This window comes from Panicum virgatum, chromosome 4N, assembly GCF_016808335.1.
Source record: "Panicum virgatum strain AP13 chromosome 4N, P.virgatum_v5, whole genome shotgun sequence".
Lineage (NCBI taxonomy): Eukaryota > Viridiplantae > Streptophyta > Magnoliopsida > Poales > Poaceae > Panicum > Panicum virgatum.
This window is the reverse complement of record NC_053148.1, coordinates 4,879,332-4,994,497: the sequence shown is the minus strand read 5'-3', so window position 1 is coordinate 4,994,497 and position 115,166 is coordinate 4,879,332. Positions and strand designations below refer to the sequence as shown.

Sequence of the window (115,166 nt, the reverse complement as noted above, 5' to 3'; positions counted from 1 at the left end):
ACCAAACGAACCAAGCCCTGAAACATCTGATACTCATGCGGCTGCTGAAGGAACCTCCAAAGCTGGTGGATCTGGGAGTAGTGGATCAGAAGGGTCAAAAGATCCTTCCGTTCGACTGGTACCATTCCAGTCTATGCCTCAGTCAACCCAGAAAGATGGGAAAGGAACTATTTGATGATCCACTGTTGTCTCTAGACAACATGAAGAAACTTGCAGATTATATGCAGTGGAGCTTTAAATTTACCAAGGTGAGTCTTCTGCCACTACTTGTCTTCATCGAGTAGTTGTTGATGTCTGACCAAATTCGCCTTGTATGTTTCAAGATGTAGCCATTCGATCTTTCTTGAAGTCTCATGCTTTATATAAGACTATAGACAATCGGAAGATCTTAGAGGAGCAAAAGGCCATGATTGCCAAACGACTGGATGAACCCTTGCTGCTCGAAACAAACTTTATGAAGCAAGTCAGCAGCATCATCTGGAGGTTTGTGACATGAAGCGCCAGATTAAGAACCTTGAAGAAGAAAGATCAAAGCTTCAAGAGAAAAATTCCAGGCTTCAGAAGCAATTGCAAACTGCCCAAGCCTGTAAGCACTCGATCTTTTGTCCTGATTTTGCTTTGTCATATCAATTTCTGAGATATCTTCCCATCAGGTTCTCCGAAAGACCATACTCGACTAATAGCAGCAGCTCAAGCTCTTGTGGATGTGGTTGATACTGAAGAAGAGTCGTCAAGTAGCAAGTCCTTGGTGGAGCGTTTGGAAGAAGCTCCCCAGAATTTTTTTGATGTTATGACGGCTACTTCCAAGAATTATCTAACCCATATGATAGGAGTTGTCAAGTCATACTTGCCTCAGTTTAATTTAACTCCGATAGCTAAAGGAATAGCTCCCAGTTGCTCTGATGAGAAATTCCGAGAGTATTGTAAGGAATCAGAAGTGATTGCGGAGAAAATTCTGAAGAACATGGTAGAGTAGACTGCTTGTAACAACTCTTGTAATCTTCATTGGATTCTTGTCGTTGTTCATAATTCGTATCCTGTTGGTGTGTCTTCAGAAGCATGATCTGATACCGTAGGATAAATATGAGCTAATCGAGTAGAATACTTGAATGAAGTAATCCTTAAAGTTAATCATTTAGAGTGAGTCCCGTCAGACTACCCGATTTGAGAAACTTGAAAAGGTATCCATAAACTACTCGAGCAAGCGAGTAGTGTGTCTTTACCAAAGACTGGAGTAATCCGTAAGACAAAACTGTTAGGTACGAACCCCGTCGGGTTGCCCAAGACGTAAATGTCATAGGGATATCCAAGGCTTACTCGAGTAAGGCGAGTAAGGTGTCCTTTAACCAAGGACTAGAGTAATCCTTAAGGCAAAACTGTTAGGTACGAACCCCGTCGGGTTGTCCAAGATGTAAATGCCATAAAGATATCTGAAGCTTACTCGAGCGAGGCAAGTAAGGTGTCTAACTTGTAGACTGGAGTAACCACTAAGATTGACCTATTAGGGCGAACCCCGTCGGATTGCCCAAGATGGACAAAATGTAGTAGTATCCATAACGTACTCGAGCAAGCGAGTAGTTTTACATTTACAACAATGCTGGAGTTCCTCATAGTTGACCTGTTAGGATGAACTCGGTCGAGTTACCCAAGATGGACAACTAGTAAAGGTATCCGTTCACCTTCTCGAGCTAGGCGAGTAGGTTGTGCCCTTTAAGGGAAAGGATGCGGCTTGTGTAGTTGTTCTGATAGAAAACTGTGTAAGCTTATCCTGACCTGGTGATGCCGTCAAATTGCCTTTAATGTAGTCGATATGCCAATAAGGATCCTCACTTTATTAAGGAAGTCAACTGACACCACTAAGCTGCTTGGATCAAGGATAAAACTTGCGCAAGTGCTCGATGTTCCAGGAATTCGGTACCTCATTGCCATCTGCATCAGTGATTCTGTATGAACCTGGTATTGTAACCTTAGTTACGATGAAGGGACCTTCCAATCTGGAATTTAACTTGTGCAGTCCTGTCTCATCCTGAATCCGGCGAAGTACTAGATCTCCAATGTTGAAGGATCTTTACTGGACGTTGCGATCATGATAGCGTCTGACTCCTTGATGATATCTAGCCGATTGAGTTAAGGCGTTGACTCTGGCCTCTTCGACTGAATCTAACTCCAGTTGTCGAGCTTCATCTGCTTCTCCTTCTTGATAGGCTTCTACTCTTGGGGATCTCCACATGATATCAGCGGGTCGTATAGCCTCTGACCCATAGGTAAGGAAGAAAGGAGATTGTCTAGTTGCTTTGCTAGGCTGGGTTCGCAGCCCCCAGACTACGTGAGGTAGTTCTTGAATCCATTTGCCACCTTTCTTGGTGTTGGCATCATAGAGTCTTTTCTTCAAGCCATCGAGTACTAAACTATTGATGCGCTCAACTTGTCCATTTGCCCGAGGATGCCGCTTCTCTGACTGTGGCTGGGGCCTCTGTGTCAGTGGCTTGTTGGCTTTATTCCTTGACTGATGGGTGGTGAAGTTCATGGACAAAAACTCCTGGTGGAACAGCTGCTCGAGTGGACCCAAGTTTGGAGAGGACATCAGCTCCCACATTGTTGTTGCGATCGACGTGGTGGATTTCCAATCCTGAGAACTTGTTTTCGAGCTTTCTAATTTCTGCAACGTATGCGTCCATTGTATCCTTGTTGACGTCACATTGTTTATTGACTTGTTGAACGACGAGTAGAGAATCGCCGTAGACAAGTAGTCGCTTGATGCCGAGAGATACTGCTAGTCGGAGGCCGTGTAGCAATGCCTCGTATTCAGCTTCATTGTTGGAGACCTTGAACAAGATTTGGAACACATACTTCAATTGTTCTCCCTTGGGGGAGATGAACAAAACTCCTGCGCCTCCTCCATCGATCTTGAGTGAGCCATCGAAGTACATCACCCAATGCTCTGGAATGTTCTGGGGTGCTGGAATTTGATTTTCCCGCCATTCAGCCAAGAAGTCGACTAGTGCCTGTAACTTGATTACTGTTCTTGGCTTGAAGTTGATTTCCAAAGCTCCCAGTTCAACTGCCCACTTTGAGATTTGTCTAGTGGCATCCCGATTGTGGAGTATATCCCCCAATAGGAAGTCAGTTATGACTGAGATCTTGTATTCGTCGAAGTAATGCTGGAGCTTCCTGGAGGTGATTAGAATTCCATACAAAAGTTTCTGAATTGATGGATATCTAACCTTTGATTCAGAGAGTACTTTGCTGATGAAGTAGACTTGTCTCTGAACACCGTAAGCGTGGCCTTCCTCCGGGCGTTCGACTACTATTGCCGTACTGACTACATGGGTAGTCGCAGCGATGTAAAGGAGTAATTCCTCACCGGATAGTGGAGCTATTAGAATCAACGGTGACTGGAGATGATGCTTGAGATTCTCGAGTGCTTCCGCGGCTTCTGTAGTCCACTCGAATTTATCTTGTCGCTTTAGGAGTTTGAAGAAGGGTAATCAGCGTTCGCCAAGCCTGGACAAGAATCGATTCAAGGCTGCCATGCAGCCTGTAAGCTTCTGGATGTCCTTGATGGTAGCTGGAGCGTCCACGGCCATGATGGCATTGATCTTCTCTGGATTAGCCTCAATTCCTTGGTTACTGACGATGAATCCGAGTAGTTTTCCAGAGGGTACACCAAAGACGCACTTGGTTGGGTTGAGCTTCCAGTGGAATTTTCGGAGGCTGTTGAAGGTCTCTTCTAGGTCAGTAATGAATTGATCCTAGGTCTTCGTTTTGACAACGACGTCGTCAACATAGGCTTCAACATTGCGATGTAGCTGATCGGAGAAACACAGCTGTATCGCACGCTGGTAGGTAGCACCAGCGTTCTTCAACCCGAAGGACATGGTCTTGTAGGCGTATGCCCCGTAAGGGGTGATGAATGCCGTCTTAATTTGGTCTTCTTCTTTCAGGGAGATTTGATGATACCCTGAGTAGTAGTCGAGGAAGGATAACAGGACACATCCTGCTGTTGAGTCGATTACTTGATCAATGCATGGTAGCCCGAAAGGATCCTTTGGGCAGTGCTTGTTTAGATCGGTGTAGTCGACGCACATCCTCCTTCTGGACGAGCACAGGGTTAGCCAACCATTCGGGATGGTAGACTTCCTTGATGAACCCTGCTGCGAGTAGTTTTGCCAACTCTTTCTTGATGGCCTCTCGCTTGTCCGGTGAGAAACGCCGTAGCCGTTGCTTCTTTGGTGTGGCATTAGGGTCGACCTTCAAGGCATGCTCGATCAACTCCTTGGGCACCCCTGGCATATCCACTGACTTCCACGCGAATACGTCTCGGTTGGCCCTAAGGAAGTTGACGAGCTCGAGTTTCTATTTGTCACCCAGTCCTGCTCCGATGATGGCTTTCTTGGAGTCGTCTCCCTCCTGTAACTGGATAGTCTTGGTGCCCTCATCAGCAGTTGGTTTAACCGATGATTGGCTTTGCTTTTTGGAAGGCATCGACTCCTTGAGGGAGAGTTCCTTAGCAGCAGCAAGTATTTCGCTGACAGAGCTAGGGACCTAGATTGTGGCCGCATGATCTATTGCTTCCTTGTCACATTCGAAAGACTTGATGAGGTCTCCACGTAGTGAAAGGACTCCTGTGTTGCCTGGCATCTTGAGGAGCAGGTAGACATAGTGCGGTAATGCCATGAACTTGGCTAGTGCCGGTCTTCCCAAGATAGCATGGTAAGAGGACTCGAAGTCGGCTACTTCGAATTTGATGTACTCTGTCCGGAAGTTCTGTTGTGTACCAAATGTGACTTTGAGGGTGACCGAGCCAATTGGTGTAGAAGAGTTTCCAGGAACGATGCCGTAGAACGGAGCCTTGCTTGGAGTAAACAGACTCATATAGTTGAGGCCCATCTTTACCAATGTGCTTGCAATGATCAGGTTGAGCCCACTTCCGCCGTCGATGAGTACTCGAGTAAGCTTGGAGCCCTGAACGAATGGATCGAGTACTAGCGGGAACTTTCTAGGTTCAGAGAAGCTGGTCCACTGATCCTCCCTGGAGAAGGTAATGGGGACCTCGCTATATTTGAGTGGCCTCTGAATTGCTGGTTCGACTGAGAGGATCTCTCTGAGTAGGAGCTTCTGAGCTCGCTTGGAGAAGCTAGGATCTCCTCCAAATATGATGTTGACGACATTTTGGTACTGTTGGAAACCATCAGGGTCTTTCTTGTCATCTTCATCATCTTTGTCTTGTTCTTTCTTTGGAACAGTAGCAGGTGCCGACTGGAAGGATTTGCGCAGGATCGTGCACTCCCACATCGAGTGGTTGCTCTTGGGGTGGATTGGACATCTTTTATTGTGGAGGATCTTGTCGAACTGGTCCTGCGGCTTGTCGCCCTTCTTACCACGCGGTGTGCGATCCATAGTACCAACAGTGTCATCAGGCTTACGCTTACGCGTAGGATCCCGCTGGTTGCTGGGCCCTCCACGGTCGTTGTGGCGCTTCCCGTTGTTGTCGTTGTTGTGGCGGGGAAAGCGACTGCGTTCTTGCTCCTCTTCATCTGCCCAGTGCTACATCATGTCACGTAGATCTACCACCATTTTGGGCCGATTACGCCCAAAGTCGTGATATAGTGACTGGACGGTGATGCCGCTCTGGAAGTAGTCGATGACGTCATCGTCGGCGACGTTGGGGATGGTAGCCCTTGTGTCGAAGAAGCGCTTGATGTAGGATCTGATCGACTCGCCTTGCTCCTACTTGATCATGGATAGGGCGTGGCGAGTAGCTACTCGGTGTAGCGACCCTTGGAAGTTGTCGGCGAACGCCTTCTTGAGGTCCTCCCTCGAGTGGATTGACTCGCGCGCCAGGCTTTCGAACCATGTGAGGGGTGCGGGCTCCAGGGCCATAGGGAGGTAGAGGACCTTGGTGTTGGTATCTCCCCCTGCAACACTAATAGCGGTCGAGTATAAACATAACCATTGAGCAGGGTCTTACTTACGGTCGTACTTTTGGATGTTCGTAGGATTGAAATCCTTTGGGTACTCGATGTTGTCGAAAGCCTTGCTCAGGGCTTGGAAGCGGTCGGAGTTGTCCGCAAGTTGCGGTCTGTGTCTTACGTTGATGATGTCCCGTGCGTCCACAATGGAATCGGCTACCTCTTCCCTGTTGTTCCCACGGTTGTTGTTGTTGCGGTTTGGCTGAGGGCCATGAGCTTGATTTGCTTGTGGTTGGCCACCTCTGGGGCGATGACTACTCGCAGCTTCCTGGTTTCTTCGGTTCTGCTGTTCCTGCTACTGTTGATGCTGGTGGCCTCCGGGGGTACGGCTTGCTTGAGGTATTGCTGTTGCAGTGGCCCTTGATCGCGTACCGTGAAGCGAGGATAAGGGGGATCTATCTCTTGAGTTGTTCAACAACATTTTTGGTGAGATTTATGAATCATTCCAACTCGGGATTCTGGGGCATCGTCATGAGTCGCAGGGTTGCTTCTGTCATTGTGGCGATTGGTGTTCTGAAGATAGGATCCACGACATTGTTGAATTCGTTGTTGAGGTTGCATTGCGGGAGACGAGCACGTTCGGCCGCACGAGTCCTGCGCACTTCTTTGCGTTGATTCCTTTCCCTGCAGGTTGTACGAGTGACTTCGTCTTCATCAGCTGGAGCGTCTTGGGTCAGGTTGTCTGCTGAGATCTGATCCAAGGCTTCATTTGGATCATGGTGGCTTGGAGCACCTCCGGGCTGGATGATTACCGGAACCAAACACTCGTGAGAGAAGCTTTCCAGGTCTGATTCGTAATCAGCTAGGACAATTCCACCGGAGCTAGTTTCCCTCTCGGTTTCGAGGGGAATGCCGTGTTGAAATGGGAGATCATCAATGCTAGCAACTTCTCGTAGGTTGTCGAGTAGTTCTGCGAGGGTATGACCTCGACAAGATTTGAGTTGCATCTTAGCCACCGCATTGGTGATGAAATCCAGGCTGTCTTGAGGTGACTCGACTGGATCTGGGTAAACGTCAAAAACGGGTGCCTCCCAGCTAGCGGTGGCTGATTGGTTTTCGACGTGAAGTAGGCGATCCAAGCTATTTTCATAGGAGGATCTAATCATCTGTTTATAAATAGATGATGAATTGCGCAAAACAAAGACGGGTTGCGCGATAAGAGTCACAATCCGAGTGGATTTCAGTTTGAGATCAATCTGAGTTCGAATAGAACTCGAATTATTTTCGAGTTTCTACTCGATCTCCTTGGCGGGGTCGGGAAGCAACATAACGCTGCAATCATGAGATCTAGCGAGCTTGTTGGAGTCCTCCGACGTAGAGCTCTTCGGCATGGGAAAGTTGGTTAAATGGCTATCGAAGCCGCCTGAACCATTGGCGACGCAGACCCACGAACCGAAGATGAAGGTGGCGCCTCTGGGAGGCGTCATGGTGCTGAAAGCGAAAGTGGCCATCGAACTCGCCGATGAACTCGCCGAGTCCCCTACCTGGCACGCGAGCTGTTGGTGTTTACCACCAAGTCTGCTCAGGGATACCCTTAGCAGTAGGGTTTGTAGGTAAGGATCGACAGCTCTGGAACTCGATGATGCAAGGAACACAAAGATTTAGACAGGTTCGGGCCGCGAGTTGCGTAATACCCTACGTCCTGTGTGGTGGTCTGTATTGCCTTAGGTGTAGATGTCTTTGGAGGGGGTCCCTGCCCGCAATTATATATCCGGGGGGACATGGTTACATGGAAAGTCCTAGCCGAGTACAGTTGGAGTCCTACTACAACACAATCGAATAGTTTCCTTTGTACTGTAGCTAGTCCTACGCCTATTCGGGTAGTTACAAGGGAGTTAAGGTGCATCCATGAGCTATCTGTTACTCTAGAACATTCTATATCTGTAAGCAGTTCCGTTGCCCCGGGTCTGACACCCCCTTGGTCGCACCCCTAATGGGCTCAACTCGATACATGGCCCAAAAACCGAAAAGTGGTGATGCAACATCGAGACAGATTCTGGACATCATCTTGTTTCGACGATTTCCGTCGACTCCAGATGAAATTGGGTCCGAGACCAGTTCCATTGGAAACATATTGAAATTATCTTTCCATCCATACCAAGTGTGCCCAAATCCGACTCCGTATGCGACCTGGGTGTCCATTTTAGTGCGGGCTGTTCCTGGAGTCCGAAACAGACTCGAACTTGACACGGATTGGGCCTCCAACTCGACTTGGACACCATTGCTGGTCTCCTAAGGTGGTGTGCAAGGTGGAGGACATCCAAGGGACTCCTTTGTGTGTCTCCCACCTCCTTTGGGGGTGCTCCAACTTGGGCTAGGATCCCAAGGATGAACAACAAGCCCATGACAACTTCCGGCAGGAACAATGGCAGAATGTCTTGATGATTTGAAGACCTTACCGATGAGATATTGAGGTGGGAGTAGATCTATTTGAAAGCTTATCAAATAAGCTTTCCATCAAGAGCTCATGGACCTCAATCGCACTCCGGATGGCTGAGTTATGACCTTCGCACTGATTCACTATCGGTCTACCGACGAACCGAGAGTTCAACTTTACATTTGTGCCTACAATCAAAGATTGACATGTACAAGTGGAACCAAGTGAATTGTACCAAAAATCATTATGCAAATATTGGAACGAGCTCACCTTGTATTTAACTATCATGGTCGTATCCATAGGTTTCATGTCCTCATCAGTAGAAACACCTGTAAAGGGCTCTCATGCTTGTCTTAAAACTTTTTTCTAGTTCTTGCCTTCTAAATATGCCGAGCGGTGTACATCATCAATTCCACCTTGACTCGCCTTGTGTTCCACCATTTCTCCACGTCGCTATTCAGTTTGGGCATTGCGATCAGGCCGCCCGAAAAGGTGCTTACCCTGAACCAAAACCTTCTGCGCAAATGCAATGCAGACACAGGTGCTCAGTTTTTTTTTCATCGCTTGATGACAGAGGGGGTAAATAGGGTTACAAGGCCAGTTCCTTGCCAAGAGCTTGTTTGCAGTTAGGACTTTACTCTGCGCCAACAGCCAAGCAAAAAACTTATGCTTTCCCTCAGCTCTCGCCTTCCTTCTTAGGGAATCTGCCTTTTTTTAAGATTTTTGGCAGTGCTTGATTTTTGTCTTGCGATGAACAAGAGAAAGGTTAATAATGAGATCAGTCTCCATGTCCTGGATATTCTCATTTAGATTACCACAAGCGTGGCTGAGAACAGCGTCGAGTCTAGCTTCTCTCTCATCGTCACTCTCAACTTGTAACTTATCAGATTTTAAATTACCCTTTCTTATTGGCATGAACCACCATTCTATCTATCTCAAGATTCTTGATAGAAACAATAGAAGTTTTAACAATATCATCACTAGAGCCTAAGTTGATGCTTACCCTACCAAGGTTTGAAACAATACGCAAATAAGAAAAGCTGGTAAAAGATGTACCTGGAGATTCAAGGTTCTTTTTAGCAGCCATCCGCTCAGTTTTCTGTATATTCATCTGCCTTTGCTTTAGATCTGGAGCTTCTACGAATAGTGATGGGTTTGAGATTGTCAGCTCCCAGTACATTCCCGCCTGTGTCCTTTGGTTGAGCAGCGGGCAGCTTCAAGTCTACCCTAGGAATCCCTTCATCAACTATTGCCACCCGAGGATCGACCAATGAATCCCCCTGCTCGGGCGCAGCATCAGTAAGCTCCTCCTGCAGGAACAGTGTAGCAGGCGTTGTAGTGCCATCCGCCGACATCTTCTCGAGAACAGAGCTGGCATCGCCCACACCACCAACAAGCACGGTAGGAGGCTGCTCAGGGCCAGGCCCGACAGGCACCTGCCTCGGTGTATCACCTGCCGAGGCGCTGTAATCCCCCGCCTGACCCTGGAATCCCTCTTGAACCAACGAGGGCAGCATCTCCTACGCAGCAACCCCCAGGGATACCGTGTTCGATGCCTCCGCTACGACCACACCTGGTGAATCAGACATGTCCATCACAGGGACCGGCACCTCTGAAGCAAACGATGAACCTGCCTCTGAAGAATCTACCAAAGCACAATAGGTTGCGTAGTCCTCAGCAGTTGGCGGTGAATAAGTCTTATCATCGCCATCAGCCTCAAGCATAACCTTAAAACTAATCTCATTAATCAGCTGCTCACAGGCTATGTCAAGGGCATCATCAATTACTACAACTTGCTATTTCTTATTCATATCTTGAGCAGGTTTACCTGAGTGTTGGTCATGTGAGTCTGCAGCCTTTGGAACAGAACCATCTGTTGCATCCTCCATCTGGTGGTCACCACTGCCATCAACATCATGGTGAGTATCATCATTTATCCCATTAATGGCATCGTCACCCAAATAAATCATCATCCTCTGGGTTGAAGGAGTCATCGAGTACCACTTCATCAACCTTAAAGTACACTCTATAAATGCTCCTGTTGATGCATATGTCTGCCTTCTTTGGGATATCCTTGACATTCAACAATGCCACCAGAATGCATGCGTACTTCCCCGTAAGACAAGGATGATGCATGTCCACTTTCTGAGTGGGGCTCACCACCGAACCCACCGCCCACAAAGGCAAGAAAGCTCGGAGGGGAGTAGGGACATTAGTCACAGTAAGCCACACTTGGTCCAAAACCTAATAGGCTTAACTTCCGCATCAAACTCCTCAAAAATCAGAACTCCCACTCTATTTTTGGTAGTGACTGTACAAATGGCAACAATTCTCTCAAGCTCTTCCTTCCAAGGAAACGGGACAAGGTAGGAATTATCTCCATTTTCCTGCACTGCCCAGTCCCACTGCACAGGAATAATTCTCGCCAGCTCGGACCTAAGCAAATCCATCGAAACTACCCCTTCGTCCACTATGATCAAAGCAGAGACATTTACACTTGTGTTCTGAACAATATGATACGGCCTCGCAGCTTGAATACTGAAGAAACCGAGACCATCCGTGGCAGCACCACAATAAGATAGCGTCGGCTTAGGACCACAGAGTTAAGGACACTTACTAGTGTAGTGCTCCTCTGAGCAGATTGTACAATCAAGTTTGATAGTTGTCTCTTCCTTACGTTTCCTCTTTTGCCTGCCCTGTTGTGGCCGGTCATCAGGAACTGCAGCATCAGTATTGGGAACATGAACGGCACCACCACCAGCCTGAGCACCACATCCACCATGTGAACGTCCACCACCTCGACCGGGAAAGGGTTGGGGGGCGTTAGTGCCTCTGTTGCCCCCACTACCGGCAGCCTGCGAACCACCAGTGAATGCGCCGCGTAGATTTGCGGTGCGTCCACCAGCACCCATTGGACCACCGCTGCGCCCTCTAGCGGCAAGATCAGCTGCGCCTTGACCTCACAAGGCCTCACGAGGGGAAGCCAAAAACCCCTTCAAAAATTGTTCTCAAATAAAAGGGATATTCTGGAATAGCAAATGTCTTGCAGACTTGGCTAAACACAGATTTTTGGATAATTTAATTAAGGAAGAGCAAATTAATTTCATAGCTCTTTCTAAAACTAGCAGAGATGATTTCCCAGATCATACCTTAAAGAATTTGTGTGTGGTGCGGGATTTCCTTTGGCATTGAATGGCACCACATGGTAGATCTGGAGGCATCCTTCTAGGAGTGGATCTGAATGTTTTTGATATTGGAGCCATTGCTGAGGGAGATTTCTTTGTGAAATTTACCTTAAGATGCAAAAGCGATGGCTTCAAATTTGTGCTTTATACGGTCTATGGCCTGGCACAATATCAGAACAAACATGCTTTTTTAGTGGAAATTGGCAAACACTTGCTAAAAAGAATCGCTCTATTATCTAATTGGGGGTGATTTTAATATTATGCGAAGACCGGAAGATAAGAGCCCCAGAGTGTTTGACTACAAATGGCCAAATTTGTTCAATGCTGTCACTGAATCTCTATCTCAAGGAGATTGTTATGTCCGGCCGTCAATATACTTGGGCGGGTCCTGGAGACAAACCGACCTTTGAGAAGCTGGATAGAGTTCTCGTCAGTACAGATTGGGAAGATAAGTTTCCTCTAGCAACTGTAGAACCAAGAGATAGAAATATTTCTGACCACACTCCTCTAGTCCTTAACACGGGGCGTCCACCCATATACCCGACCAACGTCCTTTCAAATTTGAAAAAGAATGGTTAATTAGGGGTGGGTGTTATGATATGGTTGTAAACATTTGGCAATCAGACTATTCAGGACGTACACCACTGGATTGATGGCAGAATAAGATTTGTAGGCTCAGACAACATCTCAAAGGCTGGGCTAAGCACACAGCAGGAACTTATAGAAAAGAAAAGAAGAAACTCCTAGCTCTTTTAGAAAATCTGGATAAAAAAGCTGAGATGGCTCCTCTTTCCGATCAGGAAATTAATTATAAACACTACCTAAAAGAGAGATTAGTTCTTCTTTTGAGAGAAGAAGAAATCAAGTGGTACGAGAGAGCCAAAGTAAAAACACTTCTGGAAGGAGACGATAGTACTAGGTTCTTCCATCAAGTTGCTAATGGTAAGCACCAAAAAAACATATATATAAACTTGAAAATGATCAAAGAGTTGTTATTGGTGACGATCAGCTTAAAAAACATATCACTCAGTTTTATAAAAACCTCTTTGTGACTCCAGATGTGTCGGAAATTGTACTTATGGAAAATCAAATCTTGGATATTCCACAAGTTTCCCAAGAGGAAAATGATGCGCTCATCAGCAAGTTCACAGAAACTGAAGTGAGAGATGCCGTGTTCCAGATGGAACATAATAAGGTGCCGGGTCCTGATGGTTTTCCAGTGGAATTTTATCAAGTCTTATGGAATTTAGGAAGTGTTTGGGAGAGCTCCGCTCCACAAAAGAATACCCAAACAGGTCAACCAGCTCCACTGCACTCCAGGAAATATTAGCTCCACTCCATATTTTTTTGGGACCTCCTCAAGAGGTGCTCCACAAATTTTGGGAGCTGGTGGAGTTGCAGATAATTACCTGTAGGGTCGAGATGGCGGACTAGAGGGGGGGTGAATAGTCCTTTCTAAAACTAATTGCGCCGGCTAACCGAAACTTATGCGGAATTGAAACTATTCGCTTAGCCAAGACTTCACCCCTCTAACTAGAACTCTAAGGCACCTCCAAAAAGATCCTACACAAAGCAAATGGAGTGCCAAGCTAGTAAGAGCTCTCCTAACAATTCTAATGCCAAGTCATACAAGCCTAAGCACTAGTACTTCACAAACCGGGGAGCTCCTACACAATTCTAATGAGCAAAAGCACAAAGCCAAACCTAAGCTCACTAGATGCTCAAGGACAAGGATACACAATCCAAATCCAAGAGCTCAACTTGCTTAGCTACACAATCTAAGCAAGAGCAACTAATTAAGCTACACAAGTTAACTAGTTACACTAGGAGCAACTACACAAGCATAAGATATATATGAATGTAAATACAATGCTTGTGATTTGGAGAATGCAAACCACCGAGAAGAGTAGACAAAGTTGACACGGTGATTTTTATCCCGAGGTTCACTTGGTTGCCACCAAGCTAATCCCCGTTGAGACAAGCTCCAAGGTTGCCGCCGATCCTCTTGCTAGTGGTGACTCTCAAGTCACACTCTCCCACGTGGAGTGCTCACACCGAGCTCTAGCACATGATCCGGCCGAACCACTTGTTGCTCTTCACGTCTCGCTCAACTAGAGTTGCTCTTCGCGGCTCCCGCGAGGTGAGCACAATACCCCTCACAAACTCTTCTCCGGAGCACCGCACAAACTTCTTGCGGGCTTCAACGGAGCCTCTTGCCACCAAGTCGTCTAGGAGGTGGCAACCTCCAAGAGTAACAAGCACACCGGCTTGCAACACGATCACCTAGTGCCACTCGATGCAATCTCTCAAAGCAATCGCACTAGAATCGCTCTCTCACTCGATCGGATGATTTCTATCAAGTTAGAGTGAGTAGAGGGCTCTCAAGCACTCTCACACATGGACACCAAGTCCCCAAGGTGCTAAGCCATCTCAAATGGCCGGCCACACCCTCTATTTATAGAGGGAGGCCCAAAACTAGCCGTTACACTCAAATCCCACGAAAACAGAGTTTTCGCGGACTGTCCGCCTCACAAAAACCGGACCGTCCGCCATTCAAAACCAACGGCTAGAACTGCAATTATTATGTGTCAGAGTCGACCGTTAGAGCCCTTCGCGGACTGTCCGCGCCCCTGGGGCGGACTGTCCGCGGTTCAAAACTTCGAGCCAACCGATTTGCAAACGTTTCTGACTAAATCTGGAAGTTACCGGCGGACTGTCCGCTCCCTAGGGGCGGACTGTCCGCGGTTCAAAAAGTTAGCACACACAGAACCCGCAGTGTTTCTGTCCCAGAAATTTCAGTAGGAGGCGGACCGTCCGCCCCCAAGGACCGGACGGTCCGCAGGTCATTTTGGACCACCCACAGAGCCAAAAACGGTTCTGTTTGAGCTCAACCGAGATAACGGCGGACCGTCCGCCCCTCAAGGGCGGACCGTCCGCAGGTCTAGTGCGGACCGTCCGCAGGTCAATTTCCAGCAGAAATGTACCTCGGTAAAACGGCCATAACTCTTAGCTCCGATGTCCAAATTAGGTGATCTTGGACTCTATGGAAAGCTAATTCAGAGGGCTACACAACCCAACTGAATTCTTGATCCAAAACACAATGAATCAAAGCAGTATTCCACTCCAAGAGACAACCTAATTTCCGGAGAAAACCGAAAAACCTTTCTTGCTTCCCAAAGTTGATCAACATCAACTCCAACTCTTTCTCCTTTGCAAATGTGCCAACACCACCACGTGAACAACACCATGTGCATGTGTGTTAGCATTTCACAATCATTTTCAAAGGATTTTCACTTGATCTCACCACGCCACTCGATCCTAGCAACATCGCAATGTTAGATCGCTCAAGTGGCACTAGATGACCGATATGCAAACAAGTTTGCCCCTCTTGATAGTACGACCATCTATCCTAAATCCGGTCATGCACTTCTCTACACAACCTTTGACCGGTGAAATGAAATGCCCTACAAGTCATACCTTTGCCTTGCGCATTCCATTTCATCTTCCCAAATGTTGATGCCTCACAAGCACCAAACTCCATCAAGCCTTTTGATCATCATTACGAGTCAACACTTGGCTTGATCTTTCTTAAATGATATGATCCACTCCATATCATCACATGACTTCTTTGGTCCATCGATCTTGACCTTGCTCGCTTTTCACCGTTGCCTCGGTCCATCGGCGCCAAATCTTGCCCAAGCTTCACCGCCTCGCGGTCCCTCGCTTCAAAGCCTTGACTTGCCCTTCTCCATTTCAACCGGTCCATCAAGCCAAGCCTTGTCTTGATCTTCTCCACTTAGGTCACATAACTCCATGTCATGTCTCATATGCAATGAGCTCCTCGATCACACTATATGAGCATAGCATCAACACTTAGCCATTTCTCCTCCATGGCACATGTTGCTCATACTAGTGTCTTTGTGTGGACTAATCTCCTGTGTATCTCAACATAAACACTTATTAGTCCACATAAGTTGTCACTCAATTACCAAAACCAAACAAGGGCCTTTCAATCTCCCCCTTTTTGGTAATTGATGACAACTCTACAAAGATATGGAAATTAAGGATATTCCAAGCTAGCACTTCACATACGTGTAAATAGCTAACTTGGTTTGGATTTTATGTTTCTTATCCATCATTAAGACCACTTGTAAAAGATTGGATAAGCACCATAAAAATCCAACTTGGTAGTGATAACTCCCCCTACATGTGTGCTCAAGAGATTTGGTTTTAAACTCACACATGCATAAATATGAAATTTGTGGGATTGTTATCACTACTAAGTGATGCTAAGGTATATAGGATAAACCTTTGAAGCATGATACCAACTTGAGTTGCATCCTTGAAGTTCATTCCTTAGCATCAATGAGTAACTAGACATTCATCAAAAACTCAAGATACCTCATGAGATCAACAATATTAGCAAGGCTCTTGATTCACTTGTAAAAAAAGTCTAGCTACAATCTATGCATGCTAGTTATCAAATCATCAACCAAGTTCTATGACTAGCATACATCACACACAAGCAATGCATATATAAATTTTAAAACTTATGCAAATGCAAACAAGCACATGAATATGCACATATCAAATGCAAACAACTAAGTTCATGAGCTTGCTCCCCCTACTTGTGTGCTCCTCTTGTCCAAGAATATTGATCCTCCTCAATATTGCTCCTCTTGATCCATGTCCATGATCGCACTCTCATCTCATCTCTCCCTTTGTCATCCAAGGATAATTCATATCTTTGTTCATTTCTCTCCCCCTTTGTCATCAATGACCATAAAAAGGCCGAAACCACATGAAATTGGCCATGTGAAGATCAATGGCTACCACTTGAGGTTGTACCTCTTGTACTTATAGGGTTACCACTTGAACACCCCTTGTAGGCAATCATATGAAGCATTTGTGGTTTGATACAAAGAGTTGGACTTGGGTAGATGGTTGAGTCTTGAATCTTCATTTTTGATGGACACTTTCAATTTGATTGGAATTGACACCACTTGTAACAACAACATGTGGAAGCATGAAGATCACCTTGAAATGCCACATGTAGGATACTAGTATGATCCTTGACCTTGAAACTTTGTAGTGGGGCTCCTCCCCCTATGTCAAAGTGTTTTGTCAATCTACTTGAATCTTGAGCTCTTCTTGATGAGGATAGCTTTCTTGATTTGAATTGATCACTTAAAGTTGAGGATCACTTGTGGAACCAACATTATTGCACTAGATCTACTTGAATGAATACTACTTGTATGACCATGTACATCACTTGTAGAGATACAATGATATACCTTTTGTTGAATCTAGTATCACTTGTAAAATCATGATGGACCACTTTATTGAATTTGACATTGATAACCAATTCTTGAACTAGATTGTTTCCATGAGCTTCTTTCTCTTTGACTTGATCTAGACTACTTGCCCAAATAATTCAACTCGGTTTGAACCAATGACAAGCTTCTTCACACCTCATTGTAAGGGTTATCTTGACAATGTTGAGTTAAACATTTGAAAACTCATTTTCTAGATCAACTACTTGGGTTTACTAGCTCATGAACATGTCATATGTTACCACTAGATCATATCAACCATAGAAGCAATAGTGGCATCATAAAACATTTAAAAATATTTTATTTTTCATGAATGATCACTATATATGACTATATGCACTAATCATGTCCTTAGCATATAATGAATGTGATCAACTAGGGATATACCTTTGTAGTTCATGATAAGTTCAGCTGTCAGGATCCTCCTTTTTGTCCATTCGCGGACTGTCCGCGATATCCTAGCGGACCGTCCGCCTTTGAATTTTCACACTGCCGCTCGACTGAAACTGCCTCTGGCAAATACTGCCCAACACAGGCGGACCGTCCGCGGTCCTTTGGCGGACTGTCCGCAGTGTATTTTTGCGGTTGAGAATTTCTCTGCAGAGCCTCTGGTGAGCAAGTCCCATGAACGGCGGACTGTCCGCCCCTTACCCGCGGACTGTCCGCAGTACCAAATTTCAGACTGTCCAGAATTTGTTCCAAACTTTCTCAATTCAACCTCAATTTGGGATCATTGCTCATATAAAAATCCAAAAATCTCAAATATTGCATGAAAACCTTCAAAAGACTCATATGAGCAAGTTTCAACAAGAATTCAAAAATAAATCGAGTAGAATCATGAAAACTCATAAATGGCTTAAAAATTCAGAAAAATGAAACAAGAAGTGCATATATGAACCAAATGCCATAACTATTAGTTTTCAAGTCATATTTGAGAAGTCAAATGACAAGTAGCTCATTTCTCAACTTGCAAAAAGATTTTCATCCAAAAACGAGATTCAACTCAAATAAATTTGCAAGCCATCAAATATTTCCAATAAATCTTCACAACTAGAAACAGATACTTGTATGTTGTAGAACTTGGACTTCATTGTTTTGACTTGACATTGGGATGAGAATAGCACTAGGCTTCGATTACTTGACTCAATCACATGATGAACAAGATAAAACCAATTGAGTCAAGCCTCCAATGTCATTGGTACCTACACACATTTATCCACGTTTTGATGGTACCCAAACTAGGTTGGGTCCTCTCAAGTTAGGAGCAACATACTTTGGCAAAACCTTAGTATGAATAGCGGGATGTTTTGCAATAGTAACAAATGAGGTACCATTACCATCCTTTCTAAGCATAATATTTGCATCAATTGAAATAAGCTTAGAATTGTTACCTAAGGGACATGAATAAGCCATGTGTCCCCTTTCCCGGCATAAGTAGCATCTTCTCTTTTGTTGAGCCTTTTCTTTCTTACTCATTTGATGCTTCTCATTGCCTTGCTTCTCATAGTTTGCTTGATCCTTCTTCTCAAGCTTGTTTGGGCAACCCGAAGCTTGGTGACCCAATTTTGCACAACTATAGCACTTGATGTGAGCATGTGGATTCTTATCTTGAATCATGTCTTTGCTTAACATCTTGGCATCTTGAATATGAGTTGGATGCCTTGCTATTGCCTTGCCACCCCTTCTTGTTCTCTTTTTCATCATCTTCAAGTCATCAACTTGATCATCATGGTTGATCTTGACTTGAGGTTGGGGTGCCTTCTCTTGCTCAACTTGTGGCTTTGGTTGAGGTTCTTGTTGCTTCACCAATTGCTTGGTTGGGCACATTGAGGTGAGGTGACCCCAAGTGCGGCACTTGAAGCATTTGATATGTTTAAGCTTCTCTTCTTCCTTCTTCAACTTTAGCTTTTCTTTGTTGGGGCAACCATTTGCAAGATGTCCCATCTCATGGCATTGAAAGCACATGAAATGAGATAGCTTCATTTCTTCTTGCTTCTTCATCTTTCTATTATATTTATTTTTGCCCCATTTCTTGCCTTTGGCTTTACTCTTGTTGGAACCAATGCCACTCATGTCACCGAAACTTCTTTGATTTTTGATTATGCTTTCAAGGGTGACTTTTGATTTTGTCCATCTCTCTATCTTGTTGCTTAAATACTTCACTTGACTTTGGAGCTCTTTGTTTTCTTCTACAAGGTTAGTCTCATATTGCATAGTAGAAGAAGAACAAGCATCTATATGTGAAGTACATGGCATAAACAATAAATCATCACATGAGGTGGATACATGTTTCTTACCTACATCACAAGGGTTAGCAATATTTTGCAATTGATCCTTTGACCCATGTGATGAGCTCTCACTAGTTTTAATTACTTTACTAGAAAGCTTGTTAGTGAGTAAAGCATGGTCTAGTACCAAATTCTCATGAGCAACACTAAGCTCCTCATGAGTCAATTTTAGCTCCTCATGTGAACAACTTATGACATAAAGTAGATGCTTTTGTTGTTCACATGTGTCTTTGAGAAAAGAGTTTTCTTTTTCAAATTTGATTGTTTTGACTAACACTTCCTCAAATAATTTGGTCAAGCTAGCATATCTACTCAAGAGCTCATCATATGAATTAAGATCAATCACATTGCAATTTGATACCTTTGTGTCACTTTGTGACATGAAGCAATGTGGAGATGGAGATGAGCTTGAAGTAGCAATATCATCCGTACATGAGCCAACTTGATCATCAAGTATGCTTGGAGTAGAATTATAATTTGCAACACTTGAATCATCATCAATTATGTCAAGTGAGCTTGTTGTAGATTGATCATCATCATCATCATCACTTGACCATGAGGTGGAGCAATCTTCCACAACTACCATGTCGTGGATATGCTCACCATCCTCATGTATTTCCTCTAGGGCCTTAAAATCATCATGATCATCGGAGGCCGCCCCATATTTCTCATTTAGATAACTCCAAATCTCATGGGCGGTTTCCTTGTCCATGACCTCACAAAGAATGCAATCATGCAAAGATCTAAATAATATGTTAGTAGCTTGGATGTCTAGATCTAGGCATTTCTCTTGTGTTGGAGTTAGATTTCCTTCATCTAACACATGAGAAAAACCTACATCCACCATCCACCACATTTGAGGGCAAATAAATTTAAAATTGCATATCATCCAATTTTTCCACAGTGCAAAGTGTGTGCCATAAAAAATGTGTGGACACTCAACATCTAGCCCATAAGTCGCCATCCTCTCGGGTCGGTAAGGACCACAAATGAGAGACCTCGGCTCTGATACCACTTGTAGGGTCGAGATGGCGGACTAGAGGGGGGGTGAATAGTCCTTTCTAAAACTAATTGCGCCGGCTAACCGAAACTTATGCGGAATTGAAACTATTCGCTTAGCCAAGACTTCACCCCTCTAACTAGAACTCTAAGGCACCTCCAAAAAGATCCTACACAAAGCAAATGGAGTGCCAAGCTAGTAAGAGCTCTCCTAACAATTCTAATGCCAAGTCATACAAGCCTAAGCACTAGTACTTCACAAACCGGGGAGCTCCTACACAATTCTAATGAGCAAAAGCACAAAGCCAAACCTAAGCTCACTAGATGCTCAAGGACAAGGATACACAATCCAAATCCAAGAGCTCAACTTGCTTAGCTACACAATCTAAGCAAGAGCAACTAATTAAGCTACACAAGTTAACTAGTTACACTAGGAGCAACTACACAAGCATAAGATATATATGAATGTAAATACAATGCTTGTGATTTGGAGAATGCAAACCACCGAGAAGAGTAGACAAAGTTGACACGGTGATTTTTATCCCGAGGTTCACTTGGTTGCCACCAAGCTAATCCCCGTTGAGACAAGCTCCAAGGTTGCCGCCGATCCTCTTGCTAGTGGTGACTCTCAAGTCACACTCTCCCACGTGGAGTGCTCACACCGAGCTCTAGCACATGATCCGGCCGAACCACTTGTTGCTCTTCACGTCTCGCTCAACTAGAGTTGCTCTTCGCGGCTCCCGCGAGGTGAGCACAATACCCCTCACAAACTCTTCTCCGGAGCACCGCACAAACTTCTTGCGGGCTTCAACGGAGCCTCTTGCCACCAAGTCGTCTAGGAGGTGGCAACCTCCAAGAGTAACAAGCACACCGGCTTGCAACATGATCACCTAGTGCCACTCGATGCAATCTCTCAAAGCAATCGCACTAGAATCGCTCTCTCACTCGATCGGATGATTTCTATCAAGTTAGAGTGAGTAGAGGGCTCTCAAGCACTCTCACACATGGACACCAAGTCCCCAAGGTGCTAAGCCATCTCAAATGGCCGGCCACACCCTCTATTTATAGAGGGAGGCCCAAAACTAGCCGTTACACTCAAATCCCACGAAAACAGAGTTTTCGCGGACTGTCCGCCTCACAAAAACCGGACCGTCCGCCATTCAAAACCAACGGCTAGAACTGCAATTATTATGTGTCAGAGTCGACCGTTAGAGCCCTTCGCGGACTGTCCGCGCCCCTGGGGCGGACTGTCCGCGGTTCAAAACTTCGAGCCAACCGATTTGCAAACGTCTCTGACTAAATCTGGAAGTTACCGGCGGACTGTCCGCTCCCTAGGGGCGGACTGTCCGCGGTTCAAAAAGTTAGCACACACAGAACCCGCAGTGTTTCTGTCCCAGAAATTTCAGTAGGAGGCGGACCGTCCGCCCCCAAGGACCGGACGGTCCGCAGGTCATTTTGGACCACCCACAGAGCCAAAAACGGTTCTGTTTGAGCTCAACCGAGATAACGGCGGACCGTCCGCCCCTCAAGGGCGGACCGTCCGCAGGTCTAGTGCGGACCGTCCGCAGGTCAATTTCCAGCAGAAATGTACCTCGGTAAAACGGCCATAACTCTTAGCTCCGATGTCCAAATTAGGTGATCTTGGACTCTATGGAAAGCTAATTCAGAGGGCTACACAACCCAACTGAATTCTTGATCCAAAACACAATGAATCAAAGCAGTATTCCACTCCAAGAGACAACCTAATTTCCGGAGAAAACCGAAAAACCTTTCTTGCTTCCCAAAGTTGATCAACATCAACTCCAACTCTTTCTCCTTTGCAAATGTGCCAACACCACCACGTGAACAACACCATGTGCATGTGTGTTAGCATTTCACAATCATTTTCAAAGGATTTTCACTTGATCTCACCACGCCACTCGATCCTAGCAACATCGCAATGTTAGATCGCTCAAGTGGCACTAGATGACCGATATGCAAACAAGTTTGCCCCTCTTGATAGTACGGCCATCTATCCTAAATCCGGTCATGCACTTCTCTACACAACCTTTGACCGGTGAAATGAAATGCCCTACAAGTCATACCTTTGCCTTGCGCATTCCATTTCATCTTCCCAAATGTTGATGCCTCACAAGCACCAAACTCCATCAAGCCTTTTGATCATCATTACGAGTCAACACTTGGCTTGATCTTTCTTAAATGATATGATCCACTCCATATCATCACATGACTTCTTTGGTCCATCGATCTTGACCTTGCTCGCTTTTCACCGTTGCCTCGGTCCATCGGCGCCAAATCTTGCCCAAGCTTCACCGCCTCGCGGTCCCTCGCTTCAAAGCCTTGACTTGCCCTTCTCCATTTCAACCGGTCCATCAAGCCAAGCCTTGTCTTGATCTTCTCCACTTAGGTCACATAACTCCATGTCATGTCTCATATGCAATGAGCTCCTCGATCACACTATATGAGCATAGCATCAACACTTAGCCATTTCTCCTCCATGGCACATGTTGCTCATACTAGTGTCTTTGTGTGGACTAATCTCCTGTGTATCTCAACATAAACACTTATTAGTCCACATAAGTTGTCACTCAATTACCAAAACCAAACAAGGGCCTTTCATTACCCACCTGCCACTGTTTACACAACCTTTCCATACGCTTTCACCTAAAGAATAGAAAAAGTCAACAGTTCTCGTGGAGGCGCCGAGCGCTCGCCGTCGCCCGGAGCTCGCCGCCGCCCGGAGGTCACCGCAGCCCGGAGCTCGCATGCCGCCGCCCGGAGCTCGCCTGCCGCCGCCCGGAGCTTGCCTACCACCGCCCGGAGGTCGCCGCAGTCGAGTGCTCCCCACCCCCACCCTCGGATCTCGCCGCCACCGATGGCTCCCCGCCCCCACCCCGAGGCTCGCCGCGACCGTCATGGCTCGCCGCCTCGAAGCACGCCGGAGTCCCACCAGCCCAGATTCCCGCCGTCGACCTTGGAGATCTCCGCGGCTCCCCCGCCGGTCGCGTCTCCCGCGCCGGCCACGCTTCCCCCGCGCGGGCGACGGGCACGCCGACGGAGGCCACCGCAGCTGCCTCTCCGCCTTGGCCTAGAACCTCCTCACCACCGCCCCGAAGCGCGCCGGTGGTGGCCTCCGCGTGGGCGTGGGGCACACCGGCGGTAGCCTCCGCCGCGCCCGGCTCTCCGTGGTGCCCGGCCGGCCCTTGGGGCACACACGGGAGGAGGAGGAAGAAAGGGAACTCAAGGAAGGGGTGGAGATGTAGAAGATAACTTACAAGCGGGACTCGTGTGAAAGTGAGAGAAGTTGAAATGGGCTGAGCTGGGCTGCTGCATGCTCCTTGGGCCGGTGGGGAGAGGGAACTAGGCTTTTGAGATTTGTGGAGTGGAGCTCTCCCAAACAAAACGGATCACAGGTGGTGGAGTGGAGTGGAGTTGGGGGAGTGGAGTGGCTATTTTGGGAGTGGAGTGCTCCCAAACAGGCCCTTAATTAAGAGTGACCTTTTGGCTCTCTTTAGGGATTTCCACAAAGTGGAATTAAACCTCTATAGCTTGAATTTTGGGATTATCATGCTAATTCCTAAAATTCGGGATGCTACCAAAATTCAATAATATAGGCCAATCTGTGTTCTCAATGTTAGCTTTAAAATTTTTACAAAAGGTGGGCACGAATAGACTGAATAAGGTAGCTTAGACAGTGGTGAGTCCTACGCAGACTGCCTTTATGCCAGGCAGGAATATCTTGGAGGGTGTCATTATTCTACATGAGACTATCCCATACCAAAAGGATTGATGGGGTCATTTTCAAAATCAATTTGGAAAAGGCCTATGATAAGGTTAAGTGGTAATTCCTTCAACAAACTCTACGCATGAAAGGTTTCTCTCCTAAATGGTGTAGATGGGTTGAAGGAATGTTGACTGGCGGGAGTGTGGGTATCAAAGTCAATGATGATATTGGCCCATACTTCCAAACAAAGAGAGGGCTCCGTCAGGGAGATCCGATGTCACCTATCTTTTTTATCATTGTGGCTGATATGTTGGATCTCCTGATTAAAAGAGCAAAGGCCGATGGTCAAATAAGATGTGTCATCCCTCATCTTGTAGATGATAGCTTGTCAATTTTGCAATATACTAATGACACTATCATCTGTTTAGATCATGACTTGGAACAGGCAAAGAATCTCAAACTTTTGCTCTGTGACAGCGAACAGTTATCCGATCGAAAGATCAATTTTCACGAGAGCAAAATCTTCTGCTATGGTGCAGCAAAACAAATGGAGGACATTTATACCAACTTCTTTGGTTGTAATGCAGGGGAATACCCCTTCAGATATTTAGGAATTCCAATGCACCATAGACGTACAACTCCTTAATTCGGATTGGAGTAAAATTGAAGAACGTTTTGAGAAAAAGCTATCTTGCTGGAAAGCTAAGTACCTGTCTTATGGTTGACGCCTGGTTTTACAAAACTCAGTACTTAGTAGCCTTCCCATGTTTATGATGTATTTTTTTGAGATCCCAAAAGGGGTGCTCAACAATCTTGACTATTTTAGATCAAGATTTTTTTTTGGCAAGGATCTTTTGATAAGCATAAATATCGCCTTACTAAATGGGACATCTTGTGCCGTTCTAAAAAACAAGGGAGACTTGGGATCTTAAATTTATAATTACAAAATAAATGCTTACTGACAAAATGGTCAGTAAATTTGCTAAACACCAATGGTTTGTGGCAAAACTTACTAACAAATAAGTATCTAAGATCTAAGTCTCTCTTAGGTCAAGGCCAAACCTTATGACTCTCATTTCTGGAGAGGTCTTATGAAAATAAAAGACGAGGTTGTGGCTAAAGGCTCCTTTGAAATAAAATATGGGAGCAAGGCTAGGTTCTGGGAGGATACTTGGGCAGGTGAGTTGCCATTCAAAGTTAAATATCCATCAATCTATAATATTGTGCGTGATCCTCATGCAACAGTGGCCAATATAATGGCTACGAGACCCCTCAATGTATCTTTCAGGAGGGCATTGGTGGATAACAAACTTGTGGAATGGCTTAACCTGGTAGCTCAGATCGCTCATGTTGATTTGGTGGATGGGTTAGATAATTTTAGATGGAACTTGACCAAAACCGGGTTATTTACGGTTCCCTCTTTCTATCTGTATCTCCTTGATACTCATCTGCCTTTTATGTATATAAGTTGATCTGGAAGCTGAAGATACCTCTAAAAATTAAGATTTTCCTCTGGTTTTTACAAAGAGGTGTGATTTTAACTAAAGACAACCTCACTTAGAAAAATTGGACATGAAGCCAAAGGTGTTGTGGATGTAATAGTAATGAGACTATCAAACACCTCTTCCTGGACTGCCCTTATGCGAGAATGGTTTGGAGGATTATCTTTTATGCTACAGGTTTGACACCACCTAGATCGATTGGCCATATGTTCGACTCATGGCTATCTAATTAATCCAAAAAGATTAGGAACTTGATTTGGGTCGGGGTCGCTGCTATTTGCTGGGCCATTTGGAGATGTCGAAATGATATTATTTTCAATTTTGCAGGTTATCTTCAGGGGGATTGTACTGGTTACGGTTCTGGGCGCAACTGCTGCGTGACGAGCACGCTAAGAACGCACTCTTCGAGATGAGCAGAAACATAGAGATCATTGTTATGGAGCTAGTCAAGGGAGGGTGGAAGCAAAACTATCGTTTGCAGTAGTTCTTTATCTGCTTTAGAGACTGGTTGTGCTCTTCTTTCCATGTAAACTTTGTAACTTGGTTGTGTACATCCACGGATGTAGAGGCCGGATTCATAATCCTTTTTCTAAAAAAAACTCTCGCCTTCCAAACGGCAATGGCATTGAACGTGCTGTATACGCCGACTTTGAAGAGTATTCTTCATTTGCAGTCCACTCCCATGCAATTACATCCTGCCCATCACCAAGGGAGATCTGCGTCACCAGATCCGAAAGAAAAACAAACTCGGGCATTTCAGTAAAAGAATTCATCCTCAATAAGCCCCTGATCCAACTTAGATTGCTTAGTTCTTATTGGAATGTTCTGTGTTTGCGTCATGCTCACTTATACCAATAGGGGCCCTCCCATCCAGCCGAGTGTCATGCCAGAATTTTGCCTTGTTGTCATCTCCCAGGGAGATCTGCGTCACCAAGGGAGATTTGAACAAATGTCTGTCCAAAGTCGATCAGAGTCAACCGACTCAAGCCAGAGCCACCGTAATCTTAAGGCCCTGCTAAACATGTCGAGGTCAAGAATTTCTAAGCCCCCAAGGGCCCAATTGGTTGGCTGCATCTGTCCTCAGCCAGGCCCTCTCACTGCTAGAAAAACAGCCTTTAGTACCGGGCCAGAACTCGCCATTAGTACCGGATAGCTGACCAGTACCGCTTGGCCAGTACTAAATGGCACGTCATTTAGTACCGATCAAGCTGTCCGGTACTAAAAGGTTTCTTTAGTTACCGACTGGTACTAAAATCTTTGTGCCTAAACGTAGCTTTTCCATTCCCGCCTCTTTTTTCATTTTCATTATTTTCTCATTTTCTTTCTTTCTTTTCTCTTTCCCACACCGTACCACCCTTCGTCACATTCAAAAAATCACATCACAATCACAAATATTACAATCATTCTTTTCTCATTTTCTTTCTTTTTCCTTTTCCACAACACCGATCATCACAATTAAATAATCACATAACAATCACAATCACAAATTTCAGAATGATTCATCTTACAATCATAAATTTAAAAAAAAATCAGAAAAAGAATGTGACGAGCAACGCCGCCGGGAGGGCCGAGCCCCGCACGCCCACCGGAGGCCGGCCTGGCTCCCGCGCGCCGCCGGAGGGCGGGCCTGGCTCCCGTGCGCCGCTGGAGGGCGGCCTGCCCCCGCGCGGCCGCCGCCGGAGGCGGGCCTGGCCCCCGCGCCGACGGAGAGGGCGCGCGCCCTGCGGACTGCTTGAGGAGAGGGAGGGAGAGAGAGGATGAGAGGACTTAGCAGGAGGAAGATGTGTGGCGTACTAGGTGGTGGTGGATATTGAATAAGGACGGTGGTGGTGGTGGAGAAATTTAGTACCGGCCGGTGTCTCTGGCCGGTACTAAATGTCGTCTTTCAGTACCGGCCGGTGTCTCGGGCTGGTACTAAATGGCCTGAAACACCGACCGGTACTAAAAGACGATATTTAGTACTGATCGGTGTCTTGGGTCGGTACTAAAATGGCTCAAGGGATATTTAAATTTGGACCCGGTATTAAAATAACTCCGAGACAATATTAGTACCGGACTAAAATATGCCCGGTACTAGAGCCACGGACGAATGATCTAGTAGTGTCTCCATACGAGAACTAGCTATTGTTTGGTTGGTGCACTTTGGTTGGTGCACCGATAGGACCTGACTCACTTGGTGCAAAAGAAGGGTGCCAGACTGCATCCTGAGATGTGACCTTTTTCTTCGTATCTCACGGGCCAGGCTCGCTGCATGCACCCGTACGTATGCACCTGCACCAACTAGAGAGAGCGGCGTGGAACAGCAACAAACCAAATAATTTCTTTGTCACACCTGGCTCTGGATCCAGCAACCAAACTGAAGACCATTGCATCTGGCCAACCTGGCCACCGTGAGCCTGGGGCAGGTGCGAGATAGGCTGCGCAGGGAAGTAAACCAATCGCGCCCCAAACTTCTTTCAGTTGGCCACATCAGCCGTGTTTGACCAACTGGAGGAATCTTTTCTTTCCTCAAGTTGGCCAAACACGACTGATGGCTGCAACCTTCCAGTGGGCCAAACCGTGATGGATCGGTTGAAGTATAGGACCAGTCTGTACTCGGCGTGAGACCGACCAAACCCGCAAAAAAGTAATAAATAAATAAATAAGAGACGGACTAGTCATGTAGCTAACTCCCATGTGCCACTATTTGGCTGGTAGCCTCTCACCACACGACGCCTACTATAGCTCCAGCGACGCACAAGATCTCTTGTGAATGCTAGACAACCAGCCATGGCCGCTGGCCAAGTCTTCAGTCTCGCCACCGCGCTGCTCTCCTTCCTCCTCCCCTCCGTCGCTCTTGCAAACGGCACTCTCGCCAAAGGCTTCTCCATCTCCGTCCCCACCGGAGAAAGCACCAATACCATCCTGGTGTCGCCCAACGGCGCCTTCGCCTGCGGCTTGTACAAGGTGGGCACCAACGCCTTCACCTTCTCCATCTGGTTCTCATGGTCAGCTGGCAGGACCATCGCCTGGACGGCCAACCGCGACGCGCCGGTGAACGGCAACGGCTCCAGGGTCGTCTTCCAGAGGTCCGGGAGCCTGGAACTCCTTGACTACGACGGCACAGCTTTATGGAGCACCAACACGGCCGCGATGCACGCCGACAGCGTGGCGCTCCTGGACACCGGCAGCCTTGTCATCATGGATCAAGGCGGTAATCCCCTCTGGAGCAGCTTCAACTCGCCGACGGACACACTTCTGCCGTCGCAGTCGATGGCCATGAACACACGCCTGGTCTCTGCATCGGCCAATGGTTTGGTCTCTTCCGGCTTCTACACCCTTTACTTTGACAGTAACTACACGTTGACTCTTACCTACAATAGAACAAATGGGATCAGTACCAAATATTGGCCTACACACACCCAGTCATCGGCTAATGGTAACAGGAACCAATACAGTAGTCTGGACAGCAAAGGTGCATTTGTGGCTGGTGACCAGCTTAAATTTGAAGCCTCTGATCTTGGTGATGGCATCATGAGGAGGCTGACACTGGATTATGATGGTAACCTTAGGATGTACAGTCTAGACATTAGCAGTGGCAGCTGGTACATCTCTTGGATGTTATTCACTCGACTATGTGAAATACATGGCCTCTGTGGCGAAAACAGCCTGTGCAGATACATACCGGAGGTCGAGTGTTCTTGTCTCGAAGGCTTCGAAATGACCGAACCAAGTGACTGGAGCAAAGGGTGCAAGCGCAGTGTAGCGAGCAAGGACTTCACATTCACAAGTCTTCCTGGAACAGATTTCTGGGGTTATGAAGTAAACTATAACATGTCAATGCCATTGGAGAAGTGCATGAAAATGTGCTTAGACGATGGTGACTGCCAGGCTGTTGGTGTCCGGGGGGATACAGGCCAATGCTATCTGAAGACCTTGCTTTTCAGTGGCAAAAAATCCCCGGAACTCAACAATGATATCTATCTAAAAGTTCCCAAGGTGGCATTGTCATTGACAAATTTGCCTTCTAGACAAGGCCTTGTTTGCAATTTGACTGAAAAAATGGCACCTCCTATAGAAATTTCTCAGAAAAAGTTCAAGTTTGGCTACTTCCTTACTTCTGCATTGACACTACTTGCTGTTGAAGTCACATTAATCTTAATTGGGTTGTGGGCTCTTCACAAATGGAAAAAAAGACCAGAGACTACAGATGTAGGGAGTATGATAATTTACGGCCAGTTCTGCAGGTTCAGCTACAGGGAACTACAGAAAGCGACCAATTATTTCCATCAAGAGCTGGGTAGAGGCGGATCAGGAGTGGTTTACAAGGGACTCCTTGGTGATGAAAGGAAGGTTGCAGTGAAGAAGCTAAGTGATATGGTCCAAGGAGAGCAAGGGTTCAGATCTGAACTTAGCGTCATTGGAAGAATTTATCATATGAATGTGGTGAGAATTTGGGGGTTTTGTGCTGAGAAGACTCATAGACTTCTGGTTTCCGAGTTTGTTGAGAAAGGTTCTTTAGACAGAGTTCTGTTTGATAATTTGAACTTATTTCCTGTTCTGCAATGGAGCCAAAGGTACAACATTGCACTTGGGGTAGCAAAAGGACTGGCCTATCTCCACCATGAGTGCCTTGAATGGATTGTGCATTGTGATATCAAACCAGAGAACATACTGTTAGATGAAGAATTCGAGCCCAAGATTGCAGATTTTGGGTTAGTGAAACTGTTAGGTCGGGGAGTCGGAGCACAAATGCTGTCAAGAGTGCATGGGACTAGAGGGTACATTGCACCAGAGTGGGCTCTAAATCTTCCAATCACTGGCAAGGCAGATGTTTACAGCTACGGAGTAGTGCTTCTTGAGTTAGTGATGGGTACTCGGATTTCCAGCCAGGTGGTTCAGGGGGCGGGCGAGGTGGAGGTGGAAATGGCTGTTGGACACTATGCTAAAATTCTTAAAGAGAAATTGGCAAGCAAAGATCAGTCTTGGCTCCTGGAGTTTGTCGATTGCAGATTGAGTGGAGAATTTGATTATTTACAAGCGGCAATGTTGCTAAAGACAGCAGTTTCATGTGTGGAAGAGGAGAGGAGAAGAAGACCAAATATGAGCTATGTGGTAGAAACTCTGCTTTCATTAGTGGAGGGGTAATGTCTAGTGGAGGAGAAATTGTAGTGTTGTGGGAGAAAACAATACTGTACCGTTGCACAATAAAGCAAACAAGAGCTTATGTAGTATATGTATGATGTTATGTAGTATTAGTTTGGGCTACTTTCCTGCATACTTTGTTCTACATTGTTTTGGGGGATCAATTTCTTTGTATTTCTCCAAACCATATCCGGACGACTGGAGTCCACAAAGCCCGCCGGCTGACTGCAGTAGACTGTCTCTGACAGAGTGTCATGGAGAAAGGCATTCTTCACATCGAGCTGGTGCACCGGCCATGAGCGAGAGAGAGCGAGCGAGAGGACCGTGCGCACTGCAGCAGGCTCCACCACTGGACTGAAAGTCTCATCATAGTCCACACCAGACCGCTGGGTGAAACCCCGGAGAACCCAACGAGCCTTATAGCGATCCAGTGTGCCATCAGCCCGACACTTATGCGTCCAGATCCACTTGCCAGTGACCACATTGCAACCAGACGGACGCGGCACGAGGTCCCACGTCTGGTTAGTAAGAAGAGCCGCGTACTCCTCTTCCATCGCACGACGCCAGTGAGGATCCGCCAGGGCATCGCAGACAGAGGAGCGGAGAGATCCGCGGCTCGCCCTCGGTGGCTGAGAGAGTCACGGTCTAAGAAGCCATCCGCCGAGTCACCATGGGATGAATATGACCAGAATCCCGATGGATGACGGGCAGGTGATACACCACCGGCTCGTCACGAGAGCGAGACGGTGGAGGTGGCGGTGGCGACGGCTCCGGTGGAGGTGGCGACGCTGGAGCCTCCGGAGCCGGGGTCGGCGCCGGTGCCGGCACCGGCACCGAACGACGCCGGTACACCTGCACCGGCTGGGCGTAGCGTGCCGGTGCAGGAGGGGGCACCAGGGCCGCGCGTGGTGCAGCAGGAGACACCGGGACCGCGCGTGGCGCGACAGAGATCACCGGGGCCGCGCGTGGCGCGACAGAAGGCACCGAGGCCACGTGAGGCGCAGTGGAGACCACCGGAGACGGTGCCGGTGTACCAGAAAGACCTGCAGGGAAAGGACAGACAGACAAAGGTGGCTGAACCACTGGGTCAGCCGAAAACAAGGACTCTAACTTGGGGTCAGGTGAAGGCGTAGAGGAGGTGGAGTAGGGAAAATCCGACTCGTCAAACACAACGTGTCGGGAGATAAGAACCCGGCGAGAGGAGATGTCAAAGCATCAATACCCCTTGTGGTTAGGGGAGTAACCAAGAAACACACAACGAGTCGAGCGGGGTGCCAACTTGTGAGGAGCAGTGGCGGAGATGTTAGGATAGCATGCACACCCGAAGACACGAAGGTGGTCGTAGCTGGGAGGGGTACCGAAAAGAGCGTGGTGAGGAGTGGGAGCAGGAGAAGCTGTGGACGGAAGGCGGTTGAGCAAGTAGGTGGCAGTGTGGAGACCCTCAGCCCAGAAGCGGGGAGGCAGAGAGGCATGGATCAGAAGGGTGCGCATGACGTCATTCGTTGTGCGAATCATCCGCTCAGCCTTGCCGTTCTGAGGAGAGGTATACGGACAAGACATGCGCATCTGAACACATCGAGAGAGAAAGAAAGAACGGGAGGTGGAGTTGTCGAACTCACGCCCGTTGTCACACTGGACGGCCTTAATGGTGAGGCCAAACTGAGTGAACACCCAAGCAAAGAAGTGAAGGAGGGTGGGAAAGGTCTCAGACTTGACGCGCAAAGTTAAAGTCCAAGAGTAATGAGAAAAATCATCAACCACCACCAGATAGTATTTATAACCAGAAATGCTGGGTACAGGAGAAGACCACAGGTCACAATGAACAAGATCAAAAGCATGTGTCGCATGCGAAGAAGAAGAAAAAAGAAGTCTAACATGACGACCAAGCTGGCACGCATGACAAAGGTGCTCAGCAGGAGCCCTAGTACAAGAAACATCAGTACTACAACTAAGCCGAGCCAAAATGTCGCGGCCGGGGTGACCAAGCCGGCGGTGCCAGGTGGTGAAAGACGGCGCCGTGGAAAAAGCAGCAGACGAAGAGGAAGTCGAAGGCAAAGTAGCGGAAGCAGGAAGGCGAAGGGTGTAAAGGGGCCCCGAGCTGTCACATCGGAGGAGCGGACGCCGGAAAACCGAATCCTTCACAGTAAGACCAGAGGAGTCAAATTCGATGGAACAAGAATTGTCAGAAGTAAACTGGCGAATGGAAAGAAGATTATGAATCATATGAGGAGCAACAAGAACATTAGGAAGGAGAAAAGAACAAGGAGCAGAACCCACGGCGGTGACGGGAAGACAGGACTCATCACCCACCATGATGGAAGGACAAGAGGGATGTGGGGGTCGGACAGAAGAGAGGATACCGGCGTCTGGGGTGGTGTGGAAGGAGGCACCGAGTCGGCGATCCACTCAGTGCTGGCCGGCAGAGTCAGTCCCACCCCCCAGGCCAGGTGGGTGGCTGGCTGGGCTGAGCAGGTGGAGTCCAGGACGGCGCGAACAGGGGAGCAGCACCGGTGAACATGGCCGTCAGCTGCTGTGGGCGAGGGCCCCCGTCCCGACCCTGGAACGGCCACATCGAGATGCGCCCTGACTATGGGTTGCTGAAGGATGGCCAGGGCGTACCTCCAGGGGCAGAGGCAGGAGCGGGAGCGAGGCCCCTACCAGAGCCACCACCGGTACCAGCAGCACCAGAAGGAGGGCCACCAGTACCACCACCACCACGTCCCCCCCCCCCCGACCCCCGGTCTGGCCGGTGGGAGGAGCAACAAGGAGGGAGGTGGCGGGCGAAGCGGAGGAGGCCGGTGGAGCAGCCACGAGCGCGGTGGAGAAGGACGAAGACGAGCCGGTCACGAGACCTCGGGTGATCTCGAGGACCAGGCCGTCCCGGACCTGCAGGAAGGAAGGGAAGGGCCTCTGGCAGGTGATCCATGTCCGCAGATGGTCGTAGGTAGGACTGAGACCCCGCACGACATTGAGCGCCAAGACCCGGTTGGGTACCGAGCACCCGAGGTCGTGAAGAGCATCGGCCATGCTCTTCATCCTCCTGCAGAACTCCCCAACGGAGAGGTCCCCCTGCTCGAAGGTACGGAAGGTGGCGTCGAGCTGGAGAGCGCGGAACTCGGCGTTGCCGAGGAACAGCCCCACGAGCGCCACCCAAGCCTGTCGCGCGGTGCCGCCGTGGGTCCTGACGATATTCTGAAGATCTAGGGAGATGGTCCCAAAGATCTAGGACATGGCGACGCTGTCGAGGCGCAGCCACACCACGTCCCGCGCCTCGATCGGCGTGTCGAGGAGGACGTGGTCGTCGAGGACGTAGCGGCGGAGAGCGAGGAGGACCTTGTTGGTGTAAGACACTCTTCGGGGCGAAGAGGTCACAACAGCTCGAGTAGTGGAGGGCGAAGCCCTTAAAGAAATGGCAATGGACGTAATAATGACACGAAAATCAAAGCAACGGCATATTTGCTTTGTATTCCATCATAATCTGTACAGTTACAGGGGGGTATTTATAGCCCAACGGTTCACCTACCCACTTGCTATAATTCCTATACTACCCCCTAACTGCCCCAAATACAGAATATTCCGTGGGTTATTTGGTAATATCAAACATACAAACTCAATGGACTACATCTGGCCCGACATGTGGGACCTAGCCTTGTTCCAGACCCTTCGTCGTCCGACACCATCGACCAGGCCTTCGGAACCGGGCCTTCGCCGGGTGAGTCCGCCAACCCTCACCTGGTTTACGTCCGCCCTTGCACCTTCGCTTCGGAACCTTCGCTTTGGTGACTCCGTGATCGCACGGGACGGGAGCCAGCAGCGACAGCGTGCGGGGTCTTCGACCGGGCTCCTTCGATCCGAGGCCTTCGCTCCGGGGTCTTCGTTTCGGGGTCTCCGCTCTTGATCGCCGGAGCCTTGCCTCGAATAGGCGTCTTCGCACCTCAGCGAAGGTGGCTCCCCCAACAGACCTGGTCCCGCCAGCGTCCATTGGAGGAGGACGTGGGGTCGAGGAGAACGGTGACCAGGGCCCTGATGTTCTGGACGCCGGCGGCCTGGAGGTGGAGCTGGACGACCATGGGGTCGGTCGGGTCGTGCCGGGGTCCAGATCCAGCGGGCGGGGCCTGGTGGGAGGAAGAAGCGCCGTGCTCGGGGACGGCGACCCGAAGAGCGAGGGCGTCGGCCGTGGCGCGCTCGCGCTTCCAAGCGAGGGCAGCCACGCGGACCCGCTCCTGAGCCGCCGAAGTGTTCGACTTGGCGGCGAGGAGGGCCGCGGCGAGAGCGGCGTCGGCCTACTGCCCACGGAGGTTGGCGGTGAACGGAGCATCCGCGGGAGACATCCCGAGTCCAGACCGCGTGGGAGTGAGTGCGGTCGACGCGGGGATAACCTCAGGAAGGGCGGCGTCGGCAGCGGGCTGCTTGCCTGTAGCGATTGCGGCCCGATGGGCCGCAGCGGCGGCGGCGGCCGAGTCGGCGAGCAGCGGCTGCTGGGGGCCGGTGGCGCCCCCGCACCCGCAGTGGCGGCGGTAGGGGCAGGCAGGGTCGGCAACAGGCCAGGAGGAGGAGGAAGGGACGGATCGGGCCCCGGCAGCTGAGGAAGCACCGGATCGCCCCCCCCCCCCCCCCCGGCTCTCCCCGCGCCGGGGGGCCAGGGCCCCTGCGGCAACTAACCCCCCCCCCCCCCCCGTCCCCCGCGCGCACGGCGGCAGCAGGGGTCCACGACGGCCCCAGGCGGCGGCGGCAGGAGCAGGGGCGGCGGCCCAGGTGGCGCTTGGAGCAGAGGAAGGGAGGGGAGGGGAGGGAAGGGAAGGAGGAGAGGGGAAGGGAGGAGGAGGAGGAGGAGGCCGGCGGCCGGCCGGCCATGAGCCAGCGGCGGCTGCTGCCGCTGGCGGCTGTAGAGAGAGGGGAGAGACCTAGGCTAAAGATACCATATTTTGGAGATCATTTCCTTGTATTTCTCCAAACCCTAGAAGGGTGGGACATATATAGTATCTATACATAGGCTTCTAGATGGGCCAAATACATTAGCTCACATATACACCAACATACAAGAAATGCATCGGATGCAGTTGTAACTTACATTATTGGTGAGTGATGAAGCAATGCTTGTATCATAGCAAATTCAGAACACAGTAAATGTATTGCGGACACATAAGAAATCATCACTAGTAAGAACCTAATTTATTTTCATTAACTTTATTTATTGAGCAAGATAATAACGAACTAAATTGTCCAACCTGAGGGACTATATTATCCAAAAGAATCAACAAGAGGTTCAAAAGATCACCATTGCTAAGCTGGTGATGGCCGGTTCCTCAATATCATTACTGCCAATGCACTCCGCAGCGACAATGCCAGCGAATCCACCTCAAGCCTTTCTACTCCAGCATCATCTATCTGGTCTATGAATTGCCCCCAAATCATTCTCTGCCTCCAAATCTGGGTGTTGCCAATGCAGAGTAAATAATCCCAAGTTCATTGCAAGACGTTGCTGCCAAGTGCCAATGCACTCTGCAACACCAATGCAAGCCCATCAACCTCGAATCCTTCAGCTCCAGCACCAGCAGCATCTCCCTGACTCAGCATTGCTCAAGATCATTCTCTCTGGTGTCAGTGCAGATCAATCCTACCTACTCGCCACTCACCAGTACATGGTGAAGCATCACGCACGTCTCAATGCCCGCCACAGCAGCACGGCACGGGGAGTAGGGGGGGGGGGGGGGGGGCTTTGCTTGGCGCAGAGCCGTGTGACGGACTGACGGTTCCTCGAACATCACCCATCAAACTTCGAAGTGCGCCGCCGCCCTCCGGCGAGACGGGTACCATCGAGCCTAGGAACGGCACCTGCCTGGAATCAAACGACAGCCTCAGCACCGCGCGTTCTGCGCGGCCGTCGAGAAAGCCGAGGCGACGGCTACGAGGAGGGCGCTGGAGCGGGTATACGCAGCGAGCCGTGCGGCTGCCGGCGGAGGGTAGCGGAGAAGAGGGGGATGTACTGCTCGGCTAGGAGGGAAGGCGAGCCAGAATCGGAAGTCGATGAGGCGGCCGCGGCGGGGAAGATCCGGCAGACAGCGATAAGTCCGTCGCCGTCGCCGTCGCCGGGCGAGGAGGGCAAGAGATTGCACGAGCGAAAGGGAACTATTTCGAAAAACTGGATCCGTGTAGAGGGGTTTAATGTAAAATATCTAATCACCATTAGGGCTGGTTTGGAAGCACCAAACCCCGCCGGGTTCCCGGCCTTTTCCATGGGGGAGAAGCCCGCGTGGAAATTAGGCCCAGGGAAAGTAATCGCTTCGTTTGGGAGCACTGTTGACAGGGATATATGGCCCGATCCCCTCGATTTCCCCGGGGGAACCGCACCCCACCTGCCGAGGCCGGGCAACGCTCCCCGTCCGCCGTCCCCCGTCTCGCTCGCTCCGCTCGTCCGCCCCGCTCAGGGTCGCATCTCCATCTCGGACATGGATGGATGTGCCTCCAGCCCCCGTCACCGCCTGGCGTCGTAGTGCATCTGCCTCAGTCTCGCTCTCTTCTCGCCGGCGAAGTCACAAAGATGTGAGTCCCCTCCCTTTCCTCTCCTGCTGCTTCTAGGGTTCCTCTTCTCCAATCTCCTTACACCTTTGCTTGTAGATCTTGATGCAGGAGGCTGAGAGTGCACGATAGACGAAGAAACAAGCAAACCAAGAGAAGCCTTACTACACCGCGGCCCCTTTTGGCTCTGCTATGGCAAGGTGTGAATATTGGTTTCCCAAAAAAAATTTATCACATCACTGCTAAGGTTGCTGTCTGCTCAAAAGTTCGGTAGTACCATCATCCATCGTATTGTATCCCAATCAGTCCTTTGAATCTGGTGTTCTGTCACCCAATCCATATCTTATTTGCAGTCTGCATAGTATAGGTACTACCAAAATTAAATTTTTTTCTTAATAACCAAAAGATTACTAGGACTCAGATATGCAAATTCAGTCAGCTAATCTGATGTCTGAACTCTTTCCCTATGACAGTCTGAACAATACGCATGGCATCTGATTGTTAAAAAAATGCTAACAAAAATTTCAGACTTCAGATTCAACTAATCAAATTGTTATGATGGGGATTATACAATTGGTCATAGTTTCTATCATATAGGGAAAGAGTAAAGATATCACTAGCAATTGATTCATTTGATGCTAGAAATAATAACTAGCATTCTGTTCTATCATGCTAGAACTGCTTTCGTCAAGTTAATTTAGTCAGATTATTTACAGCGGTTAATAAATCACAAAGCAGTTCTGTATGTGTAACAAGGCAATTAGTAGTTATTTAATTTCTTTAGCCTCTTATATTCTGATCTATTTTGATACTTTGCAGGAATTTCATGTTACTATATTTTCGCGGCCGGTCCTCCAGCTTCGCATCCAGGTGCCGCCACCCCTCCAGCTCCGCATCTAGGCACCGCTGCCCCTCCTCCTTCGCTGCTCCATTCTTGTCGCTCGCTCCGCCTCCCTGTCGGCAGCACCGCCACCATCCCTTCTGAGGTCTCGATCTGCAGCTGCGCCTCCAACTCGGCCGTCTCTACGTCGGCACATGTGAGTTCTCCCCCTCCTGCAGATCTGGCTCTTATATTTTCTAGGGTTTCTACTCCTCTTCTGATTACTCTAGCTGTTGTGTTCGCAGATCTCGGCCTTCACTCCATTTTCCAAGAACCACTCCTTGTTTCTGTTCCCCGGTTATTCTTGGCCTAGGTAAGCCTCCATCTTTGTACTGCATGATTATCTGGATAAAGTAACTGATATGATTTGATTGTCTTCGTACTGAGTGCCTAGCCATTAGGACTAGCTGTAGTGATCAGATATCTGATATTATAAGAATTATTAAAATCTGCAAAGTAATCAAGTTAAGAAAAATATTTGTGCTAGTTATGTGATGTAATACTAAATTTTCCATACAAATACCATATTTTGTGATTACGTTTGCATAATTTATAAGCTATGTGTGTTACTTAGCTGGAGGTCAGATCCTGTATTCATAATATCACATTTCTAGAATACTGTATTTATTCTTGACTTCTTGCAACTTTGCTTCAGTTCTTTACTTATTTCGTACGGAGAAAGTGAAAAATCTCAGATGTCTGTCTTACGAAAGATTTTGTTACTATATTTTCTTGCTGGATACCTTTTGGTACTGAATTTGTTTTTAATGTTTGCAAAATTTTATTCTATTTTGGAATAAGCACGTTGCTGTAGTAGATGTGCAACAATCTTTATGTTTTACTATTTTGTAGAATGGGGTTGTGCTGGGTATTATGACGCATGGATGTGAGTCAGTTTGTGTTTTTTTATGTGTATAAAGTTCAACTTTCTAGCCAAATGATCAAGATCATTTGATCTGTTGCTTTGCCAATTGCCTTCACAGGTGGTATAGAGCACTGAACAGTGCTGCATTTTGGCCAAAAAAATGATCAGCGATTGATATGGTGCTTTGCCAGTTACCGGCTTGATCTTGAATATTCAGTTACGTGCCATAGATTAGCTTGCCCATATTGCTTACCTTTGATCTAACTGCGGGTGTCAATGATAATTCTTGCATGATCTTCTAGAGTTTGCTGCAGAGAAGAACATACACTTCATTTCTGATATGGCGCTTACAAGCAGAAGCAGCAGCAAGATGACTTACCATGCTTTGACCGTAACCCCTGAATTGCTGGTTGGCGGCACCATGAGTGGTAACTACTACTGGTTGATGGACATCGCTTACCGGATCTATATCATTGACTGACGACATGGTATCTTGTAGTCCTGTAGAAGACATCGCTTATAGGATCTATATCCTAGACTGACATGGTATCCAACTGTAAATTTTTTAGGTTGTTATTAAATTTGTAATGGTGTTTGACTTGGTGTTTATAAGTTGGGAGTGATGCAATGTACAATTCGGTTGGATACAAGTGAAAACTTTTCAGGGTCAATGTACAATCGTCGGAATGTATATAATAAATTTGCATTTGTTGATGGCAGTGTATAGAATGATCACCATGTGCATTATCTTCATATATATTTGGAATTGATTTTAAAATCACTGAGAAATGAGTTTCTCATTTTAATTATTTTAATGAATTTGTTAATTTTTTTAATCTTCTGAGGCCACTTATGATCTCCGGGTTTCCACCCCTACTCCCAAATAGCGTCATGGATTTACCAGCCTTCCAGGAATGGGCACCCAGGGAACTGGGCGCACGGAAATATCCCCGCGTGGGGTTGCCTTCCCTGGGATATGTGCCCCCTGCTCCCAAACTAAGCCTTATACTTGGTAAAATAGGCCCGACCCTATAGCCTGGCTCGGCCCAGGCACGATATGTTCCTAGTCGTCGGGTTGTGCAAGGCCGTCAGACGTGCCACCCTGCTCGCCTAGGCACAGCACGATGGCAACATAATAATCGTGGGCCACATGGAAGTACTAGTCACTATCATGTATTCAGTATACAGTGCGATATGAAGTATAGTGGACATCATGGAAGCGTAAAGGTTTCAGAAATTGTATCCGTGTCATTATTTGAAGTCCATATATTAAAAATGTTGCAATCCTACTTTGGAAAATATTTTGTCGAAAGACCTATTTTAGAAAATATGACAGTACTCCAATTTCTCCCTAGGAGGTAGCTTAATAAAGAAATCAAAGCCATTGATTTTTAGAATAAATAACCAATTAGGAAATAAAGAGGCTGTATCTCCACATCAATCGAGATCTCAATCACCTATACCAGCCGTTGGATAATTGATTAATACACCAGATTACTCCATACCTTTCTTTTCCCAACCTCCCACACCGAACCAAGCATACAGGTCCGAAAATCTTTTGTTTTACGACCCTAAGCAACAAACGGGTCCGATATCTAAAAGTTTCAGACCCATTTGACCTGTCTCTGGGACTGGGCTTACCAAACTTTAAGCTAAAAATGGCACAATCTATTGGTTAAAGTTACAGATTTTCAAACATTGAAATTGGTGATCTCATATAGGTCTGTTAAAATCCCGTAGCAACGCATGAGTACTATGCTAGTATCATATAAATTTTTTTACATGAATCTTTTTTGAATGCACCTAATTTATTGGCAAAATTTATATAGATAATTATTATCACTATTTTTAAAAAAAACTCCAACTCCAATCTCTCGCCCCAGACCCCAAATTATCAGAACAGGACCTGATCTTGTGCCGCTGACGTTGACTCCAATCACTCCGCACGTTGGCCTTTTTGGTTACGGCGTCCATTCTAGGATTCCTAGAATGTACTTTTTCTAAAAAAAAAGAATTTCTCATGCATGAAATGCTAAATAAAATCTATTTGTAAAATCTCTTCAAGGATGGATAGAATTTTTCGCGACGAATCTAATGACGATAATTAATTGATGATTGGCTATAGTGATACTACAGTAATGTAACTATTCTCTAATCATGCAGTCAAAGACCTCATTAGATTCTTCAAGGTTCCAGCTAAAAGAGTTCTGGAATTATTTATGTAAACTAATTTTGTTTGATGCCGTAATTAGCTATTAAAATTTTCTAGCACCGAAACCAAACAAGACCATTATACTTGGAAGTTGGAACGCCAGCAAAAAGCAGTGGTAGGAGTGAGACATCGAGAACTTCGCCATCGCCACGAATATGACCATTCGTTGCTTCAAATGAGGCAGCCTTTATCTAAAGCCTCTTATGCAGAACTTAAGAACAAATAGAAATTTTGGATGGTTGCGCGCATTTGAATTGTAGGATTGGAATAACTATTTGTAACATGGGTTGACGTTGAGGGTTGACTGTATCTAAAACTGCAATACATTTCCCTCGTTGTGGGCTAAGAGCCTTTTGCCTTGTCTCTGTACTCCACATGTTGCATGCCTAACAACCTATATCCGTTAGAATCTAGCTAGTTACTACATACCTGCAAGATATTGATTCCTTAGATGAAACCCCACATGCATACCAAATTGTCTACAGACCATGGTGTATATAAGGAGCCGCCATGAAAAGATACGTTGTAAGTTTCAGTTCACAGAAATCTTAGTATGGGGATCCACATCCACAAGGTCATCCTTGCCTTGGCAGTGATCTTGCTCATGAGCGGGCAGCTCACTGCTGGTGCTGGAGCCATAGTTCTAGACGCGCGCCCGAGCATTCCAATTTCAGATGTCACAGGGATGAAACCATATGGAGAACCAAAGAGTACTTTACTATTCATGTTTCATATCTGCTCCTCATTTTCGTTACTGTTAACAAAATATTCTCGTTAGTGACCGAGCTCTGGACTTTATTATCCTAATACAGGAAACAGTGGTCGCAGCGCTCCTGGTGTAATTGAAGACAAGGGTTACATGGCTGCGCGGGGTTATTTTCTTCCTCCGACACTCCCACCCTGCCGCCGTATGGCATGTTGAACTACAAACAGGAATTGTGTTACGACTATCATTTCCTGCGTTTGTTTCCGCTCTAGTTCCTTTATCTTCTTTTTATCATCTGAATAATGTGTAATCCTGTCTCCGGTAATGAGTTTCCTCTAAAACTTCTCTCAATACTGAGATGTCTCCTTTCTTCCTTCTCTCTCTGTTTTTTTTTTTTTGCTCAATCCTTCTCTCTCTTTCTTTGTTTTCTTTTTTGCTGGACTTCGCTCGGTTTGTTTAGTATCCAAAAAATTTACACTAAAAAAACACCACATCGAATATTTGGATATATACATAAAATATTAAATAAATCTATTTATAAATTTTTTTGCAATGATGGATTGTAAATCGCGAGACGAATCGAATGAGTCTACTTAATCCATGATTTGCAACATTGATGTTACAGTAATCAACTGCTAATTATAAATTAATTATGAATTAATTAAGCTCATTAGATTCGTCTCGCGATTTACAATTCATTCGTGCAAAAATTTTATAAATAAATTTTATCTAACACTTCAAATTAATAAGATTTCCTTTTAAAGAATTTGGCAAAGTAATCCAAACATAGCCACATACCCACATGTGCAGGACTTTGCTGGTACTCGTATTGAAGTGGTCCTATCGTACTTGCTTCCCAGACGAGTAGGGGTCCCGCCGGGGTGGCTGACGTGTGGGCCTGACCCCACACATCAGTGAGGTGGCTGTACTGCAGACAAGTCTCCTTCACCCGCCCCGGCCTCCCTGAGGCCCCAGCCGGTCTCGTCTCGTCTAGTCTCTGCGTGGAGGAAACGCAGGCGCGTCAATGCGAAGGACGGGGGGTCGGGGGAAACCCACGCGTCCACGGCTTCTCTGCCCGCTCGCTCTGTCCCATTGGCAACTGCCCCACGATGCGGACAAAACCGAGCCTGCCACTGCTGCAGGCCAGCCAGGCCCTCCCTGTCCCCAAAGCAAGCCGTGGCAGACTGCGCCGCCTGATCCCTGCTCTGCTCGCTTCTTTCAGCAGCTTTTCCCATCCTCCCCCCTCCTCTCCACTTCGGCCTTGTTTGGCAACGCTAGGATTCTAGCGCGCACAAATTCCGAAAAAAGAATCTCGCATGCATGAAGCACTAAATGAAGTCTATTTGCAAAACCTTTTTAGGGATGGGTGTAACTTTTCGCGACGAATCTAATGACGGTAATTAATCGATGATTTGCTACAGTGGTGCTACAGTAATCATCCTCTAATCGCGCGGTCAAATGCCTCATTAGATTCTTCAGGGTCACTAGCGCGGGGGTTCTGAAGTTGGTTTTGTAAACTGACTTTATTTGACACTGTAATTAACAGTCAAAGCGGCACTATTCACTAGCGCTAGAATCCTAGCGCACATCCAAACAAAGCCTTCGTCCCCATCTGGAACACTTTCCATCTCTCTTTTTTTGAACACTTCCCATCCTGATCCCTGCTTTCTCACAGCAATTTTCACGGTTGATCGACACCAGGAGTTTTCTTTGTAATTTTCCGAACAAGCAGTTTCATCACACGTTGATCGCAGCACGATTACAGCCGCATCACTCAAATGCAACAATTAACGAAGCTTTTTGATGCAATGATCGAACCAAAGGATCCAACACACCGAGCGACAGAACACAGAAGAGTCGATCACAGAGGCATTCATGCATACTACTATAATCTGAGTGCAAATAGATTACTACTCCATTCCATACCATTGATAGATAGATAATTTGGTAGATCGGCAGTGCCATCCATGATCATGGCAGCCTCACAGCTGATGCAAAACAGAAACATAGATTGCTACTCCGAAACAGGCGGATCCACCTCATCACCAGTTCTCCACACGCCTTCTTCTTCTTCCTACTACGACACGAGCGAACGACGAGAACGAGCACGAAAGACTACTACTACTGATAGATAGATGGCCATGACTTGATGCAAGAGCCAGGAGGTTGGAGCCGGACCGCGTCCGACGTGGAGGCGTCGTGCCTAGCGCCTCTTGTTGGGGCACTCGCGGGAGATGTGGCCGTCCTCACCGCAGTTGTAGCACCCGGAGCCGCGGCCTCCGCCGTAGCCGCCACCACCGCCACCGCCGTAGCCGCCGCCGCCGTGGGAGCAGTCCCGTGCGATGTGGCCCTCCTCGCCGCACTTGTAGCACCCGGAGCCGCGGCCGCCTCCGCCGCCGCCGCCGTAGCCACGGTCGCCGCCTCCTCCGTAGCCACCTCCTCCCCCGTAGCCGCGGTCGCCGCCGCCTCCGCCGTAGCCGCGGTCGCCGTAGCCGCGGTCGCCGCCTCCGCCGTAGCCGCGGTCGCCGCCTCCGCCGTAGCCGCGGTCACCTCCTCCACCGTAGCCGCGGTCGCCTCCGCCGCCGTAGCCGCCGCCACCGCGTCCGCCGTAGCCGTTGTCCGGGCGCTCCCCGCCGGCAAGCGCGCCGCCGCCGGGCGCGGAGACGTCGATGGCCTTGGCGCGGCCGTCGTTGTCGGCGCCGACGGTGAACTCGACGGCGTCACCGTCCTTGAGGTTGGGGAAGCCGTCGGCCTTGACGGAGGAGTGGTGGACGAAGAGGTCCTGGCCGCCGTCGTCGGGGCTGATGAAGCCGAACCCCTTGATCCCGTTGAACCACTTCACCGTCCCCTGAGCCCGCTCCGCCGCCATCTCCCCCCTCCCGCCGGACCGGAGCAACCCCCTCGCAAACCCCAGAAAACCCTAGCTAGCCTGCTGTGGGGGAGAGGGAGAGGGAGCGATGTGTGGAGGAGGGCGACCGGGCTGCCCTTTTAGAGGCGAATCCGAGGGGGCCGGGCCGGTGGCCTGGGTGCGAAATGGAACTGACAGAGTGGTCCGCGAAGTTCACTGACATGTGGGGTGTGTTCTCCGTGGGTCCAGTAGTTCAGTGAGAGAAAATGCCTTCATGTATGCCGTCCCACCTACCCCCACACCTCCAGCAATCAATGCGCCAGCTCGGTGGGTTTCAAACGGTAACCCGAGCCGTCGCGGGGCTGTAAACGTGAGCCAGGAAAATATCTCGCGGCCTCGGCGGCCGCGGTGAAAAGAAATCGAAATGCAACTTTCTTTCTTTTTTCTTTTTCTTTTTGCTGCGAGTAGACGCAATGCCACCCTGATTTCTTTTGTTTTTTGTGCAACAAAAAATAGAGAAATTCAAACTGATATAGCAAAAAAGAAAAATGCTGTTGCGCTTTCAGGCGTGGTGCGACCGCTGCCACGGTGGCCGTCTCGTGCGTGACGACCTCGGAAGTCCGACGGACTCATGGGTGGCAAGTGCCAGAATATTAGGGGGCGATCAGAGAAGTGGATCGATTGCACACCGAGCGCGTGACTGCGTGAGTACGCGATGCCATTGGAAATGACATTTTTGTTGGCGTTAAAACATTCGAGCAGGGTCCGAAATGACACTTTTTGTTGCCTGCATCGATTTGAATCCGGAAAGTGGATTTGAATCCAAAAGATTAACCGCAGAAATGTGAACGGCAAAGACAAACGGCACGTCAAGTTTAGCAGCGGTCTGCCTACAGCCTACCTCTTGCCTGCTACTCTTCTCAACTGACCCTTGTTTATTTCTCTTCAAAATTTCAAAACTTACAAGATTCACCGTCACATTAAATCGTTGAACGCATGCATAAAATATTAAATGTAACTAAATAAAATAATTAATTATACAGTTTGTCTATAATTTGCGAGACGAATCTTTTAAGTCTAATTAACCCATGATCCGATAATAATTACCAAATACAAACAAAAGTGTTACAGTACTTTACACCCAAAACTTTATACATCTAAATAAGGACTGACTCGTGGATTGACAATATAGAAAGAAGGTGCTCGGCGCAGCAGCGGCAAGGGTTGCGGGGGCAGGACCAAGTCAGGAAGGTGCTGCTCGGCTAGGACGGGAAGGCGAGCCAGAACTGAAAGTTGGTGGAGGCGGACACGGCAAGAGGGGGAAAGGAGTTTGGGATCAGTAGAGGCATCACTCAAGTCCGTCCGCCATCGCCGGGGTAGGACTCTTTTGCAAAGCTGGATCCACTTTAGATGTTTAATGTAAAATATCAGATTGCTATTAGTAATCATTATCCAACAAGGGGGTCTTATGCAAAATATCAGATCTCACGTAGTAATCAAGATCCGTTTTAGATGAGATGTAGAAAAATTGAGTCAATTCTCCCTATGCCACTGAAAATTTTAATCATCTCATATATGTCATTGACTCTACATGTCATAGATATTAAAAAATTTCCTACATGTCATTCATTGGTACACAAGAGATGAGATGAGTTATATTTTTCAATAACATACAGGGAATTTTAGTAAAAAATAGTGAGAGGCTTTATGCAAAACCAAAGCAGCCCTCGTAGTTCCGCCGCCGAAACAACCACATCATCGTCACATGCTCACAGCCATGGCGGCTCCGTGCACCCTAAGGCTGACTCGGTGCTCAGATTGCGAACACTTCATGCCCCGGTTGTACAAAGCATTTCTGAACGTGCGGGACTCGAACTCTCCGTCCCACGCATTCCTGAGGAGACAAGAGAGAACGGATCAGCAGCAGGAGGCGACATGAACTCCCACTGTTCCACCCTGGTGTCTGCGAAGACAATGCGGAAGTGCTCGGCCGCTTTGACGGACGGCGGCGTGCGTGCAGCCACACAAGCAAGGCTTCGGCTTCAAGGGCCGCCAGGCGGGTTGTCACTTGCGACTTGCAAGCCGCGCGACGGCGCGAGGTTCAGAGGCAGATGCCCCGACCGACCGGCCGGCCGGCCGGTCGCCCCCGCCGCGCGCGCGAGCGCTGGTGACCAAGAGGTCCAATAAACGACCAAAAGTTTCCAGGAAGAGCTTGGTGTTTATTGAAATATTTGGGCTAGAGACATTTAATTAAATAATAAATTAAAAATTAATGGGCTCATAAACTAATGCTGGAGTATTATCTGCGTAATTGAGAAGAGTAATAGTTAAGTTGTAATTGATGATTAAAATAGACAATTGATAACTGATTAATGGTGTGAATTGATGACCATGGTTGTGTCCATATTCATTCCCCCTTGAATCACCTATATAAGGAGTCACCCTTATCTCATTCTCACACACCTCAACGAAAGTATAGCTCCGAAACCTTGCACGATATAGATCCTGCACGGAATAGCGGGCAATCAAATTTTTAAGGAGCGTCTTCATGCAACTGCTCGCTCGCTTCTCAAACAACACTTTGTCTACATCCCCAGCAACTTCGTTTACATCTCTAGTTCATCTACATCCACGACTACTTCGTCTACATCCCCGACTACAACATCTATATACCCCAACTACTCAACTATTCATCTACGTGGGCCGAACGACCACTTCGTCCTCATGCCATACGACTACTTTCTGGTGGTGGTAACTGTGACCCCCCAAGTGAACCGATAGCCGTTTGCTCTACATTGACTAAGTTCGACTACATCAACAGTCCAGATCAAGACAATGTCCACCGGGGTATATACTAAACCATCTCTGGTTTATTTTCTTGTCCATATTAGTTAGTGGAATTAACATTAATATAAGCACGTGCTTTGTTTTTGTCATTATAGTCATGGAAAAATTAGTGAACTTCATTTTTAGTTTTTGGAATTAAAATGTACCTGAAATGGTAAAAGGGTCTTTCCACATGTGAAATGCATGAAAAAGAAAAAAAAAGGAAAATTCCTCAAATGCCAGTACAGTCAAGTGGTTGATATTTGGAGTTCCAATTTTACGAAGCATATTGTCAATGTTAGTAATGATAAAATTGTGAAGCGTGTTGTTTGGAGTCCTAAAATTACAATTTTCCACGTCATGGTCGTGGTCATGGCCGGCAGAACATATGAGCGTCGACGTCGTGGCTGAAGGAGATAAACACGTCCATGTCTTGTTAGTTGCTTAGTAATTTCAAATGTTTGGAATCAGTTGTAAGTGTAACTCGTTTGTTCAGAGTCAGTTCTAACTCGTTTGTTCAAATACTGTGACTGAACATCTAATGGAAGTTAAGCTTTGAGATCATTTGGATCTCAGGGCGTCATGTGTGGCAGTTCCCTTGTCTTCCTGCATTGCTTGCCTTTGCTCTCGCCGACGCCGGCCTCCAGGACGGCGTCGCACGCGCGTCGCCGCCGGGAGCCCAGTCCACGATGTCCCACCAATCACACATACAACCTCCGTCGCAGTAGCCATACCAGCCGCAGTAGCCATACCAGGGGGGCGGGGGGTTGATAGGAAGGATTTATCATATGAATCTGGTAAAAATATGGGGGTTCCAATTTGTGCCGAGAAAACACACATAATCTTAGTTTCCGAGTTCGTTGAGAATGGTTCAATATACAAAGCTCTGTTTGATAATCAGATCAAGCTTCTCTCCTTTGCTGCAGTGGAAACAAAGGTGCAATATCGCACTTGGGGTGGCAAAAGGACTGGCATATCTCCACCATGAGTTCCTAGAATGGATTGTGCATTGTGACATCAAACCAGAGAACATGCTGTTAGATGAGGAATTTGAACCAAAGATTGCAGGTTTTTGGATTGGCAAAACTATTGAGCCGAGGAGCCAGAGCACAGATGTAGTCAAGGGTGAATGGGACTGGAGGGTACACTGCATCAGAATGGTCTCTAAATATTCCATTCACTGGCAAGGTCGATTTTTACAGCTACGGAGTAGTGCTTCTTGGGTTCTGATCTCCAGTTGGTTGGTTGGAGTGCGAGGGAGATGGAAATGGCTGTTAGGCACTCTGTTGATATTCTTACAGAGAAATTAGCAAGCGAAGATCACTCGTGGCTCCTGTAGTTTGTCGATTGCAGATTGGGTGAGAACTTGCTATTTACAAGCAGCCCTAATGGTAAAGATAACAGTGTCATATTGTCATGTTTGGAAGAGGAGGAAGAAGACGACCAAACATGAGCCAAGTCGTTGAACCTATGCTGTCATTGGTCGAAGAATTTCTAGTACCTGTTTGGAGGAGCTAAAATTAAGTGCTAAACTTTAGCATATATTGGTACTCACATATATTGCTAAAGTTTAGTTCATCTCATTAGCATTCCCGTTTGGATAGCTAGTGTTAAAGTTTAGCACCTTCACGTATTAGCACTTGGATCCAAACAGGTCCAATCTTTTCACTCTGTTCGTTTGGCTTGCCAGCCAGCAGTGGTTTTCTTGCATACCAAATTAGCATCAGCCACCAGCCAGTCATCAGTACTTTTTTCTCATAAGACCAGTCTCAGTGGGAGTGTCATCAACACAGTTCCAAAACCATAAACTACCTAATCGAGCCGGAGGAGTGTCATGGTGATGACACTCCTCTCACAATTCATGACACTCTCTATCCTCTCTCTCTCTTCATAAAAACCTTGCCATGTCAACAAATTTAATGCTCATGACACTGCTATGGCACTCCCACTGAGACTGGCCTAATAAATCAGCATCAGCCACCAGCCACAGCCAAGCGAAGTGTTGGTGTGCTATTGCACATAAAAGTTACTGGGGTCCTTATGCCTATCTCATATTCTTATGTAATACGTCAAGATTCTAGATAATTATCTTATGCAAGAAGCCTAGAGAATAATCCATACGTCTATTGAATTGTTTGAAGATCGTCATCCATTCGTCATGTATGTAACCTAGGTCTACACAAATGCATCACAATTCACGTCCACTATACCTTCTGGAATGCTTGATTCTAACAAACTAGATGAGTGTGTTCTTTACAGAAAACTACTGCAGAAACATTTCCAGTTGATATATATGATACTCGTAAGACGCATCAAGCAGCGACCATTTCTTTCTATCTTGAGTAATTAGCAGGCCAATGGGACAAAAATATCCAGTAGCACAAAAACTGTAAGAGAGGTCACAAGACCACCAATGTTCCAATATAGTAGTATTACATAAACTAGAACTAGCACGGGTTGATTCTGGTTGGATCAAGATTCAATAGAAAATGCATCACAAACACCATGGTCGCCTACTCTCCTTTGCCGCCTTTTATCAGTATTGCTGCCTAAACAGGTTGCGTTGAGCCACTGGTCAATTCATCATCCAGAACATGTCCAAGATGCATGCTATGGCTGTATATAGCTCGGCATTCGGCAACTAATGGAAGGGTAACAACGCAACAGCCAATTATAATTTCCATGATAAGTACTGTGGGAGAAAATATATGGTGTGAATTGTTATGCTGCATCACTAGGTCGTCACTGAAAGCCTTGGCCATATCTTACTTATGCCTGATTCAGCCTGATATTATGATCTTATTATCATGGAGTATCACTATTTCCTTTGGTCTATATAAAATGCATGAAATGCCATTTGCATTTATTCATCACTAGTAAGTAGCATCAGCTGACAAATTAACATTTTGCCATGATTTATGAGGCAAGGGTACTAAATTAAGCTAAAGAAACCAGATGAACAAACTGCATAAACGAATCGACAATTGCAGGAATTGTTAGAAAAAGGTAACATTTGCTACTTGATAGGCACTAGTTGGTGCTTGCCTGTCTACCAACACACTCCACGGTGATGAACTGATGATGCTCGCCCATCCACCTCAAACCCGTCTTCTCTGCAGCTAGCACCATACCCTCTCTCCTCGGCTCTGTCGACAATGAGGCCTCCATGCAGGCTCCAAGAAGAAACACAATAATCCTGCTCTGTGGACTTGAATCCACCGCTCAAATTAATCAATCAATCAATCAATGAGAATCTCTTCAACTTCTTCCCCCGTCGTCGCCCCTTGGGTGTGTGCTTCACTCGTCTCTCCTTGGGCGTGTGCTTCACTCGTCTCTGTTGCAGCTACCTCCCAGGTGTCGATACCGATGTGGTAGAGCAGAGCCCAGAGGTGGGTGATGAACTCGCCGCCCTGCGAGAGCCGCTGCATGTGGCTCTGCACGTCGCCGTACGGCGCGACGTAGAGCAGCGTCTGCACCCACAGGAGCGCCAGCACCTTCCAGGGGTCGGCGGAGTAGGGCCGCCGTGCGCTCTCCCGCCCCTCGGGCAGCGCCGGCGGCGTCTCGTTGCGAAGTCGCTTCCCCAAGTACACGCCCATCTGAAAGGCGTCGTATTCGCTGGGCGGTACTCCTGTTGCACGCATCGCCTCCAGTTTATTGAGCTGCTTCTTCTCGCTCATTGCTTTTCTTGTCCAAGACGCAGCATCATCGAACGCGTGCTTTGTTTCCTTGGATGGCCCGAGGAGCAACTCCGGCGCCGACACCACCAAGTAGGCGCAGTACTTAGACAGAGCAATGGCCACGCGCCGATCCTTCTCTCTGCTGGCATTGCTCTCTCCGCCGCTGCCGCCGCCAGCACTTCCATCCTGCCGCTCTGCTAGTTCACAGTAGCTTGTCGCAATGTGCCACATCATGACACGGTGCGTGAACTTCCTGGCACGGTTCCACGAGGAAGGTGCGATGTTATAGGGAAGGTAGGATGCGTCTAGCCCATTGTCAGTAAACAAGGATGACCAATCCTTCCCTATCCTTCTCAAGGATGACCAATCCTCCCCTACACTTCTGCTCCTGATCTGACCCAGGAAATCAGCAATGGATGCCTTCACATCATCGTGCAATCTAACGGCGGCTCCTGCGTTGGTGTCGCACACCCACAGTTCCCGGAGCACCTGTCCAATGTACTGCGACCCATGCATCCCAGGCAAGTGTTCACATATCCAGCAAAGACACTCACAGCAACATAGTAGCATCAGTAACCATGTCTTGCTGGTGCGTTCTATGCTCCACCTGCTCGCTACATCAACTGCTGAGTACTGCCCGAGCTTACCTTGCCAAAGGTACTTGTCAGACCAATTCATCCTGGTAACTAGAAACAGTTTCAATCTCATCCACAGGCTTATTTGATTCTTTTTAAAGTTGTACCTGATTTGCTCGCGGCTATGTGGACTTGGCCCATCTCCTGTAAGTTGCTTCCATTTCTGCTCCTTCCGTTTCCTAACGTACTCGCAGGCAACGGTGACTGTCGCCCAATTTGATGCCCAGAACTGTATCAACTGCACCAATTGCAGGAGAGCAAGGGATACCAATATGACAAGAGTGACGATCAGGTGTGTTGTCGTGTCGACGACGATGACAGTGCCAGCAGCAGCACCAGCATGACCAGTGGCAGAGGTAACAATATGATGGTGGCTAGTCATTGTCCCAGGAATGGCAGTGGCTATGCCCACAAAACATATCCCAATGAATGAAGCAACGGCCCACAAGGCGGAGGTTTTTGCTTCATAGTAGTGAAGAAACTCATTGCTCGTGAAAAAGACATCATACAGAAAAGCCAACTCGACCTCAATCGCCTTCAAGACCCTCTTAAAGTCTATGGGCTTAACAGTCGGTCCATGTCCCAAATCATACCTTTTTTTCCCACATTTCGTCACCGTCGTTAACCAACCCAAGGAAACGGTGCCTCAACACATGAGAGAGAGAATAGCCAAGGCACACATCTTCGATATTTGCCATGTCACTGGCAGTGACCAATAAACCTAGCTCCATGTAGCTACAGCTTCGATATATCTCCGCCATGTTTGGAGTTTTACCATCATCTAGGATTTCTAAAAGCTGACCAACGTGCGTCAAACCGTGAGTAGGAAGGGGTAAATGGACTATAAGTGTACTACCACCACCTGTTAAAGCACTTGTTTCTGAAAAACCATTAAACTGAAGTTCTCCTAGCTTGTCCCGCATTCTGCTTGGCAGCACAAGCGCAAGTGACCTATGAAAGCCCTTGATGAAGGTGATGGCAGACAGCACGCCGATGGCTAAGTTACCAACAACACCGGAGATGTTTGAGGTGCTCATTAGCAGGACATATCCACCATAGAGGCAAAGCTGAAATATCATCCTCGAGAGTGGGATCTTGTAGTCAAGGCCATTGTAGCTTGTGACTGGGTCGACACAGCCAAAGAGGGCAAATAAGGACACAGCCCATACGGGATACATCTCGCTTTTCGCCGATGAAGACTGCATTAGGCCAATGCTGTAAGTCCCAAGAGATATAGTTAACACTTGTGCAGCCAGAAAGCCCTTTTGGATGATCCAGCGATTGGACCAACGGCGGCAAGACCCAATGATAGCAAGGAAGAAGGAGAGGGCAATCGCCACCAGTGTTGATGCCTCAATACGGAGCCCTGTCCCCCTAGGACTTCTCCACAGATCTATCAGCGTTACATTTCCTCCCAAGATCTCTTCCACATTCCCCATGCCGCGATAAGTACCCTTGAAAAGAGAAGAAGCATACATAATGTAAGGGTCCGAATGATGCCTATAAAACCATGATCAAACTTAACTAGATCACTGAACTGTCACTCTATTGTTTTTCATTGAAATTTATGAGATTTCACTTCCGGTATGGAAAGAATTAATTCTTATGAGTACATAGTTTGGTGTAGATTCTTTTTTGTATAAATGCATCTTGAATAATCATCCTGTCATATATGTAGTGGACCAGGGGTATGCCACGACTATGGCAGATCTAAATACCTAGAAGAGAATGGGTAATTGTAACACACCCCATGCATGTTGATATAACAAGGTACATGGTGTGATGAGTGATTGTTATAAGTCAACACAGCTGTGGTTGAGTCAGATTTGAGCTAGAGTGCTTATGGACTGACTGAGGTGTCACTTTAGTGTGTGTATATGGATGTATTACGATAAAAATTAAATAAGCATAAAGTATGTCTTTTATGTTTCTAAATTGCCAACTTTAAATGATATATAAAAAAACTAACTCAAATTGAACATACATGTTGTGTACCACTATGCAGGCTAAATATATATTCAACCTTTTAGCTTGCTAACAAGTCTGAGACTGAAACTACTTCTTTTTTTTTTCTTCCTGAATGGACAATAATATGAAAACTAGAGAATCACCATTGGTTGCTGCAAACTGCAGTCCAATCAAAATAGTGCTTTTACACACTATAGTTCATGGCAGAGGAAGATAGGAGTGTTAATTGGTGACTCTTAGGTGTTCCTCCAACTCTTTTCAGTTCAAACTTTTGTACTAAATTTTCAAATTGAGATCTCATTTTGAAAAAGTAGTACAAAATTTTGAACTAAATGAAATTTGAGAGGTACCTAAGGATCACCAATTAACACCCCAAGAGGAAGACAATAGAAAATTAGAAACTTTATGGAACCCATGCCTCTTCCTCTGCTTCTGTGACAGATAAAGGAGTTAAGTTTGCTACAAGTAATAATAAATCAGTTTCCGTGGAAGTTGCGTACCTTGTTCCTGACTCTGAGCAGGTTCTTCGACGAGAAGATGATTCCCCGAACCAGCAATGCTTCCTGCTACCTGAGAAGGCCTGCAACACTACAACAGAGACTAGCTCTTCCTAACTGAGGAGATCGACCAAGGTGATGTGCATGCAGGCAACATACACCTTACTAGCTTCTTTCCAGTTGCTCAACGTCTTTTTGCCCCCATCGCCTGCTCATAGGCAAGGCATCCTCTCTCTTTATTTGTCGCTCTTCGTTCACGAATTCGCTCCCATGGTCCAATTTGTACGTGCGTGATACCTTTCTTTAACTGCTGCCGCGAAGGCATATGTGCCGGAATGGCTTGCCTGGACCGGGAGGCATATGTGCCGGGATGGCTTGCCGGAAAGCATCGCTGTAATATCACAAAATTTAAATTTAAAACTTTTAGAAATGAGTACTTTTTCAAAAAATTTAAACAAACATAACACTCCCTTTCACTTCCCCTCCATATTCAAAAATTATTTTAATTATTTTCCAACATGCATGAATAAATACATGGCTTAAGGACGACTTGTATGTTTCCTAGGTTGTTTGTGCATTTCAGTTGCACCAAAACTTACCCAAATTAGAAATCTCACTCACACCCTCTCAAATAAGTACGTCACACCCGGCGCCAGGAACGTTTCTCATATCTGGAGAATTGTCTTAACTATTCCTGTATAATCGGTGTGGGGTAATCTTTGAAGATCCAATGTTCTTAATATGGGGTTCACAGGGTAGTAGGATTTCACTTGGTTTAATTGCGTAGATACCTTTTTTTTTTGCTACGTACACTTACACTGTACATTTGGAAAATGCAGGGACCCTAACAACTACAGGAAGATTGCATTCATGTGTAAGGCAATGATAGTCCACTGATAGTCTAGTTTCATTCTGTTTGATTCACTGTACAGGCAACGGAATTACGAACCCAACACATCAGAAATATCCAGCACTATATACAGACTCGCTACTCTTTACAGGTCGTTCGCTTCAAAAAAAAAAAAAAAAAACTTTACAGGTCGCCCTGTGGCATTGGTCAAGCCCCTGTCCTGGCCAACTCAACGTACATGCTTATACCTAGGCGGTTAGCAACTCGACAAGATTACGGACTCTGTTGGCTACTTGATCGATTCGATGCAGAGAAGGTTATGCAAGGAAGTAACGCTGTAACGGTCTACGACACTGTATGCAGTGGCTTAGTTCAGTACACTGTAACTCTTAGGTTATGCTCACCATACAGCACAAGGAAATCTTTTGTTCGAAAAGGGGGTCTATAAGACGAGGTAGACTGAAGAACAAGATACACCAAAACTTCTACAAAAGAAAAACAATTGGTCGCTACGCCTACAACGATGGTCACTGTACAAGAAGAATCACAAAAGTGCGTGCTATTACAAATACTGTGTGGCGGCTAGAGAAACAGAGGCCATCTGAAGCCGCCAGGAACCTATGGCTCTTGATCTACAACTATGCCATAAAGTACTCTCATATTGGCTTCCTTCGTGCATCCTTGCCAAGCAGCCATGGCCACGAGACAAACCTGCATTTTCACCATATTCATCCCGTTTCTTCTCGTACCGTCCCCGCCCATTGCTCTTGAAAACCACCAGAGCTACCTTGCTAGAGGTTCCTCCATCTCCACCGGGGATGACAACACCACCATCCCAGTGTCGCCCAGTGGCGCCTTCACCTGTGACTTCTACAAGGTGGGTACTAATGCATTCTCCTTTTCCATCATGAGGTGCAAGACTAATACCATGCCCAATCAGGACTTCTCATTTCAGAATTTTCCTACCATGGACTTGTGGGGTTATGACCTCAACTACTCAGAAATGGCGCCATGGTGGATGTGCAGGGATATGTGCTTCAACGGTACTGAGTACTGCCAACCTTTTGGTTACTGAAAGAGAACAGGTGAATGTTACCCAAAGGTATTGCTTTTCAATGGCAGGAACTTCCCAGATCCTTACAATGATATTTATCTGAAACTTCCAAAGGCAACATTGTACTAACTAGAATCGGCTGCTGGACTAACCCATGCATGCAAAATTACTGAAAACGAACCATACCCCTCATTACAAATGTTTGTGAGAGGCAATTCCAGGTTCAAGTTTGGGTACTTCCTATCTTCTGCATCGACACTGCTCGCCATTGGAGTGACTTTAATTATAGTTGGGTGTTGGATTTTTTTTACAAATGGGAGAGTAGGCCAGAGATTAGGGACGAAGGATACATGATAATTTCTAGCCAGTTCCGAAAGTTCAGCTACGATGAGTTACAGAACGCGACCAGGTGTTTCATGGAAGAGCTCGGAAGTGGTGCATCAGGAACGGTTTACAAGGGAATCCTCGAGCAAGAGTTCAGATCTGAGCTCAGTGTCATTGGAAGAATTTATCAGATGAATCCGGTGAGAATTTGGGGGTTTTGTGCCGAGCAGACTCACAAGCTCTTGGCTTCAGAGTTTGTTGAGAGTGGTTCACTAGACAGATTTCTGTTTGATTCTCAGAACTTAATTTCTGTGCTGTAGTGGAGACAGAGGTACAATATTGCTCTTGGGGTAGCAGCAGGACTGGCCTACCTCCACCATGAACGGATTGTTCATTGTGATGTCGAATCAGAGAACATATCATTAGATGAAGAATTCAAGCCAAAAATTGCAGATTTTGGATTTGTAAAACTACTAAGTCGAGGAGTAGGAGCTCAGATGTTGTCAAGAGTGCAAGGGACTAGAGGGTATATTGCTCCATAGTGGGTTCTAAATCTTCCAATCACTGGAAAGGCCGATGTTTATAGCTATGGTGTAGTGCTCCTCGAGTTAGTGAAAGGGGTTCGGGTTTCCAGTTGGGTGGTTGAAAGCGAGGAGGTGGAAATGCCCATTCGATGCTTTGTGGATGTTCTCAAATTGAAATTGGCAAGGAAAGATCAGTCGTGGCTCCAAGAGTTTGTTGACTCCAGACTGGATGGAGAATTTAACCACTTACAAGCAGTCATGAGAGTGGATAAGTAAATAATGGTGTTCTGTTGCATAGGATGGTCACTAGAAGACATGTCTTGCATAACTCAAAGAACAGTAATGAAGATCCAATTCAATGTGCATATTTGGATAATTTGTTCCACTCAAAATTCAACCACCTGCACTGGTAAATGGTGAAGAAATCCTCGGAGTTGGATTCAACAACAAGATGAGCGCATACAGTCGTAATGAAAGTGTTACATCTACTGCAAACATGTCAATGCTAACAAGAGATGCCAAGTGATAGTCTAATTTATTTTATTGAGGAAGCAGCAAACCGATGAGTGACGAACTCAATGGAATCAAAATATTCACCACTATACAAACTATATGATTGAAAAGAATCGGCAATGACAGAAATTTTAAAACAATCACCATTGCTAGTCAGGCGCTCGTAGGTCCCTCATCGTTGCTGCCAATGCACTCCGCAACACCAATGCACGCCCATCAACCTCGAATCCTTCTGATCCAGCACCAGCGTCTTCTCCCTGGCTCAGCACTCCCCCCAAATCACTCTCCGACTCCGTCTCATCCGGTGCCAATGCAGAGTAATCTTCCCTAGTCAGCAACACATTGTGAAGCATTGCGCACGTCCCAATGCACGCCACTGCTGCACGAGGGCTCTCCTCCTCGTGGAGCCGAGCAATGGCTCCCCACCCCATCAAGCTCCGGACAGCACGCCTCACCGGACGGCACACTGCCCTGTGTGCAGCGTTGAACGCCGCTTCTGGGGAGCCAGGCACCACCGGCCCCCGGAACGGCACCATGAGCCAGGGCAGCAGCGGGTACCCGCCCCCATCTCCAACCAGATACTGCGCGGGCTCAAGCACCCTCCCCTGCTCGACCTCCTGGTACAAGGACGAGAGCCTGAGCACCTCGAGGTCCGCGCGGTCGCCGCGGAAGCCGGCGGCGAGGGAGAGGACACGGGAGGAGGCGCCCGCCACGAGCTGCACGGCGAGCGGGCCGGCCGGGCCGGCGAAGCGCGCGCAGCAGAGCGCGCCGCGGCAGGAGGGGAGCGGCGCGGAGTAGGCGCTGCTGGGGTCGGAGGGGAAGGCGAGCCAGAAGCGGAAGTTGGCGAGGAGCACGCGGCGGAGGCGGCGGGAGGCGGCGCGCGGGGCGGCGGGCGGGACGCGGAAGAGCGCCGCGAGCGCCGGGTAGGGCAGGCCCGACGCGAGGCGCGCGAGCGCGAGCGCGAGGAGCACCGGGGCCGGCGGGAGGGCGGGGTCGGAGAGGAGCGGGTCGAGCAGGCCCGAGAGGAAGTGGAAGGTGGGCGCCGAGACCCGGAACGCGAGCGGGTAGTGGTCCGGGCTCGTGGGCGGCAGCGGCAGGTTCAGGGGCGCCGGCGCCGGCGGCTCCTGCTCCCGGGGCGCGGGTGCCGCCTGCTGCGGGGCTGGGGCGGGGTCGGCGTCCGGGTCGGGGTCGGCCTCGCCGCGGCGCCTGCGCTTGCGCGCGCGGGCGTCGGGGCCGAGGAGGAGGAGGAGCGCGGCGGCGGAGTGGGCGGTGAGGAGGAGGGGCGGCGGCGTCATGGAGGGGAGAGGGGGCTGGGGCGCATGGTGCGGGTGGTGGTTGAGCCGTCGGTGTTTGCGAAATACGGGAGGACGGGAGGCGATCGCAGTGACGCGACGCCGGTGATGATGCCGCGGTCGCGCTCAGCCACCGTTTGCGCCGGCTCGATTCGATTTGACCAGAGACCGATCGGTTCCTGTACAAACATTTGCGAATTTTCGAGATCCTCGAGGAAAATTTTCGATTTGAGATTCTATTTGAGAAGTTCATGTAAAATTTGTAGCAAAATTAGTCTGTTATTTAAGTGGAAAATTAAGCTAGGTACGGGTTGCTCGCGTCTGCATAACTGAATTTGGGGCTCGTTCTGAGTTCTGACCGAGCTGAATGGGCGGCTCGAAGAAGAAACGTTTGTGCACAAGAGGCTGAATCCTGAATCCACGCAAATATTCAAGTCCTGCATCCAGCCTTTCCAGCATCGGGTTGCTTCCCGCATGGGCCTTTACATCTCTGATCCAGCTCAACACCATATCAAATCAGACTGTGAGTTAGGATGTAAAATCCCTACCGCCAGCAGTCGATAATATTAATAAACCTTGCTCAAAAGGTGAAGATACTTAAAAAACTCGATCGGGGGTTGAAACGGTCCCCACCCGTGTTTCATTAAGAGGAAGCAACAGCCTCGGCTCTTAACCCGACCGAGAAACCCCCGAACTCTGGTCCACCAGCGAGGGGGATTTTTTCCCCCGCGGCATCGGAAATTCGCGTCCACCAGGACTCGAACCCGCGCCGCGGGGGGTGCCGCCAGCCCCAGCCGGCCAACTGGTCGTAGGGGCCTTAGGCAAAGGTGAAGATACTTACACGTTACATTGCCTATTTGCCCGAGTCTTCAGCCTTGAGCTGCTTGCTAGTTGTGGAAATCATCGGGTGGTAATAGACCATAGCTCTTATACTTATTTAGTTTAAAATTGTATAAGTTTAAAGTCGATCCTTTTAAAATTCGGTTCTTGAATTATCTAAGTCAAATTTTAAAATCCTTTAGCACTCCTAACACCTAAGCGCACTACATGGCTTCCAACGTCTTTGAAATGTGCAGCGGGTGTGACCCGGTCCTCGACTATCATGACTCATTAGTGGCTAACCAACAACCAATCACGCATTCAGTTCGCTTCAAAGAGTACGGCCATTTTAGTGATGGGGTAAAAAAATAATTTGGAAGCCTAACTGTCAGTAGTCAGTCAACAGTTCATTATGCTGTCAAAGGTTGAAAGAAAAGAAATGTGAGCTATAGAGCTAGTTGTCAGAGTTTCTATGGAAACTGCAGAACAAATAAAAAAACAACGCACCAATTCATGTCAGGATCAGGAAGCAAGTAGTCGCTCTGTCCTGTGTTATGTTTCTTTGTTTTTTTTTGTGCGGGTGTCCTTTCTTATGTTTGGCTGGAGCAACAACATTTTTTTTTTACGGGAAGTAGCGATCGTGACAGGCAGATCCATGGAAATAATTAGGGGGTGTTTAGTTCATTTTGCAAAATTGTGTAAAGATATAAAAAGGGCATTTGAAGTACTAAATGAAGTCTATTTGCAAAATTTTTTGCATAGATGGGTTGTAAATCGCGAGACGAATCTAATGATGCTAATTAATCCATGTTTAATCAATAATTAGCGGATGGTTACTGTAGCATCACTGTTGCAAATCATGGATTAAGTAGGCTCATTAGATTCGTCTCGCGATTTACAGCCCAACCATGCAAAAAATTTTGTAAATAGACTTCATTTAGTACTTCAAATTAGCAAAATTCCATTTCACTTTAATGCGTTTACGGCTTTTTTGTGTTTACATGTAAAGATCTAAACAGGGCCTTAGTTGAGAGTTGAGACGAATGCTTATTTAAGACTGTCCACAACGGTAAGAGCAAATTTGCTCCTCTCCCTCCTCGATTCCCACGCCTCCTCACATATTTACTGTCTACAGTGCGTCTACAGTGTCAAACAGTACATCTACAATACAAAATGCTCCTCCATTTGCTCCATCCGCTGTGGATAGCCTAAATACCGTTGCCATGGCTCCTCCTCGAGCACGTCGACGCCACCAACGGCGAGGGCACGAAACCCGTTCTCAAAGGATGTCCTGCAGCTGCCTGATCCAGACACCATCTCTGGAGCCATGAGCCGGTAGACGGATACCCCGTGCGACGCCGATCCTGTACAAGCCGCCGGTGCTGCTCGCATCCATGGACGACCTGTCACCGGATTCCCTTCTCGCTGCACTCATCACGGGCGGCGCCTTCGAGAGTGGGATCTCCATCCATCCGCAGTCCGCGGACGCCGCCGCGTTCAGAGCCCGACCGTGAGCGCATCTCTGAGGTCGATTCGATCCATCGATGCGATGCATCGCCGATGCCGTCGATAATCCGGGGATCCTGCACAGAACCATTGGTGAAAGCTGATAAGTTCTGCTCGGCCCGTCCGGCATGGTTCTTCCCCTGCTGAAGATTTGCAATGCGCCTGCCAACATGGCTTGCTTTGTTTCATCCTCCTCTGAACTCAAAGGTTGCCGACTTGATGTCTCCACCGATGAACAGAAATACAGGATGGCTTCCGCCTGTTGCCTGACTTTGGTGCGCGCTGGGCATTCGCCGCCGCAGAAATAACGGCGTAGCAGCATAACAGGCCGTTTTCAAAGTGTAACAATGTCAGCAAATAAAAGCATGAAGCCTTTTTTTTGGGTCTCGGACTGCTCTCAGCAGACTATACTCAAGAACTTAATGGATCTGTTTATCATAAAGAGATTCGTTGTTCCTTACCCTGCTTCACCTTAATTGTTATTTGAACAAAAAGATCACAATAAACTTTTGATATAAGTTTTGTCTTGACCGGAGTGGAGACAGCATTTCTCTTCTGCATGTCTATGGAGTTTTGCAAAACCCAAACACCTCAGAGATAGATATAGAGGTAGGAATGTGTCGAACGAACCACACTCCTTCGTAGACGTCAGGAGTTCATTGATGAAAAGAGACTGGGGAAAAGCATGAAGCCTTTTTTTGGGTCTCGGACTGCTCTCAGCAGACTATACTCAGAACTTCTGGTCTAGTAGAACAATTCTGAGGGTCGAGCTGGCTGACAAGCCTCACATCTCTGATCTAGCTAGCTTAGACGCAGCTTGGCTTATGCAGCCGGTAGAAAAACACACTACAGTCTCAGTGACCTGCTAGTTTCCCGTAGACCATGAAATGTGCAACGGTACGTCGGTACATGGTTTTCTACTATCAATACTACCCTGCTAATAAGTGAAGCATTCAGGTTGCTTCAAAAAATAAAGTTACTGTTGAGGTAACGGAGGTAACGATACAGTCTAAGTGTCAGCTGGGTTATTGAACTATCTTCTCGCTCATCCCTTCTTGGGTCCTCTCACCTCAGTTTCGTCAGTCGCCATTTCCTAAGCTGCCCAAGATTGAAAGCGAAAGGAAATGTTAACAAATAGCAAATGAGCAGCAGGACCACTAGAAGAATGCAATTATAGGTCAGGAAGCAAGTGAGCTACTGGCGTGCTTTATTTTTCAATCAAACTTGCCATTGTACCATTTAGATCCGAAGATATGTACAGAATGCATGGAAACTTTAAGCTATGGAGCTACCATGGTTAGCTCACCTACCTGAAGGAATATTCCTTTTTTATGATATGTTTGAAACCAATAGAACAAATGAACTTCGTAATTGCAGGGGGCAATGAACTCTTGTCGACCTAATTCACTCTAAACACCACATTAATTTCACTATCGAGCTGATTTTTCTGTCCTGAGCTTGAAGTATCACCAATTCTCACATTTTTAACAAACATGGTTCTTTCAAAAAAAAAAGAACTCTAAACAAACATGAGACAACATGCAAAAGAATAAGACAAGTCCAGATTAAATAAAAGAATGAACCAAACTCCAACTTCTTAAAGTTCAAAAAGAGGTCAAGTTCTCATAGTAATATGCTATGCTATGACCATCTGTTCCACCCACATTTCTCTTCAAGCATGAAATGAGAAGCTTACCTACACATGTCCTGCATTTTTTTTTTGGGTACCATATCATGTAATCACTCTTTGCTACGTGAGCAACCATCAAAATGATCAGCGTGTACAATCGATGATTCTTGCCTGATGGGCTTCATATCATTTCCTATAAGGGGTCAAAGGAAAATGTCAGCGAAAAGTCAAGGATGAGAAGAGAACCTGTGATGCACAGCAAATGAAAATAACCGGTCACAAACCAGGCAGACCAACTCTTTCTTGAGCTGAAGTTAGCTGATGCTTTGCCATTATCTCCCCCCGAAGCATCATCTAGCAAAGAAAAATACAAGTTAGGAAAACACCAGTGAAACTGAAAAAATAGTATTTCAGAGTAAGGCTTTGGGTCAAGATTATGATCTATTCCCCATAAAAGGAGTTACCTCAGAAGATTCAGGCATCCGAAATGTTTGAAGGTGGGACTGTGATGGTTCCAAGTGAAATTGACGTTCTGGAATTGTTTTGTCAGGAACACTTGGTAAGAGAAAAGATAATGGCTGATTTTGTGGAGGATTTAATGGGTCAAATGCCTGATGAGTTCCTGAACTTTGGTTTACAGGTGGCATCACTGCCCCAGTGCTTGACGCTGTGATGTTGCCCCCACCAAGTGCAGCAAACATCTGTGATGCTTGCGCAGGTTCAAGTGCACCAGATAAATATGGTGGGTTCAAGTAAACACCATTTCTCATAGACAGCATCTGTAACAAATTCATACGAAAAAATTAAAATCTAAGTTGCAGTTCAGAAACTAACGCCACCCATTAAAGTCTAATTAGAAAAATTTGTCAACTGGCACATATACTGTAAAAGTGGACCCAGCTAACATAGTAATATTTGGTTCAAAACCAAATACTCACTGTTATCTAAGGTTTCTGTACACTACAGGAAATATGCAGTATTCTTGGCCTAACACTAACCATGAACATTGCCAACCATTGGCAACCTATCACTGAAACTACATGTGTCTTGATTATTTAGCAAACCATCTCCGCACCATCTTTTCTCTACAAGTATTGCAGCATATATGGATTTGCACATGTCATAGCAGTTCTTCCAGTCCACTTGCCATCATATGTTAAGAAAGTGATAGTATATATCTTGAGAATAACCTAGCGCCCAAATTAACCCTTCGGTATAATAGACAGGGAGGTGCTTTTATATAACAAAAAAAGAAGTAAGCTTGGCATTGATCAATAATTTGACCGTGGTGGGTACCGGGTCTAACACTTAAAGAAAAAGAAAGAGAAAGCAACACGTCAACCAAATCATGTGTGAACAAATGCAAGTGAAAGGTATCTGCATATTGATGAGGCACCCATCACACATCATGCAAAGGCCACCTGCTGGGTATAATAAGGGGTCTTGGCATAAGAATCACACTAGTCTGTCGTCACATGTTGGAAGAAGGATCAATAAAGCCAGATACTCTGGTATACCCATTCTATGTTAATCCTCCTAGTTTGAATCGGACTGGACAGATGCGTTCGCATCATGCAGACTTGTACAATTTGCTCACCTGCACTTGGAGCTGCAGCTGCTTCAGGTACTCAATGGCCTCGTCAAGCATGGACGCCTTGTCAGTCTGCACACCACCAAAAAAACACCACGGCACAAACACATTTAGGTTCAAATCCAGCACGAACACAACTCAAGAACCTTCAATTCATGGCGACAGCTCTTCTCGTTTTCCACTGACCTTGTTGGAGTTCGGTATCAGGCTCTGCAGCGCCTTCATCTTCTCGTTGATCTTGCTCCTCCTCCTCTGCGCCCAGAAGCAAAGCAAAGCAAGCAACGATCTTTAGTACTCGCACCGAGAACTCAGAGCCCCACGCAGCATGCAGCAAGAGGAAAACTTGAGAGTTTGAGAAACGGGCAGCGGCGGCACCTTCTCGGAGAGGTTGTGCACCTCGGCGGCGCGGCTCCGCTTGCTGCCGGACCCCCCGCGCTGCCGCGCCGGCTCGGGCTCCGACCCGCCCGCGTCGCTGTCCCCGAGCCCGCCCGCCTCCTCTCCGTAGTCCGCCTCGTGGCCCAGCCCCAGCGCCGCCGCCGGGAACGCCGCCACCCCGGCGAACATCTGGCGCCGCGCCTCCTCCTCCTCCTCCTCCTCGACCTCCAGCTGCCGCCGCCGCTGGTGGTGGTGCTGATGCTGCAGGAGCGCCATCGCCTCCCGCCCCTGGCCCCGCACCGCCCCGCGGCCCCCGCCGAAGCCGCCGAACCCCTGCTCGTCCATGCAGCCCGCACCACAACCGCAGCGTCACCGCGAGGAGAGGGAGAGGGGGCGAGGAGAGAGTGGAGGAGGAGGAGGTGGTGGGTCTGGCCGTCCGGGGCTGGAGGCGCGGCCGCTTCCTTCTTTTTAGTGTTGCGCCCATGCCGTGCCGCTGCCGCTGAGCGGAGCCGAGCTCGGTGGGTGGCCGGTTGCCCGCCCGCGCGCCCCCGCCCGCTTTGGGCTTGTTTTTCCCCGGACTTTTCACGGGGGGTTTGGCCGCTTTGCCCCGGGCGCGGCCGTGCGGCAGCGAGCGGCGCGGACGCGCGGTGGAGGGGGGTTCAGGGTTGGGCTCGGTGTCTGCTACTCTCTGCTAGCCAGAGCCAGAGCCAGCGCGGGCCGGTCGCTGTCGTCCCTGCCTCTGGGTCCGTGCAGAGCGGGTGTGCATTTACGGTCATGTTTGGTTGAAGTGTGGAAATGTTTTGATGAGAGAGAAATGATATTTTGACCACTAATTAGAGATATTAAATAAAGTCTAATTATAAAATTACCTCCACAACTGTGGTATTGTAGCGGTTGATTTAGCTAATGAGGCCTTTGACCGCATGATTAGAAGATGATTGAGCGCGGTTACTGTAGCATCACTGTAGCCAATCATGATGAAACTTGGCTCATTAGATTCGTCTCGAAAATTTACACCCATTCCTAAAAATGTTTTGCAAATAGACTTCATTTAGTACTCTATGCGGGTATTTGTCTTTTTGTACAATTTTAATTTGATGGGTAACTAAACATGGCCTACGATGGCTTTCAGTTGTGTGTGGGTTTGGGTTTCCCGGTTCGCCGCAGGGGGGTTTTCTGCGCCGGGGTCTCCGTGGTGTAGCGAGCGGTTGCTCTTCTGTGTTGTTTCGGCTGTTTTTTTGTTTTCGGTGTGTTTAGTTCGCGAATTTTTTTGGATTTTAGTACTGTAGCACTTTTGTTGTTATTTAATATTTAATCATAGACTAATTAGTCTTAAAAGATTCGTCTCGTCATTTATAGTTGAACTGTGTAATTAGTTATTTTTTTCAACTACATTTAATATTTTATGCATGTGTCCGAAGATTCTATGATTCAGAATTTGAAGTGGAAGAAAATATAAAGGTTCATAGATTCTAGTGACCACTTCAGAATGGGTACCAGCATTTTACTTAGTAATGTCAATATGTAATTCTTAGGTGCCCCTCCAACTCTTTTTAGTTCAAATTTTTTTACTATTTTTTCAAAATTAAATTTTATTTTAGAAAATTGTACAAAATTTTGAATTAAAAAAGATTAGAGGTGCACCTAAAGATCACCAATTAACACCCCCTAAGTTTACTATTTTCAACTAACAACCAATGTACTGGTAGATTCGTTTGCAACCCTTTCCCATTTTAACCATCAAATAAATATATTGATTGTTGCAATTATATTGGTGCAACTGGATTTATCATGATTTTATCATAAATCCCACGGTAATAGCCAACGAAGATTTCACCTCATAAAATCATGTCGATGTATTAAGCTTCTAATATCTGTTGGAGGAAATACTTCAAAGAACATTGCAAATTGCAAATTTAAAACCATTTTGAAGCTGAAACGGAAAAAAAAACGCGGACCTCCAACAGCTTTGACTAGGCCTAGTAGCCCACCGCCACCGGCCCACCGCGGCACCGCCTTCCCAACTTTTGCCAATTCAAATAGAGCAGGCTGACGCCGCGGGCCCAACCCAACCCAGCCCAACCGCCCTAGTCCACCAAGCCAGTCCAAAATTAGTACACGCCAGCTTAACCCTCTACTGGAATCTAGCCCCAACTCATCCGGCCATCCAATTCCCCCCCATCCCCTCCGCCTCCGCGCTTCCTTTTCGTGTCGTCTTCCCGTCGAGCGGCGAGACGCTAGGGTTTAGCGGTTTCCGCTTTTGGCCGCAGGGGTTTCATCCGCGTGGCGGCGGCATCTCAGATAGGGTTCCCCTTTCCGGCGAGGCGAGGCGATGGAGGAGGCGGCGGTCGACGACATGATCCGGCGGCTCCTGGAGGCCCGCGGCGGGCGCACGCCGCGCAACGCGCAGGTGACGGACGCGGAGATCCGGCGGCTCTGCGCCGCCGCCAAGGACGTCTTCCTCTCCCAGCCCAACCTCCTCGAGCTCGAGGCCCCCATCAAGATATGCGGTAAGAGCACCCTCCCGACAACCCTCCCTCCAAGCGTGCTAGCCTTACTAGGCCTCCGTCTTTCCTCGTCTTTCTCGGGGAAATTTTCTTGCCAAGGGCTGCTCGTTTAGGTTGTGTCTCCATCGAGTAGTTGTTGCTACTGTGGTGGCCTCTCTAGATTAACTGTTCTTGGAATCCCGTAGCGTGTTGACATGCTATGGCAGCTCCGCTAGTAATTAGAGGCTGGTGATTGGCGTGCGAAATTAAAATGGTCTTAGATGTTTTTTTTTTGGGAAAAAATGGTCTTAGATGTATGACGGCCTGCGGAACCAAGCTGCTAGTTTAGGATATCTGTTATCTGACGGGGTGAAGGATTGAACTAGAATAAATATTGAGCCCATACCCTCAGTGTAAGGACTCCCGTGGCATGCCAAATTATTATGCCGTAATGGTGCAAAGCCACCTAAACCTTGATACTTCTCCAGGGAAGCTGTAGGGCCCTTGCGTAATATTGATTTCATTGTCAACAGACGGTATCACACCTTCTATATTGTTGTATGTTGATATCTTTGGATTGCACAATTCTCTTTCATGTCTTTAGATGGAATACAACTTGTTTATTTTTCTATTTTTTGTGGTGAGCTTTTGAAGTTTAAGGAGAATTCTGTAGAATTCTTGAAGGTTTATTTGGGATGTCAAATTCATGTTACTATCAATGTATCCTTAGTATAGTCTGTTTAAGACCATTCAGGAAGCAGCAAGAACCCCCAACCACTCACTAGTCACCCAAAAAAAACAATATATTTTGTGGCATTTACACCCCAGAAGAGGTCCCTACCCCCACTGTAGCTTATTTCTATCAAGTACAGGATAACATAAGCCAGTTGAGTAATAGTGGTTGACATGTGTAGCTTGTCTAACATGCCTATGCTACCATACCATGCCGGGTTGCTTGAGATTGCAGATGAGACAAAGTGAGACTAACTTGTCTGCTAGTATGTCAATGGCTATTTCTTTTTCTTTTTGTGGTTGCCAAGTGAAAGTACAATAGCGAAGAAAATAAATATCATGGAAACAAGGACTGAATAGAAAAAATCATGGTTGAGTGAATGGCTCAATAAGTTCCAGAGATGCCAAGTTGTAGGATTTTGCAGCTTGGCATCCTGGCAGCCAGAATTGATATCTATTGCTTATCAAGTCAACAAGTATTCATAGATTCTCATATTTCCTGTTAATAATTGTTTTGAATGTTAGGTTCAAGGTGTGATAGTGAGAATTGTGTTATATTGACCCAGTACACTTTAGATTAATACAAACTTTACCAATATACTAGACTGAAGTGTGTAGAAATGGCCAGACTGCAAATTCATACTTGGTTCCTTTGTTGAGAGCAGATCTGTTGTCTAGAGAACATTTTCTCATCGAGATTTTAGTTTTATCTAATATATGGTGGTATTGGTACTAGCATATATAGCTAACTTTAGACTGAAATCAGTTGGAAAAAAAATATTTCTCGCAGTGTATGTCATGAGTGTGCTAGGTGCACTAACAGATATTTCAGTATCTCATAATTAGCTGCACTGCCCATTTCTTCTCTTGTGAATATGTTTATTGTTTCGCCCTAAGTTCAATGTATGCCTGTAAACTCATCCTTGATCAATTGATAATGCACTGAGATAATAACTTGGATGATGCTAATCATTTATCTTCTTCTTTACTATTTGCCAGGGGATATCCATGGGCAGTACTCTGATCTTCTTCGATTATTCGAGTACGGTGGCTACCCACCAGAGGCGAACTATCTCTTTCTGGGGGACTATGTTGATCGGGGAAAACAGAGTATAGAAACGATATGCCTTCTCCTGGCGTACAAGGTGAAGTACCCAGAGAACTTCTTTCTCCTCAGGGGAAATCATGAATGTGCTTCCATCAACAGAATATATGGATTCTTTGATGAGTGTAAGAGAAGATTCAATGTACGGATCTGGAAGATTTTCACTGAATGCTTCAACTGCCTCCCAGTGGCTGCACTTATCGATGATAAAATCTTATGCATGCATGGGGGTTTGTCTCCTGAGTTGAAGAATATGGACCAGATACGCAACATTGCCCGTCCTGTGGATGTGCCTGACCAAGGTCTTCTCTGTGATCTGCTGTGGTCAGACCCTGATAAAGAGATTGAAGGGTGGGGAGAGAATGACAGGGGTGTGTCCTACACTTTTGGAGCTGATAAGGTAGCTGAGTTTCTTCAGAAGCACGACCTTGACCTGGTCTGCAGGGCTCACCAGGTATTCAACCTTAAACTCATTGCATATTTCCCCTTTTTCTGGAATTTGAGTATTGGATTTCCTTGGTTTATTCAGAATAGGGAAATAACTGAAACATCTGAAGCGGCATTTCTCAGTTGATCTCACTGTTGCAAATTTGTTTATTATTAGTATTGTTATTATTGTGTGTACTGCCTCTTTTACCATCGACTTCGTTTTAACTGAAACTCTCTGCACAGGTTGTGGAGGATGGGTATGAGTTTTTCGCCAAGCGCCAGCTCGTTACTATATTCTCTGCACCCAACTACTGTGGCGAGTTCGACAATGCTGGTGCCATGATGAGCATAGATGATTCCCTAACATGTTCGTTCCAGATACTTAAACCTTCGGATAAGAAAGGAAAAGGCGGAACTGGAAACATGTCAAGACCCGGAACACCACCCAGGAAGATTAAAATAAGTGTCACTCGTATCTAGCTGGATTCTCTTTATTAAACTGATGAATTTGAGAAGTTGTGATGAACTGCCCCCTAGACTTGTTATGGTAAACGGTTTTGGTGCGCCTAACACAATGTTGAAACATTGACCAGCTTGCTTCTTGTCTTGTGATGATCTGAAGTCTGATCCAAATGTATCCTGGCATTTTGCCAACCAAAAGGAAGATCACGCTAACATAAACTTCTGTTTTTTTATTGTTGATTTGTATCCTTGTTCCTCGAAAAATGCAACATGTTTATGGATAGGTAGCCTTGGTTGCTGTGGAGATTGTGTTCTATATAGACGTGATGTTTTGTTCTTTAACCTGTAACTGTAAAGCTTGTCTTTGAAAACGACTGGATAGCAGCAGATGTCTTTTGCTGACGTTGATGGCAGAAAACGACTGAACATGAGTTCCGTCAATGTCTGTTTTGCTTGCTGTAGGATGATGTCTTTGTCATCATGATTTTGAACGTACGGTTAAGTATTTGTTTCTTTTTTGTCACCATTATTTTGAACATTTACAGCCGAGACCATGTCGATGATTCTTTGTCAATGTCTGTTTTGCTTGCTGTAGGATGATGTCTCTGTCATCCTGATTTTGAACGTACGGATAAGTATTTGTTTCTTTTTTGTCACTATTATTTTGAACATTTACAGCCGAGACCATGTCGATGATTCTTTTCGAGCCATGTTTTTTTTCAATTAATTATCTGGCCATACGGAGCTAGTTGTCTTAGTGGTATGGTTTCTGCTGTTCGGCAGATCAGGGACGCTCGTGCTATACGCTGTCCCTTTGCAAATACTCCGTTCCATTCCAAAGCCATCACTCCTTTAAAAACCTTATACTGGTTTGGGTGAACCGGGTTACGGGCGCATCTTTCTACTTCTATACGCACACCAATTCTTCATCACGGGAATTGAAAGCAAATGCGAAAAAGATCGCTAATCAGTACATCTAGTGGTTATGCAATGACAAAGTAAATTACATGCGTGCTACCTATCTCCGCCCATGGTTTACATGCTACGAGCTCTGGTTGTGTACGCTTCATATGGGTTGTTTCTTGATACCAGTAATTGTCAATGGTAGATATATACTTACAATAATGTTGAATCTGTAGTAAAGATCTGCGATTTACATGATACTTTTATGATTTTATCGTTTACGGACTAGTGGTTCTCTTGCATTGAGCTTGTATACTCAAGCATCATCTTGCTAGATTCCCACCAGGAGCGGAGGACCGAGTATGGCGAGGTATGGCGCTCGCCATAAGTTGATCTGGCTGCAAACACCTACAGATGCGATGGTTTCTTGACTGCTGCTGCCGTGGCTTTCTACCAGAGGACATGCAAGAAAAAAAAAGACGTCGTTTTGGCTGCCAGATGAATGGTTTTCGGGACACAACCGCATTAACCTGTCTGCCCATTAATCTCACGACCACATAAGCTCTGTCCCACGCTTACACTTCTTTTTAGCTCTTAATTCTGCCATACCTTTTTTTTCGCCCTCCGCCACTGAATTCCCACCACGGCGGTAGCGCTACATCTTGTGGATCTGCCGATCTCACTATCCCGAATCCATCCTAGCTCGTGCGAGCACCCGTGCTTGAGTACTAGATCTCATCTTCTTGTCATGTCCAAACCGCACCACTCAACTGGAGCCTTCATCAAATCGGAGTCTGACCACATCGCCGACGCCAGAACCCTCACCAAATCAGAGCCGGGGCAGTACACTGAAACCCTCACCAAATTGAAGTCGTACCAAATTGCCACAAGCCCCTATTCTCGCGGGAATTTTTATTTTATTTTAATTCTTTTTAATCTAATATTTTAATAATAATATGTCTGAATCTAAATTTCCAAGAAATAGCCCTTTTGGTCGCGCCATAACCCGTGGCGCGACTCCCTAAAAGATCACGCCACATCCTTCGGCGCGACCAACTTGCCACTGGCACACCCATCTCAAGCTGCTGACATGGCAAAGTTGAGTCGCGCCGCATGTTTTGGCGCGACTAGGGATCTTAGGTCACACCACCCTTCCATACCACCCTATCCTTCCCGTCCATAGAGTTTGATCCCGCCGACCGCCACCACCCACGTCTCCCTCCCGACTGTCGGCGCCACCTATACCTCCCTCCCACTTCTCCCTCCCACCGGCTGCCGCCACCAGCTCCTCCCTCATGCTGGCTACCACCACCCGTGCCTACCCCAGCCACCCGCGCCACCATCCACGCCTCCCATCACATACCCGACATGCACCTCCCGCCAGCGCCAAGCATGCCCCTCCCACCGGTAAGGTCTCCAGTTCCTAGGCCGCACTATCAAGGTCCGGAACATTATCACTATTACACTGATTTCAGAAAATATATATATTAACCCTATGTGGTCCTACCAAACCACATGCTTAAGATCATGATTTTATGATTTTAAGATCATATGTGATTCTACTGAACCATATTAATCCTATGTGTTCCTATTAAACCATATGCTCAAGAACATAACTTTGTGATTTTAAGATCCATTCTGACGGATCTGTTCATACCAAACAAAGTATCATACACATACAAATACCACTATATGCTGCATAGCTCTCAGTTTTAGTAAGATCACCAAAGAGTTCAAAATATTTTGGTGATTGCAATGCACCTGACCGGCTGACTGGTTGCTCTCCGGATGAGGCCACAGTGCTTAGGGATTCCTACATGTATCCAATCAATCTTTCCTTTCAAAGTCACATGTTGTATTTGGTTCACAAATTTTATTGCTTCTAATGGAATTTATGGCCAAATATAATGTAGATGTTTAGACCGGGATGCTGAAAAATAGCGTTCAAACTAAACTACTTAGCAGGACCGGGACAAGCACCGGCAGATGAAGGTGAACCTTCCGGGTCGCGCCATTGTGGTGCAAGGAGCATGAGTACAACAACTTCGTTGGCCACAACATCTACATGTGTGATATTATCGATATTATTCCACTTCCGGTAGTTTATGATTGTGAGTAGTTAGATCAATATTGATCAAATTCTCATTCATATAATGCATGCTTCTTATATTTGCTTCAACAATTATCATTGGTTCCCTCATATCTTGCTCTAATAACTGATCGACAATACAATTTATCAATTTCTATACTTTTAGGAGGATGCCATGGCCAACGAGCGACCCTCAATATTGCAACCCCTCATAGGAGGGGCAAAGAGGCACCATATCAAGATATCATCAGCGAGGAATCCGAGGACCCTTCAAACTCAAAGGATGAATATTCTACATGTGGCCATGAAGAGATTGGTGCCACAGCTGCCTGATGCTCCCCCACGTGAGGTACTCCACCACCAAAGAGGCAGGCACGGGTACAAGATCTCACTGATGGATTTCTAATGGTAGTAATATTATTAGACTTGTCATGGACATTTTATGGATTTGTCATGGAGTTCTAATGGACTTGTAATGGTAGTAATATTATTAGACTTATTATGGACACTTTGTGGACTTACCATAGAGTTCCATTGAACTAGTAATATGCTAGTACACCTCTGTGTTTTATTTTTTGCATGGTGAAACTTAACCAAAGTGAAAAGGTTTAGTCCGAAAAGTTGATGCATAATTTGTGTAAGGACAATCTGCTCGTGGCCTGCTCTTGGCGCAGACATTGGCAACCCTCCCTCGACAACCCTCTGCATCATCGGCGAACCTCCCTCGACAACCCTCGGCATCGGCAAAGCTCGGCAACCTCCCTCGACAACCCTCAGCATCGTCGGCAAATCTCCCTCGACAACCCTCGGCATCGGCAAAGCTCGGCAACACGTCCTCGACAACCCTCGGCATGACTAGAGTCACGCCAAACCTCTCGGCGCGACTCATGAAGGAATCACGCCAAGTCGTATGGCGCGACTCAGTCGCGCTAAAGCATGTGGCACGACTGAACCGCGCCACATCAGCAACGCGGATCATGAGAGTTCCAGCGTGGCAGGTTGGTCACGCCGTAGCATGTGGCGTGACTCTTTAGGGAGTCTAAAAGAGCTACTTCGTAAAAATTTAGATTTAGACAGATCATTATTAAAATATTAGATTAAAAAGGATTAAAATAAAATAAAAATTCTGCTCGCTGAAGGGCTCACCTTGTTGCAACCCAATGTCACCAAATCATGGGTCAAAATTGAGGTATTGCTTCACCTATCTCAATATTTGCTCAGGCGTTAGGGCTAATTCCATATGACTATATCTTATTAAGGTTTTAGCCTGTTCAACCATGTTTAGTTGGGTAATACCCTTGTTTAAAATGATGAGCTGTATTATGTGAACAATATATATCATATGAGTTTCTTTCTTAAATTGATGGCATCATTTATTACGTATATAATTCTAGCAGGCTAACACAAGTGCAGATACAACTAGATCCATCTATGTGTAATATATGATAGAAAAGGAAAGTACCCCGTTAATTATAAACTTAAAAGGAATGTATTTTTATATAAAAGGTAGGAACCCTACTACATCATTTAAGAAGTTACCTCATATTAAAAGAAACAATGTTAATCTACATCTATTACTAAAGCGAGTAAGGTTTTCACCTTAAATTTTAGTTTGGTCCGTCTTGTGCCATTAATATGTGGGTCTTAGTCCATCACATATGTGAGTCCGATTAACCTTTCATCAATCGAAATCCTAATTGGAATTTGTACAAATCAGTCGGAATCATAATCGGAACTTGGACAAATCATTCAGAATCCCAATTGGATCCGGACAATCAATATCTCGCATGATATTATGCCGTACCAACACATGGGTGTTGTGGGGATTTTCAGGGGTACCCACAGCCGGGTGGCGGAGCGCACCCGCCTATTCCCAGTGAGGGAGTACTCGGGGAAGTACTAGGCGATGGGGCTAGATCTACGCTGAGATTGGGACTCAGGAACACACGATTTAGAGTGGTTCGGGCCGCCGGAGCGTAATACCCTACGTCCACTGGGAGATGTATTGTCTTGGTTGTGTGAATGAATCTATCCTCTGCTGGTCTTGGCTCTTACCCAGCCCCAGGTTTTCTAACGGCGCTCTCCCCTTTTATAGATCAAAGGGGGGGGCGGATACATAGAACGTTGATGCCCCGACAGGTGGGCCCAACGTGACTGTGGCTACAGTGGTAGCGAATCTTTCCTTCGATATGCGTACTGCTGCTCTTCTGACACAGGGGGTCTTCTCTTGTCCCGTCAGCGAGGCGCCCGTTGGAGTAGCGTAGCTTGCGGCGTGGCCTGCTGAGGCTATTATGTAGCGTCATAATGGGCGAAGCCGAGCCGTCATATCCGACTGTTACGGCAGACTGGCAGACGCGGCATGGGCGGCGCCATCGGCTCCACTGCCTTGGTAATACGCGATCAATAGTGCCCCCTGGTCAGTCAAACGCCTCGGCTTCCACTATATCAAAGTGGACGTCCACCTACCGCAATAAATGCGAAGGTAGGTGGACCTCAATATGGAGACCAAGGGCCTCATACACGTGTCGGCCCCGGACCACCCTGAGGCGGGGCGTCCAACTTTCCCTTGGAGAGGGGTCCGGTTGCTATCCAGGACCCTATGAGGGGTCCGGGACCCCGCGGGGGTCCGGATTCCTTGGGAGGTCCGGAGCCCTGGCTGCTTGCGCTTGAGCGCCTGTTTTTCCTGGGACACGTGGCGTTCCCAGACCTTCCCCGGCCGTGGAACAGGTCCGGACCTTTGTCGGGAGGACAGGACTTCGGACTGCAGGGGTCCGGCTGTTTGGTTGTAGTCAAGGATGACTACAAAGGCTCTTGCCTAGTCACAGCAAGAGGGGGTACCCCAGTCCTGGGGTACCGACAGTGGCCCCCGGGCCCACCTCGGGAGAGGTCCGAACCCGCGGGTGGGGCCACCACCGTGATGTGTTCCTACGCAACTTGATTGCGTTGGTGTGCTCTTGGAGAGAGTGGGCATCCCGGACCCCTGAGGCCGGTATGCTTTGTTGCCTGGTTTAGGTACTAGAGTGCTCTCCACGGGGCGACGAAGGTGTAGGCTTAGGGTACGGAACCAAGCTAAGCGGCTACACGGACTTCGGATCGCTCAGGGGGTAGCACTACTTCCCGGACCCGGCTTTTGTCGACCGGGGCGAGCGGCCTCCGCCGGAGCGGGCCACCGGAGTGGACTTGGAGCGACCGGGGCGAGCGGTCTCCGCCGGAGCGGGCCACCGGAGTGGACTTGGAGCGACCGTGGCGAGCGGTCTCCGCCGGAGCGGGCCACCGGAGTGGACTTGGAGCGACCGGGGCGAGCGGTCTCCGCCGGAGCGGGCCACCGGAGTGGACTTGGAGCGACCGTGGCGAGCGGTCTCCGCCGGAGCGGGCCACCGGAGTGGACTTGGAGCGACCGGGGCGAGCGGTCTCCGCCGGAGCGGGCCACCGGAGTGGACTTGGAGCGACCGGGGCGAGCGGTCTCCGCCGGAGCGGGCCACCGGAGTGGACTTGGAGCGACCGTGGCGAGCGGTCTCCGCCGGAGCGGGCCACCGGAGTGGACTTGGAGCGACCGTGGCGAGCGGTCTCCGCCGGAGCGGGCCACCGGAGTGGACTTGGAGCGACCGTGGCTGACAATCCGATGAAGCATGTTACCGGACCTCATAGTAAGGTGCAAAGAAACCAAGCCTTATACTAGAAGAGAGCCCGGGACCTCTAAAGTCAGCAGTCCTGGATACTAGAGTACTTGTAACAGGGTAGTGAAGTACGTAAACTTAGGGTACATTACCAGGCTAAGCCACGCGGAGCTTCTCTACCCCAGGATACAAATACCACTTCTCCAGAGCAGGTCCTTAGGGGTCCGGACCGCCTTCCAGCTAGAAGGGGTGTCTCTACCTGACCACAAGCCAGCAACTTAACTTGGATTGTTAGCAATAAGGGAAACTCCGGTCAAGAGAAAAGAATAGTTAAACCAAGGCGAATAAATGTAATCAGGGTAGAGCCTAGGCAAAACTGAGGAGGAAAATCTCCTTTATTATTGTGGTTGTCACGGTATACATCGGAGGTCGGGATTACGAGGACGGACCTCCACCGCTCCGGACCGCTTTTGCCTGTTTGTGTGATAGGGCCAGAGGTCGGGTTTACAAGGTCGGACCTTGACCGCTCTGGACACACACGTAGACACCACGCTATTACAAAGGAGAAAATCTCTCATTCCTTTCTTAGGAGTAACCTACGGCTGCATGCTATACAGCGTGTTCTTCTTCGGAGGTGAAGGCGCCCTGGACGTGCCTGAACCGCATCATCCAGCATCACCTCGGGAGCTCGGGGGACCCCTCCTTGCCTAAGAGCTGTCACATGCTTACATGGCATGAGACAAATTCTTTGGCTTTGAATGGAAGAGGCCCCCTCCCCCTGCCGTCGCCGTTGCCGATGGAAACCAGAGCCCTTGCGCAGCAGATGGACCGGTGCGACGCGTGGAGAAGTGCGGTCGTTCGCCGGCTTGTCCTTGGTGCTAGCGCCAGGGGCCCCCGCACGAGGAGGCGGGGTCCTGTCTGCAGCAGCACCGAGCAACGCTGAGGTGGATCTCCGGCGCTGGAGACGGCGGGACGACACGGTCAACTTCCTCCGGGATGGCCGTCGGCTCCAGGCTCCATGTTGAGAGAAAGCCTTGAGCCGACACCATGCCACCGCTGAGGAGGCGTGGCCGTTGCTTGAGAGAAAACCTTGAGTCGACGTAGGAGCAGCGGCGCGCAGCGGCGCCTCCGCTGTGCGCTGCTACGCCGGCTCTGAGGTGTCGCGGTGGCGACACACAGCAGGCGCCGCTGCCGTGCGCCGCCGCACCGAGGGCGTCGGAGTGCCGGTGCCATAGCATGCGGAGTGAGTGTGCCTTCCTTCATCTTCAAGTTCGCCGTTGCAGAGGGAGAACACAGCCTAGAGGCCTGAAGATCCAGCCAACGCCTGTCTTCCCCACGGACGGCGCCAAAATGTTGTGGGGATTTTCAGGGGTACCCACAGCCGGGTGGCGGAGCGCACCCGCCTATTCCCAGTGAGGGAGTACTCGGGGAAGTACTAGGCGATGGGGCTAGATCTACGCTGAGATTGGGACTCAGGAACACACGATTTAGAGTGGTTCGGGCCGCCGGAGCGTAATACCCTACGTCCACTGGGAGATGTATTGTCTTGGTTGTGTGAATGAATCTATCCTCTGCTGGTCTTGGCTCTTACCCAGCCCCAGGTTTTCTAACGGCGCTCTCCCCTTTTATAGATCAAAGGGGGGGGCGGATACATAGAACGTTGATGCCCCGACAGGTGGGCCCAACGTGACTGTGGCTACAGTGGTAGCGAATCTTTCCTTCGATATGCGTACTGCTGCTCTTCTGACACAGGGGGTCTTCTCTTGTCCCGTCAGCGAGGCGCCCGTTGGAGTAGCGTAGCTTGCGGCGTGGCCTGCTGAGGCTATTATGTAGCGTCATAATGGGCGAAGCCGAGCCGTCATATCCGACTGTTACGGCAGACTGGCAGACGCGGCATGGGCGGCGCCATCGGCTCCACTGCCTTGGTAATACGCGATCAATAGTGCCCCCTGGTCAGTCAAACGCCTCGGCTTCCACTATATCAAAGTGGACGTCCACCTACCGCAATAAATGCGAAGGTAGGTGGACCTCAATATGGAGACCAAGGGCCTCATACACGTGTCGGCCCCGGACCACCCTGAGGCGGGGCGTCCAACTTTCCCTTGGAGAGGGGTCCGGTTGCTATCCAGGACCCTATGAGGGGTCCGGGACCCCGCGGGGGTCCGGATTCCTTGGGAGGTCCGGAGCCCTGGCTGCTTGCGCTTGAGCGCCTGTTTTTCCTGGGACACGTGGCGTTCCCAGACCTTCCCCGGCCGTGGAACAGGTCCGGACCTTTGTCGGGAGGACAGGACTTCGGACTGCAGGGGTCCGGCTGTTTGGTTGTAGTCAAGGATGACTACAAAGGCTCTTGCCTAGTCACAGCAAGAGGGGGTACCCCAGTCCTGGGGTACCGACAATGGGCACTGTGCTAGTATCATAAATTAACACTTGCAACATAAAAAAAATATATCCAAAAAAATGATAACGACCACCGCCTCTCCGGCGCCTCACCCGGCGCCGCCGCAGGCACCCACTAATCTGAAGAGGGCGGTTGATGCGAACGCGGTCCACCTGAATGAAACTTCGACCACAATATAAAAAATTAACGTTTGCAACATAAAAAAACATGTATATAAGTGACTCTGGTATTCAATTCGAGGATGAAATTTTTTTACAGCAACAACATGTTTCATGCAACATCCACGGTTAACATAAAAACTCATTGTAGCATCGGTACTTAACTCTTGCAATCGCAATATGCTCGGCGAGTTGTTATGCACGTCGGACGTTCTTATTGCAGAATAAGTAAGGTCTCATTTGGTTTTTTAAGTAGCTGTCATATCAAATGTTTGGATGTCAATTTGATTGTTAAGATGCAAACTTAATATAAAAATAATTGCATAAGCTGCAATTAGGGCTCAAGACGATTAACAGATGGTCACTGTAGCAATTAGTGGTCAAATTATTAATTATTTAGATTTAATAGTTTCGTCTCTTGATTAAATCAGGACTTATGAAAAATATTTTTATAATAACTTTATATTTAGTACTCTAATTTGTGTTTAAACATGTGATGTGCCAACTTAAACTAGAAAACCAAACCTCACTCACCGCAGGCCAGAATAAACTCCAAACAGGCCTCTGGCGGAGAAGCAACCTCCAGGCTCTCCAACCGCAACCGCTCCGCGGCCGCGCAACTGCGCAAGCGCGACGATGGCGACCGCCGCCTCTCCGGCGCCGCCGCCGCAGGCGCAACACCCGCCGCCGCAGGCACCCGACCCGAAGAGGGCGCTTGCCGTGAACGCGGTCCGCCTGAAGGCGATTGGCGACCGCCTCAGGGACCACCTGAATGGCATGTTCATCCTCTCCGTCGCCGATTTCGTCCACCACGCCTACGCCTTCGCCAGGTGCGCTTCGCCTCCCCACCGCCTCTTGCTATTCCGAGCTTCCTAGGGTTTCCCACCTTCCCCACGCGCCCTGCCCCTTCGAGTGCCCTTGTGGGTTAGGGTTTATACCGCCGCGCTGTTCGTCGGCGGCGTGCTGACACTACGTGTTTCCGCTTGCAGAGGGATCGACTACGCGGTCTCGGCTGGTGATATTCCTGTGATGGCCAATGAGATACCCGGCATTTTGAGAAAGGTAATTCTATTGCTCTCACCCTGTATCAATCAATTGTTTCCTTTTCTTTCATTAGGAATTGTCCTTGATTGGTGTATGGCTCAGTTAAAGTAGTGGGCTAAGAGCATCTCTAAGAGACTATGAAAAACAAACTGGATAGCCAAAAATAGCAAAACTAGAGTAAAAACTGGATCCAACAGTCTCTCTATTTTCCCCTCTTTGCTACCCCGTTAGGTATCCTGAGTTATGGGCAGAAATTCTCGCTTAGCGCCCTGGGGAAGACTTCTAGACTGCTGTGGGAGCTCGACGGAAGCAGAAGCAAAACCTGCTTTCTTTCTGTCCCAACCTCCTTGGGTTCCCCTTCGCTAGGCAAAATTACCGAGCAACTCCCACTCACCATCCGCTCCCGCGCTCGTCGCCCCACCGCCCTACGCCCGTCCCAGCCTCCGTCGTCGACGAGGGTGAGGAGGGAGAAGACCCACGCGGGCGCGCCTGCGCCGGCGCGCCCTCCATCTTCTAGCGCTCCACCGCCACCCTCACGCCACCGGGGGTGAGCGGCTGCTATCCTGCGGTGACTTCGCCATCGGCGGCGTTGACTGGCTGGCTCCGCGGAGGTGAACCAGCTCCATGGCGGTGGCGGCAAGGGCGAACCTGGTGCTCGGCAGATGGCGCCGGCGCAGCCCTTTCCCTTTTCCCACCTGTCGGCCATGGAGGGTGCCACTGCCCCCCGCCGGCGGTTGGGGAGGACGCAGATGGGCCGGGGAGGGCAGGGTGGTCGGGGAGGACGTGGCGGGGCTGGGGAGGACAGGACGGCTGGGGACGCAGCGGGGCAGGGAGGCGCGACAGCCAGGGACATGGCGGGGCCAAGGAGGGCACAACGGCCGGGGAGGGCGCAGTGGACTTGGAGGTCTCGGCGACCGGAGTCCCTGCAAGGTCCCGCCGGTGATTGGAGAGCTAGAGGGTGAGGGAGAGGTTGGGGTGATTTGGAGAGTCAATTTGGAGAGGCTTTTGGTTACCACACCTTTTGGAAAGCTTTTTATTTTTTTACCTAGTTTGTTACCTCTTCATTTAGCAAGAATTTTTACCTACGCCTGACAGATATGGTAATTATGCGGCGAAGCTAATTGTGTGACCCAATTTTTTTTTCTAGGATGAGTATCTGTTTGAATTAATTATTTAAGCACTTGTGCTAATATTAATGCATTACAGAAGAGGAATGTTTCACTACTCTTTGTAGCATTTCCTCAGAAGTATAATGGGACATACTGTGCATATCGTTTGAAGAGTCACAGGCTCACAGAACCTCAATGTGGTTTTAATAATTCAAATTAGCGAATTTGAAGCAGCATAAGCATAAGATGTTTTACTAGAAATCATATAGAATCTGTAACATGCCACATCAACAAAGCCTTTAGTCCCAAGCAAATTGGGTAGGCTAACATTGCAAGTGAAATTAAATTACAACTGCTGAGCATACTCTTCACATTCTATCATCATGTTTTAATGATATTTGTTTGATCTACCTCATGCTTTACTCTGGCAGTCGCCAAACTATTCAGTACCTTTTCCCTCTCAAGGTGCCATCTAGCCCATGCATGATGCTAGTGCCACCTTGCAACTTTGGCAGCATGTTATGTGAGCTGTTGCACAAAAAGCCAGCAGGATTACCAGATTTGGCCTTGAACTCTGTTTTTGTCTCACATTATGGGGGATCATATAATTTGTTGACAAATTAATGTATGACCGCAAATCGCTGTGTCATTGATCTGAAATCTATAATTTTTGGCCAGATATATGAGCTGAGGAATGAAACATTTATACAATCTTCGCTTATGGTACTAGTTATATCGTGCAAGGTAAACTTTTGTACCTTTTCAGTTATATATAAATTTTCAGGTAGCTGCTTTGTTTTTTCAATTGTAACCAAATAATTTATTGGAAAAGAAATACTGCTTCAATCTCGCTTTGGTCAAAGTCGTTTTATTTCCTAATCAGAGTTCCAAACATATATACTTGGTAGTTTTTAAAAGGAATAGTCTGTTGCATAACTATACATTTTCAGTAATTTTTCTGTTCCAATCAATGTTGAACATGCTAGAATCTTACGCTCTAGGAAAGAATCACCAAGTTCACTGTTTGTTTTCTGACAGCTTAAGTGCACATAGTTTTAGGCATATTTTGGTATTTAATTTACTCTTAGCAACCAAGTTCCCGTGTCGATGGGGTTGAGGAATGGGAACACAGGTATTTGCTTGAGAGATGGAATGTGAACCATGGATTTTTGGGACGATAGGCTGGAATGATGTTCCCGGGAATAGTTTATGCAGTCATTTACTATCGACTATCGTCTACCACAATCTGGGATGATACATAAGTGCTGATCCATAACTGATGCATCACAGCATCACAGGTTTATAGAACAATAAAAAAGGGGAAATATAGGAAGGAAAAGCAGTAAAAGAGAGACGTGCTATTGGCCTGTGCTTTCCTGGCCCACTCAAGCCAACTAGATAACTTGCTGTAACTCTCCAAGCCCCGACTGCACTGCAGAAAACAGCATATGCTAGCCAAGTACCAACTGCCGCCTCCTCTCATCTCCCTCCCTCCCTCGCCCTCTCCCTCTCCCTCCCTCCCTCCCTCCCTCTCGCTCGCTCGCTCGCATGAGCGCTCACGCTTTCTCGCTTTCACCCTCCTCCCCCCTTCTGCAATGCAAAATTGCTGCCACCTGAAATCATTTGCCACTGATCATCAGCTCATGCATCAGGGACTTGCAAGGTTGCCCCCCCCCCCCCCCCCCCCCCCGTCCTCATTATCTTATCTGTCTGGTACTCACACTTTCTCTGGAGACCTCCGATGCTGATGTCGTTGCCCCTGTGGATGCTGTCACAGTTGTGGTTGTCTTCGTCTCCGCCGCTGGCAGCCTTTTGCACCGTTGATGTACTGGTGGCTGCGAGTTTCTGGAACATTCCATTCCTGGTTTCAGGACGAAGTTCCTGGAATAGGGAATGGGGGTCATTCTGCATTAGATGCTGCTTAACATATAATTACAGCTATATAATTTTTTTTAAGCTTATTGTTCTGGCATAACATGCTGGTCATACCAATAATATTAAGGTAGTAGCTTACACAGGCTGTTTTGCAGAATGCTTGCTCCAAGAAATGGTTTCAACCTACAGATTCCAGTGACATTCTCAGAATTGCTAATGAGGTGTGTATGTAATATTTTTATGTTTATGTTTCTTCTTCCATGAGCAGTTTTTCATCTTTTGAATTATGTGGTGGGATAGCCTTCAAACGAAACATTAACTATTTCCTCTTGATATTCAGCTCTCTAGTAACTTCTGCACATCCTCTGGCCAGGCAGCTAGTGACAGCACTGCGCTTAAAATTATATCACAAATAATGCCAAGGTAGGGAGTCTCCCTCCCTCTCTCTCGTGTACGCATAGAAACATGTTTTTATTACTATCAAATGTCTAAAGATTTAAAAATTATATTCATGATTTTTGACAGGGGAATGTATTTTAGTCCGAGTAGCATGTAAATCCCCAGTATCTGATTTTAAAATTTGGAATGTGCATGCTGAAAATGAACTGAAAACTTTACAGTAACATTGCATATTTTTCACAATACACAATTTAGAATACAGATCATATAAAGTCTAGCTAGAGACAAAAGACATTAATAGTGTCAGTGGTAAAGATGATTTGCTAGGTCATGGTTTGAGCACGTAGATTTCTAACATCTTCGTTTCCATTCAAAGACGTTCATTATTAATACGATGTTTCAATTAAAATGAAATAAACTACTAATTCATATTTACCTAGAGCTGGTGATTTTTTTTTGAAACTGCTGAATTTGCATTAATCTCAAATGATTTGGTCAAATGTGCGCCAAATTGGAATAACTTATGTTAGCATATTCAAATTCTGATTGTACCGTCATATGTTAGAGCTATAGTACAAGCTATCTATTCAAACATTTCTCATATATTATTTATGCTTGTATTTTATAGGTATTATCCATGGTTGAAGTTTGAGCGTCTAATCACTTGTATTGAAGCAAAGGTAGTTACTCTGTTCAACTTAAACTCGAATTTTACAATTATACTACCTGGTAAAAGTTGATCATTCACTATGTCAGCTTTTACCTAATTTTGAATGATCATAGGTCAAGACATTCTTGATGAATGGTAAAGACTTGTTTTACCTCTGAATAAATGATTTTGATGGTTTTGTCTACCTTATGTAGGTTGGCTATGATGTATTGATGTCTGACTTCTTTATTGAGAGGAACCTATCTCGAGATGAAAAGATTGTAAGTATAGTTAGGGACTCGGGGGACAAATTTTATGGCATGCATATTCCGTAGGCAAAATAACATTTTTAGCTATTGGGTGTTCTCAAGAGGCTGTTGCTATTATTGAAGTTATGTGTACTGATGTCTTTCGGCTGCTGAACTATTTACTTCATAGACTATTCTGTTTCTTGATCAAACATGTGAATTGAACAAACCACAACTCTCTTACTTCTTTTTCAAATATTTAAGTTTCATATAGATGGTATTGAACTATTGATCCTGTATTTGACACTATTTTCACATTGCACTCTGCGCTGGTCCCATGTAATGCTCATTGCATATTGAAGATTGGAATCTTTGGTACATGTGATGTTTCCTTATGCTACCCACTCTCTTTCCCTTGTATTACAAGAAAAATACCTACATTGCTTAAGTTTCAGAATTGAATCCGTTTAGATATATATGATGATATCTCTTTGAAACTATAGAGGCCAGAAGACTGTTGACTACCTGTCACTAGTTTAAAGTTACTGGTCCCATATAGTTTGCTTGCACACTAAATAATGCAAGGACTTTCTATGAACTCACATTTGTCTTGTCCAAGCGCATTTTTTTTTGAATCTGTACTGATTGCAGTTAGGGCATATTTGTGACTGGACTTCAGGACTTTTTTTGCATGTTGATTTTTTATAAGTAATGTCATGATTCTCTCCTTTTTCAGAGACTAATTGTTGTACAAAAGGAAAATTTAGATTCCTCGACATGTGTCACAAGCCCACCACATGCGAGGTTTGTTTTTCCTCTATGTTTTGATGCTTGTCACATGCCAATGTTGAACCATGAAACATGTGCGGTCCTTTTTTTTCTGTTCAGCTTTTTGGTCAATGGAAAGGGCGTGGACAAGAGGACTAATGTTTCAATGGTTAGTGTCCTTTTGCATATTTTGGCTTCCATGCCTTCTGAACCTCTGGTTAGGCTTCATTTTTTTTAATTGGAAAGCTGAGCTCGTGCATTTCAAACAGGACTTAGGACCCCAGTTCCCTTCTGATATCACCAAAATGCTCAAATATGGGGCAAACATTATCCAAGCTGTTGGATATTTTAATGGTATGCTTGGTCACTGTGCTATGCTCCCTTAGTTGTACTGTAGAAGTATACACCAATCAGCCCCAATTCTTTATTTGTGACTGTTGATTTTAACTTCACATTGCAGCTAATTATATCATAGCTGTAGCTTTTATAAACAATGTGGCATCCTTCAGTGCTCCAAAACTGGATGACTATACGCAACCTATCACAGTTTGTCCTGCAGGTAGGTGAAATTCATTTTAGTTCTTTTATGCGTCCAGTGTCTTGTCTCAAACTGAAATAACAATATTTTTCCTTGTAACGACAGTTTATATTCTCTTGAGTGAAATATACATGTAGATGCATTGTGTTTCATACTTCATACCCACTGACACATTTTTTTAATGATATATTTCTTTATTGGAAATGGACTTGGCATTTTTATTCCTACAATTGTAAATCTATTTGTATTCCATGATTGCCACTTCTGTGTTTTTTCACCATCATCTATCAGCTCCTTTCTTTTTTGTTTGATGTCATGTCTAGAACAACTGACTAGCTTAGCTTGGGTGGTGTTGTGCATGGTCATGGGGCATTTTAAAAGGAACCTGCTGCCTGGGACAATGCCCCTGTAAAGTGACAAGGGTGGGTCCTGGTTTGTTGGTGGATGCCAGTTACTTGTAGTTTGCCTGTTTAAACCGACTATAAGTTTGGTTTTTTGCTATAAATTGCTGAATTTTGGTCTATTTGTGACTCCTTCCAGCTTTTTAGAGATTTAGTATTTTCCCCTAGAGACAGTTCTTCTCTTCCCATGGGCACATGAAACCTGTCAAGTTCAATTTTCTTGATCCATGAATCTGAAAATACTCTAGCTCGTATTGAGCAGTTATTCTATCTTGGAAGAGACCATGCCCGTAAGCAGTTGAACCTACAAACAACATAGAAAGATGCTAGAAAAAGCTAGACATCTGCTAGCAACCCAGAAAATGAGGGGCTTATTTGCGTAGTCGTTGAAACTGGATAGGTAACTGACCTGCTTAGGTGGGCTCAACAGTTTGCCTGTCCAACAACCAATTCTCCTAGTACCTGGTATACATGTGTTGGTGGTGTGGTCATCACGGTTGTGTCAAAGTCCTTGAACCCCAACTTCTGCTGATGAGTCGGTTCATGTAAAACCAGATGGCTCAGTGATGCTTTACTGGTTCAATATGGCTCAATTGCGAGATCTACATGATGACAGGGACCCTGCTGAAACAGGCTTCAGTTATGCTACCAGTCGGTCTAGTTTAACTATTCATTTGTCGATAGCATTTCCATACCTTTTTTGTACAATGCCTTGCTTTCCGGTCCAAAGAAATATGTTTAACCTGCATGAAGCTTATGTAGAGACAGTAAAATTTAAACTTTGTAGTTTTTTCACTGTAGTTTTAATTTCCACATCGAGCAGTAGTAGAAGTTGAAGCTTTGAGTTTCAAACATTGTGCTGTTTGGTTCCTCTACACACATCTGTTGTCTTTATGTAGTGTGGCCGAAATTTGAACTGTACGGAAGCCATTTTCCATGATCACGTGTATTCATTGACAGTAATTTATGCCGTGTACTCATTTTCACATTGACAGCTTATATCTGATTTTTTTTCTCATTATAGTTCTGATGTCTCCTGATCTCTGTGTAGATTCTGATGTACTTGAGGGACCATCAAGAGTTTCCCTAAATTGCCCTATAAGGTACTGTGTTGCACTTCTCATGGAATAGGATTTGTTGTATCATGTTTCAAACATTGTACGCTGTGAAATCTTATGCATCTAAACATACATGTAGATGAGCTATATTATGACTGATCAGGTTTCAATGGTATTTTTGCTAGAAAGGACAGGGTACCTTGAGAATTACCTTTTTTTAGATAAACAACTAATCTTTCTTAGGATCTACTTAGTTGTGAATAAAATTTTTCCTGTGTATGGCTGGTGATGAAAAAAGGGCAGAAGAAATAATCATGTCTTCCATTCACATGAACGTGATGACTGACTGCCCTCAGCCTTCAATCAGATATTGGACCACACATTCACAATGTAACAACTTTCTGATTGTGTCTGTCACTCTGTAGGTTTTAGATAGTTAGGGTAACATTTTGAAGCTTTAATATCTATGCGACATATACTAAAGGAGTTAATATATTTGATTATATACTAGACTACTAGTGATCTGCCTTTGGATGATGAATTTAGTTTTTGTTTGCCCTCTCTTGTTGCAGTTTTAAGCGCATAAAAACTCCCATTAAAGGGCGCCTTTGCAAACACTATCAGGTATTTACTTAATCTTGCCTTGTTTATATTTGTTCGGTGCTTTTTAGAAAGTGTTAACATAACCGTATTGTTTAGTGTTTTGATTATGATAATTACATGGAGATGAACTCAAGGAAACCAAACTGGCGCTGTCCATATTGTAATACCCCTTCAAACTTCACTGACCTACGCATTGACCAAAAGATGGCAAAGGCAAGTTGCTGTGCATATTTTTCATCTCTCCTTTTCTCTCTCTGACCTTCCTTTTCCTTTTAATGCAGATACTAGAAGAGACTGGAGATGATGTCATTGATGTACTTGTATTTGCTGATGGATCTTGGAAAGCTGCACCAGCTCATGATGAGAAATCAGATAGGCATAGAGGTGATGCCATTCATCAGACTGGAGATGCTGTAGAAACTGATTCATCATCTTCAGATGTCATAGATCTGATAAATGGTGATGGTGATCTGCCGATGATGGATTGGGCATCGGCTTTAGAAGATAAGAAGCCTCTGCTGAATAGTCAAGATATATCTGTGTCAGACTATCTTCCAGATTTTCCGATGGCTGCCCAGACAGAGGATCTGTATGTAGGGGATGGAAATAATGGGGGTAGCAACATGGCTTTCACTTCTCGTCAGAATTTGTTGCCATCTACTAGTGGGCTGGGCTCGAGTTCTTTTGGGACCTTGGAATCTATTCTACCCCAAGTTGTTTTGCGCCCTGTTATTACAGATGCTGTCTCTCCTTCTCTTGAAACCTCCACCTCAACATCTGGCATGCAACATGTTTCACAGGAAACACATTGTGAAACTGTACAGTTGCAATCACAAATAGGTCCAGTACATAGATCAGAAGTGAGAAGGCTTCCTATACCTAGAAATCCCAGGAGAGAGCCATTAGGAGTCCAGGCATTGCCAGTGCCACCACAGAATCCTGGGTCATCAACAAGGTTGCAACCGAATATCCTCAATTGTCCACCTCCTATCCCACAATCTACTCCAGCTTCTTCAACTTACCAAGCACATCAAGTGACGAATCCGGACTGTGTAATTGCTCCAATGAATAGCAGTTGTGGGCCGTTACCAAGGACTCCCGGTGCTGCTACATCATTGCATCTACAGTCAACAACACGGGTAAACATCTTTTCCAGTCACTATATTATCATCTGTATTAGCATCTAACATGATATACTTCAACTTCGTCATCCAGTAGTCACACCTTGACGGTAGCTCAATAGCAAAGTTGCAACCAGATACTGTGTGATAAGTTTAAAGTGATCCTGTGCATCAGAGCTAGAATACTAAAGCTATTTATAGGTCAAAGATGTGTCATTTCATCAACATTAGTTGCTACACACTTGTATCACATAACTATATGCAAGACACCTTGCAACTAGCTTCAACTGCTTGAATTGTCTTTTCTTTTCTTTTTTAGAAAATCTGCAGGGCGCCTGAGATATTAACATAAAAATAATAATTTACCCATAGTATCTACTGAATTTTAGAGAAGCGAATGAAATTCCTTAAGTGCCTAATTCAACTGTAAATAATGATACCTAACTAACACAAACTACTTAGCAATTCGTCAAAGGAACTGTTGCAGTAGTTAGTGGTGTGTGTAGTACAAATTTACCAGCTAACAAGATCACATACTAGTTTGCTATGTATTTAAGTTAGCATATTCTGGGGGGCTGTCTGTTTTTGCTGTACTAGCAAGGATGTTAGTGGCCTTAAGACCTGGAAATTGATATAGTGAAGTACTTCTGTCTGTTGATTGGGCCCAGCACCAGCAGCCAGCTACAATCTATGACATGAGGAAAGAGTTTTCTTTATTTTCTATATATCACAGCAAGCATATATTGACATAATCATAATTGTTGCCAGGATATGCGCAACACATCGAGCCATCTTCCTGGTCGGGTTGTTGGTCTGCCTGCGCCACACCTGATTGGTGCACGGCTGCCACCAGGAAACTCAGGACAGGTTGGAGGAGCGAACACCTACAAACCTATGCCTATACAGCAGACTCCAACTCATGATCAGCTCATGCACACACGAATGACCATGAACCAAACGGCACTGGCTGCCGTGGGCCAAACCACTGCAGCTGCACTTGTCCGACCGATCCAAGCTGAGATCCAAAGCCGTATCCTTTCTACCCTGCAAAGCCAGGCGCCAAGATCGCAATCAGTGCCTCGTGCAGCAACTCCTCCGTCTCTACAGCGAGCGCCACCGCATCTGCAGCCTCCGAGTGTACCACCTGCTGCTCCTAGCACACCTCAGGCTGGATCCTCAGATGGTCATCCACCTGACATCCCTGAGGATGAGAACTGGTGCCCCACGGGTCAGATGAGAGGGAGTTTGACAGGCAATGCCTACAGTTCTGCTATCCGGCGCTATCAGCCGGCTCAGTCTCGTCCTTCCGGCACTTCGGGTGTGCGAAGGCCTCACTAACCGCTGGGCATTGTGGTATTTTGATGATCATCAAGCAGGGCTTTTGGCAGCGAGATAGATATTTACTTGATTCTTTAGGCTGGTGTTTGGGAACTATGTTGATCTGGAGTTGATGTTGGGAGAGGCTAATGAATAGTGAGTGGTGGCTAGTGTTTGGGCACTATGATGATGCGGTGTTGATGTAGGGGGAGAGGCTAGTGAATAGTGAGTGGTGACAGTATTCTGCTGACCTGCCGCACTTGTCAGAGTTGTTTATATTTCGTTGCAGTTTTCATAGTTGGCTGCGCAGCTTAGGTGCTTTAAATAGCATTATGATGTTAAGCATTGGCAGTAGTACATGGTAATCTATCGCGCTAGCTCTCGCATGTGTAAATCTGATCATGCTTGCCTTACACAAGTTGTACCGAAGACAAATCCAGTAGTGTGGTTTTCATATAGCCTTATTATCTTAGAAATTTTCCCTTTGCCTTACTTTCATTCAAACTTGTCGAACCAGTTCCCCCGCCTGAGTTGTCTTGGATTTGCATTCAGACTTCTCATACAAAAATTTAAGATTTCGCATGAAAGCTTTTTGCAATCCAAAAGCGAAGATCTTGAGACTGAAAATGGAAATAAAATCTTGAGACTGAAAATGGAAATAAAACCAATGCAAAATAAGGCACACAGTTTCATAGTCTTAGGTTGCTGTTCTGTTCCTGCCGCGTGACGTCAGTCAAATCAGCTTCGGCACCCACCCAATCCCACCCTCTATATATGTCCAATCGACGGCCGCCCGGCATGGCCGTAGCGAGACTCCGTTGCGCGGCCGCCGTCGCCGCAGCCACACCGGCCGCCGCAGCGCGCCCGCTTCGCCGCCAACCGGCCTTCCTCCCCGTCCACGTCCCCGGCGCCGCACGCCTCCGCCTCTCGCCCTGCCGGATCCCGCCGCCGAGGGCAGCGGCCGCGGCCATGTCGTCGTTCGCGAGGGCGGAGCACGAGGCCGGCGCGTGGTACGCGGTGCCGGGCCTCAGCCTCCGCGACCACCGGTTCGCCGTCCCGCCCGACCACTCCAGCCCTGACAGCGGAGCCGCCATCACCGTCTTCGCGCGCGAGGTCGTCGCCGGTAGGTCGCGTTTGCTCGGGCCTGCAGTTTTTGCTGGATGTGTGGGTGTGCTATTTTCGAAGTGGGAACATGATTCACAAGATTTTGACATGAATCATGACGGTGACAATGCGACCGGTAGCTGCTTGTGACGGAACCGCCAAATTAAATTTCTAATTAAGCGTAATAGCCGTCATTTGAACAAATCGGGCACATTAGTTTAACGGCTTAATTTGGCGATCCTTTCTCAACCCACGGCCCGATCGAAACAACACCGGTAGTCCCACGCGAAGGTGGGTGCAGATGGTACAAGCACGGCATGAAACTTTAAAAATATAAACTCAAAGAAAAAACGAAACAATAAGCTTTACAAACCGTTCAATTACATAGATAATTTACAAAACTTTACAATAGATGTAACTGAAGTTCGAAAATAAAAATATCCAACAAATACTTTAGCTCCCATCAGTTCTAATCCTACTCGACCGGTCGGACCGGTTCACTCAACCGGTCGGACCGGTCGGCTCCATGCTGTCGACTCCACCGGTCAGACCGGTCCCACGGACCGGTCAGACCGGTCTACGCAAAACAGAAAGGCTGCACACTCAGCCCACAAGTGCACAACGGGTCCCGCTCCTCGACCTGCCACCCCTCTGCGTCCCGGCGGATGAACTTGACACAACAGGGGCAGAAATCGACGGCCGGGTGTCCTGTAATAATAAATGTGGCAACAAACCCTGAGTATTCTAATACTCAGCAAGGCTTACCCGACCAGTGGGTATAACTTAGCCCACATACCTAGACATGCACGGCATTTGGCTGGTGGTTATTTTGCAGAAATAGCAACTAGAGGTGTATCCTTACTTTCAATGTTTTAGCCGCATATTTTATGTAGATAGACTCTCACTAATGTTTGCCTATCTACTCACGCATGTTGGAGCATCCAATTAAGATTCAGAATAGTATCCATTTTTATATCTCTAATATTCGAACTCATTTGCTACGAGGTGACAAAGAGATCAAGGCCCTCATATCCGCGAGACACGGCGAATCGATTCGATTTAACCTTGCAAGGTGGACCTAACCAACACGGCACGTATTTGCCCCGTCGGACTATACATGCCAACCATTCCCCTCCCCGTCTCGAACTACAGAACTACCCCACCTTCATATAGTCAGCCGAACTCAACGTGAGACCACCAAAAGTAAACATGTGCATCCCGTTTCTCCGCGACTACTCGACTCGCCCTACGGGGTGGTGATGCAGTTCTGTACTTTCGAAGCGAGGCAGTACTAGGCTTACCGGTTTCGACTACCTCCTACTCCCGGCATGCGGTTAGTACAATTCAATCCCCGATCAGCACTGCCACAACAACCGGTCCTTAACCGACTCGGACGGGGCTAAGACACCCAGGAACCCTGTCCTGCTGCCAAACCTAATACCATCCTCCCCGCCCGGTCTCACATCTCCATAACCATTTCAATCCATTTCTCAAACACTGAAGCATAAAGATAATAATGTATCTCGCGAGTAACGGGCAATTACTCGGCTTCTAAAGTTTCATGTGTCTCGCGAGTGACACAAGGTCACCCGACTTCTACCGGACTTATTTAGCCTGGCATCGCTATTGAGTTAGACATACTAGTAAAAACTCAAGGAAACCTAGGGATCATGCAGCTAGGGTTCCAATCAATTCCTATTACGTAATGCACAAGTAATAGATAAAACCTATTCATAGTGAATCATAATTTAAAAATAATAGAACATGCATCGGGGCTTGCCTTGCGCCTGCTGCTCAACACTGGGGTGAGTGGGGCCTTGGGCCGACTCCCCACGATCCTCCTGCTGCGGGGCTTGCCCCTGGGGCTCCTGTGGCTCCGCAACCACCTCGTACACGACCTCCTCCGCCGCGGCTGCTACACGTGTGCATATGCATATGACATGAAAATGCATGCATGAGTTATAAAAATTATAAGTAACTAATAGCCAAAATAATTTCTAACCAATTTTACCAACTACCCCAACTTTCACCTTCTCAGCCAACACCCCACCGGTCAGACCGGTCCATTAGACCGGTCAGACCGGTCCTACTGATCCTACCGTGACACCGGTCAGACCGGTCACTCCGACCGGTCAGACCGGTCCTAGCCAGACCAGAACCTAGGAACCTTGGTGCGGCGAAAATCGCCCACCAATGCCAAATACCTTCTAGGATCTAGTTCAGGGGTTCATGTGGATGCTTTTGACCAGAGGAAATCACCTAAAACTATCTAGAACAAGAGATCGATCCAAACTCCTAAATTACCTTGAATGAGTCCTTTTTCCCCACAAGAACTTGATTCCACCGCACAAATTCCATCTAGACTCTAGCCTAAGGTGCAAGCAAAGGTTCATGACCAAGGAAACTACCTAAATCCCCCTAGAGCAAGAGATCAATTCAAACCACAAGCTATTACCTTGGGTCCTTGCCTCAAGAGCTTGAAACCAAGGCACCCCGAGATGGAGCACGCGGGAAGGATGATTCTCCACCCAAATGAAGCTCCCTTGGGTCTTGGATCAATGGAGGATGAATGGATTTGAGTCCTAGGGTTTGGGGGAAGAAATGAGAGGAGAGGGAGAGAGAGCTCGGGCTTGAGCCGGCTCTGGTGAGGGGAGAGAGCGGTTGGGAGAGAGAGAGAGTGTGTGAGGTTTAAATGACGTGGGGCCCCAAAAACTACCAACTCGGGTTAGACCGGTCAGACCGGTCGCCCTTACCGGTCAGACCGGTCCGGGCCAGGCTGACAGGAAATGTTTTGGTTTGTGCTTTACCGTGTGAGTTTAAAACTAATCACTTTAATTGACTTAATTATCGAGGATTAATACCTGGGTGTTACAATCCTACCCCTAAAAGAAATATCGTCCCGAGATTTAATGGAGGTGTTAAACTGCGAGGAATATAAAAGGGTAGGTACCTTGGTAAGTTTGTAACAACTCCGGATATTTGGATTTAAGAAACTCTTCGGTTTCCCATGTGGCTTCTCGCTCGGAGTGATTGCTCCACTGAACCTTATAAAAATTGCTGGTTTGATTGCGAGTAACCCGGGTCTTGAAATCAACAATTTTTATTGGTTGCTCCGGATAGACAAGATCGGGCTCCAGTTGCAATTTCTCAATGTCAATTATCTTTTCTGGAACACGGAGGCACTTCCGGAGCTGGGAGACATGGAATATATTATGAACCGCGGATAAGTGAGCAGGAAGTTCCAGGCGGTATGCCACAGGCCCACATTGCTCAACAATGAGAAAAGGCCCAACATAGCGAGGTGCGAGCTTTCCCTTCACACCGAATCGTTGAACCCCTTTCATCGGAGATACCCGCAGATAGACATGATCCCCCACTTGAAACAGCATAGATTGACGCTTCTTATCCGCGTAACTCTTTTGTCGGGATTGGGAAATTTTCAAATTTTCTTGAATAACCCGAACCTGCTCTTCTGCTTCATCTACCATATCGGGTCCAAAGAACGTTCTCTGCCCAGCTTCTGACCAATTCAACGGTGTTCTGCACTTCCGTCCATATAAGGCCTCAAAGGGAGCCATTCTGATGCTCTCTTAATAGCTATTGTTATATGCAAACTCAGCCAATGGCAAGCACTCATCCCATTTTTAACTATAGGTGAGCACACATGCTCGAAGCATGTCTTCTAAGATTTGATTTATCCATTCTGTCTGACCGTCAGTCTGGGGATGATAAGACGAACTGCGGAGGAGCTGAGTGCCGAGGGCGGCGTGAAAGTGCTCCCAAAACCGGGCAATGAACTGAGCACCCCGGTCTGAAATGATTGTCTTTGGAATTCCATGAAGACTCACAATACGGTCCATATACAGCTGAGCGTATTGCTTCGCCGTATGTGTGGTCTTTACCGGTAGAAAATGCGTGGCCCCTTAGAAGTTCTGGGTAAGCCGACAATAAAATCCATATTGATGTCCTCCCACTTCCAGGAGGGAATACTCAGGGGCTGCAATGGGCCGGCTGGTCTCAAGTGGCTTGCCTTAACCCTCCGACAGGTGTCACACTCGGATACGTATTTAGCAATTTCCCGCTTCATCCGTGTTTTGATTTGTGCTTTACCGTGTGAGTTTAAAACTAATCACTTTAATTGACTTAATTACCGAGGATTAATACCTGGGTGTTACACTGCTAATCGGTGCTACTGCACCGGGCCAGGCCGGCATGCTTAACTGAATCCAGTGTATATGTCTCTGAGACTGACGAACTAGGAGCAATGTTTTAGAGAGCTGGTTCTTAGTTACTACCTCGTTTTTATACATGACGTTTCAAACAGTTACTTTAGTGTTGATCAGCCTAAGTTTCCATCCACCGGCGTCACATAAACAAAAATGGAGGTAGTATAGTATCTAGTATCATCAGTGAAAGTGTAAGGGAGAAGAAACTTTGGTGAAGCCATTACATGAAATAATTTAAATAGATCTGACGCGATATGTCTGCTGGTTTAGGCTTGTATCTATGTGAATTAATCTTATGTTGTGAGAGCCGGAGTCACTACTTGCTTAGTGCCTTAGTGCGTGATTATTAACAATCCTGCCTGAAATCTTGATGGCTCTCATGCTTGAACGGTTCCAGCTGGGAAAGAAGATGCAGTTCTGCCTTATTTGTTGTACCTACAAGGTGGGCCTGGATTTGAGAGTCCCCGTCCCACGGAAGCAGGCGGATGGTTAAAGAAAGCATGTGAAGACCACCGTGTTGTGCTGCTAGATCAGGTAAGAATGCACAGTCAAATTATTCCCTTTGTCTTTGTTCTCCCCTTGGATTGCCTTGTGTTGACATCCTTCTTATTCCAGCGGGGAACAGGTTTATCCACACCATTAACACCATCATCTCTTTCGCAAATTACATCTCCTGCAAAGCAGGTTGAGTACTTGAAGCATTTCAGGGCGGATAATATAGTTAAGGATGCAGAATTTATTCGTCTACGGCTTGTATCGGATGCCGAGCCTTGGACAGTCCTAGGACAGGTATGCTATCTGAAGAGCACTTAATAGATCAATGCTATCATCGTTCGACTTTAGACAAATATACATTTCTAGTTCCATCAAATCTAAAATTCTAATAGTGCAAAAAAGTTTTTTGATTTCTGTTAGTTGTTAACATCCCGAAGCATGTGAAAATACATGGGGGCAAGCTAATTGATTGATACTTATCTCTCTGGTGACAAAGGCTTAAATGGATTTTAATTCACACAAACATCCCCTGTGACTTTTAATTACTGATATGGACATTGCTTGACTTAGAGCAGAGTAATATATTCTTTTAGTGATGTAGCACTATTCTTATGCTACCATCTACCCTTTTTTTAATTGCAGAGTTATGGTGGATTTTGTGCGGTTACATATTTGAGCTTTGCTCCAGAAGGCCTGAAATCTGTTCTTTTGACTGGAGGGCTTCCACCACTAGGAGAGCCTTGCACTGCACAAACTATATACAGAGCCTGCTTTAAACAGGTTCAACAGCAAAACGAGAAATACTATAAGAGGTATCCTCAAGATATACAAGTTGTTCATGACGCTGTAAGATACTTGAGTGAATCTGAAGGTGGAGGGGTAAGTCAATTTTTACAGAGGAAATTTTTCTTGATTTTGGAAATTTGTTCTTATGCATCATTTCCTTTACAGGTTGTTCTTCCATCTGGTGGCAGGTTAACCCCTAAGATGCTGCAGTGTCTTGGACTGTCAGGTCTGGGCTCTGGCGGTGGATTTGAAAGGCTGCATTATCTGTAAGAAATGCATTATCTTCTCATACACAATTTGAGGGAAACCCACAATATATCTGATCTGCACTGTTCCTTGCTATTTTGTCCAGTACAGGCTCGAGAGGGTGTGGGATCCTGTACTAGTTCCTGGAGCTAAAAAGAGCATAAGCTATTACTTCTTGAAAGAGGTAAAATCTCCACTACTGTTCTCAATCTTGTTCTTCTAAATCTATTGAAGCAATCTTCTAGTGTTTACATTATAATAGTACCAATGCTGATAATCTAACATTTAAGTTCTCTAGTTTGAAATGTGGTTAGGTTTTGATCAAAATCCTCTTTATGCCCTCTTGCACGAGTCTATCTACTGTCAGGTAACTTCCGAATCTTATAGTGGTAATAAGTACTAACAAATCCTCTTTATGCCCTCTTGCACGAGTCTATCTACTGTCAGGTAACTTCCGAATCTTATAGTGGTAATAAGTACTAACAATTAGGTGGTGGCACAACAGCACTTTTAAGTATTCTTTTGTTTATGATCACAGGGCTCTTCGTCAAAATGGTCTGCTGAAAAGGTTCGCGGTGAATACGAAAGTTTGTTTGATCCTATCAAGGCTACAGAAGAAGGCCGTCCTGTGTATTTTACTGGAGAGGTAACTCCCATATCCTCGAAGGAATTAAATTATCATTCTTTTGGGCATATATTCTGGGTCCCCATCGTCTTTTTTAGAAGGGGTTTTATTCAGGATTTATAAGTTCCTCACCCTTGGGCAAAAACATGTTAAAAGGAATTTGTGCAATATGAATTACAATGCTACGAGTTTATTCTTTCAATTTTTACTCTAAGCAGAAGCTGTCAACTAGCTCCTGCTGCATTTTTATTAGTTATATCATCACATCCCTAATATTTACTCCAATTCTTGACATGTGGTCGTTCCTCGTACACAGATGGTATTTCCATGTATGTTTGACGAGATTCATGCTCTACGAGACCTAAAGGAGGCTGCCCATTTATTAGCTGAAAAGGAAGACTGGCCTCCACTATATGATCTTAGCAAGCTGAATAACAATAAGGTTCGTACCTCATAAAAATCATACCATAATTCTTGTTGTATGTTATACCATGCTGCAAAAATAAAGTCATCTGTTTGTAGATACTCGATACATCGTATTGCTACTTAAAAGATGGACTTAAGTTTGAATTTTGGTGTTTCTAGCCGAGTCCATTAGGCCTACTAGCTTCTTAGTTCCATAGTTAGTGCTTATAGGTCAGTGTTACAATGTTTAAGTAGAATTCTTACTGAAGAGTGATGGACTTAATTCCCATAAAGGTCTAGTGGACTACTAGGAATTTCATATGCATATGCTATTATATGTTATTTTAAGACAGCATCAAGGATGGGAATGGTAATCTGTGCAAACTGCTTGTATTCACTTGACTTCTCAAACCATTCTGGATTTTTTTTTGAGGGCTCAAACTTTCTGGAATGGCAGCTTTTGCTTGGAGTTAGTGCAGGACCTATGTTCTAGAAAGTTTGCAGCATGGGGGCTTGCTAAACATGTGTGTGCCATGGCATCCTGCAGGTTCCTGTCGCTGCTGCAGTCTACTACGAGGACATGTACGTGAACTTCAATATTGCCAAGGAAACCGCCTCCCAGATCGCCAGGATCCGGCTCTGGGTGACTAACGAGTACATGCACTCTGGCATACGCGACGGTGGCCCGCATGTCTTCGAGCATCTCATGGGTCTTCTGAACGGCAAGAAGCCGTTGTTTTAGCTGTTTTGAAACCCTACTGTGGAGGTTTGATTGACAGCCGAGCTGAGCTTGCTATGAGTTGAAATAAGCAAATAATACGGCCTGTTTGATTTCTTGTAGATGAAACTTAGAAATGAAATGAAAACATTTCACCGGCAGGAGTACCATTGTGTAATTTTGTTCCGCAGACTACATGATAGAACTGGAACTGGTCCGCTCACCAGACATTTTGGGCAAAACGGAACAAGTATTTAGGCGGATTGCTGTATTATTATTTATGTGCCCCAAAGTCCAAACAGATCCTCCAATATTTGATATCGAAATTGTGTCAAGAGAATGCTGTTTCAAACAGAATTGCTTCTTTTTATCAACAATACAAAATTTTCTTTACAAACTTGCCAATAAGCCCATCTGCAAGCTCATGCTACGTTTGCCCGAGGGCTTATGGACCTACAGAGACGCTCAGATCCCCACACCCCAAGGTGATGGAAAAAATTAGCTCTAGCTTCTCACCTAAAGAATTAGCTCTCACCATTTCTTGTGACTATAGCTGTGTCGCAAAGAACAAAATTGTGAATGACTACAAGCTACTAAATGTCCATGTCACGTGCCTGAATCCTGACACACAACCTTCCATGTGGTTGTTGATGCGACAAATCAGCTCTCCTAAGCTCAGAAGTTAGATGAGCCTCTCGTTGCTGAGTCAAAATGTGTCTTGATGTGCCGTTTGCAAGCTGAAGATGAGTCAAAATGTGTCTTGATGTGCGTTTGCAAGCTGAAGTTGGAGCACTTCCTGTTTTCCCATCATGGCTCGAGGCCTGTAACATAGCTGCTAAAACCCCTATTCTTCCCCTCAAGAATGTCACATTACACCATACTTGTTAGCCGACTAGCCACCGACCCTTTTCTTCGTCGGCGGCGTTTTTGTTGCACTCTACAACTAAGATACAACATAAGGCCTGCATGTTGAAAGGAATAAGGAAATGAATAGCACAGCATGGTCGCGCATATTTAAAACTTAATAAGTGTTAAGTGTTCGCTACTTACAAGCTGTGGCAGCTAAGCAAGGTACCATCCATTGGCTTGCCATTAACATTCCTATGTCAACCTGCAAAATAAAAATAAGAAACGCTCCAGTAATGTCCGGTGGATAAATCTTTGCCAGTGCTTCCCTTGTAGAATGCATAAACTTCCACACAATCCTGTGACCAACACTCTAAAGAAACAACACTTGAACTTCTTTCTATAATCTACTATAAACATCAAATTCATAAATAAAGGAAAATATTATACATGTCAACATGGCAGGCTTTTGTATTCGTTAATACTCCCTGCTTTTCTACAGCCTTGTGAAAGTAGAGAGGATTGCGTGGAATGCTTGCTTGATTAGGGTTTAACACAAGGGTTACATTTATAGGCAGGGGATGGCCTGCCCGACCTAATCAGCTGAGCTCGGCACATGAGCCGGCCTTGGCCCAGGCGCACAGCACACCTGGGCTACGCACACACACATATACAATTGGGAAATTTGGATCTGTACCATTAAAAGATCACAAAGTTAGAAATATTCTAACACCTTGAGCTCTTACTAATTCTTCACAGCAAATCATTTATTTCTTTAGGGTTCTTCCTAGTACAAAATATTTGAAACACCTTTTGCCTTTGAATATTAAAATTTCATCCACACAAATACCAATACAGATTTCAGGAAGAGAAATTGAAGATGCCATAAAAAAACACTATGGTAAATCATATTTAGTTGCTCTAGGTTATCATCTGGAGCTAAATGCATGACCTGTAGAATTTGTACTCCGATATATCAGTAGGAAGGCATAAGTCTAGTTCTATCAATAAAAACTAAGATTAATGCATATAACAATGCAAACTCTGATTTACTCAGTGTTACATGAATAGCTCAAATTTCATTTAGGGAAAGGGAGATTTATACCTCTTCGTGACCAATAAAGCCAAAATAATCTCTTTTATCATCAAATTTAGCAGCATCTGGTGTTGAAAGATTTATTTGAAGTCTTTCGACTTTATCTTGTCTACTGTCAGGAATTTGTATTGTTACATTGGGAGAACTCGAACTTTCATCCATCTGGTATTCTGGGAGCTTTCTTGTTGTGCCTGTTGGTTGGACACCATAACCTTTTGTACCCCGAACCTCGAACCGGGAATCTTGGTGACAGATCAATTCCTTGCCAATGACTGTCGAGTATGTTGAAAAGTTTACATCTGATCTACGTGATGGCTGATGGATATTCTCAAAAACTGGAAACTTTAACTGCGCTGCCTTTGAGAAAAGGACAGGATCCTTCACTCTATCGCCAGTGAACTCCAATATTTTTCTCAAAAGCCAATAGCAGTTTGTTACCATGTGACTACTGTCAAGACAATTTGAATCACCATAGACTGCAATCCTCCCTTCTCCTGCTTCCATCATTCCAAGAATTGAGGACAGCTGCGAGTGAGAAAACAATAAGCCTTATATATTATAATACATACAGTATCTTTATAATATAATAAAACACAATCACCATGATTATTCTGCGGCACAGTGTGATAAAAATACTTTATTCACCAAAGCAACTGAACACCGAATAGGTAACTGTGCTCCTCAGCATTCATCTTGTTTAAAAGGGATATATATTCATTGGGTAACTATGCTCCTTAGCATTGATTTTATTTAAAAGGTGTTTTTCATCACAACTATAAAAATATTAGCTTTTATGTGTATTCCATTTCTATACTTATCAAATCATTGTACAAAGTAACTGAAAGTACTTCCATTAGGACAAAAGCTTACGTTAAAATATTTTTTTTGGAATTTTGGAATAATGAATTGTAGTATAATGATATATGGAGTAATATAAACAAACAGATTTTATTAATGAACACTGTGTGGTATGAGAGTTTAAGATGCTATATTGCTATCAATGCCAGGTTAATGCAGGTCTTCAGCAGTTAGCTTAGAACCTTGCACTCACAGGTATAGAGATGATATCAGAAGTACTGAACTAAAAATGGCCATATCCCCTAACCTTGTTTTTTTCCTGGGAGTTTTCTGGATCTATTGTTCCTATGTGATCCTGCGCAGACTTGGAGTTTTCCTGGAGCTGGAAGCTATGCAAGAAACCACCCGCTGGAAATTGCACTATATCAGTTCCAGAAGCATAGTGGGTCTGCTCACCATTGATCGAGAAGTCACCAGTAAGTATTTTGTCCCCCAAAGCAATGCCAAATGGTGCCAGAAGTTCATTGAGTGCAGGTATATTTGCACCCCCAGTAATTGGAGTCCACCAACTGCGGGTATTCTCATCAAAGAATGTCATCTTAACCATTGTATCAACATGGTACCACTCAGCAAAAAGAGCAATACCAAGTCCCTTGTGTATAACATCATCCCTAAGTTTCTGAATCTCTTCATCAAAGTATTCATCCTCAAGATCAACCATAAGCAATGTCCCATAATTGCTAGCATCAAAGCAAGTAAGTGGTGATCCAAGTGTCTCAATATAGTACCCTGCATCCCTTAGCATGTTGAACAGAATGTGAAAGTTCGTGTGCAAGTGATCACCATGCCAGTCAAGGATATCATTATGAACATTAAGGGAATCCCTTGGAACGTATCCTGATGGGTATTTGATATTATGATATTGGTCCCACAATATTCTTTTTGACCTAACAGGTGTTGGAACTACCTTGATCTTCAAGTAAAGAACACATGTACTAGTCCGTGGGCTGCTTTCTCCATGAGCTGCCGGGGTATAAATAGTCAGAGTAACATTGCCATTAATTATGCCTGAAAACTGAGAACCCTCATCTTTAACTTGCAAATGTAGAGCAAGATACCCAGTCCAAGGCCAGATAACATCTGAGTAGGTGAAGTGAACACTAAGAAGATTGCCAATATCTTCAGAAGGTTGCCATAAAGGTTGATCCTTTACATAACCAATCACACCCATCCCATTCAGAATTGTAGCATTGAAGATTACCGGCATAGCTCCAGCATACATGGGTTGGCGACAAAAAGGCCAGAAATATGGACAGTCGGTGAAGTCAAGCGTTGTAGGAAATATGCTTGCACGTGGTTGGTAATTTTTCAAGATTTCATATGACTGCCAACTGGAACAAATAGTGCAATAAATGAGTACAATATTGAGCAATGCAAGGGAAAGTATAAAGATCAATATGATCCTGTCCCTGGGTTCTAAATGGATGCACCCTTAATGTCATGAAACAGTGGATACATGGAATAAGATAAATCTGAAATATCCAACAGGAAACAGACATTGTAATTGCTGATTATGTAATTTATGAAAAGCTGTCCAAAAAAGTGGGCAAGAAACTTACAGATCAAGCTTGCCAGCACCTTGCTCATACATGTTTGGCCCTGGAAGCTTAGAAGCGCCCTCAACAAGGGCCTGTTTCATAGCAGCAGGGTTAAGGACTGATTTCCGCTTGTCTTCGGGTATAACACTAAAAAGCAAGCAAACTACACCAGCGACCACCGGGCTTGCTACACTGGTGCCTGAAAGGGTCTTACAGCCTGTACTGATCTTCGAACCAATTATATCTCGACTATATGCAACAACATCAGGTTTCACACGACCATAACTGCAAAATAGAATACATACTTCTGATAATGCTGTTTCTTGAAGCGGGTGCAAAAGATGGCTAGATAAAGTTAATTACTCCAATTTTTCCAAAAACAATTATAAGGTTGGTAAGGCTATGTGCCTATGTCTACGTTGAAAGCACAGAAACAGTTCCTCATCACGCAGCAGCAAAACTATCAAAATTAGACTTTTAATAAATGAGCAAGCAAAACTATAATATAAAATCATGCACAGCAAAAAGTAACTGCCGAATCAGGCTTCATCACTTCCAGTGAAGATCCATAAGTTCAAATGCAATGGAGCATATCCACAAAATAAAGTATTAAGATGCCATAAGATACTTAAAGCAAGATACTAGTACATGACCATCTTATGTGCAGATTGTGGATAGCCAAGTTTGGTAAGATCAACATGGAAAGTACCCAGTACCCTTTCATTTATGTGAGAAGATACCATCAAACATAAACCAGTGGTATACTGAGAAATTGTACCAGCAAGATAAAGAATGTACCCATGAGGAAGCTCCCAGGTAGTCATGCCTCGAGAGGAAAATGAAGCTATATGGTTATTGTAATCAATACCGCCAACGCCAATGACATCGCTTTGATCAGCTGGGTTATTTAATGTGCCATAAAGAGGCCCATCATTTCCAATAGCTGATACCATAATAATGTTGTTTGCTGTGAGCTCCCAAACCTACAGAACCATTCCATAAAAATTTCAAGTTTCAGTAGAGACCTTGTTTAAAATGCTCTAACATAAGGGTTTATGAGTTTATCCACTCATTACTTAGCAGAGGTAATAATAGTTTTTATGTTAGTTTTACAGGGCCCACTCACGTGGCGCAGTGGTTAAAGTCACCCCACTGAGCCAAAAGGTCCTAGGTTCGACGCGGTCTCCCTGCATGCAGGGGAAAGACTTGCCTCAGTTATTCCTTCCCCAAACCCCACTCACGTGGGAGCTACCAGCACTGGGTCTGCCCTTCCTTTATGTTAGTTTTACAAGCCCACTGTTTTCAGTCAATAGCAGAAAATACAGAAAGGAAAATTTGCAAAAAAAAAAAAGAAACACAAGAGCAAAACAAACCTTCCTTCATATTTTATGAAGGGCGACTAAAAGAATGATCAGGTAGCTAGAAAACAGCTGAGATGTGAAAACATGAGGGAAAAATATTGAAATCATCACCAAACTGTACCTTCTCAACAAAGGGGAGATCCAGGTAATCAGGTCCACCAATGCTCAAGTTCAAAACATCCATACCAATCGTTATTGCGTAGTTAAATGCATCCAAGAACCATGATGTGTAGGATATCTGCACTGAGAACAAGACGAAATTCTCAAAATCTTACCAGCATGCACTCCTATTAGAATGGAACTATGTAGATTAGACAAAAAAAAAGGTGTGTTCAAGATACTAAGTTAACTATGATTCAAACATGTTTGTTGGATTTTTTTTTGTACGGAAGTTGGAAAGTGCTGTTTTGGAGAAATTCTAAATATCCAAAAATGTCACTTTATGATTGATGAGCCTAGTTTTTGACAATACAAAAAGTTGCATATTCAGCCAAATCCAGTACCTGAGCATCTGTGAACACTCGAAAGGCATATATTTCAGTATCAGGTGCGAATCCAGGGCATTCTGCATCTTGGCCAGCAATAACTCCTGCTACAAATGTTCCATGCCCAAGGTTATCATTTAATGTGTCTTCATTTGTCCAATTTGTGCGCTCCTACAAAATTAGTCTCTTAAATAATGTTTTCACCTTGCTGGAGCAAAATAAAGAATCCTGGGAGATGTGGTATTCAAGATTACAATGCGAGTTTAAGTTCGTCTTGCAATAGCATCCAATATGGCAGGTAATCCCAATTAAATACTCGCACAGCTCCAACACACCAATACATGGCCTATTTGACATCAATCAATGCAACAGATAAAGCACTACAATGGCAAGAAAAATAGTGGTACGGTATTGCGTATGTTATTCAAGACCAGCGGCATGCACTTATTTCAAGGTCAGTTTGTCGCATTTCAAATTTCTGCTTTTTTGAACATTTGATGCATATTTGATATTATTATCACTGGTAACAAAAATTGCTAAATATAGTATTAATACCTTAATATTGCGAAAGTGGGGATGGTCAGCCCGAATACCAGTGTCAAAAATGGCCATTTTGACTTTCTTGCCAGTGAAGCCCTTTCCCCATAATCTTTCAGCTCCAAAAAGAGAAGTAACTTGTGATCTCTGTCAAATGACACATGTTAATGTTAAAACATGACAATATGGGGCCATATCAACTAACAAATTATGATCACGACTGTTGACGTGGAGATATATAAGATCTATCTAACACTCTAAATAAAAGAGCCCATATGCATAAATCAAACAATGAAAAATAGAGTTCGACAATTAAAATTACCATAAGTAATGTATATCCCTTGATAATATCCATAAAAAATTACAAAGATAGTCAAATGAATATTTCCAACTGCTGGATTACAATAAACTACCATTAAATCACAACAGACAACAGTAGTTGAACTTCACCTCAGCAAGCTGATATCAGAAAAGTAGCAACCCCAAACAGACTGAGTAATAAAAACTAGCACTCATTGTGTCTGTCAATGATGGATTGTCCTAGTTTTCAGTTTGCAACAGATGCTTGAAAGAGCATTGAAGTGATTACAATGATATTTGACATGAAGATAATATATCTTCAACATGAACCTGAAAATCTGATGAATACTTTTTTTTATCTTCAAAGATAATGTGAAAACATAGGTGAAATAGTAATCCTCTATGTACAATGCATTCCACAATCTAAACTAAACTTTACATGATAGTAGCTAGCTATGTCAAGAATTCATATAACTGTAACTTTATACCTTGACATATGGTTCTGGATAAGTTTGCTACGCTGATAATCATGTACATATAACATTGAACATCTCAGTGCCATAGAACTATGCTATTTATGAAATGCCCATTTGGGAGAGCTCTGCTCCCTGATTCTTCAGCTCTGCTCCTTGATTCTCCGATGGAGTGATTCTATGAGATTCCTAGGAGGAAGCAGGGTGGGGAGCTGATGAGAATTGATTCTTCGCTGATCCCCACTAGAATATAACAGGGAGCAGGGTGCCGCAGGTTTTTTTAGCTCCCAGCTCCTAGTGTAAATGGAGAAGTGATTCTCCCCTGATCCCCACCTGAATCAGTTGGCATTTTGAGCGTTTGGCTGGTTGGAAGTGATTCGCTTCGAAGAAGCTGGAGCTGGAGCTCTCCCAAACGACCCCTTAAGTATACAGTACACTCATTTCTGATTCTAGATTATATCTGATAATTAACACTATGGCTCTGAAACCATAACCCTAACCAAGTAGCAAAAGGCTATACATAATAGCTTCATTCCAATACCAAAGTTCTTCAGTTGCCGATAAGTTGAGGAACGAAGCATGCAAAAATATAACCACCATTTGAACTAACAGGTCCAGTCCCTCTCAGCGACAGATAACATGGAAACAACTTTTATGCATTTTGGTATTCTGAGCCATATATAATGACATGCTCAACACAAAGAAACAATCTCTTGCACAGATCGTTGATGTTTGTACAATGAGCACAAAAGTTGTGTACCTGAAGCAAAAGCCTCCGTCCCCAAGTAACAGAAGACGAATTTGCCGTCTCTCTTCCCTCCTCTTCCCCCTCGAACGACATGGCGGTGAAGAGCTTCCCCCGCCCCGGCGGCGGCCGATCTGCCGCGGACAGGACGGACCGCGAGTAGGTGGCATCGGCGTGCACGTCCCGCACGCGTCCGAGCGCCCGGACCGCCGCCACGACGGCCTCGCGGTGCGCGTCGCGGATCTCGAGCACCGCGAAGTCGGTGGGGAACGCGGCCGCGGGGTTCCGCCGCTCCACCCAGCGCCACGACGCCGCGAGCGCGGCGCCCCGGAGCTCTCCATCCAGGTACTCCCGGTGCTCCTCCGCGCGCCGGTACTCCAGGAACCGCACCACGTACCTGGAAGCCGGCGGGGGCAGGGTTTTCCCCTCGCCGCCCGCGCCGCCGCTGCCGTTGGGGGAGCCGGAGGGCAGGGGCAGGATGCGGAGCGTGAGGAGGAGCACGGGGAGCAAGGCCACGTACGCTAGCCGCTTCTCCATCGCGGGCGGCGGCGAGGGGGTAGCCGCCGGAGATCGGCGGCTGCTCGCCGTCAGCGCGTGGGTGGGGGCGGAGACGAGACGCGAGGGGCGAGGTTAATTAACCGCGGGGGTCCCTCATCACTCGCCAATTAATGCTGCGCTTACGGGACATTTACCAGTGGTAAAACGTCATTATTTACAGGTAAAATAAAATATCAGTGGGCTGAATCCATCCTGATTTTGAGCGCCTTTTTTATTTTTATATTTTTCGAAAACATTTTTTACAGAAATATATTTTCAATATCATAATTTACAGATTTGTACCCCTACCGCCCGGTAGGGGGGCGGCAGGGGGTCTGCCGCCCGGCAGCGGGGCGGCAGGGACTTATACGTAAATTTAAAAAAAAATTATTTGCGCGGGAGCCCTTGGCGGGAGCCTGCCGCCCCCTGGCAGGCGGCAGGCCCCCTGCCGCCAATCCACTGGGCGGCAGGGGGCCTGCCGCCACCCAAGGGGGCGGCAGGCTCCCTGCTGTGGACAACTTCTGCGGCCATTAGATGTGTTTTAGATATGGATAAAAATAAAAACCATTAGTAAAGAACATGAATATGAAAAATATAAGTTAGTAATTCACACACATACGCAAATGAGAACGAAATAGGTGATGTATGAGAACAAAATAAGTATAACATGATGACATGTCCATAACAAAAATACAGAAACAACTAGGAGCACATCCTAACCACCCCGGCCACCCCGGCCATGTCGACCTCTTTTACGCTGAGCGTGGACTTGGTCTGTAGAGTAGGTGTGTCGCTCTGGAGGCCCTACATCTCTACCTGGACGTCTGGTGGGCACAGGTGTCTGGAAGGTAATATCGGCCTGCGGGTTAGGTGTAGAAAATAACCGACTCCAATCTTCGAAGTTCGCCTCAAAGGTATCCTGTGTGGGCCCTATACAGTAGCAATTAAGATATCTTAATATCGTCTTATAAGTCATATATTTTGGTATATATTCATCATACGTACCTGGTGGTGGTGGATACGAGGAATGACCCATATCAGGAAGCTGGTGGTGCGATCCTGTAAACCGTTCAAATTATTTAAAATATTCATAGAGATAAGAAGCACATGATAAATTCGGGCTACATATTAGGTATTTACCTTGCGTTCCTTCTGCTGTCGCCGTAGGGTAATACGAAGAAGGTCCAGCATCATACCCCTGTTGTGATCCTATATGTAAATACAAAAGGAATTGGACTTCATACGGTCATACCACAATTAATTGAAATTAAGATATTGACTATATGTTTACCGAAAGGTCGTGGTGGTGCTTGTGTTGGTTGAAATGACATCCCTGTAGCTGGTGCCATGGTACTAAACTGAGTCCCTCCGTGAGGTTGGTAAGGTGGGTGTGCATCACCTGTATGGACTGAGAATTAATTGTTGGCTTCAAAGTAGGAAGTTAGCAAGTATCCTCACGTACCTGGATAATGCTGCTGAGACCAATAAGGTGCTTTGGAAGACTGCTGCTGTGTGGGACAACAAGGAAACGACGTCGAGGCTTGAGACGAACCGTACGAGTCATCGTACGATGTCCGGCTACCAAAGGCTTCAAGCATGGAATGGGATCTTTGTGAAACTCGGATCCAGGCCGACTCTTGCTCATTCCTATCCATCATAGATCCCCCTCGAATCCTCATCAAATTCGCCCTGGCATCTAAGTCCATCAACCTGCACATTTCAAACTGCAAGCAAGAAAAAAAAGGCATTAACACTGTAATCCAAAGTATTTGAAAAGCGATGATAACTTTGACTCACCGCCCCAGCTAATGTTTCGTCCCTATGTCGTGCGTACCCATCCTGTGCTGTCGCAACATGCGGCTGTGGTTGCATGTCAGCATATATCAAGCGGCAACGAGTCTGAAGCTGGTACCAGCTCAGGTACGCCCTGTACGAAGCCTCCGTGTGTGCAGGGGTCGCAAGCGCCACGTTCTCCTCTGCCTGGTCCCAGCCATTGACCCAAGGCTGCACCCTTGTCACCCACATGTTGGAGAAGGGTTGCCCAGTCCTCGATAAACTAAATATTGAAAACAATTTAGTCAAATATGATTAGTTAACTATACAATGCATAGTCACTGAAATAGTATATGAATTGTTACCTGTGGTCATGGCGTTCGACTCGATCCAATGCTGACGGCACAGGATACAACTGCCTTTGACCGAACTGTCTCCTGACTCTGTCCGGGCAGTGAGCCTCAATGTAAACGTCGTACACCAACGCTGTAGTTATTATTCATAAGGCCTGGTCCTGAAAGCAAACCGAAGATATCCCGATCGGTGCACGAGTGTTTATAGCCAACTCGGAGTAGGGCTCCCACACGACGTCTTCAGGTGTCAACCGATCAAACTCAGCCACAAAATCAGGATAGGCCCGACGAGACTGTACGTGGGCCCACCTCTTCTGCACAAAATTAATAATAATATGTACAAATAAGAAATACAAAGAGGGTAAAACAAAGCAACAGAATTGCCAACAGAATAGTACGAGTAGCAGTTATTTCCGTACCTGACGAGCGTACCAGAGAGTCCCCTTGGTGGGCCTATCGTCCTCGGTGTCACCGTACATATCCAGCTCATACGGTGAGTGGTTGACAAGCGGGCGACCAATTGCTATCCTCTCGTACGACCAAAGCTGTAGCAGAATTGGACATCCTGTAAGAATTGCATTGTGCTTATTTTGCACCGATGCCTTGCAGAGGCCACGGTACGTGGCTGCAAGTACCGCTGCACCCCAACTGTATTGAGGCATTTCCTCCACAGCTGCCTCTGCGATCTCCAGTGCGTAAGGCACAAGCACCCTATCCACATAGGCCCCGTGTGAGTTGTTGAACATTATGTATCCAAACAACCACAACAGGTATGCCTCAAGGGATCGAGTGACGCTATCATCATCAGCATCATGTGCCAAATTGTCGGGCTGCATAGAAATGATGAACATTTATGAGTACGAGATCAATTATAAAATAAAACCATAACTGCACTAGTAAAAAGCATAACTCTAACATTAATCGTTCCATAATAAGGTATGTACCTGGAACTGGAGGATCCATGCCTTGGCAGGGCCTGTTGCTTTTGGGTGCTCTTCTACATCAATCGCGATGTCAATATTTGCAAAACGCTCTTCTAGATCGTCCAACCACGTAGGCGGGACGACACGAGGCCCTACGGCATCCCCACTGATAGGAAGACCCAGCAGCATCGCAACGTCCTGTAGGGTCGGTGTCATCTCCCCACAAGGGAGGTGGAAGGTGTTTGTCTCAGGCCTCCATCTATCAACTAGAGCCGTAAGTAGAGACCTGTCCAGTTGTACTAAACCACTCTCAGCAAGACGACCTATAGTAAGAAGACCAGCCTCACTCAACCTGAAAAATAGAACGATCAAATGTAAGTACATTATGTACGAAACGTATACGAAACAAACGTATTTTTAAAAACATAATCCGACGACATATCACCTGGGCACCCATCGTGGCTCAACAGGAATAAACTCCGCTGGTGGACGTGGACGCAGCACGTTAAGTTTCACGCGCTGAACCACAGCAAGAAAGGACCGGTGCGACGAGTCTATGACTCCGTCAAGTAGAGCTGGCGTATCTCCGGCCATACCTAACACAAAAGAAATATAAGTTTTCTGCATTTTCTATAATTTTTCTGCATTTTTCTACAATTTATCTTAAATTTTCATAAACTTTTCTAACATTTTCGTGCATATCCTACAATTTTTTACAATATATTTTTATAAATATATTTTTCTAACATTTTCTAAATTTTTCTGCATTTTCTACAATTTATCTGAATGTTTCATATACTTTTCTAATATTTTCTACAATTTCTGACTATTTCTCGAAATTTTTTCTCGTATTAAACAACTAATCAATACCACAAAAGTTGTTGGTAAACCTAATTGTTTTTTCTAAAAACTAATCTTAATTCTACCTAAATTATATTAAAAATATTACCTAAATCGCTAAAATATCATTACTGCTGCATACACTAATTATAGAATTAAACATACAATAAATTTAGATTGAGAAAGTTGAGAAATATTTATTACCTGCGGTTTGGATCCAAAATCCGGCAGGGCTTCGCCGTTACAACTCTCTCCCTCCCGCTCTCTGGATGTCGTGGGAAGCAAATGAGGGGGGAGGGGGAGGGAAACCCTTTTATACAGGATTGGGAGCCTGCCGCCCCCCTGGCGGGCGGCAGGCCCCCTGCCGCCCAGTGGATTGGCGGCAGGGGGCCTGCCGCCCGCCAGGGGGGCGGCAGGCTCCCGCCAAAGGCTCCCGCGCAAATAAATTTTTTTAAATTTACGTATAAGTCCCTGCCGCCCCGCTGCTGGGCGGCAGGCCCCCTGCCGCCCCCCTGCCGGGCGGTAGGGGTACAAATCTGTAAATTGTGATATTGAAAATATATTTCTGTAAAAAATGTTTTCGAAAAATATAAAAATAAAAAAGGCGCCTGATTTTGATCACTGGGAAAGCTAGGCCTAAGCCCATGATGAACGAGACGCAGCCCAGGGAAGAAGAAGAGGAGGAGGGCGGTTTTTTTTATTTTTTATTTTCGTTTTTTACAAAAATATATTTTCGTTTTCGAAATTTACAGGAATATATCACGGCCGCCCCGCTGCCGGGCGTCCGGGATCAGGTCGCCCCCGCTACGGGACGACAGGGGCTTTTCTGCAAAAATTTCGCGAAATTTTTTGTAGAAAAGCCCCTGGAGGACGGCCCCCCGGGCCGCCCAGAAGCGGGGCGGCGGCCCCGGCCGGCAGTAGGGCGATCGGCTCCCCCGCCCTTATATAAGGCTTGGCTGGTCCCCTCCACTCCTCATTTGCATCACTAAAATTCCAGAAACCAAGAAAAGAGAGGGAGTGAGGGAGAGAGGTGAAGCCCTGCCGGATTTTCGAGCCGGCGACTGCAGATAACCAAAATTCTTCTACGCTTTACAAATAGATTATGTTGTAATTATTTTTGTTGACACAGTAAATTAGCAATCATTTTGTGATACAATACATTAGCAATCATTTTGTGATACATTACATTAGCAATCAGTTTGTGATACAGGACATTAGCAATCTGATTGCGCACTTGTGATTGCCAGAGCTCAACATCATGGCATCCTCAGGATCCACCTACATTCCACGAAGTAAGGTGAGAGAAACAGTCCCCCAAGGAGTCCAGCTCCCTAATTATCAATTTTGGCTCATAATCAATTTTGTCGAGAATCACCCCATATATCTTCTTGGCCACGAAAGTGGATGTGATGTTACGGTGATTTTGCGCAACAGCAGTTAATCTACATGTATGTGGTGTAACAATTGAACACTCCCAGTGTGTCTTGTACTTGCCTTTGTAGGCATATACTCGTCATGTACAATCGTCATTGACACACTTCACCTCATATTCTTTGCTGCTAGACTTCACAACTCTAAATTCCTCCCTCAACGATATAGCCCAAAGCTTCACAGCATCCTTCACAATTTCAATGCTAGGATACTTTGCCCCATGCACAACCTCATTCTCTCTGTATTCGTACTCATTACTCCTAATATCCTGTATCAATGGATTTCTAAAACCCTTGTCTCGCCATTCACCTAGCAACGAGTAGTCCTCATCGTCTGATGAGTCCCCACATTCTTCCATCATTCGAGTCTCCTGGTCTTCATTCTCTACAGCTTCCACTATTCCAGATATCCGCTCCCCTTCATCAGCTAAACCTTGCGGCTCAAGTTGAATGACATGCACGTTCTGATCTTCTTTTTCTCCTACCTGATCAGCTATACCTTGCGGCTCAGGTTCTATGACATGTATGTTCTGATCTACATTTTCTCGTTCCACTGCTTGGTTCATATGAGATGATGTACTTGTTGACCCTTCACGGAAATGAGCTGCCTTCTGGTAAATCTGAATTAGCATTGCAACACCCGCGGTCAAGAGCTGCTTGCATGTAAGTTCGCCATTCTTCGGTATTTGTTATAAGCATACACTCCCAGAAATCTCCTTCAGTTGCCCAATTCGTCACAGTCTGAACGGTTAGGAAATGAGTATTTGGATTCACATTGAATATCTTGTTAATGCATATGCGTATGGAACCAAAACTCCTCTCTAAGGGTTTATCTATTCCGCACTCTCTGCGTTCAAAAGCTGATAGATTTACTCCATATGCATCATGAGAAATATAGTAGTCACCATAATGAACTTGAAAACAAAGCTTGCTCGACATATCTGGCCACACAATAATGATATGAAACTGATTGCTAATCTACTGTGTCAACAAAAATAATTACAAACATAATCTATTTGTAAAGTGTAGAAGAATTTTGGTTACCAGCAGTCGCCGGCTCGAAAATCCGACAGGGCTTCGCCTCTCTCCCTCCCTCCCTCCCTCTCTTTTCTTGGTTTCTGGAATTTTAGTGATGCAAATGAGGAATGGGGGACCAGCCAACCCTTATATAAGGGCGGGGGAGCCGGTCGCCCTGCTGCCGGGCGGCCGGGGCTCCCTCTCTTTTCTTGGTTTCTGGAATTTTAGTGATGCAAATGAGGAATGGGGGACCAGCCAACCCTTATATAAGGGCGGGGGAGCCGGTCGCCCTGCTGCCGGGCGGCCGGGGGGTGCCGCCCCGCTGCCAGGCAACCGGTCCTCCAGAGGCTTTTCTGCAAAAAATTTCGCAAAATTTTTGCAGAAAAACCCCTGCCACCCGGCAGCGGGGCGGCCGGCCTATATTCCTGTAAATTTTGAGAACGAAAATATATTTTTGTAAAAAATGTAAACAAAAAATAAAAAAATAAAAAAACCACGAGGAGGTGGGAGGGGCCCATGAAGAGAAACGAGCCCAAAACCGACTTGTGAGTCGTGAGGCGGTGCGGGTGCTCGGAGCTGGTTGTATCGTTTAGTCCCACCTCGGAAGAGGAGAGACGCGCGCTGGGAACGCAGGTATAAGAGTAGGGGGCGGGCGGCCATTGAATACCATCTTTGCGCTTGGGGCAATGACACAGCTAGTGAGGTAGGCTTTGTTTGATTTTGCAAGAAACCTAGCGCGTACGTTTTTCGGAAAAAGAATTTCGCATGTATGAAGTACTAAATAAAATTTATTTGTAAAATTTGTTTAGAGATGGGTGTAATTTTTCGTGATGAATTTAATGACGGTAATTAATTAATGATTTGTTACAATAATACTATAGTAACTATTTTCTAATTGTGTGGTCAAAAGTCTTATTAGATTTTTTAGGGTCACTAGCGCGATTAGATTTTTTAGGGTCACTAGCGTGGGGTTCTGAAGTTGGTTTTGTAAACTGGGTTTTGAAGTTGGTTTTATAAACTGGTTTTGTTTGACACCATAATTAGCGGTCAAAATAACACGGGAACAAAACCAAACAAGGCCGTAATACCGAGGCGCGTCAATTGCTGGTTGAAAACTATTTCCAAACCCCCTCTTTGCCCTTTGGGCCACTGAGAATTTCTGGAAGGGCTCCTTCTCTTCGGAGAGGGTAAAGCCCTACAAATCAATTCAAATTTATTTTTTGCTAGACTAGACTGTAAGCATGTTTGTTTTCCTTAGGCTACTCCAACGGTGCCCCCCATCCCTCCCCCCACCCCATATCCGGGGAGCTATAGGGGGAAATCCG

At 46.4% G+C, this 115,166-nt stretch overlaps 11 protein-coding genes and 1 pseudogene across 21 annotated transcripts; 6 read left to right on the top strand and 6 right to left on the bottom strand.

Moving 5' to 3' along the window:
* The first annotated feature begins 28,070 nt into the window (after nt 1-28,070).
* Nucleotides 28,071-30,627, top strand: LOC120668963 (putative receptor protein kinase ZmPK1). The gene has a single exon (XM_039948790.1). The coding sequence runs from the start codon at nt 28,150-28,152 to the stop codon at nt 30,505-30,507; it is 2,358 nt and encodes a 785-aa protein (XP_039804724.1). The 5' UTR covers nt 28,071-28,149; the 3' UTR covers nt 30,508-30,627.
* A 6,110-nt stretch (nt 30,628-36,737) lies between these two features.
* Nucleotides 36,738-39,494, top strand: LOC120671021. 3 transcript variants are annotated; one of them, XM_039951241.1, is made up of 5 exons: nt 36,738-37,047; nt 37,135-37,223; nt 37,843-38,060; nt 38,149-38,216; nt 39,083-39,494. In XM_039951241.1, exons 1-5 carry the CDS (start codon nt 36,818-36,820, stop codon nt 39,105-39,107), a joined length of 630 nt encoding a protein of 209 aa, XP_039807175.1. In that variant the 5' UTR covers nt 36,738-36,817; the 3' UTR covers nt 39,108-39,494. The 3 variants fall into 3 exon arrangements, 2 of the variants coding, with proteins under 2 accessions (XP_039807175.1, XP_039807174.1); XM_039951240.1 differs by having other exon boundaries at nt 36,743-37,047; nt 39,071-39,494; XR_005673472.1 differs by having other exon boundaries at nt 36,755-37,047; nt 37,123-37,223; nt 39,071-39,494.
* A 4,072-nt stretch (nt 39,495-43,566) lies between these two features.
* LOC120670713 (glycine-rich protein 2-like) lies at nt 43,567-44,695 on the bottom strand. Its single transcript, XM_039950859.1, has one exon. The coding sequence runs from the start codon at nt 44,553-44,555 to the stop codon at nt 43,890-43,892; it is 666 nt and encodes a 221-aa protein (XP_039806793.1). The 5' UTR covers nt 44,556-44,695; the 3' UTR covers nt 43,567-43,889.
* Nucleotides 44,696-50,325: 5,630 nt separating this feature from the next.
* Nucleotides 50,326-52,083, bottom strand: LOC120670036. Its single transcript, XM_039950007.1, has one exon. The coding sequence runs from the start codon at nt 52,052-52,054 to the stop codon at nt 50,600-50,602; it is 1,455 nt and encodes a 484-aa protein (XP_039805941.1). The 5' UTR covers nt 52,055-52,083; the 3' UTR covers nt 50,326-50,599.
* On the bottom strand, nt 50,326-54,272 carry LOC120670039. The gene is made up of 2 exons (XM_039950016.1): nt 54,141-54,272; nt 50,326-53,126 (listed from the first exon to the last, which is right to left on the bottom strand). The coding sequence occupies exon 2, from the start codon at nt 53,109-53,111 to the stop codon at nt 52,260-52,262; it is 852 nt and encodes a 283-aa protein (XP_039805950.1). The 5' UTR covers nt 53,112-53,126; nt 54,141-54,272; the 3' UTR covers nt 50,326-52,259.
* Nucleotides 54,273-54,391: 119 nt separating this feature from the next.
* On the bottom strand, nt 54,392-58,799 carry LOC120670037 (protein ALP1-like). 4 transcript variants are annotated; one of them, XM_039950012.1, is made up of 2 exons: nt 57,547-58,799; nt 54,392-54,528 (listed from the first exon to the last, which is right to left on the bottom strand). In XM_039950012.1, exon 1 carries the CDS (start codon nt 58,695-58,697, stop codon nt 57,552-57,554), a length of 1,146 nt encoding a protein of 381 aa, XP_039805946.1. In that variant the 5' UTR covers nt 58,698-58,799; the 3' UTR covers nt 54,392-54,528; nt 57,547-57,551. The 4 variants fall into 4 exon arrangements, with proteins under 4 accessions (XP_039805946.1, XP_039805943.1, XP_039805944.1 ...); XM_039950009.1 differs by lacking the exon at nt 54,392-54,528 and adding an exon at nt 55,409-56,058; XM_039950010.1 differs by lacking the exon at nt 54,392-54,528 and adding an exon at nt 56,141-57,295.
* Nucleotides 55,682-57,182, top strand: LOC120669039 (annotated as a pseudogene).
* A 2,947-nt stretch (nt 58,800-61,746) lies between the features above and the next one.
* Nucleotides 61,747-65,171, bottom strand: LOC120670038 (transcription factor SPATULA-like). Of its 3 annotated transcripts, XM_039950015.1 has the most exons (8): nt 64,616-65,171; nt 64,427-64,492; nt 64,247-64,312; nt 63,278-63,428; nt 63,114-63,181; nt 62,934-63,003; nt 62,716-62,842; nt 61,753-62,117 (listed from the first exon to the last, which is right to left on the bottom strand). In XM_039950015.1, the coding sequence occupies exons 1-7, from the start codon at nt 64,958-64,960 to the stop codon at nt 62,760-62,762; spliced, it is 849 nt and encodes a 282-aa protein (XP_039805949.1). In that variant the 5' UTR covers nt 64,961-65,171; the 3' UTR covers nt 61,753-62,117; nt 62,716-62,759. The 3 variants fall into 3 exon arrangements, with proteins under 3 accessions (XP_039805947.1, XP_039805949.1, XP_039805948.1); XM_039950013.1 differs by having other exon boundaries at nt 61,747-62,117; nt 63,114-63,428; nt 64,616-65,163; XM_039950014.1 differs by having other exon boundaries at nt 61,753-62,112; nt 63,114-63,428; nt 64,616-65,164.
* Nucleotides 65,172-66,750: 1,579 nt separating this feature from the next.
* Nucleotides 66,751-70,229, top strand: LOC120670075 (serine/threonine-protein phosphatase PP1-like). The gene is made up of 3 exons (XM_039950065.1): nt 66,751-67,125; nt 68,833-69,392; nt 69,611-70,229. The coding sequence occupies exons 1-3, from the start codon at nt 66,948-66,950 to the stop codon at nt 69,845-69,847; spliced, it is 975 nt and encodes a 324-aa protein (XP_039805999.1). The 5' UTR covers nt 66,751-66,947; the 3' UTR covers nt 69,848-70,229.
* Nucleotides 70,230-79,492: 9,263 nt separating this feature from the next.
* LOC120669831 (E4 SUMO-protein ligase PIAL2) lies at nt 79,493-90,614 on the top strand. 4 transcript variants are annotated; one of them, XM_039949689.1, is made up of 16 exons: nt 79,493-79,824; nt 79,984-80,056; nt 81,826-81,891; nt 83,178-83,243; nt 83,363-83,445; nt 84,050-84,101; nt 84,286-84,351; nt 85,055-85,122; nt 85,207-85,255; nt 85,356-85,440; nt 85,547-85,645; nt 87,077-87,128; nt 87,656-87,707; nt 87,783-87,899; nt 87,968-88,825; nt 89,576-90,614. In XM_039949689.1, the coding sequence occupies exons 1-16, from the start codon at nt 79,631-79,633 to the stop codon at nt 90,143-90,145; spliced, it is 2,550 nt and encodes an 849-aa protein (XP_039805623.1). In that variant the 5' UTR covers nt 79,493-79,630; the 3' UTR covers nt 90,146-90,614. The 4 variants fall into 4 exon arrangements, with proteins under 4 accessions (XP_039805623.1, XP_039805625.1, XP_039805624.1 ...); XM_039949690.1 differs by having other exon boundaries at nt 79,540-79,824; nt 87,810-87,899; XM_039949691.1 differs by lacking the exon at nt 81,826-81,891 and having other exon boundaries at nt 79,514-79,824.
* A 308-nt stretch (nt 90,615-90,922) lies between these two features.
* On the top strand, nt 90,923-99,086 carry LOC120669832 (proline iminopeptidase-like). Its single transcript, XM_039949694.1, has 10 exons — nt 90,923-91,247; nt 95,852-95,988; nt 96,070-96,243; nt 96,592-96,828; nt 96,901-97,001; nt 97,093-97,165; nt 97,280-97,348; nt 97,520-97,627; nt 97,923-98,048; nt 98,559-99,086. The coding sequence occupies exons 1-10, from the start codon at nt 90,923-90,925 to the stop codon at nt 98,751-98,753; spliced, it is 1,545 nt and encodes a 514-aa protein (XP_039805628.1). The 3' UTR covers nt 98,754-99,086.
* Nucleotides 99,070-107,602, bottom strand: LOC120669830 (subtilisin-like protease SBT6.1). The gene is made up of 10 exons (XM_039949688.1): nt 106,984-107,602; nt 105,469-105,597; nt 104,932-105,084; nt 104,550-104,666; nt 103,866-104,050; nt 103,089-103,352; nt 101,777-102,860; nt 100,681-101,196; nt 99,780-99,840; nt 99,070-99,691 (listed from the first exon to the last, which is right to left on the bottom strand). The coding sequence occupies exons 1-10, from the start codon at nt 107,503-107,505 to the stop codon at nt 99,600-99,602; spliced, it is 3,123 nt and encodes a 1,040-aa protein (XP_039805622.1). The 5' UTR covers nt 107,506-107,602; the 3' UTR covers nt 99,070-99,599.
* Between the last annotated feature and the right edge of the window lie 7,564 nt (nt 107,603-115,166).

Excerpts from the sequence above, each read along its gene's own strand:
- LOC120670037 (XM_039950012.1), bottom strand. The coding sequence starts at position 58,697 with ATGACGCCGCCGCCCCTCCTCCTCACCGCCCACTCCGCCGCCGCGCTC.
- LOC120670713 (XM_039950859.1), bottom strand. The coding sequence starts at position 44,555 with ATGGCGGCGGAGCGGGCTCAGGGGACGGTGAAGTGGTTCAACGGGATC.
- LOC120670039 (XM_039950016.1), bottom strand. The coding sequence starts at position 53,111 with ATGGGGAATGTGGAAGAGATCTTGGGAGGAAATGTAACGCTGATAGAT.
- LOC120669830 (XM_039949688.1), bottom strand. The coding sequence starts at position 107,505 with ATGGAGAAGCGGCTAGCGTACGTGGCCTTGCTCCCCGTGCTCCTCCTC. Across the intron at positions 102,861-103,088 it reads GGTGCTGGCAAGCTTGATCT|TTGGCAGTCATATGAAATCT; the intron begins GTAAGTTTCTTG and ends TATTTGTTCCAG. Across the intron at positions 101,197-101,776 it reads ACTCCCAGGAAAAAAACAAG|CTGTCCTCAATTCTTGGAAT; the intron begins GTTAGGGGATAT and ends TCTCACTCGCAG.
- LOC120670038 (XM_039950014.1), bottom strand. The coding sequence starts at position 64,960 with ATGGACGAGCAGGGGTTCGGCGGCTTCGGCGGGGGCCGCGGGGCGGTG. Across the intron at positions 64,493-64,615 it reads TGCACAACCTCTCCGAGAAG|AGGAGGAGGAGCAAGATCAA; the intron begins GTGCCGCCGCTG and ends TTCTGGGCGCAG. Across the intron at positions 64,313-64,426 it reads TGATACCGAACTCCAACAAG|ACTGACAAGGCGTCCATGCT; the intron begins GTCAGTGGAAAA and ends GGTGGTGTGCAG.
- LOC120668963 (XM_039948790.1), top strand. The coding sequence starts at position 28,150 with ATGGCCGCTGGCCAAGTCTTCAGTCTCGCCACCGCGCTGCTCTCCTTC.
- LOC120671021 (XM_039951240.1), top strand. The coding sequence starts at position 36,818 with ATGGCCCGATCCCCTCGATTTCCCCGGGGGAACCGCACCCCACCTGCC. Across the intron at positions 37,224-37,842 it reads TTTGGCTCTGCTATGGCAAG|GAATTTCATGTTACTATATT; the intron begins GTGTGAATATTG and ends GATACTTTGCAG. Across the intron at positions 38,217-39,070 it reads CCCGGTTATTCTTGGCCTAG|AGTTTGCTGCAGAGAAGAAC; the intron begins GTAAGCCTCCAT and ends ATGATCTTCTAG.
- LOC120669832 (XM_039949694.1), top strand. The coding sequence starts at position 90,923 with ATGGCCGTAGCGAGACTCCGTTGCGCGGCCGCCGTCGCCGCAGCCACA. Across the intron at positions 97,002-97,092 it reads TTTGAAAGGCTGCATTATCT|GCTCGAGAGGGTGTGGGATC; the intron begins GTAAGAAATGCA and ends TGTCCAGTACAG. Across the intron at positions 98,049-98,558 it reads GCAAGCTGAATAACAATAAG|GTTCCTGTCGCTGCTGCAGT; the intron begins GTTCGTACCTCA and ends GGCATCCTGCAG.
- LOC120669831 (XM_039949689.1), top strand. The coding sequence starts at position 79,631 with ATGGCGACCGCCGCCTCTCCGGCGCCGCCGCCGCAGGCGCAACACCCG. Across the intron at positions 83,244-83,362 it reads TTCTCAGAATTGCTAATGAG|CTCTCTAGTAACTTCTGCAC; the intron begins GTGTGTATGTAA and ends CTTGATATTCAG. Across the intron at positions 83,446-84,049 it reads ATATCACAAATAATGCCAAG|GTATTATCCATGGTTGAAGT; the intron begins GTAGGGAGTCTC and ends TGTATTTTATAG.
- LOC120670075 (XM_039950065.1), top strand. The coding sequence starts at position 66,948 with ATGGAGGAGGCGGCGGTCGACGACATGATCCGGCGGCTCCTGGAGGCC. Across the intron at positions 67,126-68,832 it reads GGCCCCCATCAAGATATGCG|GGGATATCCATGGGCAGTAC; the intron begins GTAAGAGCACCC and ends ACTATTTGCCAG. Across the intron at positions 69,393-69,610 it reads TGGTCTGCAGGGCTCACCAG|GTTGTGGAGGATGGGTATGA; the intron begins GTATTCAACCTT and ends CTCTCTGCACAG.
- LOC120670036 (XM_039950007.1), bottom strand. The coding sequence starts at position 52,054 with ATGACTAGCCACCATCATATTGTTACCTCTGCCACTGGTCATGCTGGT.